Source organism: Rhinichthys klamathensis, unplaced genomic scaffold (genome assembly GCF_029890125.1).
Source record: "Rhinichthys klamathensis goyatoka isolate OS25496 unplaced genomic scaffold, OSU_Roscu_1.1 h1tg000123l_1, whole genome shotgun sequence".
Classification (NCBI taxonomy): domain Eukaryota; kingdom Metazoa; phylum Chordata; class Actinopteri; order Cypriniformes; family Leuciscidae; genus Rhinichthys; species Rhinichthys klamathensis.
This window is the reverse complement of record NW_026606660.1, coordinates 1,328,981-1,473,159: the sequence shown is the minus strand read 5'-3', so window position 1 is coordinate 1,473,159 and position 144,179 is coordinate 1,328,981. Positions and strand designations below refer to the sequence as shown.

The following is a 144,179-nucleotide window of genomic DNA, read 5'->3' as shown; positions in this document are numbered from 1 at the left end:
TATTTAGATAACTGGCATTGTACAATATTTGAAAATATCCAAATACGTTTTCAACCTTAAAAAGGCCTAAAGTGTATAGGCCTACGTAGAGTTGTCTGCTCCTCTTCTGGGGGGTCTTCATTAAGAAGTCTATTAAACTGAGCATTCATTCTGTCTCTTATTTCATTAATTCTTCTTCTGAATCTGCTTTCTCCATCCACCATACTGACACTTAATACTCAAATTAAAACTCAAATTCAATCTCGTCATCGTCATTCGTGCATTTATTAGCCAAAACTGCGCGGGAACTAGGCTACAGTAGGCCTAGGCCCGCCTACTTAAAGGAACAGTTTGACTCATTATTAGACTCATTGTTTTAGTAGTAATTATTATTTTTATATATGATAAACATATTCAAAGGCTATTTTGGTGTTTCAAAGAAAAAATGCATAAGTATTTTTTTGTTAAAACCTTACAAATCAACTTTACAGCTAAATGCTGTCAAGACTTTCAATATAAAATATGTGTTTGTTTTTCAGTGTGACTTGAGAATGGAGATGTGCAGCAATATCTCATGCATCACATAGAGGAGCCACTGTGTCAGGTGACCACCACTTTTTACCAGCCTTTCTTTTTTTTTTTTTGCCTCATAAAGGTGAAAAACAGTGCCATGCCAGTGCGCACACACACACACACACACACACACACACACACACACACACACACACACACACACACACACACACACACACACACACACACACACACACACACACAAACACACACACAGAGTGCTGCCAACCCAACTGATATAGACCTGCAGCTCATTTGTAAACAAATGTTGTTGGCTGATTAAGTCATGTAGACTAGTTAGTAACTAGCCAATAATTGTACATTTTGAAAAAGCAATTTGAAAAATGCGTTTTAAAAGCTATTATTATTTTTTATTTTTATTTTGCATAAATCAGGGTTTATACTAGTAGGCCTATACAAGGACTGAAATTTTTTTAATTTGGGTTTACAAAAATATTCTTTGTTGCATGTGCCATATTACACAACATTGCATCCGAGAAAAAAAAATTCTACTTTTATTAAATATAGTAATATAAATAATAAAAGACTAGACAAAAATGCTTAGTTCCTATTATGCAAGGTCTAGTAGTGCATTGTTGCCTAATGCAACAAATAAAAAGGAAAAGTTGGCTATACACTGCCCACATGTTTCCTCTGTCTGTGCAGACTCTTGTAGGCCTTTAGATGTGGAATCCTGCAACTCACATTGCAGTCAGAAAGCACAGGTATAATTTAAGTAAAGTTATTTATGCACTTGCAGGTAGGCTAGTTCCTCCAAAGGACAGTCATCTGAGAGGGTTTATTCACTGTCCAGTGCAATGGAAACAAATGGGTATTACAAAGTCTTATACTTTCTTTCTTTTTGAAAGTTAGAAAATGTCCACTTACTGCACATATTTTTATCCCTATTTTTTCGTTGTTTTGAATTAAAAAGTGGGATGCATTTTGAAGAGTAGACCTTTACATTGAAATGTATGCTGTTGTTTCTTGGATTTGTCTGAACCACAGGATATGAAAGTTAACTGCGGTTCATTTTGCTCATTTTTACATGAACAGTCCTTTTGCATTTTATTTAACCCTTTCCTCTCTGGTGTACTGATTGCAAAAACAAGTTTAAAACATGATTATTGAGTGTTTTAGCTTTCAAATTATGCATAGTTTATGATAGTCAGTTGAATATTTGTTATAAAACAAAGCTTAAAAAAAGTAATAAAAGTATAGCCACGCCTCGGCCTGGACGGCCCAATTGATGTATTTTGTGAATTTATGTTGTGTTTTTGTCACGAATCACACACAGAAGAGAGAGATCCAATAGCAGTTATTTATTAAAGGGTAATCCGTACTCACAACAGTCCAGGCAAATGGTCAAAATCCGATAAGTCAATCCAAGAACATAAAACATGAACAAGAACAGGCAGCATTCAGGAACAGAAGTGTGCGGACATTAAACAAGGACTCCGTAACAAACACTAACACAGACAGGGAATATATACACACAGAACTAACAAGGTGATGGGAAACAGCTGAGTGCAATAATCAGATAAGTGACAGAACAGAATGCTGGGAATTGTAGTCTAATGTGAATGACACCGTGAGAACGAGGACCTCTAGTGATAACCCAGGGAAACACAACCAGACACTGTGACCGAACCGAGCTACCAGACGCTCCATGACAGTACACAAGACAACACAAGAGTCCAAGAGGAAGGTGGAATGTGGGAAATCCAAGGGAGGGATGGGAGGGCCAGGACCATGAAGGGGAACAAGAACAGGGGGTGATGGCTCAGCCGGCGACCAGGGCGAGACAGACAGTCTATCAGGCGGCCAGGGCGGAGACAACCCCTCGGGCAGCCAGGGCGGAGCAGGCTGTGCATACGACCAGGGTGAAGACGACAGTCCATCGGGCGGCAACGGTGGTGAAGACCCCTCGGACGGCCACGGCGGTGAAGACCCCTCGGGCGGCCACGGCGGTGAAGAACCCTCGGGCGGCCAGGGTGGTGAAGACCCCTCGGGCGGCCAGGGCGGTGACGACCAGGGCGAAGATGACCACTCGGGCGACCACGGCACAGGAACAGAACCCGGCTCAGGAACAGCAACAGACCCCTCGGGCGGCCAGGGCGGTGAAGACCCCTCGGGCGGCCAGGGCGGTGACGACCAGGGTGAAGACGACCACTGGGGCGACCACGGCACAGGAACAGAACCCGACTCAGGAACAGCAACAGACCCCTTGGGCGGCCAGGTCGGTGAAGACCCCTCGGGCGGCCACGGCTCAGGAACAGACACCGGCTCAGGAACAGAGACCGGCTCAGGAACAGACACCAGAACAGTAACAGCCACAAGGACAGACACAAACACAGAAACAAACATTGGCTCAGGAACAGCAGACACTGGCTCCGGCTCGGGAACAAACACTGGAACTGGCTCCGGCTCGGGAACAGACACTGGAACTGGCTCCGGCTCGGGAACAGACACTGGAACTGGCTCCGGCTCGGGAACAGACACTGGAACTGGCTCCGGCTCGGGAACAGACACTGGAACTGGCTCCGGCTCGGGAACAGACACTGGAACTGGCTCCGGCTCGGGAACAGACACTGGCACTGGCTCCGGCTCGGGAACAGACACTGGCACTGGCTCGGGAACAGACACTGGCACTGGCTCCGGAACAGACACTGGCACTGGCTCTGGAACAGACACTGGCACTGGCTCCGGAACAGACACTGGCACTGGCTCCGGAACAGACACTGGCTCCGGCTCAGGAACAGACTCCGGCCCTGGCCTACGGAGTGGAGATGGCAGGGTGAGCAGCCAAAATTTACTTACGTTTTATACCCACAGAAACATATAATACTGACGTGTTTACAGCACTAAAACGTAAAACATTTACGTATTGATAGCACAAAAACGTAGTTTATTTGATAAATAAATAGCCTCAACTATCCACTTACTAACCGTCTGTTTAGAAGCAGGAAGACCCTTCTTAGGTGATCCAAAGCAAATAAATAACTGGTCGGACTTCCTCATTGAAGATGTCCGATGAACATAAGTATCCAGTGCTCGCACTGGACACAAGAGGTTCAGCCTTTCCTGGTCCGCAGATGTAAAAGGAGGACAGAAACCTGCAGCACAATAGGCCTCGGAATAATGGTAGGCACCTTTGGAACATATCCATGTTTCGGGTAAGAATGCCTTGGCCATCCCCGGTGCACTCAAGGCAGGTGGGGACCGAAAGGGCCTGAAGGTCTGACTCTGATAGGGACGAAATAGCTAGCAGAAAATAGTCTTAAAAGAAAGGAACTTCTCTGAGACCAAATCTAAGGGCTCAAAGGGAGCCCCAGATAGGCCTTCTAGAACTATTGCAAGGTCCCAAGCCAGCACCCTAGTGCAAGTTGCAGGCCTCAGCCTCAAAGTGCCACGAAGGAAACGAGTGATCAGGGGGTCTCGACCCAAAAATGTACTACCCACCAGGGCGTGGAAAGCCGCAATGGCCGCCACGTATACCTTAAGCGTGGAAGGACATAGACCTGATACAAAGCGTTCTTGCAGAAACTCGAATACTGTGTTTACTGAACAGTTAACCGGATCCCACTGACGCTGGTAACACCAAGAAGTGAAAAACTCTCGAAATAGTGAATATAGTTTCCTCGTAGTGGGAGCTCTGGAGCTTAGAATGGTCTCAACCACCTCGGTTGAGAGACCACTCTCTATGAGTTGGGCCCCCTCAGAGGCCAAACCCACAGTTTCCAAATCCCCTGCCGGGGGTGCAATATTGCATCCCCTGCCTGAGACGGAAGGTCTCTCCTGATCGGGACCTCCAAGGGAGGTCCGTCGAGGAGAAAAATTAGGTCCGCAAACCAAATTCAGCTCGGCCAGGGTGGTGCTGCTAAATAGGCTTATTCCATCCTGGCGGAATCACTCCAGAACTCCTGGGAGCAGAGCAACAGGGGGAAATGCGTACAGACGTAGCCTCAGCCACGTCTGCACCATAGCAACCAGCCCCGAAGGGACTGGTTGAGTGAGGGATAACCAGAGTGGACAGTGCGTCGTATGCTGAGACGAGAACAAATCCACTTCTGCCTGGCCATAAAACTCCCATATTTGCTCCATCGCCTCGGGGTGGAGTCCCCTGGCCTCAGCCCCTGCCTCGACAGGGTGTCTGCTCCAATATTCTGGCCCCCCTGGAATATACACTGCCCTCAGACAGCGTAATTTCCTGAGGGACCAAAATAATAGGCCACCAACGTGTTGTCTGTGGGTCAAGAACCAGAGTTTCCTCCATATAACCAAGGCGCGGGGATACTGCCGCGTGATCTTGATCGTACGGAGTGGGTTTCCCCTCAGGGAGAACCCTCTGGTCCTGAGCCACCACTGTAAAGGTCTCACATACAGCAGGTCAAAGGGTATCACATTGAACGCTGCTGCCCTGAGGCCTAACAGTCACTGTTTCAGAACAACACATGATGGCCCCTCAGGTCTGGGAGGAGATGTCTCAACGCATTGAAGACGACCATCATCTCTAGGCAATTCATGTGCCAAGCGAGATGATGACTCCTCCCAAGCCCTGAGCTGAGCGGCCTTCCAATACCGCTCCCCAGCCGGTGAGGGAAGCATCTGTCGAGATAGCAACTCGATGGCAAAGAGCTCCCAACACCGAACCCTGGGTTAAGAACCAGTGTTTCCTCCATATAACCAAGGCACGAAGGCACCGCCGCGTGATCTTGATCATACGAAGTGGGTTTCCCCTCGGGGAGAACCCTCTGGTCCTGTGCCACCACTGCAAAGGTCTCATGTACAGCAGGCCAAAAGGTATCCCGTTGGACGCTACTGCCACAAGACCCAACAGTCTCTCGAACTGTTTTACAGTGCGTGACTGGCCTAGCCTCAGCTCTTTTGTGGCTGTTAGGATAGCAGCTACACGAACGGGCCAGAGTGGCCCGCATCGTCACTGAATCCCATACCACACCAAGGAAAGTGGTTCTCTGTACTGGAGAAAGCACACTCTTCTTGGCATTGAGCCTCAACCCCAACATCTGCATATGAGCGAGAACGACACCACGGTGCCGAACCGCTAACTGTTCTGATTCCGCTAGAATCAGCCAGTCATCTATGCAATTCAGAATGCGTATACACTGCAGCCTGGCGGGGCCAGAGCTGCGTCTACACACTTCGTGAATCTGCGGGGTGATAGAGCTAGACCGAAAGGAAGTGCCTGATACTGGTGTTCTTTGCCCCAAAGAAAACCTCAGGAACCTCCTGTGCTGAGGGAGGATGGAGATATGGAAGTATACGCCTTTTAGATCTATCGTGACAAACCAGTCCTCGGATCTGATTTGAGACACGATCTGTTTGAGTGTCAGCATCTTGGACTTGAGTTCCAGCATCAAACACTCCAACAGACGAAGATCTAGTATGTGACGCAGCTCTCCATCCTTTTTTGGAACAATGAGATAACGACTGTAAAGACCTGACGCAATGTCGGGTGAGTACACCTGCTCTATAGCTTTCTTTGCTAACAGGGCCTTTACCCCTTGCTCCATTACCAGAGAGATTACCATTACCCATAGAGATATATTTGGCAGTAGCTTCCGCGCTGCCAGAAAATCTACCAAGGGAACCAGCCCCTCGAGGCTGGCCTCTGGTGTAATAAAGACAGCCAGTTCGGGGACCTGAAACATACTGGCAGGAACCACCCGAACTGACTGTTTTCGAACCCCCCTCAGAGGGCGCGAGTCCGACGCAATGTCGAGTTGACGCTGCGCCAGAAGCTCGCTGGAGAACGCTGCGCCCCGAAGCACCAAGGGTGGCGGGGTTGGCAGAACGGTCCCCTGAGGGCACAGAGATGGAAAGGGCACCGTATAATGAGGTGTACACCATTCCACCCCGGTTGGGGCTGCCCTCACCGGTCTGACGCCGTGGCGCCAGACCTTTTCTTTTGAGCCGCAGCCTTCTCAGCATGAAGAACGGTCCTCGGATCCGGCTTCTGCTTTGAAGGCTTTGGCTGCTGTGTTGTGTATGAGAAACTAGCCGGCTGGAGCTGCTCACGCCCAGCAGTCCCAGTGGGTTGGACATAGCGAGGGAGAGATTATCTTGTATCTTTCTCCATGATTCCCATCAAATTGAGCCAGAGGTGTCTCTCAGTGACCACATTTTTTTTGGCTGCCATCCCTGAGAGATAAATCTGAGGCCCGACGGAGTTCTCAAACCCCATCGGGCCAAACTCCCTCACTTCTGTCCAAATACCACAGCAGGTCAGCCTGATATGCTTGCAGCACTGCTATAGTGTGCAAGCAGGCTCATGCTAGACCCACTGCCATATATGCTTTTCCCACTAGATTAAAAAATAGTTTTCTTTAATGGTTTAGTGAGAGAAGCCGACGCCTTCAGGGACGATACTGAACCGGGAGACATAGCTCGCAAGTGTCTGTTCTACCCGGGGTATTGCCCCATAGCCATACTCTCTTAACCCCCAAATATCTGAATATACATGAATGTGGGGCTAAAAAATGAGTAAGGCTTTTTCCATGATCTAGACAGCTCGCTGTGCAGATCGGGAAAAATGGAAGGCCCCGTGATGGAGGTGAAAAAATAGAGGGAAGGAAACTCGTTCAATTTATTTTAAGGACGAGTGCCCCCTTATTTCTGCTGGCCATTAAATATTTAATTTATCTACAGCCTTAGTAAACACCTCCACCAGCTTATTATTATATTTTTTAATATATATATACATTCTTTATATATATACACTTTATTTTATATATAATATATAAACTATCATATATATATATATATAGGCTATATATAATTCTCATACGCTGGGGAAGAGATGGCAAATCCACTTCCCCCATGATTGTGTCACTTTCAATGTCCAGCACATCTACCTCCTCGGAGGTAGAGCACTGAAGCATTGATTTCTCTCCCCGGGCGGAAGAGACCGCAGCGCGGGCTTCCGAGACCGGAGAGAGAGCTCTGGATCCCTCGTGGAAAGGGAGGAGATAAGATCCGCGGACCCGTCTCCAACCCCGTAAAGAGATCCTATTCGCGATCCACAGGAATGCATTCTCCGCGCTGCCTCGGCAGACGCGTGTCCTGCACCCTGAGGATCGCGAGCCTGGCCACTTTCCTCGAAAAGTGACAGGCGGGAGTGGAGCATGCGAAGCGAAAGCTTCTCACAATGTTGCAATCAGCCCCCTCGGAGGCTGATACCGCATGCTCCACTCCCAAACAAACTACACAAAGCTTGTGTGTGTCCCCACCCGTTAAATAACACGGGCAGGGAGAAGCACAGAGTTTGTAAAGTTGTTTCGCCATAACTCTTCCCAATAATATCGAACAGACAACAATAAATAGACAGAGACAGAGTAACACAGATCGCTTGCTGAGACACAGAAGCTAATGCCGCGTTTCACCGGATGTGCTCTTATGCCTTCCTGGTCATGACGTCACCCGCCCGTGACGCTCATTCTTTCCATTGGACTAGTTGACATTGATGCTCAGACGCATTCACGCTGGGGGCGTTCCCAAAGCGTCGATGACGCATCGCGAGTTCCCTCGAAAGGGAACTCCCGGTGCTCCCGATTAGCCAATCCGGGCCTGGGGGAAAACATATAAGGAGATTAAAACAAAACCACTGGATAGATTTTTTATCATTATATGATGGTTGTGTACAGACACTGCCAACACACATTTCAGTACAATCAACTTGTAAAAGTGCATGTACCATTATATGACCCCTTTAACATTCTAACTGAGTTTTACATTTTTATCCACTGAAAGATTAGTTTTTGTTATCAAGTCAAGTCAAGTCACCTTTATTTATATAGCGCTTTTCACAATACAGATTGTATCAAAGCAGCTGTACAGTGATAACATGAAAATAATAAAACAAAGTTTGTATCTAGAAGAAAATTGCGTCATCGTCCACCTTAAGTAAGGCAGATCAATAATATTGTTGAATATTAAATGTCCCCAACTAAGCAAGCCAAAAGCCAAGGCAACAGTGGCAAGGAACCAAAACTCCATCAGGTGACAGAATGGAGAAAAAAACCTTGGGAGAACCCAGACTCAGTCCGAGGGCCAGTTCTCATCTGGCCAACGAACGAACAGTGTATGATTTGGGCAGCGTTACAAGTCAGATTGGATCGAAACATTTAGAGTATTTATCCATTTCCATCTGGTTGGAAGTCGAAGTAATCACGCCGGTATGGAGACGAGTTGTTGAGGATCAGAGCCGATGGCTGTCGTGTCGATGAGGCCTTCACAGGGCTGATGAGGCTGGCACTTCAGGATGAGTTGGGATGGGTCCAGGCGCAGGTCCACCATAGAGGGTCCCTCGGGATAAACAGAGAGACTAATATTAGCGTAGAAAGAATCATCTTTCTTATGATGTACCAAGTACATCAGGATTTATGGGACGTGTTCCCGGTTCCGGCTGATCTAAACTATGCAGCCTAACATTGAATTATAGAAGTCTATAAGTTTTTTATTTGTGTATTTATGTGTATGCTAGGCCAAAGAGATGTGTTTTTAGTCTAGATTTGAACTGACAGAGTGTGTCTGCTTCTCGGACAATGTTAGGAAGATTGTTCCAGAGTTTTGGTGCTAAATAGGAAAAGGATCTACCGCCAGCAGTCGATTTTGATATTCTAGGTATTATCAACTGGCCGGAATTTCGAGATTGCAATAGACGTGAAGGACTATAATGCGTTAAGAGCTCGCTCAAGTACTGGGGAGCTAATCATTTAGTGCTTTGTAATCAGCAATATTTAAAAATGTATACGATGTTTAATAGGCAGTTATCCACTTGGTCTAATTGTTTATTATTTTATAATTTCTGGTTTGCTGTAGAATTGATACAATAGTAAAAATGGTAGACATTGTTGCCAGTAATCAGTGCAATTATTCTCTAGGTATAAGGCCCAATACGATTTGAGTTTCACAAAATATGAATCCACAAAACTACATTTTGAAGTTCTGAGTTAAGATGAACAGAAGCGAACTAATTACCCATCCTAAATTGCCTATATATATATATATATATGTGTGTGTGTGTGTGTGTAGTGGCAATAATTAATATACGGTAGTCTAATTGCAGTTATTTAGGCCACACCACCTACAAGCTACTTTGTTTGGGGTACTCCAAAGACACTGTCATAAAAAAATTGAAGCATGGGAGTGCAGACTTAAGATTTGTATCATTTTAAAGATGACGATTGGCAGATTATTTAAAAAGTGAAACAAAAAAAGCTATATAGGTTTAAGTTTATGAGAATTATTTATGAGTAATATTGTATATAAATCATATATTTTATGAAATCTGTTGAACTCAAAAAGAGCTAGAAAATGCCATAAATCTAAGTAAGTTAATACGAATATTAAGTTGCATAATAAGAATAATAAGTTCCAAATTTGAGGTTGATATCTCCAAAAACGAGCTTTCAGTAAGATTTTGTTTGGACGCAGTACCAGATTTTCCTCATTAGATGCAGCAAAACTCCACTGGGACACAGTACAGTAGAGTTTTTCGCTCTCAAATATTACACGCACGCACAAAAGTAGTTGTAAACTTTACATAAGGGATGTTTTGTCGTAGCCTACAACACAATTTTGTTGTTTTATTTTGTGACTCTTCAAACATTTGCTGCAATATTTTTGTCTTGTTTGCATTAGTTGACAGAGGACTCCTAACAAGCAACAGAAACAACATTTCTCTGTCTTGCAGTCTTCATTTGTTATGCGGAGGCAAACTATAACACGCGCTTTGATTCTTTCCGTACATTTTTATGTGTTTTAGAGATTGAATTGAAATCAAATATTAACCCTCTGGGGTCTAAGGTGTTTTTGGGGTCCTTGAGATGTTTTGACATGCCCTGACATTTGTGCTTTTTTCAGTTGCTTATAAACTGTGATTAAGGGGTTAGGTTTCGCGGAGTTTGCAGTGGGAGAGCGGGGGAGGAGCCGAGCGGTAAGTAAGTAGGTCAAGTGCAAAATGACGAACACCTGTGTCTGATTGCAGTAATTGGCGTGGGGAGACCGCATATAAACCGGCTGATGCAAGAGAGTGGGAGAGAGAAGGACTGGGGACTCGTACGAACACTCACGACCTGCTGGCTGACAAATGGACGGAGTTTACACATCGGAAAGAGTTTGATAAAAGTGGACTGAGAGCTGAGCCCAGCAGGAAAGAGTGTCTTTATATTGTGCTGTAGTTTTACCTACGGTGAACGCGCATGTGGCGCAGCTTTTCTTTGTTTTTGTGTTTGTTTAATAAACTGTACGAGTCCCCGTTACGCCGACCCTTGTCTTCTTTCATCCCTCACAAAGAACCCTCGTTACACTGGTGCCGAAACCCGGGATGGAAGAAGAAGCCGCCGCCAGACAGTCTCCGTCTCCATTTGCAGATGTCATCCACGCGCTCGCGGGTCTACACCAGGAACAACATCGTGCCCTGCTGTCCGTGAAGGAAGAACAGGACCGCCGCTTTGAGGCGCTCCTCAGAGGCCAGCAGGAGGACCGCGAGCTGTTCCGGAGCTGGATGGACCGGGAGGGACAGGCCGGACCATCAACCCCAGCTTCAGCCTCGGCCCAGACCATTCCGCTGCATAAAATGGGTCCGCAGGACAACCCAGAAGCGTTCCTCGACCTCTTTGAGAGGACGGCCGAGGCCTGGGACTGGCCGCCCGGGGACTGGCCAGTGCGGTTGATCCCACTACTGTCCGGAGAGGCGCAGATCGCCGCACAGCAGCTGCCAGTCCCGAACCTCCTGGTCTATCAGGACCTCAAGCGCGCCATCCTACAGCAGGTCGGCCGGACCCCTGAGCAAAGTAGACAGCGGTTCCGGTCCCTGGAGCTCGGGGAGTCCGGTCGGCCCTTCGTCTTCGCGCAACAGCTCCGGGACGCGTGCCGCAAATGGCTGATGGCCGAGGAACGCGACGTCGAGGCAATCATCGACCAGGTGGTACTGGAGCAGTTCGTGCCGCGGCTTCCCCGGAGGACCGCGCAGTGGGTCCAGTGCCACCACCCGACGTCGCTGAACCAGGCCATCCAGTTGGCGGAGGACCAGATGGTGGCGTGCCCAGGGGTCGGCGAACCCCTTCCAGCAGCTTCTCTCTCTCTCTCTCTTCCCCCTTCTCTTTCTCCTTCTCCTCCTATCCCTCTACCCAGGTCCAGGACGTTCCCGCCCAGACCGGCGCCCCGCTGGAGGACAGGACCTGCAGTGGAGTCTGTCCATGCTCCCCGTCCGTCGTTTAAGGGAGCATCTGCGGGTCCCGGCAATGCTCCACCCCGGTCGCACGCACTCTCCCCACGCCAATCCCTTGACCCGCTTCCTGCCATTGGGGCGGCGGGAAGGTCTGGGCCGGCCTGTTGGCGTTGCGGCGACCCTGGGCACTTTATCGACCAGTGCCCAGTGATGGAGGTGGGGACACTGGTCAGGGTCCCTGACACACCGCAGGCCGCCCCCGATCAAGCTGGGTTGTATCAAATACCAGTGAGTATAAAGGGGGTACTTTTCAGGCTTTGGTGGATTCAGGCTGTAACCAAACCTCTATCCATCAAAATCTGATTCAACCTGGGGCATTGGATAATAGCCGCATGGTTAAGGTAAGGTGTGTGCACGGGGAAGTGGTGGAATATCCCTTAATGCCAGTCACGATCCAATTTAGGGGCCAAAAGCATAGTGTGGAGGTAGCCGTAAGTCAGCACCTCCGACACCCGCTAATTTTGGGAACCAATTGGCCGGGCTTTAAAGTGTTATTGGGACATTTATGTGCGGGTGTTTCTGGGAATAAAAGGAAGCGGGGGAAGGGAGCGGTTGCTCAGGTGGGAGAGGCTGTGCCGGGACCATCGGAGCCTGCGCCAGAGGATCGGAACGCTGTTGAAAGACAGGATCTTTCGGAGCGTGATGACTTTCCTCTGGAGCAGTCCCGAGATGAAACGCTTAAAAATGCATTTGATCAGGTCCGCACAATCGACGGGCAGCCTCTCCACCCAGACCGACCGCTTTCATATCCTTATTTCGCAATTATAAAGGATAAGTTGTATCGGGTGACCCAGGATGCCCAGACAAAGCAAGATACAACACAGTTGTTAGTTCCGAAAAGCCGTCGGGAAATGCTTTTCCAGGCGGCTCATTGTAATCCGATGGCTGGGCATTTAGGGCAGACAGCAACGCTAAATCGTCTAATGACCCGATTTTTTTGGCCGGGCATCCACGAGAATGTGCGCAAGTGGTGCGCGTCTTGTCGTGAATGTCAGTTGGTAAACCCACCGGCCAACCCAAAAGCACCGTTGTGCCCCCTTCCTTTAGTGGAGGTCCCCTTCGAGAGAATTGGCATGGACCTCATCGGGCCATTAGAACGATCAGCACGAGGGCATCGCTTTGCATTAGTCCTAGTGGATTATGCAACACGATACCCAGAAGCAGTGCCGCTTCGCAACATTTCAGCCAAGAGCGTAGCGAGCGCACTGTTTCAGTTAATCTCCCGGGTGGGAATCCCAAAGGAGATTCTCACCGACCAAGGCACGGCGTTTATGTCACGTACTATTCGCGAGCTTTACGAATTATTGGGCATTAAATCAGTTCGCACCAGCGTCTATCACCCACAAACAGACGGACTGGTGGAACGCTTTAATCGCGCGTTGAAGTCAATGATTCGGAAGTTCGTACACGAAGACGCCAAAAATTGGGATAAGTGGCTAAAACCCCTCTTGTTCGCTGTACGCGAGGTCCCCCAAGCCTCCACGGGGTTTTCCCCCTTCGAGCTTCTTTATGGGCGTCAGCCCCGCGGGGTGCTGGACGTGCTTAGAGAAACTTGGGAGGACGGACCTTCGAATAGCAAAAATGAAATTCAATATGTCATGGACCTGAGAACAAAACTCCACACTTTGGGGCGGCTTTCTTTGGAGAATTTGTTACAGGCCCAGAACAAACAAAGTCGGCTGTACAACAGGGGGGCTAGACTACGCGAATTTGCACCGGGAGATAAAGTACTTGTATTACTCCCCACGTCCAGTTCGAAATTACTCGCGAAGTGGCAAGGACCCTTTGAGGTCACACGGCGAGTTGGCGATCTCAACTATGAAGTCGTTCGTACGGATAGGCGAGGGGCACATCAGGTTTACCACCTCAATCTCCTTAAAAAATGGAGCGAGGCGGAGTCAGTGATGTTGGCAACGGTAGTGAGTGGGGAGGAGGATCTTGGTCCAGAGGCGAATTCAAAGTCTCAATCTCTCGCGCTGGCCGCGGGTGGAGACCACCTTTCGCCGTTCCAAATCACTGATGTACGTAATTTACAAACGGAGTTTGCTGATGTGTTCTCACCCCTGCCCGGCCGAACCCACCTCATTCAGCACCACATTGAGACCGAGCCGGGTGTAGTAGTGCGCAGCCGGCCTTATCGCTTACCTGAACATAAAAAGAAAGTAGTTCAGGAGGAATTGAAGGCTATGCTGGACTTGGGGGTAATAGAAGAATCCAACAGTGACTGGGCAAGCCCGATAGTTTTGGTTCCAAAACCTGACGGCTCAGTCCGGTTCTGTGTGGATTATCGCAAGGTGAATGCTGTGTCGAAATTCGACGCGTATCCAATGCCTCGGGTTGACGAATTGCTTGATCGGCTCGGCACCGCTCGATTTTATTCGACACTGGATTTAACGAAGGGATATTGGCAGATCCCCTTAACTCCAATGTCTAAAGAAAAATCTGCCTTCACAACGCCATTTGGATTACACCAATTTGTCACTCTTCCTTTCGGCTTGTTCGGGGCTCCGGCAACCTTTCAGCGCCTGATGGACAGAATTCTCCGGCCGCATGCTGCATATGCCGCTGCTTACTTGGATGATATTATCATTTATAGTAATGATTGGCAGCGTCATATGCAGCATTTGCGAGCTGTCCTCGGGGCGCTGCGAGGGGCCGGGCTCACGGCCAACCCGAAGAAATGTGCGGTTGGGCGTGTGGAGGTTAGGTATCTGGGCTTCCACTTGGGTCATGGACAGGTGCGTCCCCAAATTGATAAGACTGCAGCAGTTGCGACCTGTCCGAGACCTAAGACCAAAAAGGAGGTTAGACAGTTCCTGGGGCTAGCGGGATATTACAGAAGGTTTGTGCCTAATTATTCGGACCTCGCTAGCCCGCTGACTGATCTAACTAAAAAGGATGCACCAGATACCGTCCAGTGGACGGAGCGGTGTCAGCAGGCCTTTACCCAGATAAAGGCTGCTCTGTGTGGCGGACCGCTCTTACAGGCTCCTAACTTTTCTCTCCCTTTTATTCTGCAGACGGACGCGTCGGACAGGGGGATGGGTGCTGTCCTATCCCAGGAGATGGAGGGTGAAGAGCGGCCGGTGCTGTACATTAGTCGCAAGCTCTCTAAGAGAGAGACTAAGTACAGCACCATTGAGAAAGAATGTCTTGCCATCAGATGGGCCGTTCTCACCCTCCGCTATTATCTCTTGGGACGGGAATTCACCCTCTGTTCGGACGATGCTCCCCTCCAATGGCTCCACCGCATGAAAGATACCAACGCGCGGATCACCCGTTGGTATCTGGCATTACAACCTTTTAAATTTCAGGTGGTCCACAGGCCGGGGGGCGCAGATGGCTGTGGCTGACTTCCTCTCCAGAAGGAGGAGGGGGGGGGGGGGCGAGGCTGCAGGCCGGATGGCTCCCTGGCCTGAGTCGGGCGGTGGGGGTATGTGATGAGGGGGGCGTGGTTTCGCGGAGTTTGCAGTGGGAGAGCGGGGGAGGAGCCGAGCGGTAAGTAAGTAGGTCAAGTGCAAAATGACGAACACCTGTGTCTGATTGCGGTAATTGGCGTGGGGAGACCGCATATAAACCGGCTGATGCAAGAGAGTGGGAGAGAGAAGGACTGGGGACTCGTACGAACACTCACGACCTGCTGGCTGACAAATGGACTGAGTTTACACATCGGAAAGAGTTTGATAAAAGTGGACTGAGAGCTGAGCCCAGCAGGAAAGAGTGTCTTTATATTGTGCTGTAGTTTTACCTACGGTGAACGCGCATGTGGCGCAGCTTTTCTTTGTTTTTGTGTTTGTTTAATAAACTGTACGAGTCCCCGTTACGCCGACCCTTGTCTTCTTTCATCCCTCACAAAGAACCCTCGTTACATAAACATATTACAGTTTTTCTCAAATGCTAAAACACAAAAGCCATTCCTCTAAATCAAATGACCTGGGGTCTCATTTATAAAACTGTGCATAGGATCCTTACTAAAAGTGTACGTGCGTCCGAAAGCCAAAAATGGCGTACGCAAACAAATATTCTGACTTATAAAACCGTGCGTACGCCAGAACCTGCGCAGAATTCACTTTATAAATCCCAGTCAGCGGAAGATTGTGCGCACATGCGTCTCCTCCCCGAAACAACCATATATGGAGCTTACAACACCTAGTTTTACTATGCATATCCTCATCTGCATATCATTTGCATATGATTATTCATCCACGTGATAAAATGTTTAACGGTACAAGACATTTGGAAAATATGAAATACGGATGTGCCGTTACATTAATAAAAAATAATTTAGTAGCCTATATCCTTGCCTTGTTTTTGAATAAATAAATCAAATAGTGTAAAATACATTTCAGAGAAAGTTTTTCTCAATCTTTTCCACTGGCCAAAGAGTATTTTTAATTGATTAATATTTTTAATGGAAACAGATAGACCTTGTAGTGCATTATTTGCACAAAACTATTTTCTCAGACAATCTGCTATTATCATGATAAGGAATTATCTCTGTTAAAACATTAAAACACAGACATCATGCCAAAGGAAAAGTGGTTGAAAGCATTGCATCCACAACAAATATTTCTATTTATTGAATATAAAAAAGTTTTGTAACTTCTCAGTAATGATTTCATGTAATTTAAGTGTCTAACTCCATTAATCAGAATGGCATATTTAATCTAAATGTTTATATCAGAAGTAAAACATATTTTTAATTATTTAAACTGTTATTGTGAACATATTTCACAGAACACTGTATTTATGATTATAATGAAGATTTACGGTTTTAGATAGGCTGCGTCAGTTTCACTAAAGAACAAAGGGATGGATATTTAACAAAGGGATGGACATTTAAAAAGGGATGGATGTTTGCTTCATGTGATAGGCTTGGTGAGTGAAATTATATTTGTATTATCTTTCTGTATACTGTATACTGTATGGGACATCGCCTGGTAAAATAAAGAAAAAAAAAATGTAAAAAAAAAAATGTATAATTTTCTTTAGATTATCGATCTAAAAGTGACCAAAAAGACATTTAGCTCCAGCTCACCATCGGTGTCGCCAAACTGCTCCGTCTCCAAAACGTGCGTACGCACGGCTCAAAGTTTGCTTAAAGGTGCGCACATTCTCCCGTCAAGTTATTTTTTTATAGATCACAACCTTTGCGTGGAAACTGGCGTACGTACTTTTCCAGCCCCGTTTTGTGCGTACGCACGCTTTATAAATGAGACCCCAGTTTTCTAAACACATTTACTAAATCTAGCCATAATTTTCCAATATCATAAACACATTTCACATTTCACATGTACGCTTCCACAGAACAAACCAAATCAGAGAGTGGTTCACCACCAACAGTAACCACTTTTTAAACGTCTGTCTGCCACCCTACTCCCCTTTCCTGAACCCTATAGAGTAGTTATTTTCATCGTGGAGATGGAAGATTTATGACAGACAACCATACACTAGAGAGAACCTCCTAAGGGCAATGGAGCTGGCCTGTGTTGACATCCCAGTGGAGGCCTTCTGAGGATGGATTCGCCATTCCAGGGCGTTTTTCCCGCGGTGCCTGGCAAGAGACAATATAGCCTGCGATGTGGATGAGGTGATGTGGCCTGATGCAGCTCAGAGATCTAAGAAGATCCATTACTGTGAAGTTTCTAAAAATATGCATTGGCAGTTATGAAACAAAGAACCTTCGCACAAATTGAGCATTGTGTTTTCAATTGTTTTGCTGTAGTGTGTAATGATATGTATAGTGTTTACATTTTTGAAAGCTTCGAGCTGCTCTTTTGGTGTGAAAGTTTGAGTTTTGAAGTGAGAAGGTGTGGTTGTGTTTATATAGCTTTAGAAAAGGGTGTTGTGTTTAGACATTGGGGAACATGGAGGGAACGTTTGTGAAATGTGTTTTAGCATTTGAGAAAAACTGTAATGGCACAGGTGAAATTACACTCTATTTAGCACAAACAGGGCTACCATAATATGTGAGCAACATGTATGTACATGTTGCTCACATATTTCTGTTTCTGAAATAAGGCCAGAAAACACATACTAAATATGTGTCCACAAGACTTTTGACTAATGGATGTTGTTGCCTAGAGTTTTTGCTCAAAATGATCTAAAAATCATCCTGCCTAATCATTCACATAGAACAATAGATTGTTTTAAATTGTGAAAAACATTTTTTTGTTTGGAAAGGCAATATGCGTGGAAATGAACGGCCCAACCCCCTCATGAATAATTAGGTGGTTCTCACCTGAGAAGACAAAGACCCGCATAATAATGAGCCTTTCATTCAGGTGTGTCACACAAGAAAGAATGCAAGGACAATATATATACATATATACATACACACACACACACACACACACACACACATATATATATATATATATATATATATATATATATATATATATATATAATCAAAATATAAATGAAAGTCAAAAGCACATTTTTAGTCATACCTGGAAACAAATCCTGTTCAAATAGGTTATACACAGCAAAATGCCCAGTGTTAAATTTACACTCTCGGTGTACATATAGGTCCAACTACAGGGTGTTAAAAATGAACACTGAAGCAGTTTGAAGTTAATGAGATAATTAAGTGATTAATTAAGTGATGATTGCCCATTAGTGGTGACACCTAATGTTAATAAGAAGAATCATTGAAGGAAAGAGAAACAACAAGAACGAAAAAAAGAGAAACACAAGAACTACTGACTTCGAGCCATTACACATTATTGCACTCATTATTACCAGTGTGACTTTATTTCTGTCATACATCAACAAAAGTTATTGAGATTCAACAAAAGTTTAGACCGCAATGGTTTATGGAATTTTTCATGTCAAGCCACCATTATGGTGGTCAGTGTTTGCTGTAGTTGGGCTCTTGACCCTTTTCATTTTTTATTGTTAGTTTTTCTCTGGCTGCTCCAACATTGTGTTTATAAAGCACATTTGTTATTGCACGAGAAAACCTGCTAACAATATGTTGTGATGATGACATTATCATCACGTAGTGACCTGACTCACTGATGTCATTCAGAGTCTAAATCGTTGACTATATGATTGATGTTGCGTTTTAGTATTGGTGATTGTAGCCCTGAGATTCTACAGTTTGAGATCCAACAGCAATATGAACAATTTTGAAAATTCTTTGTGCACTGGAGCTTTTTTGTTTAGACACACAAACATCAAGAATCAGCATATGAATCACAACAATGGTGACAATAAACAAACTAGTGACACACAGATCAACTCTGAACTTCACAAAACAAGCTATTAAAGTCATAACAAAACAATACCAAAATAAAAACTAACAGGAAAAACAATGAAAATTACAGGACAATTCAGCTGCATAATTTATTCATACTGCAATGCATGATGGGAGCCATAGATGCATTTTGATTGGTGGCTCCCATCATGCACTGCAACATGAATCTTTTGTGTGATTGTCACCATTGTTGAGATTCATATGTAGATTCTTGATATCTGTGTGGGATTTTAAAACCTTCAGATTATTAAAGCACTGCTGGAATTAGCTGCTGTAATGAATATGAATAGAACCTTTGTATAATCAGTTTATAATGCTGGTTGAGTGAATCAGGACACTACAGGATTGTAATTTCATCATTTAAACATAACCATCATGACCTGGGCTGTGTTTCCCAAAAGCATTTTAAGCTTAACTTGATCGTAGAACGATTGCAACAAAAGGTCTGTACGATCAAATCAGGCTTATGATGCTTTCGGGAAACACAGCTCATGTCATGGTTTCTCTTGCAGTAACACATGTGCTTTATAAACACAGAGTTGGAGCAGCCAGAGAAAAACTAATGTTAAAAAGCAAAGGGTCAAGAACACAACTAAAGCAAACACTGATCGCCATAATGGTGACATGAAACGAAACATTCCATAAAACATTACCATCTAAACTTCTGTTCAATATAAATAAGAATGTGTGTAGATGTATGACAGAAATACACTGGTAATAATAAGTACAATAATGTGTAATGGCTCGAAGTCAGTAGTTCTTGTGTTTCTCTTTCCTTCAAGGATTCTTCTTATTAACATTAGGTGTCACCACTAATGGCCAATCATCACTTAATTAATCACTTAATTATCTCATTAACTTCAACACTGCTTCAGTGTTAATTTTTAACACCCTGTAGTTGGACCTATATGTACACTGAGAGTGTACATATGTACACTGGGGATTTTGCTGTGTATGGGCCATTCTACAGAATTGGTTCAAAGTTAGAGTTGGAAACATCTTGAAAAGAAAATAGTCTTTTTCCATAAATCTAATGGATTGAGGAGATTCCCCCTTCCATGTGAAGCGCTTTGAGTGCTTAGAAAAGCGCTATATAAATGTAATGAATTATTATTATTATTATTATTTTGAATCTCTTATAAAGTATTATTTTTTAAAGTAGGCCAATACATTTTATCATACATATTTCAAAGTTAAGGATTCATTATTTTGATATAGCCTAGCTTGCATTGGAACAAACACTATAACAGTCGATTAGTTTATTTTTGACAAAACGTACTATATATTTAACATATGAGCAAAAAAAAGGAAGCTTTAGCGTTAAGTTCTGCCAGGAAGACTCAATTGCTACGTCACTTATTACCTTCTCATCTATCCAATCGTGTCTAATACTTGCGGTATAAAAGACCGGTACTTACACATGTTTGAGTTCGCAGATGCTGACGCTTTCATTCCGCAGATGCTGACGCTTTCATTCATGCTCTCGTTCAGTCGCCAGCCAACATGTTTCAGGACACGCATATTGTTTACTATTATTGAGTTACGACGATGGATATGTCCCGTCGTATCTCCTGCTACCGGTCGAGGTTCCTGCGTTCAGTGCCGCATCTCCCCGTATGCACAGTGGTCTTCGGAGAGTTTTTGATCAGCCAAGGCCTCTCATGAGAAGTTCTGCTCCTCTAGGCCTAAAACACCCTTGGGTAACCAATCAGTTTCCATTTCACGTCATCAAAAGCCTCAACAGCGTCAGCTCAGCCAGGATAATCCGGCAGGAAGAGAACTATGTCATCCTCAACAACTTGTCCAGCAAAACAACCTCGCTGTCTGCACGGGTGCATTATCCCGCAGATCACCGATCCACCGACATGAATCAAGAACTCTGCAAGTCACGAGAGGCGATCTTCTCTCGCTGGTTCAAGTTCAAGCTCCACTTCCAAGGCTTTCAAGTCGGTTTTTCAGTTTTGGTAGGCGCTTCCACCAGCCACTGTTAATATGTCCCCTCTATCATGATTAAACTTCATCCAGGTAAGTATTTCTCCGTTGCTTCCTACACCAGCGGCAGAGTTCAAATTGGAGTCCACGGTGACGTGGCGTACGTGTTCATAATTACTACTGATTTGCAGACTGCAACGGGGCTCGCCTTAAAGGGGAAAAGTTCATAGCAAGTGTAAGCAAGTTTCGCGTCACCGATATTCCACAGTACAGTGATCTTCAGCATATGCTGCGCATCTGAGAAAAGGATTCTACGCTAAAAAAACAACAGATCAAGTATCATTTAGGTAATGATAGTAGCTTCTTGACAGGACGCCGTCACCTTACTTCAGGTAAGTACCGTATTAAGAAGTCAGATTTAGCCGGTTTAAGAATAAAAAAAAAAAAAAATAAAAAAAAAAAAACCACACTAGACAAAGGGTGCATGTCCAATCTCAGATTCGGATGTCTAGATCAGTAAAGGCTAGATGAATCTTCTAAGCTTACTCAAGGTTCGTTTCGTCCGCTCTTCACAAAATCATCCTATAGCGGTCGTTAGCGTCCTTGGGGATTTGATGTGGTCGCTATATATTATATCGTTGTGCTAACAAAGCATGGTTGTCATCAAGGCAGATCTTATTGTTAGGCGATCATGCCATTCCTGAGACGTTAATTTGGCTATCAATCGTCTTCAATTTCATAATTAAGGTTGTGCTTATTCCTGCCAATGCAAAGCCATAGCTACACGCTTTCACTCTTTGTTACAGGCTTTCAGACGGCTTTTGCCGTTCAGCAACCCGGATCCATCACCCTTCCCTCCTCTAACAGAGTTTATGTTAAATTATTAATGTTTTGCTTTTCTTTTCAGATTCCTGTTTTCACATCCTGATCACGGCCGATTGTTCCTTCCTCGTCTACAATTACGAAAATCGTAATTTAATATTTCTTCCATTCATAGTTTGCTCGCAGGCATTCAAATTCACGCAAGTATTTTAATACTAATTATCCAAGTCTGTTCACCGTACCTTCTCTTTGTTTGCTACTTAAGGCATAGCCAAGACCTGTAGTAAACCTCTGATAAACGCCTGCCAATCAAATTGTATCACAAAGATAAAAAATGTGTATAATTGTGCCCTTTTCGCAGCATATGTGGTGGGTCTCCGTTGTGTATGCGGGGTTTGGCTCGGAATGCCCACAGATAATTTTGAATAGCATGTTGGAATGGTCATTCGAAGGTGATTAAGCATATCGTTTTGTCTATTCCTTTGGATGTGGCAGGGCTGCTACTCCCGGCACAGGGGTCGGAGTTTCAACAGCTCGTTTTGCAGCTTCGATTACCTCTCACCAACAATTTTAAACTTTTCGCTTTGCTCAACCGGGATCATTCAAGATGGAGAGACTCAAGAAGTGTCAACATATAGACAACATTCCTGATGGTCGTTGATGAATTATGTAGCTCATCGTAGCTATATCAAGTCACCAATTAGCTTAATCTGTCTCGATATTCTTTAAATCATGTCCCGCGGGCAGCATTCATGTAAATTTAGGTTCTCCTCTCAGCGCTGTTGTAGTCTTTAAAAAGCAATTCCTAAATGAATTTCTCCCATTGCTTGAACTTTGAGTGTTGTAACCTTGAAGGTGTTAGTTATGCTTATACGGCAACATTTCACACTAAGTAAGTTAGAAAAGCAAAATCCATCCAACCCCCTTTTTATTACCTCCTGTCCGCAATGGTCTCTTTTCTATTGTTATTCATATTGTAGCTGTCTGTTACAGCGTTCATGGCTCATGCATCCAGGGGATTCACTCCAGGAGCTAAATACTCCAAATTCCACATGGTCTTTTTCTGATTTGCGTTTCTCACCTTAATTCTTTACTCTCTTTCTTAAGAACTCTAAGAATGACTCTCAAGGCTCTGTATCACATTATCAATTTATAAATTAGTAATAAATTCTGTCCCTTTTCATCTATGATTAATTTCTTTAAATTCCCCTCCATTTATCCTAACTAATGGAGCACTTCTCTCTAAGCCTAGTTTAGGACTCATCAGTTTCTGTCCTCAAAAGCTGCCGTCTATCTCCCTCCCAGTATACTGGTTATTCCTTCAGGATCGGGGCAGCCACTACAGCAGCTGATCGTGGCATTTCTACTTCAGCTATTAAGATCGTGGGCAGATGGTCTTTCTCTGCATTAGAGTCGATAGAAGACCTGATTCAAAAATCATCCTCGAAGCTCAGCAAGCTCTTCACTAAAACGGTTCAGGTAAATAACCTTTGCAACTACTGGTGGTGGTGGTGCCATGATAATCCATTCTCACCATTGGTCTTAAATTCTGCTTGCATTTACAAATGGTCAATGAATCATCGTCTATATGTGGCCTAGTGGCCATGTCTTAATGTGGCCTTGTCTCTATGTGGCAGTAGTAGCCGTTATGGTCTTGTCCCATGTGGTCTTTATGGTCTTAAAGAAAAAAAAAGATTTTTTTTTTTTAAATAATCATGCAAGTGCATGATATACATGTTCAATGTGGTCTACTGTGACCGTGTAGCCTAATGTGGCCTTGTCCCGTGGTCTTGTGGCCAGTTATGGCATGGTTCTGTGTGGCCTATTGGCTGTGTCTCGTTGGACTTGTATCCGTGTGGCATTAGCAGCCTTGTGGCCCAGCGGGCCTTGTCTCTGTGCGGGTCTCAAGGCCTTGAGGCATAATGTTGCCTTGTCCTATGTTTGGCCTACATGGTCTTGTGGCCCCTATGGCCTCGGTTCTGTGTGGCCTAGTGGCTGTTGTCCCTGTGTGACCTCGTCTCAGTGTGGGCTTACGATATCGCGGCCCTTGCGGCCTCATTCTATGTTCAGTGTGGTCTACTGTGACCGTGTAGCCTAATGTGGCCTTGTCCCGTGGTCTTGTGGCCAGTTATGGCATTGGTTCTATGTGGCCTAAGGCCTTGTCTATGAGTGGTTCTGTCTCTGTATGGCTTTAGCAGCCTTGTGGCCCAGCAGGCCTTGTCTCTGTGTGGGTCTAGAGGCCTTGTGGCACAAAGTTGCCTTGTCCTGTATGTAAAAAATGGCCAGTGGTCTGTGGCCCTTAGTGGCACGGTTCAATGTGGCCTAGTGGCCGTTGTCTGTATGGCTTGTTCTGTGTGGTCTATAGTGGCCTTGTGGCACAAGTTGCCTTGTCCTGTATGTAAAAAATGGCCAGTGGTCTGTGGCCCTTAGTGGCGCGGTTCAATGTGGCCAAGTGGCCGTTGTCTGTGTGGCCAAGGGGCCTTGAGGCATTGTCGCCTTGCTAAAAAATGGCCATGTGGTCTTGTTGTCCTTGTGGCCTGGTTTTGTGTGGCCTTGCGGCCTTGTCCAGTCTACCTCGTTCTATGTGCGGCATTAGAAGCCGTTGTGGCTGATTGCGGCCTTGTCTCTGTGGTCTAGCAAGGCCGTGTGGCCGGGCGACCTTGTCTCTGTGGTCTATCATGGCCGTGTGGTCCAATGAGGCCAGTTTGCGGTCTAAGGAGGCCTGCTCTGTGTATGGCCCTAGGTGGCCTGCTCTGTGTGGTCCAATGAGGCCTGGCCCAATGTGGCATTGTCTGTGTGGTCCAATGAGGCCTGGCCCAATGTGGCTCTGTTTTGTGGTCCATCGCGGCCTTGTCTCTGTGTGGCCCAGGTGGCCTGGCCCAAGGTGGCTCTGTTCTGTGTGGTCCATCGCGGCCTTGTCTCTGCGTGGCCCAAGGTGGCCTGGCCCAACGTGGCTCTGTTCTGTGTGGTCCATCGCGGCCGTGTCTCTGTGTGGCCATGGTGGCCTGGCTCTGCGTGGTCCATCGAGGCCTTGTCTCTGTGCGGTCTGTTACGGCCTTGTCCCATGTGGCCGGTTCTGTATGGCAAAGGTGGCCTTGTCTCTGTGGTCCTATAACGGCTTGTGTTCCAATGACCTGTCCCTATGTCCTAAGTTAGCCTCATTCTCAGTTTAAGTCACTATTCCACAACACTTGCTTCCCTCCAACTCATTCACAGGGAAACTGACTTCGATCAGACGTAAGTGCATCTCAAAACAAGTCGCTCTGGATGAAAGCGTCAGCATGGATAAATGCTAATGTACATACAGCAGCAGAACATAAATGCATAAATGCATTATTCACGTCTTCTCGTAGTACCTTTGAGGCTCACTATGAAGTCGCCTCTTACTAATTAGTTATTGGCTACGAGGCTTTCCACATTTCATGTTCATTACCATTATTATCTCCCTTTTCTTTCTATTTTAGGCTCTACAGGATACAAGACTGGTGGGTATACTTTTCTTTACCGTTCTTTGGGGGTGGGCTCCGTCCTGGTGGAATTATCTTCCACCTATTTTGGGGGGTCGGCTGCGCCCCTGCCTTCGTCTTCAGGCAGGAAATGCAGAGTCCGGACCCTCGGATTGCGAGCTATGGACGGGGCCTACGCCAAAGAACTTTATTGCTTGCTGGGCTATCAATAAATGTATTTATTGTTACAGTATTTATTCTCCCGAGTCTTTCTGGTAGAACTGTCTAACAAAAGCTTATTTGATGTCTATTTTAGAGTAAACACTTTATAATCTATCCAAAACTAGTCAACGAAATGTTGTCATTACAGACACTATTCTATATCGCGATTAGAACAAATCTCAGTAGGCTATAGCAATATAGTTTGGATGTGTTCATGTAAAAATAACGTTTACTAATGTAGGAGCGAGAGTGAATGAACGCACAGATGCGATGCACAGCTGTAGTAAACAACATCGCGCGCACGTCTGTGCCATTCATTCATTCACACACAGACACTCAATTCATATTTAAACAGTCTTTGTGCAGTTTACAGACACTATTCAATAACACGATTAGAACAAAGCACTTAAGAATAAACTTACTTCATCAGCTGGATCCGTGCTCCTCGAAATGAAACTATACCAGCACTTCTGAGGTAACTTTTTGGATGTTTTATCCAGCTGATGTGGGCGTTTTCATGGCTTGCTTGCCTCAACATTTGCGTTTGAATAGCGCGCGCTCTCAGTGGGCGTGGCACATTAACACGTCATATGCTATAATTAGCTGAAAGGAAAAAGACTGACATCTCTCTCTTTTCATACAGATTACATAAACTGAGAATATTTGTTTTTTATATAAATTACTTCATTTAAAAGAAGAGAATTTCAGCTTCATGACGAAAAATCTTTCGTGACTGTGTGACAAGTATTGTCAAGTATTTTTCGGACGCGTTTCAGAATGGACTTCACTGACAGAGAGAAGTCAAAATTCGCATCATGTTTATTTTTCTTTATTTGACAAAAAACCCGTAGTATGGAGCTCCAAGTCGGCGTGGTTTCTGAGTTACACCTGGTCAAAGTCCCATTTTTGACCCAGCATAACTCGTAACCAAGCCGACTTGGGGTTCCAGACTCTGGGGTGATGGGGGTCTCTTGGATTATGAGATCCAGTTGGGGAAGTCCCACCTGCAACTTATTTGACAGAGCCCCGTAGGCTCCCCGTGGACATTGCATTAAAAGGTCATATTTCATAAATAAAGTGGTTATTTGTGGTCAAACCTACTGTACACCACTCAGGGGACGTAGCACAACACACTGATGTACATTACATATATTAATTATGCAAAATTAGCATAAAGTCATACTGTCCATGAACAGCCTACAGGGGATCCGTCAGATAAGTTACAGGTGGGATGTTTTCGTTTAAGTCCCACCTGCAACTTATTTGACGAAGCCCCTGTAGGCTCCCCGTGGACATTGCATTAAAAGGTCATTTTCATAAATAAAGTGGTTATTTGTGGTCAAACCTACTGTACACCACTCAGGGGACGTAGCACAACACACTGATGTACATTACATATATTAATTATGCAAAATTAGCATAAAATCATACTGTCCACGAACAGCTTACATGGCACCGTCAAATAAGTTGCAGGTGGGATGTTTTGGTCGAAGTCCCATCTGTAACTTATTTGATGGGGCCCCTGTAGGCTGTCCATGGACAACGTAATAATGGATCATTTTTCATAATTACAGTGGTTTTATGAGGTACAATTTCACATGCTGGCCGTCTGGGGCCCCACGGACCACCAACTGAAAAAAATTGGAGTGCTTTCCCCTGCTTTCCAGATGTCCTACCTGCAACCTATTCGGAATAGGCTGTTTGTGTCCAATTAGGCCAATTAAGGACGAAAATTGGTCGAGGGGACATGGAACTTCACACACCAACCCAGGGGCCCGTGACGAGATGCCCAAGTCAGTTTCGGGTCGATCGGACCATTATGTCTGTTGTCCACGAAACACATACGAAAATGAATGGTATAAGTTGCAATGGTACACAGGCTCCGCCCGGCAGGGGTTCCAATAAGTGTGGAGGGCACTTTAAGTGCTGAAGTCCCACCTGCAATTTATTTGACAGAGCACCTATATGCTGTCTGTGGACATTACATTAAAAGGTCATATTTCATATTTCAGGGGACACAAAACAACACAATGATGTACATTACAGCAATTTATAGTGTATTATTTGCATAAAATTCAACTGTCCATGAACAGCTCACAGGGGCACCGTCGAATAAGCTGCAGGTAGGATGCTGTTTTTGACAGATATTTTCAGCCGGTGAATCCCTGTAAAGAATTGGGGATTTCAGCATATGTGCTGAAGTCCCACCTGCAACTTTTTTGACAGAGCCCCTATAGGCTGTCTTTGGACATTACATTAAAAGGTCATATTTCATAGCTATACAGTGCTTTTATGTCGTTAAACCTACTGTACACAACACAGGGGACACAATACAACACACTGATGTACATTACAGATATTAATTATGCATAATGAGCATAAAATCCACGAACAGCTCACAGGGGCCCTGTCGAACAAGTTGCAGTTTTTGACTTAGACATTTTCAGCCGGTAATCCCTGTAAAGAATTGGGGATTTCAGCATACGGGACACCATATGCACTTCGTGGACGACTTCCGCACATATATGCTGTTAGGGGACAAAGCACTAAGCACTTTGTGGACAAAAGGATGAATTATAGGCTGGAAGGGGACAAATAGGCTTTCCGTGGACAGCCAATGGCGTGGAGAGGGTAGGAGTGAAATGGGGGATGGATAGGCTGTCCGTGGACAGGGGGCGTGTCCGGGATCGATTCCCGCCCCCTGGCTTAATTTAGGCTGTAAGGGGACACATAGGCTCTCCGTGGACAACCCTGCCCACCCCGCGGCTTCGGCCAATGGCGTGGAGCGGGTAGGCAGGAGATAGGCTGTAAGGGGGACGGATAGGCTGTCTGTGGACATGGGCGTGTCCGGGATAGATCTCCGCCCCCTGGCTTCATATAGGCTGTCAGGGGACACCATAGGCACTTTGTGGACAATAATAGGCTGCCAGGGGGCACCCTAGGCACTTGGTGGACAATAGGAAGACTATGGTAGGGATAGGCTGTCAGGGGACACCATATGCGCTTAATGGACAAAGGGATGAGGAATAGGCTGTCAGGGGACATCATAGGCACTTTGTTGACAAACCGATGAAGAATAGGCAGTCAGGACCGATGAAGAATAGGCAGTCAGGGGACACCATAAGGGCTTAGTGGACAAACCGATGAAGAATAGGCTGTAAGGGGACACCATAGGCACTTCGTGAACACTCTAGGCAGTCAGGGGACAATCTAGTCTCTCCTGGGACATATGAGGAAGACTACGGCATGGATAAGCCGTCAGGGGACACCTAACGCACTTCGTGGACGAAAGGATGAAGAATAGACTGTTAGAGGGATGGTATATGCAGTTATTGGACATAGGGGCCCCCCTGGACTTCATTGGCCATCTGTGGACACCCCCGGTGGAGCGAGGTTGCCCCCTAAAAGTGTCCATCAAGGGCCCTGTGGGCAATACAATGCATTTCTATGCCTTACCCCCCAAAAACGCAAAGTGTCCATTTCAACATTAACTTAAGCGGCAAATGGGCGTCCATTTGGAGCAGAGATCCCTCCGAGTGCTTAAGCATCCTGAAGCGTGCTGAAGTGTCAACTATCCTCTCCCTATGGAGGATCCCTTTCCCACTCTACAGATAAAACGTTGTTGAAAATCCGATTCGCGTACCCCGAAGTGATAAAATAAAACAATTCTTTATCAAATGTATAGGCAAGACACGTAGTTTGTTTAGGCATTGTTTGTGGGGAAATTACAAACCTGCGCACATATATTCAAATATAACTACAGAATCAATTTTTAATGCGCATGTGAACGCATGTGAACACCATCAGGTCACAGGTTCGCGTTTAAAGTCTGTTTAGAGAGAACGCCGTCGTCTTAGTGGCCCCTAATGTAATAACGAATGATAATTTTGCTGGAAGTGAATCAATCAAAACTAACTTTAGCTGGAAATATCATTATTCAAAAATCGCTATAAAGCCAAAACAATCTCTGTTACCGTAAATTGTATGTTTATCTCTGTAAAGCTGCTTTGAAACAATCTCCTTTGTTAAAAGCGCTATATAAATGAAGATGACTTGACTTGACTTGACATCCAATGGCAAGTTAAATGAATAGGAAAATTTCCACAAACAGCCTAGGTTCCCTTACTGCCCCAACTATTTCTGAATAGGATATGTACTTCATAAATATTTGGAATAGTATGGAAATACAAGGTTCAGATCACTAAAAACATATATGGAAATCGAAGAGTCATCGGTGGAGTCTGTATGTCATCTAGTGGAAAAGTTTGGTACTGCGCACAAAAAAAAAGAATTTCCTAAAGCTCATTTATTGAGTCATCAACCTAAAATCTGGCCCAGAACTTGTTCAGATAACTAACCCTAAACCAAACTCTAACCCTATAGTAAGTCCATGTAGTTAACTAATATTACTCAGTGGCAGTGCAGTGCAGTGTGTGTGTGTGTGTGTGTGTGTGTGTGTGTGTGTGTGTGTGTGTGTGTGTGTGTGTGTGTGTGTGTGTGTGTGTGTGTGTGTGTGTGTTTCTTGGTAAAAACAAATGCATAGAAAAATTTTTTGCCGAAAGTGCACTGATATGGTCATTTTGAGGCACATTAAAATGGTTGATAAATTAATAACCATTTATAAGACAACTGGACACTCGTTGCATCATGTGGTGTTTAGTAACGGTCTATTTAATTGAAATGGTCCGTTCAAAATAATGTAGTCGCTGGTCCTTCCCTGGCCTCCTCTGTCAGGGCGCGATGCCGTCCACGTCCGGGCCGGTCACTCAGCTTTGCTGCCCCACCGAGGGGACATCTGTGGTTCGTCTGTCCCGCTGGGTCACACGAACTATCAGGCTCGGCTACGCGATTCAGTTCGCGCGTTCTCCTCCCCGCTACAGGGAAGTCCACTTCACTATGGTCGGTGGCAATGCCCCTTTCATGAGAGCGGAGGTTGCTACCCTACTGGCGAAGGGTGCGATCGAGACTGTCCCTCCAGCCGAAATGAGGTCCGGCTTCTACAGCCCCTACTTCATTGTCCCAAAGAAATCCGGTGGGTTACGCCCAATCATGGACCTGCATGTTCTGAACCGCTCCCTTCAGAGGCTGCCATACAAGATGCTCACAGCCAAACGCATTTTCGAATGTGTGCGGCCCCAGGATTGGTTTGGAGCGATCGACCTGAAGGACGTCTACTTCCATGTCTCCATTCTCCCTCGACACAGACCGTTCCTACGGTTTTCTTTCGAGGGGCAGGCATACCAGTACGCGGTTCTCCCTTTCGGGCTAGCCCTGTCTCCTCGCGTCTTTATGAAGGTCGTCGAGGCAGCCCTTGTTCCCCTTCGGGAACACGGGGTTTGCATCCTGAACTATCTCGACGACTGGCTGATACTTACTCACTCTTGAGACCAGGTTTGTGAACACAGGGACCTAGTGCTCCGGCACTGAGCCCATCTGGGCCTTCGGGTCAACTGGGAGAAGCACTTTGCACTTTGCCCCGTGCAGAGGATCTCTTTTCCCGGTATGGACATCGACTCGGTCGCCATGTCCGCACAGCTTGCGAGCGAGCGCGCGCAGTCACTGCTGACTTGCCTGAGACAATTTGAGGGCAAGAGTGCGGTTCCACTCAAACTGTTTCAGAGGCTCCTGGGGCATATGGCATCTGCAGCCGCTCGGATTGCTTCATATCAGACCGCTTCAGCTATGGCTTCGCGACCGAGTCCCGAGGTGGGCATGGCAACACGGCACCCTCCGAGGACCAGTTACTCTGACCTGCCATCAGACCTTCTCCCTGTGGTCGAATCTCAGTTTTCTACGGGCTGGAGTGCCCCTGGAACGAGCTTCCCAGCATGTTGTTGTCTCAACAGATGCTTCCACCATGGGTTGGGGCGCCATGTGCAATGGACATGCTGTCGCGGGCTCCTGGACAGGACCCCAGCGCCTATGGCATGTCAATTGCCTCGAGTTGCTGGCAGTACGTCTTGCTCTGCACCGCTTCCGGTTGCCGCTATTGCCGCACACCATGATACAGTGGAAGGTAAGTTCGTAGGGAAGCACCAACATTCTAATCTGAAAAATGAAGCCTACCCGGAAGTGCGAAAAGCTGCAATTCATCGAAAATCCGCTAGAGGGAGGTCTCAAAAGGGAGCAAATATCCATAGACCCCATGTTAAAATGTCCGTTTTCACAGCATAAATTTATATGTTTACATGTTGGTATTTTTGGATAGGTCCCGAGTGCCTGACAACTGTGAGGGGGGTGAATTTTTTTCTAACTCGTTAGTTTAGATCGTATTTAGATATAAAATGTATGCCAAATAAGGGCGTGGTTAACTTTGATTGACAGCTTGATTGACAGCTGATAACGGGCTGCACCGAGTAGACAACACAACACATCATACCACCTCTGTATCCTTTTTGAACATTTGTATTGAAATATCGTACATAAAATGGGTTGCTCTGCTATAAACTGGACTAACCGACACTGTAGGAGGAGGACTTCGCTCCATTTTTTCCGGTAAGTGACTTTCCACTACTATTTCACGTAGTTAGCATTATTTAGCATCAATGTTTGTGGCCAGTGGCACTGTAACAGTTAACCTGCAACCCATTTGCCATTGCATGTTTAAAACAATAATATCTTAGTAAAAACCTAAAGTAATATTGCCAAACTATATATCATTTGAAAGCTTAAAATCTCTAGTTTTCATATTTGGTGGCTGTTATCTAAAATAAATTACAGAGGAGCAGTAATTTATCAATTTGCAACAAGAATATTTCATATTCATTAGGAGTATTTAGGCCTTTATTTTGAAATAACAATAAACACGAAAAATCATGAAAGATTGGTAGAAACCTCAGTTTGTTTTCATGCCATGAGTTCAAAAGATAACACCAATTCCATTTTATGAGAAAAAAAGGTCTGAAAATGTTTTAAATATAAAGAAAAATGTATGGATTCTCGATTTCTGATTGGCTGCGAGCTATAACGCTATAACGTAGTCTTTTTATGCATTTATTAGAGGTTGAATTCAAATCAAATACTGCCAAACCACCCATACTACTTCTGAATAGGATGTCTACTTCATAAATTGTATGAAAATTATGGAAATACATGGTTCAGATCACTCAAAAGATATATTAAAATGGAGGCGCCCTTATATGGGCAGTAATGGAGTCTAGTGAAAAAGTTGGGTACTGCGCCCAAATAAAATCTTACTGAAAGCGCATTTTTTTAGATATCAACCTAAAATTTGGAATACAACTTGTTCAGATTCTTGTCTTTAATTTTCTTGCAGTTTTAGAGTAAAATATATTTTGTAATATATATATATTTTATATAAAATATTAATAATTATATTTTTACATTACACCATTTCATAAACTCAAACTTATATAACTGTCTTTCTGTTTCATTTTTTATCATTTCTAGACTTCTACAATAATCTGGAAAATGTCTTCTTTAAAACAAGACCAGCCATAGGTCTATATTCCAAAGCATTCCTGAATTACAACCATTTAAGTTTGGATAGTGATTTTTATGTCTATGCCAAAAAAAGGGGGGTGCCAGTTAGCATCGCCTCAGATAAGTTAGCGTCCGAGGTACTAGGGTTGCCAACCGTTCCGTATAATACAGTAACTTTTATAGTCATGCTGCTGACAAGGCACGTATAACACCTTCATTGATTCATTATTTGGGTAGATGATAAGGAGTGTGCATTTTTTAGTTCATTAAACTAAAGGACAATTTCGTTATTTTACACTTAAAGCCCTGTTTTAAGATTGTTTCTGGTGAAATGGAACGGTTAAGATTAAAATTTGGACACATGATACGTATAATACGAAATCGTCCCGTATTTGACACATAAAAGTCTTGCTCCGTATTGAACTGATACGGAACGCACTTGTTGGCAAAATGATCATTGTAGATTTATCAATAACTGACACAATGCAGACTAGATTTAGCCGAACGTGTTCCTTGTTTTTTATTGCAAAAAATCAGTCCACCTTCAACAACAAATTCCTCTCTCATGGAAAAGAATGGGCGAAGATCATGTGGGAGCTCTTTGAAGGAGTTTGGCCAGCCATGCATTATCATGTTAACAAGTCTTTGGCATGTGGGATCAGATTTTACAACAGTTCAGAGTTCCTCTGTCCGCTGTGATGAGAGAACTTGGAGTGTCATCACCTCTAACAGGTCATCCGAAAGGGGAGGGTCAGTGGAGGGGAGATGAGCACGTGATAGGGCATCAGCGACAAAGAGTTCCTTGCCCCGTTTGTAGATCACGTTGAGACTGTAACGTTGGAGCTTGAGCATCATACTTTGAAGACGTGCTGAGGTGGTGTGTAGCGGCTTTTCAGACTGATCTCATGAAATGGCGTATGTATGACACGCCAATTCGTATTTCCATTTTTGGCGTGCTATCAACACACATAATCGCTTTTCAGCGTGTTTATCAACGCCTTTGACTTAACGTTATATTACTGTATTATGTATTTATAGATATATGACCTACACCAACCCCGTCCCTAAACCTACCCGTCACTGGGGTTAATACCATTTATGAGTCTTCTCCTACCATCCTAGGAAAAGAAATATCGCTCCACAGATGTAGATATAGATTTTGCTTCGTTTCGCTCGGACATTTAACGGCGTACACATACACGCGGAATCACTCGGATATTTAATGGCGTAGACATACACGCAAAAGATTTCGGCGTGGACATACACGCGGATAGCTCAAAATGCGTATAGATAACACGCCACTTGACTTGAAAGTGGCGTGTATGTTTACGCAAAGTCATGTTGTCATGTTGGGCTTTTTTAAGATTGTGATGAGAGGCTGGTGATCTGTTTCCACGGTGACGGGTCGGCCATTAATGAAGTCATGAAACTTCTTAGTTGCAAAAACTAATGCTAACATTTCCTTCTCGATTTGGGCATACCGAGATTCAGTTGGTGTTAGGGCGCGTGAAGCAAATGCAACAGGATCGCCCTGCTGAAGACACACAGCGCCCACTCCATGTTGGGATGCGTCAGGTGAAAGGATGACAGGTTTGGTGACATCAAAGTATTGCAGAACTGGGGGACTGGATACAGCGTCCTTCAGCTTTTGGAAAGCGGCATCCTGCAGCTCATGCCACGACCATTCCACATCCTGCTTCAACAGTTCACGTAGAGGGCCTGTAACGTCACTATAGTGTGGAATGAATTTCGATAAGTAGTTGGTCATACCAAGAAACCGTTGTAAGGCCTGTTTGTCCTCAGGTTTTGGCATTTGGCGGATAGCTGTGGTCTTGTCGGGGTCGGGTTTGACGCCATGAGCAGTCAGGAGATGGCCTATATAAGAAACTGAGGTGACACGAAATTTGCACTTATCAGGGTTTAATTTCATGTTACAGCTGCGAATTTTGTGGAGGACCTGTTTCAGTCGCTCATCATGTTCCTGTAGTGTGCAGCCCCAGACTAGTATGTCATCTACCACAATTTGACATGCTTGTGCATCAAAAAGCTGCTCCATGGATCGCTGGAACACTTCACTGCCAGCGGAAATTCCGTAAGGCATGCGCAGGAATCTGTACCTGCCAAAAGGCGTCATGAATGTGGTCAGCTTCGAAGATGCCTCGTCTAAGGGGATTTGCCAAAATCCACATTTTGCGTCGAGGATACTGAAAACCTTGGCACCCGGCATGTCAGCGATGACCTGCTCAATGGTTTTCAGTGGATGGTGGGGCCTTAGGAGTGCCTTGTTGAGATGCACTGGATCTATGCAGATTCTTACAGAGCCATCTTTCTTTTTGGCAGCGACCATGGCAGACACCCATTCAGTGGCGTCGGTTTCAGGGGTGATTACACCCAATGTAGTCATTCTCTCAAGCTCTGCCATGACTTTCCCCTTCATTGCTATGGGCACTTTCTTAGGTACACAGACAGAGGGCGCTATTGACATGTCTAATCGCATGTGATAAACAACATGCAGTTTCTGAATTGTGCAGTAGTTCGTTTAGGATGGTAGTCACGAGTTTGTGACTGTGGTGCCATTTTGTATGATGGAGTTGATCTACAGCATTTTGCAAAATGGTTCCATTTTCCACAGTTGTTGCACTGTTTATTAAAAGCAGAGCATTTGAGTTTATCAGGGACGTGATATCTGTTGCAATTGATGCAGCGATCGTGTATTGCACAAACTTCAGTCTCATGTTTCAGTTCTTTTGTGCTCTTTTCAGATTGCTCATATAACAGGCATATATTAACTGCAGAGTCCAACGTCAGATTTTTTTCGCGGAGCAGCTGTTTCCGCACGCCATCACTTTCAATCCCGCAAACTATGCGGTCACGGATTAGCTCATCATTTAAAGTTCCAAAGTCGCATTTTTTTGCGAGTAACTTTAAGGTAGAAACATACGACTGAATGGACTCACCAGGTTTTTGATTAGTTGTGTTGAAAATGTGTCTGTCCATTATAATGTTCTTTGTGGGCAAGCAGAGTTCTGCAAACTTTTTCAGTAACACGTCAGGATCTTCTCTGTTCTCTCCCTCTGCAAACGTGAAAGCCTCGGATTTCTCCACCGCTTCAGGGCCCGCTAAATTCAGCAGAGTGTACGCCTGCACCTTTTTCGATTTGTCTGATAGACCAGCATTGCAGTATATGCGCCATTCTTTTTCGAATTTGCTCCAGTTGTCAGCAATGTGCTCGTCGAAGATTAGCGGATCAATACGGCGGAGACCTTGTGCCATGTTCGACCACTTCTGACACCATGTAGATTTATCAATAACTGACACAATGCAGACTAGATTTAGCCGAACATGTTCCTTGTTTTTTATTGCTCTCGTTCTAGCATTACACTCGTGTAACCCCTGCACTCTGGTTCACTGACCACGCCCACCTTCCCATGTAACACCACCCTTAAAGGGCTATAGCATTTATCAACTATGATATAACATTTACCAACACTACAATCATGATAGCCTTTATATATCTATGTGGTTGTTCAGTCTTGTATATTGATTAGGCTAACTTTGCTATTCTATAAATATATAGGCCTAATACGTTGTATTATAATATGCTATAATATATGATAGAATACAATATTCACCAAAAGTCATCATTTCAGGGGTTATTTTTAAGAACCCCTTTTGTGCACAGACATGGTTAATTTTCTACTAAACTAGGCCATAACATTTGCATTATATTTATCAGTGTTTCTGTTTTCAGATCAGCCTAAGGTGTGGAACAGTTTGAAATTCTAACATATGGAGCAAAAGCCATGTTGACTTTTCAACATGACTTTTCATCAGATCAGTGCCATTCAGACACTCAGCAATGTTATTTAAAAAATAACTGGGACTGGGCAAACTCCATAAAGATCAGTGCCATTCCACAATACTGACTATTTACTTGCTTACAACATTTTGTGTTATTTACCTGTAATGCTCAAGACATATAAATAAAAATGGAAATTTACTTCTGCATCTTGGTCTTCACTTCAACCTACTGATTGTTTTCGTTCCTACTGCAATTTAATTGTAAATGTTTGACAGCATAGACAAAACAGGTTTGATACAAGTTAATTAGCTGTGTAATAAGTTAATGTCGGTCACAGCTGATCAAAAAGTTCCATAAACATTTGTAAGTGTTTTAATTTTCAAGTTCAGTGCCATCAACAGTAAGTTGACGTAACAGACATTGGCTTGGCATAAGTAAAGGGAAGGGTGTAACAGTCCATCAGTCCTAGAAAAAAAAGTGACATTTACAGTTTCAATGGGTTCAATATCATCATCATTTGTTAGAAAAGTGTTTGAGGTTAGAGCCCAGGGACCTCCTTGCCACCTCCTCTCCACGGCGAACATAGCTGTCCCCCATGATCCACACAGTGGGAACTGCAAAAATAGAAAGGTAAACATTTCAATACAGTGTAGCCTACAATGTAATGCAATACAACACGATAGTGCCAACTAACAATACTTGTAAATCACCAGTAGTCACGATTGTGATTTTAACAGTAAAAATACTTAGTGCAAACCATTACTCTAAAATGCTATTTAGTTTTACTCATTGCATAATCCATAACAAAACATACCTTGTATGTATATAATATACGTCCCTCTTACGGGAATGGCGTCCATAACGAAAACTGCAGAAAAACAAAATGAATATTAACATTAAACAATTGGAAATGGTGACCAAGTATATCAAGATACTGCCGGCTCTTTAATTAAAGTTAGACTGCCACTGACCACTCGAGCAAAATAGCGACAGTGCTATTTGAAATGGGTCTTTAATTTTTACAGTCTATGGTCTTTAGTGACAAAGTATACCAACAGGCTATATAAAATAAAATGTCACAACCCTGTCTCTTTTTGTGAGACCAAAGATCGCCCGTTAGATATACACAAGACGAATTATATCTCATGTTCGACCACTAGACTAGACATCAGAGCCAGCGGAAAACGTCAGAAGCACTAGCCGAGGTAAGCCTATTCCAGGCGGGGTACATGAGCGCTCAGCGTCCGGTGATCACCTCCGAAACTGTCAGATCAAATTTTTAAATAGGCGTGATCTTAATAAATAAACCACAGATTTGAGCTTTAAACAACTACATTGTCGACTGAAAAACTTTTAAAACTACATTTCGTGACATAATAACAGTAGTATTTTTAAATTTCGCGGCTTTTCAGTTAGCTGCTAACATTAGTTTTATTTTACCTAGAAGTTGCAAACACAACTTGTAGAACTAACTTGTCACATTAGTTTACCCGGATAGTACCTTGCAGGATACATAACTATACACGAATCCGACGAGCGTTCTGTGTAGGGTGCCATCTTGTGGCGACGCCATTACTGAGCTGTTACCGGTATGTAAACAAACCTCCGTGATAACGCACCCTCGATGACAGCTACAGCCAGGCAGAATGACTTGTTGGGTTGATGATGTTAGACAGTGGCCTCCAGTCACAGATGAAGGTACAAACGATCTTACAGATTATTTATGAAAATAGCTTGGCAAGCTAGCTAGGCTAACGTTAGCTAATGAGGAAACTATAAAAAGATCTGTCCATTTGGCAACAATAAATAAATGAATGACATCAAATAAACGAATTCATGTTTTTCAGTTGTGTCCATTATTTATCTAATTTTCACATTGCAAGAGGCAAGGGTAAGGTACAGCTAGAAAGTATACATAATATCGACCAATTAGTGTTTTTAAACCATGGAAAGAGGTCGATGTAACAGCAGGAGAACAATTATGTCACGCCATTGAAACAATTTAAAACGGAACATGTTTTCCCACTCGACATTATAAAAGTTGTAACGTTAGTGACAGTCGTAAATCGCGGGCTGTTTATTCCAGTGGACGCAAGTTGCAACTAAAACAATAGGAGGCAATGGCGCAATGCTACCCAGCAACAGCTCAGTTATGGCCCCCGCTTACTTCCGGTAGTTTCGCCGGATTCGTCTATAAGGTGTCTGAAAATGCCTTTAAGAGACATACATGAGCTTCACGTTACAACTTACCAGCAAATTCAGATGGGTTGTAGGCTACACTTCAGCAGCTGAGGCTGCTTGGCTGAAGAGGCGGGTCCACTGGCCGGCTCAGTCTCACACAAAGCCCGCCCTTTTACCCATATATGGATTGGCCAGACAATGGGCGGGGCTAGGATTTCCCAAGATTTTCCAAGATGGCGCCGCCCCTACCCCCCATAAACGGCTTCAAAACCGTTCTTCAGAGAGTCTATGGGTGACGTCACAGACGCTTTGTCCATATTTTTTACAGTCTATGGGAAGCACGACCTGATCGTCATGTTCCTGAGAGGAGCGAGGAGACTGAATCCTCCTTGCCCTCCTCTCGTTCCCTCTTGGGACCTCTCAGTGGTTTTAACTGCCCTGCAGAGTGCCCCTTTTGAGCCTCTGCAATCAGTGAAGATTAAATTCCTGTCTATGAAGACAGCTCTGCTGGTAGCACTGGCCTCCATCAAGAGGGTAGGGGACCTGCACGCACTCTCCGTTGACGAAGCGTGCCTGGAATTCGGGCCGGCTTTCTCTCACGTGATCCTGAGACACCAGCCTGGATATGTGCCCAAGGTTACCACCACTCCCTTCCGGGACCAGGTGGTGAACCTGCAAGCGCTGCCCCTGGAGGAGGCAGACCCAGCCTTAGCACTGCTCTGTCCAGCACGCGCCCTCCACGCCTATGTAGACAGAACGCAGTGTTTCAGGACCTCAGACCAGCTCTTTGTCTGTTATGGTGGGAAGCTGAAGGGAAAGGCTCTCTCCAAGCAAAGGCTGTCTCACTGGATAGTGGACGCCATTGCTTTGGCATACCAGCAGCAAGGTTGACCGTGCCCCCTTGGTGTGACTGCCCACTCCACCCGGAGTGTGGCGTCCTCTTGGGCTCTAGCGCATGGCGCCTCGCTAACAGACATCTGCAGAGCTGCAGGCTGGGCGACACCCAACACATTCGCCAGATTCTACAATCTCCGAGTGGAGCCTGCATCCTCTCATGTACTGGCTTCAATCAGCTAGTACCGGACCCACTCAGGTGTCTTCGCTTGCTCGCCATTCCACTCCGCGGTCTGGATACTTGCGATATTTTCCTCAGGTGAGCTTCCTCCCAAGCCCTGAGTTCCTCCAGCACTGCTGACGTCGACGGCAGTGTCTATTACCAGTGCATTGGCTAGGTGCCTCCGTGTGCATGGTCCCCCCTCTGGGCGACCCCCACATGTGTATTTCCACTGTAAGCCTCTCTGAGTATGTGTCTTTCCCTCGGCAAGCCACCTTGCCATCCCTGGGGTTGAAATATTCCACCTGCGGCTGGACACCCCAGTGTTCTCCATATGCATCCCTCTGGGTCATATGTGTATTCTCTACTCAGGAAACGAGGGTTACATACGTAACCGAGACGTTCCGTTCAATAACTGTAAAATTCACCAATTGTGCATATGGACTGTATGTAGTGTATTTGTGCACAAGTGACCGACTCCTGTACACTCCACTGCACACTGAACAAGCAAGACACAAGAGTAGTTTTTTACATTTTTCACATCTGTGTAGTATGACACATTTCTGGCTAATCATTTGATGTATGCATGTAGTTATTATACAATAACACATTTATTTGAAGAGTTAAAGTAGTCTTAGATGAAGTGTTTGCTTTTGCAAAAAGTGTGGCATTTTGCATGCTGTGTGGTGTGGTGTCTTCCGGGAAATGGAGCTATAGTTTCAGAAAAAAATATATAGAAAAAAACACAAAAAAAACAACAACCTGTAAGCGTGTAGTTCCGCATTTTTTACACACATGCACCATGAATAATCAGAAATCATGAACAGCCAGGAAGCTCATTCACTTGACAAGCTTTTCCCATTACGCTCCATATATATATATATATAGTTACTCCTGGTTTGTTTCAGTGTCTGTAACCCAGAATCTTTGTGCACAGTTGTAAAATACTGAAAGGCTACTAGCCATGTAAATGAAAAGCAAGACAAGTCAACATTTTACAGCTACCTTTATCTATATAAAAATACAAAACTTAAAAAAAAAAAAAATTCCATAGGAAAGCAATATAAATGCAATCCCATCTCTTTCATATCCGCTTCAAATACATCAGTGCCATACAATTCAGATCAATAATACATATTTCAGGTCAATAATCGTAATGTTAAGTTACCAATCAAGTAAAAAAAAGAGAGAAATGATCACTGAGGAGGAAATCTTTGCTTGTCTTTATGGAGGGCGAGATCGAAAAGCAGCCATTTCATTAAATGTTCTCCCGACAAGCTCTTAACACTCCTCCATGGAAAGTAGCATGTGTAAGAGGGGGAATCAGTTCAGGAATAGACCTTCCTCCAACAAAGAATATCAGACACAATTAAACCTCCCTTGTATCCTCTACCCAAGTATCTGGCCTCAAATTACAAGTATTGGGCCATTCTACAGAATTGGTGCAAAGTCAGAGTTGGAAACATCTTGACATTTTTTTGTTTTTTCCCCACAAATTTTGCATGTATGCAATTTGTATAATATCCAAGGTACTCTTTTCTAGTAATTGTGCAGTTAATTCTCATATTGTTTTTTCAGAAAATGTTGGAATATTTTCCTTCTCCCCAAATTTGTCACTACCGAAACAATATTAAATATTTTTTTAAGAAGGCTTATAATGACCTATTAAGATTTTGTTTACATCTACCTTATAAATATAATTTTTTTTCTACTTTTAAAAAATATTTTTACAGGTTAAATCAATAAAGATTATAATTTTAATAATATTTTAAGTGTAATTTATGAGATTTGTTGTATTTTGAACCCAATTTTTCTTTGTAGAAGGCATAATGTTTATCGTACTGATTTCAAAGTTAAGGATTCATTAGTTTGAATATGCATTGAACCAAACACTATCATAACATCTTATTTGACAAAACAATATACTTTATTTTTGACAAAACATCCCATGTTACGGTAGTGACTGCAGATTTTTGGTAGTGACAGTAATGTTTTGGTAGTGACCACAATACTTAGTTTGCCATGGCTGAATCAGACTGTCCACATTTTATGTTAATATAAATAAATAACTATGATGCACATATGCAGTCAGTACATATAGCAGACACACATCTGACAGTAAATATCTTATAAGAACACCTAGAGCTATTCTATACTTTGGGTCTTGAGGTGGAAGTGAGAAGAGGTATGCTCATAGATTTTTCTTCCTAAAAAAACCAACAACTTACAATGTTGACTGTTTCAGAACCACTTTGTTTTATTTTCACATTTTCAACATTTTGTTTGTGAGTCATTCAGATAAATCTCCAGAACCACTGAACTGTGTGTGTGTGTGTGTGTGTGTGTGTTTACATAAAACATTAATTTCAGAATAATTTTCCTCATTCAGATAAATCTCCAGAACCACTGAACTGTGTGTGTGTGTGTGTGTGTGTGTGTGTGTGTGTGTGTGTGTGTGTGTGTGTGTGTGTCCCACATGGAAAGAACCTATATAAACATATATGTTTTAATATAGGTTTTGATATAGGATTTCAATATATGTGACATATATAAAATTGGCCGTTTTCCTATATTATATGTACATATATGCACATACATGCACATACATGTGTGCATATGTGTACATATATACGTCCGTATATGTACTTATATAGGTACATATATGTGTCCATATATGTACATATATGTGTGCATATATGCCAATATATAGGTGCATATATGTACATATATTGGTGCATATATGTACCTATATAGGTGCATATATACGTGCATATATGAACCTATATATGTGCATATATACATGCATATATGTACCTATATAGGTGCATATATGTACCTATATATGTACCTATATATGTGCACATATGCATCTATATAGGTACATATATGCACGTATATATCCAGCTATATGTTTACCTATATATTAGTATAATTATTAAAATCCATAGCTACTAGGCAACATAAATAATAGCCCAAAATGTAGAAATTTAAATTATTTATTTACTCAAGAACAATCAAATAGTACAAGAACAAAAATAAGACAAAAAACTGTACAGAAAAAAACCCCCAATTTATCTTGTTGATCTTCTCAGCTCCGTGAGCTTCGAATTGATAGATGTGCCTATCTGCCCTCGGCTGGCTGCCGGCCACTTCTTCAATGTAGCATCTAGAGAAGACAAAAATAATAAGACAGTATAATAATAATAACAATATAATGCTTCATCAGGAACCCAAAGTGCTTACAGTACAGCTGCGATTGGACACACATTTTGGATAAAGGGCTGATCATAATAAAAAATGCGTCATGTAAACACGTCAATTGGAAGATTCTGATTGGATTCTGCTAAATCTAAAAGAAATTCTGATTGGAAACATCGTCCCCCTTTTTTTTTTAGCAGCATCGTTCTTTCATATGCACATGTCCGTCATCGGGACTGCATTGTTAACAGTCACACGGTCAATCATGTGCATTCAAAGCAGTGAAAATTCATGGATAGAAAATTTTCAGAAATGTGGCTTTAGAAGAGGAAAGGTAGCATCAAGAAGTGAGCAAGCAATGAATTAGTATTATAGGTTCCAAGCAGATACAGTAACAATAATGGGTGCCCTACATTATACAGTCTCCATTGATGCCTAATAAACATTAATACAAGTAGGCTATGGTTAAAGTGGTGAACTTATAAAAAGTCTTAAAAGTTTTGTTTTCCCTTCTCAACGCATTATGCATTTACTCACCAATAATGGCTGCCTTTTTAATTTGGTCAAGGGCGACCAGCTGCTCCCCATCCCCTCTGGTTGGCTTCCCACCTTAAAGTAATATTTCAAAATTATTATGAAAGGGGGGTAAAATTAAGGTGGTGAAAACAAGAGATTTTTTATATACACATCACATTTTCTTGAGGTGCAAGGAAATACAAAAATGGCAAGTAAAAAAGCGATGGTATGCCCGCACACAAACATAATTTATTCCACAGAATATGACTGACTTGTTTTTTTCAAGGACAGAAGAGATTAGGAACATGTTGTTTAGTACCATTCAGGTTGCTTTTCAGCAAAGTCTCCAAATCAAAGGTGCCCAGCAGCAGATTCGGCACCATGGCAGTGGCGGCAAGGCGGGCTGCTTTCCACGCTTCTGCCTGGCAAAACACCCCAGAGCCCTTTATAACTTCAATCTGAAAAATAATTTCACATCACAATATTAATTTATTGGCAACTTTTAGAAACTTTTTCATGTTTCATATTGATTCTTATGCTTAGCTTCCCAAAAGTTAATAGGTTATGATGTATAAATGCAGATTAATGATAAAGATATGAACCAAATTAATCATTGCCCTAAACGTTATTAAAGGAGAGAAGGAGGAGGTTGGATGGAGAGTAGGGAAGGAGAAAAGACAGTGGGTGGAGAGGAGCGAAGGGGGGCAGGAGGAAAGGATGATTGTCTCTTATAACACTAATTGGCTCCTACAAAGCACACAGTTTATACCCATCCTTACTACATAATGTTATTCACCTGTGTTTTCGCTGTGGTCTCAGCTGTTGCTGCAGTCTTGTTAGAGAAGAAAAACATTGTTAAACTCAATTGTAAAACTTCAACAATTGTATGCATATGGGGCAAGTAAATTACATATTACCACTAACTATCCCAACATAAAAATCCCTATAGCTCAGTTGGAGCCTTAAGTAAAATAAGTACAGAAAAATCTGAGGTATATAAGGGTTACACACACCTGTGGTGTCTCTCGAAAGCACTGTCACCATGGGACTCTCTTTAAAGGGCTCGGTCTCCTCTCTGGAGTCTTAGAGAAGAAAGAAACTTAGTAAAACTCTACAACAATTTTTATTCATCCAAGCAAGCCACTATAGATTCTTATTTACAGGGGGGGCTTGGAAAACATTAAACATGTCAATAAATTCATAGCCAAAAATAAAAAAAATCAATAAAAAAAAATCAGCCAAACATCATAAAAATCCATATAGCTCTGTTTGAGTAACAAGTAAACTAAATAAATAAATACAAATGCAAGAGGGTTACTCACCGGTTGCACTTCTCCAAAAGTCGAGGAGACATCTAGATCAGGGGTCTCAAACTCGCGGCCCGCGGGCCGCAGATATTTTGTGGCCCCCTACTTGACATTAAAGTGTAATGTTAGTGCGGCCCGTCGTTGCGTGTGCCGCGTTTTAAATGGGCTACCATACGGTGGGTTTGTTGTCAATAGTTGCCATAGACAACCGCTAAATACTGCGCGCCTGGAAAAAATGAGCGCATCGCTTCAATTATGAGCGCGCTTGCCGCGCACGCGCACCTACATTTGAAATAACGAACTTGAGCTCGCAAAATATGTGAGCGCGATATGTGAACTGCCCCTTGTCGAGCTACCACCAACCAGGCCGCGAGCTACCACGTGTTGGAGAGAGACCCTGCTTTAAAACAATGTGAGAATAATCATTTTGAGCTTGTAATATGTGTCTAACAGGTTGATAAGAAGGTTTGCTTTGATTTGTGCAGTCAGTAATTTGCCTGAGACACTATACATGTGTAGAAAGAATTCAATAAGACGGGCAGACATGACTGCAAATATTTGTATTTCAAAAGCAATAATTGTTTTTCTAAGTATATAATAAAAGGAAATGTGCCTTCCAAAAAAAACATTCAATATCATTAATGTGTTGTATAAAGAAAATAAAAAGGACATAAGCAAATATAAATATTACAAATATGTGTTATAGACAAAGAAAGTTTGTAAAATGAACTTCAACTGTCAGAAGGACAGCTCATGAAGAACCAATCATGTACAGAAAGGAATGTTCAAATTCAGAGGAACAGTTCAGAAGAAACGTTACTAATAAAGATTGAGAAGATTGGATCAGTTGTGCTCCTTTTTTGGAATACTTGAATACTATTTTTTGTGGAATACTTGATGCGGCCCATCCTGACCCAGACTCTACCTCCAGTGGCCCCCAGTTAAGTTGAGTTTGAGACCCCTGATCTAGATCCTCCACAGGACTCCTTCCAGTCTTGTTCATAGAACAAAAATATAGTCATTCTCTTCAATAAATTAAAGTGCAAATACATCAAATAATTAACACTATCAATCAGCCCAACATCACAAGTCTCTACAGCTCTGCTTGAGAAACAATTTTAAAAAGCAATGCAAATCAGTGGAACTTACCTTTTGAGCAATAATGGCGAGGTCACTTTTCATTTGAGGGATTTCTAGAAAGAAGTTATATAGCCTAAAGAAAAAAACAATTACAATCACTAAAGCAGAATAGCACCCAGCAACTCAGTGCCCTAACGTTAACGTTACTCTTCGAAAGACATTTCCTGCAGCTGTGAACGCAAGCTACAACCCTCCAAAGCCCATTGATAAGGCTCTGCAGAGGAAACCTGGTTGTGAACGCAATTAAAAAAAATGTCTTTCTCCAATTTCTCTCAAATTCAAATTCCCCAGGGTTTTTTTCTGGAGCCGATTGCCTTCTTGAGCCGTTGAAGGCAGAGAAGCATAATTTATTCTCATGAACTGTAACGTTATGTTCTCTAGGCAATTACTTTTGTTAACCCTCTACGAATTACTCCAGAAAGAGACAAATAAATATAATTCTAATTTGAATCTTATCAACGGCTACGTTATATGAGCACCCACACTAACTTACCTCACCAGTTAACAACATAGCATTTATTTGGCCAAACACGTGTTAAACTTTCAGCCCATACAATTTCTAAGTTTATACTTCTCTGCCACCGCAATATCCATCTCCAGAAAAAAAACCCTGCTAATAAATATTAAAATTAGGAATACTTACGATTGATGATAAGTAGGACATAGCGGATCTCCAACGCTGATATCGCCATTTTCACTCCCAGCCGATATCTTTCGGCGCGAATCGTCAAACGTGAGGCTGATGACGTCATCAACTACGCAGCGCTGTAGCCATGGTAGCAGCAGAGTGGATAATTTTTTTTTTTTTTTTTTTTTTTTTTTTTTTTTGCAAAATTACAGAGTTTGATATCAAGTTCTTGACACATTTCTTTTACAGATTTTCACATTTGATAAGTATAAGTTGAAACAACAATAATTTGGAAAAAAAGAAAAGAAAAGAAAAAGAAAAAGAAAAAAGATAAAGGGCATCTCAAACATATATTAAATTCATTTAGCAGAGATACAGATCTTTGGGCTTTTCGATTTTTTAAAAACTTTACAGACTCAAAATGCTTGTCTTCAAATTCATTAACCATAGTGAAATGCTCAGATAGATGGGATGATGATGATGATGATGATGATGAAGATGATTACTTCAATGTATGTTCTGTTCTTTTTTTTTTTTTTTGCATATTTATATAGAAACTGCATTAAGACAATACAGAAAACATTGCATTTTGCATTGCATTTGGTGGAACGGTGAATGTGTGGATGTGTATGAGCTGTAATGTAAATCTGGAAGTGACTTGAAATTGGAAAAAGGGCTTGATTGACAAAATAAAAAAACTAAACCATTTTGTTATTTCCTTCTTTTCCACTATCTTCATACAAGGAAGAATTGACCTTGTAATAGCTTTCCATCTCCTCTCACTTAATTGCCATAGTTAAATTCCATAACATGCCAATTACATGTGATACCAATTTCCCATGTTCGCACATATACAGTTCTTGCATAATTTCTTTTTTTAGTTAGTTCTAGTTATTGCCTTGATAATAGAAAATATGAGCTAGGCATCATGTATGACAGTTGCCAAAGTGAGGTATAATGACCAGATCCTGCCATGAGCTATAGGAGTCATGTATGCACATATAGGGCTTATATGTGGATATAAAGAAGCAATACAGGGGGCTGTTCCATAAACCAAGATTAGAGTATAAGCCAGGCTTATTTCGGTTAGTCAGGCTTATTTTTGGTAGATTCGGTTTCATAAATCAAACTTAAAAAAGTTCAAACTCAGTTACCCTGGCAACTTATGCTGGGAAACTAGCCTGGTCCAGGGCAGGCTAACTGTCAGGCTAAGCCTCAGTTGTTACACAGATCCTCAACACTGACCGACAAGAACACAATGATATTACCACTGACAGTCTCTAATACCATTATTGGACTTTATAAATACACAGTATACAGAAAATCAACTTAAATAAGGCTACAATATAGACAATATAGACACATATATAAGGCGTTTTAAAGTTTAGGACATGTCATTTTTGTAATAAAGACATTTTAATTAAGGAGTGCCTCGGTTATCAGAGAATTCTTTCTCTACGCTGTCTAGATATAAAATGTATATATATATATATATAAAATGTACTTTATTATGTCTTTCAATTCAAACACATTTAACAAAATTATACAAATGGACAGTTCCTTTAAAGACATCATATTTTCCCCCAATAAATATTCCTTATTTTTCCTTCTACTTTTTTTTTCTTTTGTGATAATACCAACATATATATATATATATATATATATATATATATATATATATATATATATATATATATATATAAAACAATAAATAAATATTAATAAAAATATAACATTCACATATATCAAACTCTTATAATGAATGACACATAATTCCCAATAGTTATTCAAGTAATATTATTTAAATATCAAATATTCAATATTAAATAAGTAAAGAAATAACAAATAACTAGAAATAAAAGGGAAGGTTACATAAAAATGTAGTTCATGTAGGCCAATATATATTCCTTTATTTTATGGAATATTCTTTAATTTTAGAGTTGCACATATCTTTTCAAAATGTATACATTTGTTCTTAATTTAATGTTATCCTCTCCATAATGTACTTTAGAAACTAAATCTAAACCACTAAACTTAAAACTGGGGATTCTTGCTTTCTCAAAAAAATTATTGCATAAAAAGCTGTAATTCTCAGCATTCTAAATAAGTAGGCTATATATATCATCTTTATAAAGTAGCATAGGTCCTATACCCAAAACTATATTTTGTATCTTTATATATTTAGTTTCTTTAAAAAAATCTTCCCTGAATTAGGCTACTTCTGTTCAATTTCTTTTTTTTTATTAGAAGTATAAAATATATGAGTGTAATGAGCTAGAAGTTCACTGCAACTTATCCAACATCCTAAAGAGAAATTATTATAATTAGAAGATATTTCTAGTGTTATAAAGTATCGCATATTAATTTTCCAAGCAAAATGTATATTTTAGTCAGAATTATTGCGCTCCTATTTGGCGCGCATGCGCGCAGCAGCGCTCGTTCAATATGAAGATTAGCAGCAAAATGGATACATTTGCACTACTTTCTAACATTTACAGATGGAGAATATAACTGTAAAATGTCATTTTTGCACTGAGGAAAAAAAAAACATGTCACAAACGCATAAAACAGCACAAAATATACGCTGTTTGGTGGTGGATCGATTTGATCCACGATCGACCTCTAGGGCTGCTTCAGAAACGCGTGCACACGCAATTATCTAGACTAGATAAACCTGGATCAAATTAGTGAGATTGCGTGAACTTCAATTACCTTTTATGGAACCACTTTAGCCCCAACTTATTTGTTAGGCTCATTCAAGTCCGGTTTTGGAGTTTAATCCCCGCTTTTCTAAGCTTCATTTATGGAACAGCCCCCTGGAGACCTATATGGCCTGTATATGCACATATATGCACCTCAGTTTTGCCTATATGTGCAATATATACGCATATATATTATCATATATGTGCATATATGCTGTATATATGAAGCATATATGTTCATATAAACTGCATATAGGTTTCATATATGCGCATATATCCTCATATAGGTTCTTTTCATGTGGGGTGTGTGTGTGATATTTTCTATAGTCACTGATTTTTGCTCGTTTTCCCCCTTGTCCCCCAGTGTGTATGTGCACTGGTGTCTGAACACCCTCACTGGAAGTGCTAGGTGGTGTGGAAGCCCTGCAAAATGTATCCACCTCTTTTTGTCTTTTCACCACCATCCTGTGTCTTTTCTGTCTTTTCCTCCATGCCTTTCTGACATGTCTTTGCTCCCTGTCAGATAATTCACTGATACTCTTCAACTTTCCTTCTTCCCCTCGTTTCTTATTTCTTTCTATTTCTTTCCTTAAGTATTCCTCGTACTTCACTGGGTCTTCCCTCAACCTTTATTTGTATTCTCTCTGTCTCTCGGTTGTAGTTTTTCTATTTTTTTTAGGCGAGTTGGTGTTTTATGTCATTCTCCCTGTCAAGTTAATCATAGAAATTAACATTACTGACAACAACCTTACACGTAAGCTAGTATCATGGACTGCAACCTTAAGTAATTGTAACCTCATCACATTACAGAATTTTAACAGAATCTTGCATACTAAAACACTACTAAAACATACTACAGTAGTAATTATTTGCATAACTCTACTAAAATGTAGTTTATTCCTCCAAATAAATGATTATGTGTTCCCTTTTGTCACTACCAAAACAATAATGTCACAACCGAAACTTCAAGACATGTTTCGGTTGTGACTGTTTTGGTAGTGACAATTTTTGATACTTTTGAGCCTAGCTCAAAGATGCTAATCAGCACATGGTTAGCAATCACTGGTCAGAACAGTTGAACACATATAACAACTAAGTTTTATGGAATAACATCCAAAAAAGTTTTCTCAATAGCAGAAAAAATGAGTTTGGTAGAATTCCTTAAAGTTACACACAGATTTTTAGACTTTAGAACACATTTACCTCAAAATGATGGGATCAATCTACTCACCATATAGCACATGAGACAGAGGGACACAGGAATATTTCCTGATCAAAAATGTAGGGGTGTGGTTAAAATCAGTCTCAGCCAATGGACTACAACATTCACTGTTTTGGTTGTGAGATGAAAATGCAGGACACGTTTTTTTAGATAAAGTTTCATGATTAAAAAATAAAAAATAAAATAAATATATATATATATATTTTTTTAAAATATTCATAAAAAAAAAAAACGTTTTTTTTTTTTTTTTTTTAAGAATGGAAAAATGTGCAAAAAAAATTTCAATATAATTTTCACAAGTTGAAATTTAGGGGTTAGGGTTTGGGACAACCACCTCCTAATTGAAAGTAGCCCATAAATGATGATTATATATATATAAAGCTTACTAAATCTTGCACGCTTTGATAGGGATCAAGGATGCTTTGTGCCCCCACTTGCCCTCCCACGACGAAATGTCACCAGTCCTGAGCCTTCATGAAGTGAGACTTTGCCTAGGTAACATCAATCCGAGGAAAGCATCTGGTCCGGATGGAGTACTGGGACGGGTGCTAAAGGACTGTGCATCCGAACTAGCAGAAGTTTTTACCAGCATCTTCAACTTGTCACTGTCCAGGTCATAGGTTCCATTATGTTTTAAAGCAGCAACGATTATTCCTGTCCCTAAACAAGCCAATGTCACATGCCTGAATGACTATAGGCCTGTTGCACTTACATCCATCCCTGCAAAGTGCTTGGAGCGGCTGGTCATGAAACACCTAAAAAAGGCCATACCACCAGCTTTAGACCGGTACCAGTTTGCATATAAGGCAAATAGATCAACGGAGGATGCCATTGCTATGGTGCTTCACCTGCTGTTGGAACATCTAGAGCATAAAAACACCTATGCACGGCTGCTCTTCATTGACTTTAGTTCAGCCTTCAACACAATACGGCCAAATACACTTCTGCTGAAATTGTGTAATCTTGGATTGAACAAGTCACTATGTTACTGGATACTGGATTTTCTAACCAACCGCTCCCAATGTGTGAAAATAGGCGAGCACGTTTCTGACACCATATACATCAACACTGGTGCACCTCAAGGATGCGTGCTCAGTCCCCTGCTTTACACACTCTACACACATGACTGTTCCGCTTTTTTTTCCACTAATCATGTCATTAAATTTGCTGACGACACAACTGTGCTCGGCCTCATTACAGCCAGCAATGAGAAGGCATACAGGGCGGAGATCGATCTGTTAACAGAGTGGTGTAAGAACCATAACCTGTTACTAAACATCAGAAAGACAAAGGAAATCATAGTTGACTTTCGTAAATCAAACAATCTAGTTCACTCATCACTCAACATCAATGGAGAGGCAGTCGAGAGGGTGAAACACTTTAAATTTCTGGGTGTTACTATGTCGGAGGATCTGTCCTGGGGCAGGAGCATCAGTACAGCGGTAGGGAAGGCCCAGCACCGGCTCTTTTACCTGAGGAAGCTGAGAAGAGTGAAACTTCCCCAGAGGCTTATGATAAATTTTTACAACTGTGCAATCCAAAGTGTGCTGACTTATGGGCTGTTGGTGTGGTTTTCTAGCTGCACCACAGCTGAACGACAGCTACTTCAGAAGGTGGTGAAGACTGCAGCGAAAATCATCGGGACTACCCTCCCGGAGATTTCATCTGTGTACACCACCCGCTGTCTGCGTAAAGCACACAACATCATAAGGGACCGGTTCCATCCAGCACACGGCTTGTTCCGCCTGCTGCCGTCGGGCAGGAGGTACAGGTCTCTTCCAGCTAGAACCACTAGAATGGCCAACTGCCTCTACCCTCAGGCAGTTCGACTGCTGAATGAGCACCATTCCGGACTACCTCCTTCCGTTACTTAATTTACACATCTATCATTATTTAACATTACCCAATAACTGCAATAACTGTGAACTGGACTCTGCATTGTTGCAGCACACATAATTATACTTTTTCATTGATTGGTAGCAATCCAGCTTATACGCCCCTTCTCTGTTTATGTGTCACTATGGCCCTATGTGTGGAGTTAGTATGGACTTTATCATTCCAACAATTGAAACTGGACTGTGTAGCTCTATAGGTGATTCGACTTGATATTCCCTTGTCTTGGTAGCTGTCTGTTGCGGTGCCCTGTAAACAAACTGTTTTTATTGGTGATCTTCTGCACTTCATGAAAACCACTGTCGATTGTTGCTCTGATGTAATTTTGTTGAACTTCCAATGACAATAAATACTAATAATAATATTATTGCGGCTTTCAATAAATAATTGAAGGATCTTAGTAAACATCTAAGATTTTAATAATTAAATGCTTTTCAAATGTGTTTTTTGGATGAGGGACAGCAGTTTGCACCAATTCTGTAGAATGGCCCTAACTATATATATATATATATATATATATATATATATATATATATATATATATATATATATATATATATATAAATAAGTAGAAAAAAACTAAATTAAGAAACAGCCACAGGACTGTCAGACAAAATTGTGCGTCTTTCAGGTCTGCAACTTTTACAAACAAGAGGTAAAAGAGCTGCATTTAGAATAGTTAATTAAACTTATGTTGTAACTTAAAAGCACAAATTTGGAAATGGACCTCAAAACAGTGTTGTGGTGTAAAATGCATGTCTGAATGAAAACTTTTTTATTTTTTTTATTGGATTTCAAAACAAACAATCAATGTACAGTCAGAATTGCGGTATATACAAATCAGAGAAAGAGAAAAAAATAAAACAAGACAGCCAGGGGGAGGCTAAACATTACATAAAAAATATCAAAATTCACAAATAGAAATAGTTTTAATTGCTTTCTTATTGTGGGAATGAAAGATAGTCTTGATATATAATTGCATTTCTTTTTCAAGAACCAAAAACAAAGGTTGGGTTTATTGTACTTACATTTATGTATATAGAATTTAGCAAAGATTAAAATTAAATTTAGAATATAGTACTCTTTCCTTTTATTTGAGGGAATATTATTAAGTCTGAATGAGAACTGGCTCAAGCTGTGGTGGTCAGAGAGCGTCACAGCATTTGAGTAGGGCTTGGCTTGGCTGGCACGTCCAGGGTGCTCTCGCGCCCGCAGTGCGATGGCATGTTACCAGAGCTTTGCTCCTCAGCAGGAAGTGGAATCCCCTGGTCACGGATCTGCTGCATGCACTGCCTACAATGAAAGATCAGTCAGTCAAAAACAGCCTTTTACATTAACGTTTTTTTTAGTACAATAATCTGTAACACTACAAGGTGCATTAGTTTACATTAGTTAATATATGAACTAACAATGAGCAATACATTTGTTACAGTATTTATTAATCTTTGTTAATGTTAGTTAATAAAAATCCAGCTGTTCATTTTTTATGTTAGGTCATGGTGCAATAACGTCCCGGGTTACGTATGTAACCCTAGTTCCCCGAAGGGAACGGATGCTGCGTGAAATCGCAGTGGGAACGCCCCCCAGCGTAACGCGTCTGAAGCATGAATGAAATCAGTCAATGGATAGATGGAGAGATGGAGCGTCACAGCAAGTGACGTCATCGACCAGGAAGCTATAAATATCCCCTGAATACACAAGCCGCCAGCTTCTAATGTTACTGAAGCAAGCGATCCAGGGGATGCAGAAAGTATGGCAGGACACGCAGCGTCCATTCCCTTCGGGGAACTAGGGTTACATACGTTCCCCTTTAAGAACTACCGCTGCGTGAAATCGCAGTGGGAACGCAATACCCACGTCCCCATACGAACAAAACCCCGTAGTGTGTGCACAAACTGACGATAGAACCTGAGCTCCGGGAGTGGAGCCAAAGGCAAGACTATAAAACCTGACGAAAGTATGCGGTGAGGACCAGCCTGCCGCATCACAAACGTCCTGAAGAGCAACTCCAAAAAGAAGAGCCTTAGAGGCAGCCATACTCCTAGTGGAGTGGGCCTGTACAACCAAAGGGGAAGGCTGACCGGCCGACTCGTAAGCAAGTGTGATAGCCTCGACCACCCACTTGCTCATTCTCTGCTTAGAAGCGGGCCCCCCCCTGTTGGGAGACCCAAAGCAAACAAACAGCTGTTCAGACTTCCTCCACAGGGCAGCTCTGTGGACATAAGCGTCTAGGGCATGGGTCGGCAACCCGCGGCTCTAGAGCCACATGCGGCTCTTAAGCGCCGCCCTAGTGGCTCCCTGGAGCTTTTTCAAAAATTTGAAAATGGAAAAAATATTTTTTGTTTTAATATAATTTCTGTAGGATAAAAAACATGACAAACTTTCTGAAAGTTTTTCAACGTTGTAAAAATTTTATAATAAATATTTAATTTCAACATTTCTGTCAACGAAGAATTTACGTCATAGACTGTGACACACGTGTCTGTCAGATCGGCGTGATGCCAGACCGGTGGCTGACAAACAAACCGGCGGGTGTGTCATGGGCCATGGATCCCAAGGGGAAAAAGAGAAAGATAGCTGAGCACTACCAACGCAATAGAGTGCGGCGCGGGACTAGATTTGATGGCCGAGTGCGAGCGCGGGCGCGTGCGGTAATGCACTCACTCTACTAAAACAAAATAGAAACGATTTACAGGCCAGAATTTCTATTCATAACATGTTTGCAGCGTTGAGCGATATAGCCAATCACAGACATATGTGTTGATTTCTTGAACGCAATGGCCAATCAGAAGCATTTAAGATAGACTCCCCTCACCGCTCAAAACTGACTTTTTGTTCAGTGCTGAATTCTGTATGCTGGCAAATCCTCTAATTATAACGAACAACGTGTGGATATTATGAAAGATTCATTGTGCAGTCAGCCTTATTGATAATAACAGAGATGTGTGAGATCGCGATGAACTGTCAGCTTTTTAGGAATTATTAAGAGAGCGCACTTTGCGCGCATTCAGTCATCCCAAACCATGCACGCATAGTAAACTGCTTGCTTTTATGTTAAATTAACAGTGGTTTGTGTTTTAATGCTTTAATAACAAATAATTTATCAGGAGGATGTATGGTGGCGACACGTAGGCTAACTTGAAAGTATTTGGAGGTACAGAAAAAAGTCTATTTGCGGGCGGGAGCGGGACAAAACATAAATGTTGCGGGTGCGGGAGAAAGAAAGTTGAGAACGTTAGTTATAACGACCCACGCATAAAAATGGTCGGGTTAAAATCGGGCTCGGGCTCATAATTACGTTTAATGTGTCGGGCCGGGCCGGGCTTGATTTTTTGGGCCCGATCTAAGCTCTAATTTGTAGCCTACTTATCATTTTGATACTAGAGGGCTAATATAACACTTACAGCATGTGTTGCCTTCATTATAAGGCTTATATAAAGCTTTTAATTTTTTGCGGCTCCAGACAGATTATTTTTTTTTTTGGTCCAATATGGCTCTTTCAACATTTTGGGTTGCCGACCCCTGGTCTAGGGTCCTAACTGGGCACAGCAGAATAAGCTTCTCTTGGTCTGACGTCAGAAATGGAGGAGGACAAAAGGCCTGCAGTATGACTGGTCTAACCGTAGTTGTTGGAACTTTGGGAACATAGCCTGGCCTAGGGTAGAGGAACACCTTAGCCATACCAGGCGAGAATTACAGGCACGAGGGAGCCACTGACAATGCCTGAATATCTCCTATCCTTTTGAGAGATGAGATAGCAAGCAAGAAACTAGTTTTTAAAGTGAGGAACTTTTCAGAAACTTCTTAAAGGGGTTCAAAGGGAGCCAGGGAAACGCCTTCTAGAACAACGGCCAAATCGTGGTACCCTCGTGCGTACTTCCGGCCTCAGCCTCAAGGTGCCACGGAGGAAACGAGATACAAGTGGGTGTCTTCCGAGAGAGCCTCCACTCGAAGGGGCGTGGTAAGTGGCTAGGGCTGCCACGTACACCTTCAGTGTGGAGTGGGATAACCCTGTAGAGAGACGGTCCTGCAGGAACTCCAGCACTGTACCGACCGGGCAGTTCACAGGGTCCTGCTTGCGCTCACTACAAAAGTTTAAACGAAAAGTGAAAAGTTTCCACCTCGCGGCATAAAGCCTCCTTGTGGTGGGAGCTCTGGACTGGAGGATGGTCTAAACGACCTCAGTCGAGAGACCAAGATCTACGAGCTGGGCCCCCTCAGAGGCCAAGCCCACAGTCTCCACAGTTCTGGGCGAGGGTGGAAGATGGACACGCTCGCTTGAGATAGTAGGTCCCTCCTGACCGGTATTTCCAGGGGAGAGCCGTCGAGGAGGGACACAAGGTCCGAGAACCATACTCGGGCCGGCCAGAACGGGGCTATCAGGAGTAGCTTGACTCCGTCCCGGCGGACCCTCTCCAGAACTCCTGGGAGCAGAGCAATCGGGGGAAAAGCGTACAGGCGAGACCTCGGCCACGCCTGTACCATGGCGTCCAACCCCAGCGGGGCAGGATGGCTGAGAGAGAACCACAGTGGACAGTGTGATGTCTCTCGGGAAGCAAAGAGCTCTACCTCGGCACGACCAAAGTGCTCCCAGAGGAGCTCCACCACCTCGGGGTGAAGTCTCCATTCCCCGGGCCTCGGCCCCTGCCTCGACAGGATGTCCGCCCCCTGATTTAGATACCCCGGGAGATAAATCGCTCTCAGAGACAGAAGTTTCCCCTGGGACCATAGAAGGATCTGACTCTATACAGTAATGCAAAAGAACCAAAAATGAATGACACTAAATAATTTCTTAACAATTTATTTTTACCCAGTCTGAGCACAACACAAAGAGAATCATTAGAAGAATCTATATCAGAAACTGAATATAAACAAGCTCTTGATTCTCTATCAAACAATAAAGCTCCAGGTTTAGATGGATACCCACCAGAATATTACAAACATTTTTGGTCAACTATATCACCATTATTTTTGCAAATGACGGCAGAAATCAAAAACACTTCTTCTATTCCACCTCACATGAACACAGCACTAATTTCAGTCCTGCTTAAACCAAACAAAGACCCAACGTTATGCACTAGTTATCGCCCATTATCTCTTCTAAATACGGACTTAAAAATTATAAGTAAAGCCTTGGCTACACGTCTTGAAACCGTAATTTCATCTCTTATCCATCCAGACCAAACAGGCTTCATCAAAGGACGCCAGTCATCAAACAATACCAGACGATTATTCAACATTATGAACCTATGTAATCAAAACAAAAAAAAGACTATAATCATATCACTAGACACAGAAAAAGCGTTTGATAAAGTTAGTTGGCACTTTCTGTATATGACACTCAAAAAATTAGGGTTCGGAGACTGTTTTATTCACTGGATTAAAACACTATATAATACTCCACTAGCATCTGTTATAACGAATGGCATAATATCATCACCATTCCAACTTCAGCGAGGTACTCGCCAAGGATGCCCCTTATCACCATTACTATTCGCCTTGTTTATAGAACCGCTTGCTGCTGCAATAAGACAGAATGATAAAATTTTGGGAGTTCTATCAAACAACACTGATCATAAAATTTCATTATACGCAGACGACATACTTCTATTTGTACAAAATCCTAAAACTTCTCTTACAGAAATAATGAAACTCATCAATGAATATTCTATTATATCAGACTACTCCATAAACTGGACTAAATCAACAATTTTGCCACTGAACATGAAACCACAGGACCGAAGCATACAAAACATACCGTTCAAAATTAATAATATTACATACTTAGGAATAAACATATCACAGAACCTCTCTGACTTGTTTAGCCTCAATTTTAATCCACTGCTGAAAACAATAGAAGATGATTTAACTCGATGGATGAATCTACCGCTTTCCATTATAGGTCGTATTGCAACAGTTAAAATGTGTATTTTACCAAAACTCCTATATCTATTCACCATGACTCCGGTACAACCAACTAAGAAATGGTTTACATCATTAAATCAAATAATCAGCAAATTTTATTGGAAAAAAAAGAATCCTAAAATTAGTTTATAAACACTTCAAAAAAATAAATCTCTAGCAGCACCAAATTTCCACTACTATTACTTAGCGTCCCATCTACAATACTTTTGCAACTGGATCAAATGTGAAAACCCCCAAAACCCATGGTCCTTCGAGCCGGAGCCTGAGTGAGGGTTACCATGGCAGGCATTGGTATGGATGAAAAAGATGAAAGAGAGTTGGAGTTGGAGAGGGCTCTCCCAGTCACAACCCGTAGCACCTTATCCAGGCGGGAGAGGCACCAACCTGACCGCTATGGCTTCCCGGCTCCGGTTGGAAAAGCCTCTAGTAAGCCCAAGAGCCTCCCTCATCACAGCCAAGCAACTAAACCATCTACCACGACAGCAGTCGAGGATGGAGACGTGGAGGAGGAAGAGGAGACCGAAGCCGATGAGGTAGTAGTGGAGGAAGAAGAAATCCCCCACGATTATGTCCAGCCCAAATCGCCAGAGGAGCATTCAGTTCCACAACTAGCCACACAACCAGCTCCACCCTCACAGGGAGAGGGGAGACCTAAAAGATCTAGAGGCAAGAGGGATAAGCAGGAGTCATTACCCAGGTCGAAGAAAGCCACCTCTTATACTTACACTTATGGCAGTGAAAGTTCCCGAAGCTCGTGTAAGAGGAACCAGGTGGAGCTCACCCCTCTACAGGCAGCCATGATTGAGGAGAGGAGGAAACGTGGAGAATTGCAAGAGATCCAAATTCAAATCCAGGAGGAACAAGCCCTAGATGGCCGGACTCTAGAACTGGACAGGCAAGCACAAGCAGCTTTGACGGAGAGAGAGAGGATGTCCCGATCTCTGACTCTACAGCGACGGCTGCGGAGAGTTCAACGAGAATTGGAAGAGGCTCGGCTAATAACCTCATTCACCGGAGAAGTGACCATAGAACATCCAACTACTCTGTCACCACCTCAAGAGTTGGCTCCTTTTTCAATGAGCTCCAGAGTTTTGGATTCAGGTGAACCTGTCGACCTGGTTTCGGAGCAGCAAGCTCCCTGTGTTAGTCCTCAAATATCTGTCTCCAATTCTGTTCCAGTGAATCACCCAACCACTTCGTTCCAATCTTTACCTCAGCACGTGAATCCGGTGAGTCAGGCTGAGACTCTCCCGGCTGTTCAAGGGATCCACCCCGCAGTTCCGACGTCTAGTCCAGAGCAGACAACTCCTTCACCTCCTTCGTTCCTCCATTTAGTGCGGACCGTACCTCGTCCTGCCCAGATTCAAAGACCCTCAGATCCAGTTCCTAAAATGCCTGCACCTCCTTCCTTGCTTAAGCCCAATGAAAGGACCTCAGAGGGAGCTAGTATCATGGAGCTGTTAGTAGCCACTGCTTTTGGCATTCCCAAGCCAAAACTGCCTTATTTTGAGAGTGGAAGAGAAAGTGACTTTGTTTTGCTTAAAATGGCATTGGAGAATCTGTTAGATATTCATGCTCACCTCTCTGAACAATATAAGTTCCAGGTTCTAATGGACCACTTGAGACTGCCTACTGCATACAAGCTAGCAAAGTCTTACATGCACGCCTCAACTCCCTATACATCTGCTCTTGCTGCCCTTAAGACAAAGTATGGCCAGCCACGGCAGTTGGTCCAAAGTGAACTAGCCGACATCCTTCATTCACCACCTGTCAGATTCGGAGATAGCCATACATTCCAAGATTTTGCTCTTTCTGTACAATCATTGATCGGCATGCTGCGGTCGGTGGACGGTGCAGGTGGAAGTGAGTTGCGGTGTGGCTCTCATGTTGACAGGCTACTAACCAAGCTTCCTCTTCATTACCGGGACAGTTTCGTTGAGCACTGTTTGAATCGTGGCATCCTGAAAGATGGCGCAGAACAAACATATACCTTAGAAGACTTCTCTGCCTGGCTCCAGGTGAAAGCCAGGGCCAAGAGTATTGCCCAACAGGTTTCAGTCCCTGCTTCAATGGAGAAACGAGAGCCAGTACAGAAGAGTCAAGGGAGAAGGGTGACGCCTACCACTATGTACCTAAGCAACACAGCCACTGTGGAAAGCCAGCCAAGTGTTCGAGGAGGCCGTGGGATGACCATCCTTGGTAAACCCAAGTTCCAACCTTTCTGTCCATACTGTAACAACAACGACCACTTCCTGGGAACCTGTCCAAGAGTGAAAGAGTTTAGCCCATTGGAACTGAGAACTTGGATAGAGAAGAATGATCGTTGCTACAGATGTGCCCGCTGCCATAAGCCGGATAAATGCACTCTAAAAAAGCCCTTGCCTTCTCTCTGCCTCATTCATCGTTCCATATCAGTTGATGTCTTCTGACCGAGACTCTGTTTGCTCACCAAACCTCACTCTACCTGAACCATTTCCATAACCCTACAGTTCCTACAATGGTATACAATAACTAGAGTTAGAACAAACAGAATGCAAAGAAATAACTATATCTGATGTCCCATCCCTCACAAAAAAAATCAAACAAAACAATCTCTTTAAGAACGTAACAATTAAAACAACTCTCACCGCTTGGTGGCAAATTAATACATTGACAAAACATGAGCTGACACCACACACCAACTCACCTATATGGCATAATCCTGACTTTACTATCAACAAAATTCCGCTAAACAACATTAAATGGAAAAAGAAAGGTATCACACATCTACATCACCTGTTTACTGGCAACACCTTCGCTACATTTACAGAATTACAGAAAAGAACAGTATTACTATTACTTGCAAATTAGGAATTCTATTAAAAGTACAATTGGAGACAAGGATATTGCACAACCTCCCCCAATTCTAAAACATATCACCACAATTAGTAATTCATTAAAAACACTTAGTAAATTATACACTCTAATATCATCTATAGACACTAAAACAATAGTAGTACCAGTTAAACAATGGGAAAAAGATCTCAATATCAACATAAATGAGGAATTGTGGAAAACAATTTGCAGAAACACTTTTATCTTAAGTACAAACATAAACATCCAGTTAATTCAGTATAATATTATACACAGAACTCACATAACACAGCGTAAGATGTTTAAAATGGGATTAGTAACTTCAGAAAGATGTACTAACTGCAGTTTAAATACACCGGACACTTACCTTCATGCACTCTGGCTATGCCCGCCGGTCCATCAGTTCTGGATAGATATCGTTAATAAACTATCGAATTCTTTAAAATTACAATTAATGCACTCCCATTATTATGTCTTTTAGGTGACACATCTCAAATGAACCTCTCCTTTGAACACTCAAAACCTCTGCTCTTATCTCTAGCTATCGCCAAAAAAACAATATTACTCAACTGGAAAAATAAACACCAAATATCAATTACACAATGGTTACATCTACTAAGGGTTCATATTATTAAAGAGAAACAAACGTTAGCAATTAAAAACCAACTATATAAATTTAATAATATTTTCAGTCCACTGCTCTCATCCTTAAATATTGAATAAAACTAGCTAGGGAGTTAATGCCTCAATTAAAATCTTCAGTCTTTGGTATATAGAATGAATTAATAATAAGGATATTCAATATGCATAAATACAAACTATCCCTATAATAAATAAGTAATTATTCTACATCATTCATGTGTGTATATATGTGTATGTATATATTATGATAAGTTATACTCGTAATTTTTCATGTAAAAACCGCATATTAATACTATTTTTTTTTTATTTTTTTTTTGAGATGGTGGTAGTAGGGATAGTTGTATTGATATTATAAAATCTTCATGGTAAATATAAATGACCTGGGTCAGGCGATGTTCTAGGTGCTGTCGGTGGGTGCGACTGGCACATCTTCTCAACACGGTCATTAGTAACACGCCCATGCCCCCAATCCCTTCCGTCAAGTAAAAAAAATATGGTGGACGGATATTTGGGCTAGATGTGGTGTCTCTGGTTAGGGAGCTAACCAGTGTACACCAGGGTCTAAGCCACAGATTACCAAAGAAAAGGAGGAAAAAGGGGGAAAGAGAAAAAAAAAAGAACAGAAAAAAAACAAAAACAAAGGGGCAACCAAACTTGACTTATGTCCTGTCAGGTCACAACCAGACTAGGTGAGCTTGGTCTGGAGGTGCCTGTTATGGTGCCCCATCTTACTCTGTGGAGGAAGACTCAGCGAAACAGAGGCGTAACTGTTGGGGCTGGGTGTCGTTGACGGTGAGGGGTCTATGTCGGGGAGGTCTGTTGGTTGTGCTCACCGGCAATGGTAGAATGGCTCCCAGGCCCAGAGAATAGTGTATATTCACAATCATTTTATTTACTGATCTAAAAGTATTATTATAATTACTATTATTATTATTAAAAATACAGTGCTACCACTACTACCACTCCTACTTTTATTTTCATGAATGCTGTTTGTTGCCAAGTACTACCGCCACTATCGCCACTATTTTTATCTTTGTTATAATTATTATTATTAGTATGAACACTGCCTCTACATCTACTACAATTCTATTACAATTACTATGAATATCTCACTATTGCTTCTATCTGAATCTCTAAAATATCCCATTGCTTAAAATTACCAATGTACCTGCATACATCACTAGATCGATATATTTATATTTAGCTGTTTTTTTTGTTTGTTTTTTTGTTTTTGTTTTGTTTACATTGTGTGTGCTCCATGTACGTCTTTCCTTCTTTTGTATGTGTATATAATTCAATGATCTGTTATCTTGTATAAACTACAATGTTTTTGTTAACTTGCAATAATAAAATAAAAATATAGCTGCAAGCAGCCATTACCGGGGCCAAGCGCAAGAAGCGGCAACAGATGCCCTCATGGGTGGGAGTGGCAGACCAATTGCAGCAAGGAGCAATTAAAGACATTTTAAGAGAATGTTGGGCAAATGGCTAAAAAATCATATATACAGTAACTTTTAAGATGATTTAATGGATTATCACTTTCGACCAATAGGTGGCGCAGTTACGAAATCGATGTGATGTGGTCAGAGTGAGGTGACAATGACACATACAAAGTTTGGTGTCAAAATATCAAGGCATTGCAGAGATAAAGACTTAATAGTCATTTTGGCAGCATGTCTCAACTTTGCTGCTGCCGTATACGAAAACGGTTTCGTCTATCGTCACGAAATCCATAACTTTTAGTCGGTACAGTCGGGAGATGATACGATTCGATTTTGGTGAAAATCGGACGAATGGTCTAGGAGAAGTTCGAAAAAGAAGGTTTTGAAAGTAAATAAAGATGGCGGACAGGAAGTTCGTCCAAATACGTCAAACTTGGTATCTATGTTCTCGGCATGACCCAAGGAATCTATTAAGACCAGTGTCATTACAATAAGCACATTTTAAAAAAAGTTATTAACATTTTTGGAAATGTAATTTTAACTTTTGACCAACAGGTGGCGCTGTCTTGAAATCTTTTGAGTACCTTCAAGGCAAGGTGCTGGTAACAAATTCTGAGTTTCGTAATGTTACAGCAATGTGTTCATTAAGTATAGCATTTCACATCACAAAACTGCATTTAAATCAATGGGATTTTCATGTTTTGTTCTATTATAGCGCCACCAAGAGGCAAAATCCCACAATTTTTTTCATGTGTCCTCAGAGTGAGCCCCTACATCTGTGTGTCAATTTTGGTGAAGATATCTCGATTAACTTCAGAGTTATAGACATTTATGTGAAAAAACACTTAAAAAATGACTGACACGTGACTTTGATTGAATTTTACGACCCCTTATTATCAATATTTTGGCATTTGGGCATTGGAGTATAGCTATCGACCTATGTTTTCAATTTTCTGACGGTGGTTTCGTCTCGATCGGACTAACGGTTTCGAAGATATCGGCAAATGTTTTTTAAGCGCTAAATCACAACTCTACACAAACCGTAGGTCGAAACCTAGCATGTTTGGTATCTCTGGACTCGGCAACGATTCAGGACCTCAACGAGATGACTCCCGTGAAAATAAGTCAACCACAGCCAGAGTTATAAGCATTTGAAAAATAAATTTTACCACTAGGTGGCGCTGTTTCGAAACTTCTTAGGCTCCTTCAGGGCATCGTACTGATGACCCATACCGAGTTTCGTAACAATTCGTTCATGCGTTCAAAAAATACAGCATTTTTGCACATAATTCAAAATGGCCGACAGCCAAAATGGCCGATCTGGGAAAATTGGATATCAGTCGACTCGGCATGACGCCCTGAATCTACAGAGACCACTTTTATGATTTTTGGACAAACCGTTCAGAAGTTATGAGCGGAAATAGCCTTTTTTCATATCTCCGGACCAGTAGGTGGCGCTGCGCCGAAACGCAGCATGTAGCCTCAGGTCATGCTTGTGATGACATGTACCAAGTTTGGTCTGAATACGATTAAGCGTTGCGGAGATACAGCCTTACGTCTGTTTTTGCAAGCGCTATGTAAAATTTGTTTGCGCGTTTATCGAAAGCGGTTTGACGAATCGACTTGAATTCCATAACTTTTTGTCGGCACTGCCTGGAGATGATCTGGTGCAATTTTGGTGAGAATCGGACAAACCGTCTAGGACGAGTTTTCAAAAGTAGGTTTTTTGGACAATTCAAAATGGCGGCCATATTTTTATGACGGAAAATGACGTCATAGGGTGCGATCGAATCGTCATGAGCTCAGGAATCAGAGGAAAAAAGAATTTTGTTGATAGACCTTACGGTTCAAAAGTTATTAGCATAATGATTATGAAACTTTGGACAGGTGGTGGCGCTAGAGGCAATGAGTTAGAGACACCAAAATTGGTGCTATTACTGTTGGGACTGTCCTCTATCAGAATGTCAAACCGGAACAACTTTCCCGGAAACGGTTCTATGGGCTGCCATAGACGCCCAGTCGGAAGAAGAAGAAGGAAGAATAATAATAATAATAGGAACCGGAACAGATACAATAGGTGCCTCCGCACCTTCGGTGCTTGGCCCCTAATAAAAAAAAAGGATCTGACTGGCTAGTTTGTATAGAGGCCGCGACCGCAGACCCCCCTGATGGTTTATATAAGAGACCACCGATGTGTTGTCTGTCCGAACAAGGACATGGTGGCCCCTTAGGTCTGGGTGGAAGTGTTTCAGAGCCCGAAACACCGCCAACATTTCTAGACAGTTTATGTGCCATAGGAGATGATGGTCCTGCCACAGACCCTGAGCTGGGTGACCACTCATGATCGCCCCCCAACCCGTGAGAGAAGCATCTGTCGTTAGCATAACGCGACGACAAGGAGCTCCCAACACAGGACCTTGGGACAGGAACCAAGGTTCGTTCCACACGACAGCGTCGCGAACTCAAGATCGTGCGGAGCGGATTTCCCCTCGGGGAGAATCCCTTGGTTATGAGCCACCACTGCAACGGTCTCATGTGCAGCAGGCAAAAAGGAATAACGTTGGACGCTGCCGCCATGAGACCTAACAGTCTCTGGAACTGTTTTACAGTAAATAGCTGGCCTAGCTTGATCTGTTTGGCTGCGGCGAGAATCGAAGCAACACGAGCAGGTGAAAACCGCGCCTGCATCGTCATCGAATCCCACACCACACCGAGAAAAGTGGTTCTCTGTGCTGGAAAAAGCACACTCTTCTTGGTGTTCAGTTTCAACCCCAATCTCTTGATGTGAGCGAGAACGACATCTCGATGCCGAACCGCTTGTTGTTCCGACTGAGCTAGGATTAACCAGTCGTCTATATAGTTCAGAATGCGGATGCCCTGAAGTCTCAGCGGGGCTATCGCCGCATCCATACAGTTGGTGAATGTTCGGGATGACAGTGCTAGGCCGAACGGAAGGACCCGATATTGGTATGCTTGGCCCCCAAACGCAAACCTCAGGAATTTCCGATGTTGAGGAAGAATAGATACATGGAAGTAGGTGTCCTTTAGGTCTATCGTGACAAACCAGTCCCCGGACTTGATTTGTGACACGATCTGTTTGAGAGTAAGCATCTTGAATTTGAGTCTCCCTACAGTGCGATTTAAAATACGCAGATCTAGAATCGGACGCAACCCCCCGTCTTTCTTCGGAACAATGAAGTACCGGCTGTAATAGCCCGACTCCCTGCACGAGACGCGACGCTCTGTTTCTGCTGCGCTCTTTTAGATGATGTACTCGGCGGCTGGGACTGCCCTCGCTCAGCAGCCCCAGCGACACGTACTTTGAGGGGAATACATTTATGAAAAGCAGCCGCCTGTTTCTTCTCTTCCTGGAACCTCGAGGTGACAGAGTGAAGAGCGTCACCGAAGAGGCCCGCAGGCGAAACGGGAGCATTTCAGATTCAGATTCAGATTCCTTTTATTGTCATTGTAAATGAATACAACGAAATTCCATTTGCACTAAGTGAGGACGGATCTCAAGCAATAGATAAAAACAAGCGAATAAAAACAATATATAAAAAACAATAAAACTATATCAGTAACATTTGTACATTTCAAGCACACTTCCAAACAAACACAAAAGTGTGTTTGTTTGCTTCGAGGCTGTAAGCTCCGCCTGAGCCTCTTATTTCTTTATGTTTTGAGCCATCATTTACTATCTAGTTGTTTATACTACTAAATACAGCTTACCCAACATCTCAGATTAACCATACATCTCTAGCTTCCGTTATTGTTAACACAGCACGCTAGTAACTCGCTAACGTTAGCCTGCTAACGCGCCACCCGTGCGCTCATTTATATATTTATTTTCTCTCGCGCGCCCGCGCCTTTGAGTTCATAAAGTCCAGGTAAGTAAGAAATCAGTCAACAAACACGGTGAGTAATGTCTTCTTGTCCTGTTATTGTCACCTGTGTCACATGTCATATGTTTAGTATAGCCTTCTCCGATGGCAATATAGGATTTATATGTGATAAATGCAAGGAGACAGTCAGGCTGACGGAGAAGATTTCAGAACTAGAGACACGCATCCAAACTTTAATTGAGGATGGTAAGAATGCTAGATCTTTAGATAGTGTTTTGGATGCGCCTAGCATAGTGAACTCTTTACATGATTCAGTTCCGGCTGAAGTAGAGCCCGTGCAGCAGGGCAGATGGGTTACTGTGAGAGATCACCGCTCTAGTCGCGGATCAAAGAACCACTCTTCCGTTCCGATTCCCATAACAAATCGATTTGCCCCACTCAGTGAAACACCCACTGAGAATTCTGTTGATTGTGCCCTGGTAATTGGTGATTCGATCACACGGAACGTGAAAATAGAGACACCAGCCACCATAGTCACATGTTTGCCGGGAGCCAGAGCGCCTGACATCAAAGCAAATTTAAAAGTGCTGGCTAATGCTAATCGTAAATTCTCTAAGATCATTATTCATGTCGGCACTAATGATGTTCGACTCCGCCAGTCGGAGATCACCAAAATTAATATTAAAGAGGTGTGTGAACTCGCAAGTACGATGTCAGGCACTGTAATTTGCTCTGGCCCCCTTCCTGTACGCAGGAGTGATGAGATAGTTAGCCGATTGGCCTCACTGAATGGTTGGCTGTCGAAGTGGTGTCCGCAGAATAATATAAAATTCATAGACAATTGGAAAAGTTTTTGGGGCAAGCCTGATCTGTTGAAAAGAGATGGTATCCATCCCTCCTGGGCTGGTGCTGCTCTTCTCTCTAGTAATTTGGCTCATAGTCTTAGAGCTAAAACATGACAATCTGGGGCTCAGGTCAGGAAGCAGACAGACTGGCTAAACCGACCGTCTGCTAGCGGCCTCACGTCACCAAGGTCAGATAAATCCCATCACATAGAGCCTCTTTCACCTAGATATCATCATATAGAGACTGTGTCTGTTCCCCGAATTTGGAAATCCAAAAAACGTCAGGTAAAAAATTTAATTGATGTTCAACAAATAAAAAACAGATATAATACAGATGAGCAAATGATAAAGCTTGGGTTGCTGAATATTCGATCCCTTACTTCAAAATCTCTCATAGTTAATGATATGATTTCAGATTATAATCTTGATATGCTGTGTTTGACAGAAACCTGGCTAAAACCAAACGATTACATTATTTTAAATGAGTCAACCCCACAAGATTACAGTTATAAAAATGAACCTCGTCTGAAAGGCAAAGGGGGAGGTGTTGCTGTAATTTATAGTAATATTTTCAAAACCACTAAGAAATGTAGCTTTAAATATACTTCTTTTGAAGTATTGGTGCTTAATGTAAAAATATATAGTGTAAACGATAAATCACATTTGAGAATTCTGCTGGCTACTGTGTACAGGCCACCAGGGCACCATAAAGATTTTATCAAAGAATTTGCGGACTTTCTATCAGATTTAGTATTGGCTGCAGATAAAGTACTAATTGTTGGTGATTTTAATATACATGTAGATAATGAAAAAGATGCTTTGGGATTGGCATTTAAAGACATTGTAAACTCAATTGGAGTTAGACAACACGTGTCAGGACCTACTCATCGTCGTAATCATACTCTAGATCTAATATTATCACATGGAATAGATGTTGATGCTGTTGAAATTCTGCAGCAGAGCGATGACATCTCAGATCATTATCTAGTCTCATGTAAATTACATTTAGCCAAGGCTGCAAAGCCGACTCCGTGTTATAAATACGTTAGACCTATAACTTCTGCCACTAAAGATTGCTTTATCAATAATCTTCCTAATTAGTTTCATCATCTCAGCATCCCAGATAGCTTAGAAGAACTCGATATTGCAACAAATTTATTTATTAGGATAAACCCCTTGAGATGCATCATCTCGTTTTCGAGGGGGTCCTAAGGTACATCACAGCCGTCACAAAGAACAATTAAAAAATAAAAAGTACAATTATACACATTGAGCAAACAAATACAGAACCACAAACACAAACACAAATCTACAAAAAAAAAAAAAAAAAAAAAAAAAAAAAATATATATATACATAAAAAATAAAAAATAAATAAATAATTAGAATAACAAAATATAAACCGGAATATACAGAACTTTACAACCACTAGATAAGATTGGCAGAAATACATTTGAAATTGAATGTATATAGTATATATATATGTATTTGGATCACAGAATAATAATACAATTAATAAAAAAAAAAAAAAAAAAAAAAAAAAAAATTATATATATATATATATATATAATAATTCAACTCATTGTGTCAGCATCATACATTACAAGAGCAGTCAATCACAAAGTAAGAAGACAGAGTATGCTTAAACATCCCAAATGAAGTGATGGATCTAATATCGGAAGGTAAGTTATTCCAATCTAAAGTGGCTTTAAACATAAAAGCTCTTTTGCCAACTGTCTTCTTGGCTCGGGGGACAGAGAAATAAAGCTGAACAGAGTGCCTCAAACGATAATTTGAAGTAATAAGAACAAAATACTGTTTTAAATAAGAAGGATAATTGAAATGGATACATTTGAATATTAATTGAAGCCAGTGGATTTGTCGTCTTATATTTAAAGATGGCCAATTAAGGGCTTGATACATTGTGCAATGATGTGTGAAAAAAGGGCATCCAAGGACAAATCTGCACAGTCTGTTATATGCTATTTTAAGACGGGAAAGGTCTGATTTTACTGAGTTTTGATAAACAACATCACAATAGTCAAAAATCGGAAGTATAAGTTGAGAAGCGAGTTTCTTGCGCACACTTAAAGTAAAGCAGTTACGAGATCGATATAAAACATTAATTCCATAATTGACTTTACGTAAAATATGACCAATATGAATTTTGAAAGAAAGCTCAGAATCTAGCCATACCCCAAGATATTTAAATTTTTCAACTTGAGGCAGAGGAGTACTGTCAGAACAAGTTATTATACAAGAATTGGATTCAGATTTGAGTTTTTGTCTGGTACCAAAAATCATGAGATATGTTTTAGTTTTGTTGAGCAATAATTTGTTATAAAAAAGCCAATCTTGTAGAATTTTGAAATCATACTGAAGACACGCTTGGATTTGAGGAAAATCATGTTTAGATGTATATAAGACAGTGTCATCGGCATAAAGTTGAGCACAACAGTTTTTAAAAATTGATGGTAAGTTATTGACGTAAATAGAAAAAAGGAGTGGTCCCAAAGTTGAACCCTGGGGCACACCTCTATGCTGAGTTAGCAGATTAGATTTATTTCCATGTGTAACAACACATTGTTTTCTATTGTGGAGGTATGAACTAAACCACAATACTGCATTTTTAGACAGGCCAATAGCATAGAGCTTATCTAAAAGAAGATAGTGATCAACAAGGTCAAAGGCTTTTGTCAAGTCAATAAATATTGCACCTGTAAGTTCACCATTATCTGCAGCAGAGAAGACATCATTGGTGAATTTAAGAAGGGCTGTAGATGTAGAGTGGTTAGATCTAAAGCCAGATTGAAATGGTGATAATATGTTGTTTACACTAAGAAAATGTGAGAGTTGATTATAAATTAGTTTTTCAAACACTTTAGCAATAGAACATATAATAGATATGGGTCTATAATTGTTAAGATCTAGTACATCTCCTCCTTTATGTATTGGAGTGATGCGTGCACTTTTCCAGATAGCTGGTAACTCACACGAAGACAAAGAGAGATTGAATAAATCAGTTAGTGGATACATAAGTATATGGGATGCTAGTTTGATCAACTTATTATCTAAACCATCCAGTCCAACACCACTGTTCCCTTTTAATTCATTTATGACATTTTGCACTTCATCTGATTGAATTTTCCTAAAATAAAAAGAACTGTAATTGGGCAAAGGATTATTTAAAAAACCAGTACCCAGATCAGATTCGGGAATTAAGGTAGAACAAACAGAAGAGAAATGATGATTAAATGCTTCAGCAATAGATAAAGAGTCATGTAGAATTGTATTTGAGACTCGTATTTGGTTAATACAATGTTTATCTGATGTGTTGGTAACAGAAACGTTTAACTCTCTCTTTTCCAGCACTTTAGACGCAGTTGCTCCGTTGCGCTTAAAGAAGATTAAAGAAAATAGTCCAACGCCGTGGTACAGCGAGCACACTCAGGCCCTAAAGAGAGCAGCCAGAAAAATGGAGCGCAACTGGAAGAAAACTAAACTAGAGGTATTTCGGATTTCGTGGAAAGAGAGCTCAATTGCTTACAGAGAGGCTTTAAAAGCTGCTAGATCTGCTTATTTTTCAAACCTATTAGAAGAAAATAAACATAATCCTAGGTATTTATTTGAAACAGTGGCTAAACTAACGAAAAAGAAAGCTTCAAGCTCAGAAGTGTCAAAGCAACACCGCAGTGATGACTTTATGAACTTCTTCACTTATAAGATTGATAATATCAGGGACAAAATTATAACTATGCAACCGTCTACCACAGTATCGCATCAGGAAGTGCATTGTAGTCTCCCTGAGGAAAAATTTGATTTATTTGTTGCTATAGGAGAGGAAGAATTCTGCAAACTCGTTAATTCATCTAAATCGACAACTTGTATGTTAGATCCTATACCGACTAAGCTACTGAAAGAGATGTTTCCAGAGGTCATATATCCTCTTCTTAATATCATTAATTCATCTTTGTCTCTAGGATACGTACCAAAAACCTTTAAACTGGCTATGATAAAACCGCTTGTTAAAAAACCACAACTTGATCCTACAGAATTAGTCAATTACAGGCCGATCTCAAATCTGCCTTTTCTGTCAAAGATATTAGAAAAAACAGTATCTTCACAACTATGTTCCTTTCTAGAAAGAAATGATATCTGCGAGGATTTTCAGTCCGGATTTAGACCGTACCATAGCACTGAGACCGCTCTCATTAGAGTCAGAAATGATTTGCTCTTATCATCCGATCGTGGTTGTATCTCTCTATTATTGTTACTCGATCTTAGTGCTGCATTTGACACCATTGACCACAACATTCTTTTAAATAGACTAGAAAACTATGTTGGCATTAGTGGAATTGCATTAGCATGGTTTAAATCATACTTAACTGACCGTTATCAGTTTGTAGCAGTAAATGAAGAGATGTCTTATCGATCACAAGTTCAGTATGGCGTACCACAAGGCTCAATACTAGGACCGCTGCTGTTTACTCTATACATGCTACCATTAGGAGATATCATTAGGAAACATGGAGTTAGCTTTCACTGTTATGCCGATAATACTCAGCTGTATATTTCTTCAAAACCCAACGAAACTTACCAATTCACAAAATTAACGGAATGCATAGCTGATATAAAAAATTGGATGACTAGTAATTTCCTACTACTAAATTCTGAAAAGACAGAGATTCTAATTATTGGACAAAAAACTTCCACAGGTAATAACCCAGAATACTGTCTAACACTTAACCCCCTGGGGTCGGCTATCGCGCCGGCGCGATTGTCTCGCTTTTTTTCTTATCAGTGTAAAAGAGACTCAAAATACTCGGTTAATTTTGATCTTACATATAAGTGTTGTACATCATTAGATCCTGTTAAGTTTCTATTTTTTTTGTGGATACTCACAATAAAAACAAAGTGTTGTGCTTTTCACCAAATAAAGAAAAACAAACATGATGCGAGTTCTGCGTTCTCTCTGTCAGTGAAGTCCATTCTGAAACGCGTCCTAAGATTAACTGTAACTCCGCGATTACTTGTCACACAGGCACGAGAGGTTTTTCTTTATGAAGCTTAAATTCTCTTCTTTTAAATGAAGTAATTTATATAAAAAACAAATATTCTCAGTTTATGCAATCTGTATGAAAAGAGAGTGCTGTCAGTATTTTTTTCCCCAGCTCATTACACTTCATTACGCGTTAATCTGACACGCCCACGGAGGACGCGCGCTATTCAAACGCAAATGTCGAGGCAAGCCATGACAATGCCCACATCAGCCGTTCCACCGCGGCGGTAAAATGTGTGGTGTATTTGCTGCCTTTTACCGCTAAGAGGCGCTACAATCATAGACTCTGAAAAGTGTTTGTTTATTCCGGTTTATTCTCTCTAATGCGTAATCTGCTGCCGCACCGCGCTGATTCAGAGCGATTGAAAGCTGGTAGCAGAAGAATTCAACAAGTGAGATGTAGTTAAAATAATTCATAATCACAATACTGAAATTAGGCTACTGAAATGTAATTGAATAAATAATGAAAACATTTCAACATAAAACATTGCAATAAAAACATTTAGGCTACATGAATGAGGCTTTACAACTTTATCAGTGTACAGACGGTAGCTCAGTGATCAACGCAACGACACGAGCTTCGAGGAGCTTCATTCGACCCGAGATCGAATCTCAATGTAGCATACATGTTGTTAACCGATGTTGTCCTACGTTTATATTTTCCCACCTTGATGCTTAAATAGGTAACTGTTTATATCTGTTTACTTATTTAAAGTCAAGAGTTTTGTTTGATTATCATTACAACATAAATTTGCAACATTCCTGTAGAACCGCAGCCGCTGCACAAACGACAAAAACTGATGAAGGAAGATTGTCAGCCGATTGCATCAGAAAATGAAAAAGAAGAAGCTCGTCTTTAGTCTGCTAAATTATTGTGTAATGTAAAAGAACACAAAAATTACTTATGTTTGAAACCAAGTTCGAACATTTCAAGGTTTAAATAAAGTGTCGGGACAGTTTTTTTTAAATTTAAAACAGGGTTGCATCGGTTTAGAGTTTATTTCTTTTGCGATGCAAAATAAGAAACACTAGGCTAATCTTATTCTTGCGACATTTTAAATTCGTATTGCCAAAGAAATTACAGCTAAATTAAACAATTAAAACAGTACAAAACGAAAATTGTCCAAAGAAACATATTTAAATTAAAAACATGCGTTTCTCTTTGCCTCTCTCGCGCTGGATCTCTTTTTAACAAGTTTATTTAGTCTCCCTCGCTCTGATAATAGCCTACTACTGTATACGTCGCTGCGTGTCAGCCATACAAATCACGAAAAAATTATTTAGCCTTTAATTGTTGCTTCAAAGACACAGCATGCCTTGTTGAATTCACCGTACAATAACTTCAATTGAAATTTTGTGTGAAAAAAAACTTTAAATAGGCTACAATAAATAAACTACAATATTTATAATATACTAAAACTACTATTATAAATTTATATAAAATATGGGGCCTACATTTGGACACAGATTTATCCTTACAATAATTTTGCCTGCTCATCAGGCTGGCTATCCGACACTCTCCATATGAAAGAGGAACATTAACACCTTTGTCCAGCAACTGTCCCTCCAACCCCCCACAGGCTATCGGAGTCTGAGGCTGACTTAACACAAAGAGAAGTCGCAATTCACACTTAAATCGCTATTCTAGACAGTGTTGATAATGAAGGAATTAAATGGAATTACATGTAGCCTAGTGATATTTCTGTCATAAAAGTTTATTACTAAATATTTCATTATTTCAATAATTGATGAAATAAAACTGGTTTGGGGCAGCTTTTTCCAAGCAAAACTAAATATAATCTGAAAAAACGCTTGTTAATTTGTTGTCATGAACAAAATGTTCAACTCAATATTAAATTCTACAGGGATCTTTGGATCCTTACAACCAGGCATGCAATTTGTGAATTAAGTTTTTATTTGATTTTGTATTATTCAAATAAATATCGAAACACGGTGCTTCGTGGTAATGCTGCTAAATTAAATAACATTTATAGAACAATTATGAACTTAAATGAAACAATATCGCAACATTTCGACAAATACATTATTTGATCTGTTTTTACATTTTAATTCAGGGCGATTTAGCCTACATTTAATTAGAGCGAGATTTTCACCCTTGTCATTTTCTCATTGGGAAGCGCTTACATTGCATGTTTGAGTAGATCCTCTGTTCCTCTAGTTTTCATATGGATTAGCCTATAATCAGATAACATTTATTAGCCTAAATATTTAGACATTTAAAGGCTTTAGACATAGCCGATTTCTTATCGTGACTGAGCTGAAGTGGCTTTCGGTTCATTTTTGTGACGCGCAGTTCCCGGAGACAGAGACGACAGATAGCCTATACTGTTTTTGTCGTTAGCCTAATATGAATACAAGTTTACAGTTTTGAACGATGTAAGCTACTCTACTCTTATCTGTATGACCAAAAAATTACGGAGTCGCCTACTAAGTTATTTTAGCTGTAGGCTAATAATGAGAAAAATAAATTAATCTAAATGAACGCGCCGCCGTGTTTGTCGAACACTAACTCACCATGCCAGAATAAAACCCGACTTTAGAAAAATGCATAGGGCCACTCGGCGTGGTGTGCCAAAACACTTAATTATAAACTTCAATATTTCATTCAAAATAATCTCAACACGCTTTGTGAAATTTGAAAAGCCGTGCATGCATTAAGGCCGTTGGAACTAATGAACAACTGAAACGCTGGTTTTGATTTTATTGTTTGTCGTTTAAACGTGCCTGTTGCATATCTCTATTTTATATATTTGATATTGGTGAAGTAGCCTATAGCATTGATTAGCTGTGGAGGGAGGGGTGTGGGGATTAAAATAATTCAGCAGAAGCAGGGATGTTTAGACCAGAAGGAAATCACAATCCCCCCTGGCAAATCACACTTTACTTAAAACAATGTTTTTAAAAACTCTAGGTTAGGGAACAGACCTCTCTGCCATGCGTGCGCACGGTTTGGAGCACAATATCTGTCTCGCATGCACGCTCGCTCTAGATAGATTACGGGATATTTTAACTAATTTGCGGTATAATAACTAGTCGATCACGAGTGGCTCAACAGCATACCTGTCAACATTTGGTTTTCAAAATCCGGGAGATTTCTCCAGGGGGGGGGGGGTAAATGTACAACTTGTAACGACTGGAAATAAGGTGTGGCCCCTTTAAGAGCTGTGCGCTCCCTGTGGAACTGTCGGCAGTATTGTATTGAATGTGCCTTGGGCCTCGAACACACCTTTTGCGAACACCCCATGTATGCGGGTAATTTATGTTTGATGATAATTGTTTTCTTATTTTGTTTATTAAGTAACGATGTGGACGGTAGAATGTGTGACAGACAGTTAGGCTACACGAGTTCGATTTGGGAATAAAGTGCGAGTTGTGAGATGCCAATCGCCTCCGTGTGTCTGTCTGGCCTCTGCATGCAATAACTTCAGTTGTGAGCTATCCCTAATCTTCCTGAAGCAACGCGTTACAAACTGTACTTAAGTTTCATTGCGGGAACACCACCTTCATCACCTGCCATCATGTCTATCGGCTCGCTTTCGGGTTAAACTTTCCGCGACTGCGCAAATGGGTTATAGGTTGCCAGGTTGAGGCGACAAACGGGTTGAAATTGTAAATGGTCTGTGGATTGTGTGAATATAATGCATTAAATACAATCTGGCAACTGGTCAACATTAGACAAACATATTGGTCCGATTATTCATAAAGGAGTTTGGCCTGGGCCATGCAAATTACGGGAGTTTCCCGGAAAAAATAACAAACCGGGAGGGGTCCGGGAGATAGGGCTAAAACACGGGAGAAACCCGGGAAAAACGGGAGTGTTGACAGGTATGCTCAACAGGTATCTATAGATAAACTATATCCTTCAGGAATTTGACCGACCGGGTTGACACTTCAGCGTGAGAAATCGGGGGTGTGGCATGAGAGCCTGGAATAAAAAAAATAATATATATATAGCCTATATATATAGGCTATATATAATTTATTTTTTTACAGAACTGCTTTTGAAATTACGATTGGTAGCCTATTATTATACAGATGCAAAGTCGTTCTGTTGGATACTATTTTGTTTTTTTTGTATTTTTACTTAGTGTGAAATGGAAATGGATGATAATTGTATTTTATAAATATAAGCAAAAAAAAAAAAAAACTGTATGGAGTAACAGAGTTTTAGAGCTAGACAAATCTCTTTGCAATAATAAATATAAAATTTACAGCAGACCATGTTTGTGCGGGATTTGAACCCGTGTCATCTTGATGATGAACCGTAAGTTCTACCGCTCAGCTATGAATTTTCTCACTGAGAAATACCCAAACGTCTGTTTCTGACATGAGCGAGAAAACGTTTTGTCTTTAGCCTGTGAGAGTGTAGGCCTACTTTAGCCTTTTAAAGTTTTAAAAGATTATATCTTATCTGTATGACCAACAATTTGTTGTAGGCTTATTTGGAAATTACCATAACTTGTAGTATTTCATCCTTAGGCTACTGTTAATAGACATTAGCCCCACTTACGTTTTGCTAAATGTCCCTTTGCGCCACCTGGCGGTCATTTCGCGAACGACTTTGCAATGCGACTGGTTTATTTTTACCGCGGTGGATGGCTAAAAATGGTATGTGGATGGCTAAAAGGTGTGACTATAAATGTGCTTTTGGCTTTCATTTAAATTTTGATTGTTTGTATATATATATATATATATATATATATATATATATATATATATATATATATATGTGTGTGTGTGTGTGTGTGTGTGTGTGTGTGTGTGTATAAACATTTATTTATTTATATACACTACCGTTCAAAAGTTTGGGGTCGGTACGATTTTAAATACTTTTAAAAGAATTCTCTTCATGGCTGCGCTTATTTGTTTAAAAATACAACAAAAATCAGTTATAGTATTAAATATTATCTCCAGTGTAAATCAGCTGTTTTCTGTGTGAATATATAGTAAAGTGTAATTTATTCCTGTGATCAAAGCTGAATTTTCAGCATCACCAGTGTCAGTGTCTTCAGTGTCAAATGATCCTTCACAAATCAGTATAATATGTGGATTTGATGCTCAAGAAACATTTATTATTATTATCAATGGTGAAACAGTTGTTGGTCTGTCAGTTGTACAGTTTTTTTGTTTGTTTTAGGATTCTTTGATGAATAGGAAGTTCAAAAGACTTTTGTAACATTATAAATGTCTTTACTGTCACTTTCGATCAAATTAATTATTCCTTGATAAATAAAAGTATTGTTTTCTTTCCTCCAAAAAATAAAAATAAAATTCTCACTGACCCCAAACTTTTGAACGGTAGTGTATATATATTGTCCTTGCATTCTTTCTTGTGTGACACCCCTGAATGAAAGGCTCATTAGTATGCAGACTGCTCAGGTGAGAACTGCCTAATTATTCATGAGGGGACTGGGCCGTTCCGCCCATCCGCATATTGCCTTTGCAAACAAAAAAATGTTTTTCACAATTTAAAACAATCTATTGTTTTATGTGAATGATAAGGCAGAATGATTTTCAGATCAATTTGAAGTAAAAACTCTAGGCGATAACATCCACTAGTCAAAAGTCTTGTGGACAAATATTTAGTATGTTATTTGTGGCCTTATATTATAAACTTTATTTTTTAGTTTTTTCAATAACCACGCATAAACAATATTCTCTCAAAAATACAAACATGTACATACATGTTGCTCACATATTATGGTAGCCCTGTGTGTGCTATATAGAGTGTAATTTCACCTGTGCCATTAATATGTTTATAAGCAACTGAAAAAAGCACAAATGTCAGAGCATGCCAAAACATCTCAAGGACCCCGAAAACACCTCAGACCCCAGAGGGTTAATGGCTGCTCTGTCAAGTCTTCGTCGTCGGTTAGGAACCTGGGTGTGCTATTTGATACCAACCTTTCTTTTGAAAGCCACGTTTCTAGTATCTGTAAAACTGCATTTTTCCATCTTAAAAATATATCTAAATTACGCCATATGCTCTCATTGGGAAATGCGGAACAATTAGTCCATGCGTTCATGACCTCAAGGCTAGATTATTGTAATGCTCTACTGGGTGGTTGCCCTGCACGCTTAATAAACAAACTACAGCTAGTACAAAACGCCGCAGCTCGAGTTCTTACCAGAACCAGGAAATATGACCATATTAGCCCGGTTCTGTCAACACTGCATTGGCTCCCTATTAAACATCGTATAAATTTTAAAATATTGTTGATTACCTACAAAGCACTAAATGGTTTAGCTCCGCAGTACTTGAGCGAGCTCTTAACGCATTATAGTCCTTCACGTCTATTGCGATCTCAAAATTCCGGCCAGTTGATAATACCTAGAATATCTAAATCGACTGCTGGCGGTAGATCCTTTTCCTATTTAGCACCAAAACTTTGGAACAGTCTTCCTACCATTGTCCGGGAAGCAGACACACTCTGTCAGTTCAAAGCTAGACTAAAAACACATCTCTTTGACCTAGCATACACATAATACATTATAGACTTCTATAAATTCAATGTTAGGCTGCATAGATTAGGTCAGCCGGAACTGGGAACACTTCCCTTAAATCTTGATGTACTCGCTACATCATAAGAAGAATGGCATCTACGCTAATATTAGTGTCTTTGTTTATCCCGAGGTTTTCCCGCAGCCTGCCGGATCCAGGCCGTGTCCAGATCTGACGAAGGAGATTCGCCTGGACCCGATGACAATGCAGTGCTGAAGTATCCACTATCCTCTCCCTATGGAGGATCCCTTTCCCACTCTACAGATAAAGCGCTGTGAATTCCGGCTCGCGTACCCCGAAGTGATAAAATAAAACAAAATTCTGTATCAAAATTTATAGGCAAGAAAAGTAGTTTGTTTAGGCTGGGTTGTATGAATTACAAACCTGCGCACATATTTTAAAAAGCACATAACTATAGAATTCTGAATGTGCATGTGAGCGCCGTCAGCGTTAATCACAGGTTCGCGTTTAAAGTCTGATCATTTCGACGGAGGTGAATCAATCAAAGTTAACTTTAGCTGGAAGTAACATTATTCAAGAACCGCTATAACGCCAAAACAATCTGTTACCCCTAAATTATATGTTTATCTCTGTAAAGCTGCTTTGAAACAATTCATTGTTAAAAGCGCTATATAAATGAAGATGACTTGACTTGACTTGACTTCCAACACTCAGCTATCAGCTTGTATAAGATTTGTAAACATAAATAGATACAATTTATTGCGCAATCCCAGTTTGCTTGTTGATTTCATGATAGAGTTCAGTGTAGTGTAGTATTCAGTGTAGTAATGGCCTTTGGGTAAAAACTATGCAACAATCTAGTTGTGCGTGTTTTAAGTGTTCTATATCGTCTGCCTGAGGGCAGAGGGTCAAAGAGATGATGGGCGGGGTGGGAAGGGTCCTTCAGTATATTTGTTGTTTTTTGGAGACAGCGGGAGGTGAAAATTTCTTCCAAAGCTGGTAGTTGTGTGTTAGTTATTTTCTGGGAAGATTTAATTACCCTCTGCAGGGCCTTTTTGTCAGCTGCAGAGCTGCTGCTGTACCACACCAAGATTTTATAGGTCAGGACACTCTCTATGGAGCAACGATAGAAGGATATTAGAAGACGTTGTGATATATTGACCTTCCTGAGAACTCTCAAGAAGTATAGTCGCTGCTGTGCCTTCCTAATCAAGAAGTTGGTATTATATTTCCATGTGAGGTCCTCCGAGATGTGTGTGCCCAGAAACTTAAATGTTGATACCCTCTCCACAACACCCCCATTTATTACCAGAGGCCGGTACCCCTCCTTCTTCCTTCTGAAATCAACAATAAGCTCCTTTGTCTTTTTTAGGTTTAGAGCCAAGTTATTAACTACACACCAGTCTGTTAACTTCTGGACCTCCTCCCTGTAAGCCATCTCATCTCCCCTGCTGATCAGACCCACCACTGTTGTGTCATCGGCAAATTTGATGATAACATTGGTGTTGTGGGTGGGTGTGCAGTCATGGGTGTATTTAAAAGGAGAGTCTTATCTTTTTCTTTCATTGAGGTCTGACTCAACCATAAGTGTCTCTCTGTGGCCACCATGGCTGCCATAGACCGGCCAATAGATTTAGCGGTCTCCCTGGTGGCCCGGAGAGTGAGATCAGCAGTCTGCCTGAGCTCATTAATCATATCAACAGAAATTTCCCCCCCCTCACAAGCATCTTTAAGCAGGTCGGCCTGATAAGCCTGCATAATGGCCATAGTGTGTAAACATGCAGCCGCCTGCCCTGCCACCGAGTAAGCCTTCCCCACTAGCACAGAAGTATTTTTTAGTGGTCTGGAGGGAAGGGCCGGTGCTTTAAGTGAAGATGACGAAGCAGGAGAGAGATAGCTAGCGAGCGTCTCCTCCGCCTTCGGCATCGTCACATACCCTGAAGTTTTTGCTCCAAAAATGTTTCCATAAGCATTAGATTGGTTAGTATATATTCTGCTTGAAACTGGTCTAGCCCAGGTCTTTAACACCTCAGTGTGAAGATCTGGGAAGAATGGTAAGCACCGGCGAGAAGGCTGAGGTCGAGAAGACAGAAATCTATCATCTAGTTTGCTTTTATTTCTAGACTCCTGCCTATCAACTGGCCACTCGATGCTGAGCTTTTCAACAGCACGAGATAACACATCCATCAGCCCCTCTTCAGCAGTATGCTGGAGTGACGAGTCTCCAGTTTCTTCTGATGCAAAACTTTCGACATCCAGCTCCTCAGAACTGGATAATCTAAGTTCAAGATCATGTGCCTCAACCCGGGCAGAAGTAACCGCCGCAGCGCGTGCTTCCAGAGCCGGGTGAGAGGCACTGGATCCCGCCGGAGATAACTGAGATAGGGCGGAGCCCGTCTCAACGTCGCCGGTGAGATCCATCTGCGAACCCCAAGTCAAGCGCCGCCGCTCTGCCTCAACGGAAGCGGGACCCGAGCCTTGGGGAGCCCGCAGCAAACCACTCTCCTCGAAGAGCGATCGCCGCGAGCGCAGAGTTCTCAAGGGAAAACGCTCGCAATGCTCACAATCAGCCCACTCGAGAGCTGACTGGGCATGCTGCATTCCCAAACAAGCAACACACAGTTGGTGTGAATCCCCACCCGTGATGTATCGCGTACAGGGGGGAACACACTTCCTGTATTGCTGCTCGCTCGTCACTTTGACACTCATATTGTTTTTTTTATGTATATAAATAGATATATAGTGAAAAACTCCTGTCTAGAAACTAGAAACAGACAGACACAATCAATAGAATCAGACACACACAGAGCGCTTGCTGAAGTAACAAAAGCTGGCGGCTTGTGTATTCAGGGGATATTCATAGCTTCCTGGTCGATGACTTCACTCGCTGTGACGCTCCATCTCTCCATTGACTGATTTCATTCATGCTTCAGACGCGTTACGCTGGGGGGCGTTCCCACTGCGATTTCACGCAGCGATAGTTCCTGAAGGGGAACTAATGTTAACAAATACAACCTTTGATTTTATTAATGCATTAGTAAATGTTTTAATTAATATATTATATCAACTAAGATTAATAAATGCTGTAGAAGTATTGTTCATTCTTAGGTCATGTTAACTAAGGTAGTTAAAGCTGCAGTCCGGCGTTTTTCCTCATTATCGCATCTCTGTTTGAAATCCGCAATTGCAGTCATTCGCGGAATTATCAACTTTACGTGAGTTGTACTTCAACACCCTCGACACCGCACAGCGCGGATGAACACAATGTTTGAGGAGACTGTGTGAGGCTGTCAGTCACCACGCCGGTGTGGATACTGGCATTCAGAATCACAGATTATTCTTTTTGGAAGTATGACCAACATAAGAATTTTCACCGAAAAATGTCATCTGCACAAGTAAGAAACATCCACTTTTGTTCTGGTTCTGACATAGCAGTAAATCGCGCTGATTAAATCTAAAAATCGCTTATAAGTTATCATATCACGCAAAACCGTGCAAATTATACTTTGTTCTCAAATTGTTAATGTTATCAACGTCAGCATTGCGTGACTACATGTAATGTCCTTCCGATATGTATCCTTGTTTTCGCATGGGTCCGGTTGCAGTCTCTTTTTTTCTGTAGCCACTCCGAAGTCCGAACGAAGTCTTTTGCATTTTACAGCGGGTGAATCTGTTGTCACTGGTGATTGTCGTTTGAACCTTTCTGGATCCGCCATCAAATTGATAAGTTTAATTATATCAAGTGCAGTGAGAAAAGGCTATAAATATCCACCTCCAACATCCATACACGCAATTTAGCTTATACTAGCCGAGACTCCTCCTTTATGTGTACAGATGTGTGTGTACAGATGTGTGTGTACAGATGTGACGTAATGACGCAAAGACATGCTCGAATCTCCCATGGAAATCCACCAGTACCACTGGAATTAAAAACATTATTACAAGCTTACTGCTTTGAATCGAGCTAAGGCAAGCAGATAGTTTTGAACACTGGCTGGTTATGTATTTTCTCAAATATGTATTTTGGATAATTTTTAACCCAAAAAAAAGCTACGGACTGCAGCTTTAACTAATGAACCTTATTAGGGCCCAAGCCTTGAAAAGGCGAAGGCCCTATTGTTTTCCTAAGGATTAGTTATTAGGGCCCAAGCCTTGAAAAGGCGAAGGCCCTATTGTTTTCCTTAGGATTATTTTTTTTTATTTTTTTCTCTTTTATTTTTCTTACGACTATTCGGGCACTTTTGGGACCCTTAACGTGCCCGAAAACTCTTGAAACTTTGCACGCGGGTCAGAACCCGCGGCCATCAGGGTCGGGCTGAAGATGGTGCCCGGGCGTGGCAGGTGGGCTCGACAGCGCCCCCTGGAATGGGCTCCGAAAACATGGTCCATAAATCAAACACGCTTGCATGTAAGAATATGAAACTCAGTACAAATATAGATCTCATCGGTTCATATATACTTCATGCTCTTACTTTTTACCCCAGCCCAACAGGAAGTCGGCTATTTAGGGTTGTTTGTAAAACGCATACAATGGAATTTAAAGGTGCTCTAAGCGATGTCACGCGTTTTTTAGGCCAAAACATTTTTTGTCACATACAGCAAACATCTTCTCACTATCCGCTGGCTGCCTGTCCCCTGAACACACTGTAAAGAAACGCGATCTCTGTAGACAGCCCTGGCTCCACACACAGCAACAAAAACAAACTGCAGCGACCCGCTCCCCAAAACATAACAAACTGTTCTAGCCAATCACCGACAAGAAGGGTTTGGGGGTGTGGTTTGGGTGGTTAGTGTGCGGATGAGGAGGAGGGAGGGTCTAGCTAGCCTCCGTTTTGTTTGACAATAGTTCGAACGTCAACAAGAAGTGACGTCACCCAGGATCGCTTAGAGAACCTTTAAAGTACTCCTCCTAGAGAATTCAAAGAAATGCCACGAAACTCGGTGTGCATGAAGTCAAGACATTGAGGATGAAAAATTGCCAGGGGATTTTTGATATCTCGAACGGTTTGGCCGTGGCGAGGAAACGAATTTATGGCGAATAATGGAAACAGGAAGTGTGTTATAACTTCAGCATACAGTAACTGATCTTGATGAAACTTTAGCAGTGTGTTCGCTGTAAGAGGCCGATCACATGGATGTGACTATTGTGAGTCAAAGTTATAGCGCCACCAACTGGCAGCAGGAAGTGTGTCACTTTCAAAATGCTTTTAAATCACCCTCTTATTTTTACCCGATTTGCTTCAAACTTTATGTGTATAATGTAGACACACGCCAGATGTAGACCTGTCAAGGAAAAGGATTATTGATATCTTAGATACTGTTGCCATGGCAACGCATCAAACTTTAATATTCTTTTTGGATGCTTTTGAGACTCTTAGCATGCCTGAAATTGCTTAAAATTGCATGAAACTCGACAGACAGATCACATTTATTAGCCAGTAGACATGTGCAAAGTTTCAGAAACGGGCGTGGTGCAGGGACTCAGTAGCGCCACCTTTTGACAAAAGTGGGGGGGTTAGTTTTATAGTTTTACCTACAATCATAAAACTCGGTACGCATATTGTTCAGATCAAGCCGGATAACTTTCTAATTAACTGTCATTAGCTCAGACCAAGAGGAAGTCAGATATTTTGGTTTGAATATGGTCATTTTCTCTCTCTCTCTCTCTGAGCCAATATGGCAAGCCGTTTTAACATTTAATCATTTTAACCTACTAGTCTCTATTTTCATGCTTCTAGTACTTATTTTTTAGATACTAGTATCTATTCCATTAAGTACTAGTACTTATTCATTAGCGACTAGTGCTTATTCTTTAGTACTAGTGCCTATTATTTAGATACTAGTGCTTATTCTTTAGATATTCTTTTGAATACGTATTAGTAGCTATTGAATAAGTACTGGTATCTATTTAATAGGTACTAGTATCTAATGACTTAGTACTAGTATTTTTTCATCTATTAATAGGTACTAGTATCTAAAAGGTCATTTTCTCTCTCTCTCTCTCTGAGCCAATATGGCAAGCCGCTTTAACATTTAATCATTTTAACCTACTAGTCTCTATTTTCATGCTACTAGTACTTATTTTTTAGATACTAGTATCTATTCCATTAAGTACTAGTACTTATTCATTAGCGACTAGTGCTTATTCTGTTTAGAATATTCAAAGTGCTTATTCAATTTTTATGCTTATTTATATTTTCTGCTTATTCAATATTGCATCTAAAATGGAAGTGACTTGACGTGTGTGTGTGTGTGTGTGTGTGTGTGAGAGAGAGAGAGAGAGAGAGAGATTGTGTCTGTTACAGTGACAAGAGTTTAACCCTTTAAGGCCTTGTCTTTTTGGATATATATCTTTTTTTTATAAAAAAAATGTGCATACAACCCATATCTTTTAAATGTATTGTTTGCTTTAAATTAAATTAAGATTGTATGTTTGGTAATTGAACCTTAATAAATTTAAAATTAATGTGCTATATTTCAGATCAATATATTTGTTTTCCTTCATTTTAATCAACACTAACTTTATTCTCATCTGAATTATAAAATACAGCTGCGAGCAGCGATTACGGGCCCAAGCTGGTGGCACCGCAACCCCGGTGCCTTTAGTTACCTAAAGGCACCGGAGTGGCGGTGCCGCCGGCTTTGGCCCTTCATCGCTGCTCGCAGCTATATTTATATATATATATATATATATATATATATATATATAAACAACCCGGTGGCACCGCCACCCCGGTGCCTTTAGGGTTACTGTGCATGACGGGCAATATCGTAACTCCGCTTTGACCTTTGAGAAGATGTGTGCTGTAGAGCTGTGATGTGTGATGTGAGAAGATGTGTGCCTTTGAGAAGATGTGTGCTGTGTGCTGTGATGTGTGCTGTAGAGCAGCGATGAAGGGCCAAAGCCGGCGGCACCGCCACTCCGGTGCCTTTAAAGGCACCGGAGTGGCGGTGCCGCCGGCTTTGGCCCTTCATCGCTGCTCGCAGCTATATTTATATATATATATATATATATATATATATAAACAAGCCGGTGGCACCGCCACCCCGGTGCCTTTAGGGTTACTGTGCATGACGGGCAATATCGTAACTCCGCTTTGACCTTTGAGAAGATGTGTGCTGTAGAGCTTGCATTGGTGTGGGCTCTGCAAAAGTGTGCATTGAGGGCACATATCAACCACAAAGTATGCGTGAGCAACCTTCTGAAACCTAAAATGAAAAATGAGACACTCTACGGTCTCATGGACTTAATGGACACATGAAATAAGTACACAAGTTTGAAAGTTATATGAAGTGTGCCAAGACAGAATATTTGCCTGATCTGATTAGAAAAATAGTTGGTGTGTGTGTGTGTGTGTGTGTGTGTGTGTGTGTGTGTGTGTGTGTGTGTGTGTGTGTGTGTGTGTGTGTGTGTGTGTGTGTGTGTGTGTGTGTGAAGCGTGATTGAACAATGTAGACATAAAAACATACTCCGTCCTTTTGTTCATACAGGACATTATTCAAACTGCAAAGTGTTTACTTATATTTGTGTACAATCGCAATAAAACACAACATTGTGCTTTTGTCAAACTGTAAACTACAACTGTCACCCAACCAAAATCTCTTACACACACACACACACACACACACACACGCACACACACACACACACACACACACACACACACACACACATAGTTTAAAAGCATAAAAAAATCTTTTGGACATTCATCATATTGCATTGGTTTTCATTTATTGTCCTCGAACAGAGCCCTAATCTGTTTATTTTTTCAGTTACACATTCTACATTGATTAAAAAAGAAAAATCAAATGTGTTTTTATTTTATACATAAATAAATAATCTATCATTCAGATGAGAATAAAGTTAGTGTTAGTTCAAATTTTAAGGAAAACAAATATATGATCTGAAATATAGCACATTCATTTAAAATTCATTCAGGTTCAATTACCAAACATACAAATCTCAATGTAATTTAAAGCAAACAATACATTTAAAATATATGGGTTGTATGCTATTTTTATTATATAAAAAGATATATATCCAAAAAGACAAGGCCTAAACTTTAACAAGGGTTAAAAAATCACTGTAACAGACACAATCACACACACACACACACGTCAAATCACTTACATTTTAGATGCAATATTGACTTTTTTTTCTGTTTCAGCAGCGAAAATAGTTAAACAAAGATCACAGCAGAACCATCGAGGATCTCACAGCAACGCGTTCTCATTACTTAATGATTCAGCATTTTGAACGAATCGGTTGACTCAAAGATTCAACGACCAATCCATAATCTGTCTCATTCATGAATGACTCAGCCGTTCGAACGAATCGTTTGAACGAATGACTCAATGACTCGCTCATTAAGACGGTCGCCTGGCGGCACCTAATGACGGTTTAGTGATATTAAAAGTATCATTCTTTCCAACGATTGTTAATTAACTCATATTTGAAACATAAGCTATATATATATATATATATAATATATTTATATATATATATATATATATCTATATATATATATATATATATACATGTATATATATATGTACACACATTATATATACACAAAAATAAAATAAAAACACATTTGAAGCGTGTTTGCTTACTAAATTGTGAGCTGAACGAAAGTTGCAGCAAATATCAGCAACAGGAGTCAAATTTCATTAATCACGAGAGTGAAGAGCTGACTGAAAAGATGATGACGGAATAGGCTATTTTATGTAAAAGCCCCTATTTAAGCGAATCTATCATTGTACTCTTTTGTTGTTGTGTTTTCCGTGAAAAATAATAGACTATTGAACTCACAATTCAAGCAATCGGCCCCGTTATTGCACTAATTTTAAAGTGACACTAAAAAGTATGCAGCTGCACAGGCATTCATAATGGTGCGCGTCCATGGCGACGAGTGAGCAGAACAGAGCGAACGTTTTTTAGTTCATTTCTACTTCCATAGGAATTCCCTCAAGCGCTCTGCAAGCGCAACCCTTATCAATGTCCGTGTGGACGTCCTTATTTAAAAGCTCTCGGTCCTCAGTCACATGCTTGCCAAATATATGTATAAATATCATTTTGGACACAAGAGGGCAGTATGGCCCTATGTATAATTTTGTGTTTAAACTAACTATCACTCGAAGAGCCCCTCCCCCCCTCCCCACACAGACACACACACACACACACACACAGTTCGCCCGCGCCTCTCTCTCACACGCACACACACACACACACACACACACACACTCCAGCATTGCAATCTTGAGATCGCAGCGTGTTCATTATGCTGCGTTCACACCAAACTTTTATACTCTTTTGTTGTTGTGGTTTCCATGAAGAATAATAGGCTATTGAACTCACAATTCAAGCAATCGGCCCCAGAAAAGGCGCTAATTTTAAAATGAAACTAACGGCTGCACGGGCATTCATAACGGTGCGCGTCCACGGCGATGAGCGAGCAGAACTTTAGTTAATTCCTACTTCCATAGGAATTCCCTCGAGCGCTCTGCACGTGGCCATTATCAATGTCCCGTATTTAAAAGCTCTCGGTCCTCAGTCACATACCAAATATATGTATAATGTATATATAAATATAATTTTGGACACAAGAGGGCAGTATGGCCCTATGTATAATTTTGTGTTTAAACTAAACTGTCACACGAAGAGCCCCTCCCCCCCTCCCCACACAGACACAGACACACACACACGAATGGCAGGGTGCATTCTCTCTGTCAGAGGGAGAGGGAGAGAAAATTCTCAGAAACATCCACATTCAAACTAAAATATCTGACTTCCTCTTGGTCTGAGCTAATGACAGTTAATTAGAAAGTTGTCCGGCTTGATCTGAACAATATGCGTACCGAGTTTTATGATTGTAGGTAAAACTATAAAACTAACACCCCCACTTTTGTCAAAAGGTGGCGCTACTGAGTCCCTGCACCATGCCCGTTTCTGAAACTTTGCACATGTCTACTGGCTAATAAATCTGATCTGTCTGTCGAGTTTCATGCAATTTCAAGCAATTTCAGGCATGCTAAGTCTCAAAAGCATAAAAAAAGAATATTAAAATTTGATGCGTTGCCATGGCAACAGTATCTAAGATATCAAGAATCCATTCACAGGTCTACATCTGGCGTGTGTTTACATTATAGTAGTGAAGTTTGAAGCAAATCGGGTAAAAATAAGAGGGTGATTTCAAAGCATTTTGAAAGTGACACACTTCCTGCTGCCAGTTGGTGGCGCTATAACTTTGACTCACAATAGTCACATCCATGTGATCGGCCTCTTACAGCGAACACACTGCTGAAGTTTCATCAAGATCAGTCAATGTATGAAGAAGTTATAACACACTTCCTGTTTCCATTATTCGCCATAAATTCGTTTCCTCGCCACGGCCACACCGTTCGAGATATCAAAAATCCGTTCGCAATTTGGGATCCTCAATGTCTTGACTACATGCACACCGAGTTTGGAGACGAACGGCGGAATTCCCTAGGAGAAGTGTTTCAAATTCCTGAGCATGCGTTTCCAAACAACCCTAAATAGCCGACTTCCTGTTGGGCTGGCGTAAAAAGTAAGAGCATGAAGGATATATGAACCGATGAGATCTATATGTGTACCAAGTTTCAAATTATTACACGAAAGCGTGTTTGATTTATAGACCCAGTTTTCGGACCGCGTTCCAGGGGGCGCTGTCGAGCCCCCCTGCCACGCCCGGGTACCAGCTTCAGCCCGGCCCTGATGGCCGCGGGTTCTGACACGTGTGCAAAGTTTCAAGAGTTTTCGAGCACGTTAAGGGCCCCAAAAGTGCCCGAAAGGTTGATAGAAAAAGAATAATAATAATAATAATAATAATAAATAATCCTTAGGAAAACAATAGGGCCTTCGCCTTTTCAAGGCTTGGGCCCTAAAAAATAATCCTTAGGAAAACAATAGGGCCTTCGCCTTTTCAAGGCTTGGGCCCTAATAACTTATTACTGTATAAAATAAAAAATCCCGAATAATCCAGACCAACCAGAGCGCACTATTTCTACAACATCATCAGTGCTGAAGCGGAACTACCAGAGCCGTTCGGTAGATAGCGAGCAGATATTTTGTGTCACGTCGTGCACAATAACCCTAAAGGCACCAGGGTGGCGGTGCCACCGGCTTTTTATATATATATAAATATAGCTGCGAGCAGCGATGAAGGGCCAAAGCCGGCGGCACCGCCACCCCGGTGCCTTTAGGTAACTAAAGGAACTGGGGTTGCGGTGCCACCGGCTTGGGCCCGTAATCGCTGCTCGCAGCTATATTTATTATTATTATTATTCCGACTTATTATTATTATTTTACTACCTTTTTGACAATTTTGGGGCCCTTAACGTGCTCGAAAACTCTTGAAACTTTGCACACGGGTCAGAACCCGCGGCCATCAGGGCCGGGCTGAAGCTGGTACCCGGGCGTGGCAGGGGGGCTCGACAGCGCCCCCTGGAACGAGATTCGAAAACATGTCCATATATCAAACACGCTTGCATGTAATAATCTGAAACTGGCTACACCTATAGACATCATCGGGCCGAACAACTTTCCTGCTCTAAGTTTTACGGCAGCCCAACAGGAAGTCAGTTATTTGGGTTGTTTGGAAACGCATGCTCGGGAATTTGAAACACTTCTCCTAGGGGATTTATCCGTTCGTCAGCAAACTCGGTGTGCATGAAGTCAAGACATTGAGGATCCCAAATTGCGAACGGATTTTTGATATCTCGAACGGTTTGGCCGTGGCGAGGAAACGAAATTATGGCGAATAATGGAAACAGGAAGTGTGTTATAACTTCTTCATACATTAACTGATCTTGATGAAACTTCAGTAGTGTGTTCGTCGTAAGAGGCCGATCACATGGATGTGACTCTTGTGAGTTAAAGTTATAGCGCCACCAACTGGCAGAAGGAAGTGTGTCACTTTCAAATTGCTTTGAAATCACCCTCTTATTTTAACCCGATTTGCTTCAAACTTCACTACTATAATGTAAACACACGGCAGATGTAGACCTGTGAATGGATTCTTGATATCTTAGATACTGTTGTCGTGGCAACGCATCAAACTTTAACATTCTTTTTTTATGCTTTTGAGACTCTTAGCATACTTGAAATTGCATGAAACTCGACAGACACATCACATTTATTAGCCAGTAGATATGTGCAAAGTTTCAGAAACGGGCGTGGTGAGGGGCTCAGTAGCGCCACCTTTTGTCAAAAGTGGGGGGATTTATTTTATCTACAGTAATAAAAATCGGTATGTGTATTGTTCTCCTCGAGCCAGACAACTTTCTAATTTACACTCAATAGCTCCAACCAACAGGAAGTCAGATATTTTGGTTTGAAAATTGTCATTTTATGTCTCTCTCTCTCTCTGAGCCTACGTCTCTGTGTGTGTGTGTGTGTGTCTGTGAGTGTGGGGAGGGGGAGGGGGAGGGGGAGGGGGGCTAGATTAACCATTTGACTGCTGTGTGGTTTGGCCTGCATTAAAAAAGAAAATAAATGTCTTACGCCTTGTATTTTTTAAATAAGTTGTATTAATAAGTAAAGGCATATAACCAGTTGAATTGTAGTGCATTGAAAATAGTTTTATATAATTATTAGTTTATTAATTAAATTAACTTGGTCCATAAACTTGGTCAGAAAATTTGGTCCATAAATCAACACACACTTGCATGTAATATTATGAAACTCGGTACACATATAGATCTCATCGGGCCAAACAAGTTTTAGCCAGCCCAACAGGAAGTGGGCTATTTTGGTCTTAATGTGGATGTTTTGCAAAACCAGGCTCTACATTTTTACCCACTCCTCTTAAGTGGTTTATTTTATTACCACCAAACGTTTTCAACATGATGAAAATACATTAAAGAAGCATAATTGTGAATATCTATTGAATATCTCTAATTGTTTTGCTATGGCGAGGGATTAAAGTCATGTAAAAAAAATAAACACTAAAAGCCTCATATCTTCTAAAAATTTAATTACACACCATTTATTTCTAGATAAAATTATACAAATATCAGAACTAAACCCATTTTATTCTTGTTTTCAATTTAAGAATGATGTACAAGTTTAAAAACAGCCAGGATGCACTATTCAGTTAAAAAATAAATATATCAAATAATACATAGGGCTATACTGCCCTCTTGTGTTCAAAATCAGGTAGGCCTATTGTATTTTAGGTAGCTGCTATGTGACTCCGAGAATATTTTCTCACCGGTTATTTGACGTGTAACACCGGGGGCTTTTAAATCGCTAAGTTAAAAGTGAAAGTAAAGTAAGGACATTTATAGTGGTGGCGCTCACAGTGCGCTCGAATGAATTTCTATGGAAGTAGAAATGAAAAAACATTCGCTCTGTTTTGCTCGCTCGTCGCCATGGACGCCATTGCCAGTGCAGCCGCATACTTTTTAGTGTCACTTTAAAATTAGCACCATATCGGGGGCCGATTGTTTCCGGTTTTCAGGGAAAACACAACAACAAAAGAGTAAATGACAGATTCGCTTCAATAGGCGCTTTTACACAAAATATTCCGTCATAATTTTTCCAGTCAGCTCTTCACTCTCGTGATTAATGAATTTTGACTCCTGTTGCTGATCTTTGCTGCGACTTTCGTTCTGCTCACAATTTAGTAAGCAAACATGTTCAAGTTTTAATTGTAGTGACTAAATGATTTTATTATACACACACACCAAATTGACGGTGGGGGGCCATGGTATATTTAAATCTGCATATTGTAATATCTGCTGGGCACCCCTAGTCTAGTCTTATTAAATGTATGCTTCATTTTTCATTTTTAATTTGTAAATTTGATCAATAAATTCAATTATTTAGAATAATAAGACACTATATGGCTGTTACTCTAGGTAGGGGTGATCAAATTAAATCGTTTACACTGAAAAATAACAATGCATTAAATAATGTTATGAGATTGTTTTAAATATGAGTTGGAAAGAATAATACTTTTAAACATAACACTAAACCGTCATTAGGTGTCGCCAGGCGACCGTCTTAATGAGCGAGTCATTGATTCATTCGTTCAAATGATTCGTTCGAACGACTGAGTCATTCATGAATGAGACAGATGTTTATGGATTGGTCATTGAATCTTTGAGTATTATTCTTTAGTACTAGTGGCTATTCTTTAGATACTAGTGCTTATTCTTTAGATATTCTTTTGAATGCGTATTAGTAGCTAATGAATAAGTACTGGTATCTATTTAATAGGTACTAGTATCTAATGACTTAGTACTAGTATTTATTGAATAAATACTAGTATCTATTAATAGGTACTAGTATCTAAAAGGTCATTTTCTCTCTCTCTCTCTCTCTGAGCCAATGTGGCAAGCCGTTTTAACATTTAATCATTTTAACCTACTAGTCTCTATTTTCATGCTACTAGTACTTATTTTTTAGATACTAGTATCTATTCCATTAAGTACTAGTACTTATTCATTAGCGACTAGTGCTTATTCTGTTTAGAATATTCAAAGTGCTTATTAGTTTAACCCTTTAAGGCCTTGTCTTTTTGGATATATATCTTTTTTTTATAAAAAAAAAATGTGCATACAACCCATATATTTTAAATGTACTGTTTGCTTTAAATTAAATTAAGATTGTATGTTTGGTTTTTGAACCTAAATAAATTTAAAACTAATGTGCTATATTTCAGATCAATATATTTGTTTTCCTTCATTTTAATCAACACTAACTTTATTCTCATCTGAATTATAAATAACTTATTTCTGTATAAAATAAAAAATCCCGAATAATCCAGACCAACCAGAGCACACTATTTCTACAACATCATCAGTGCTGTAGCGGAACTACCAGAGCCGTTCGGCAGATAGCGAGCAGATATTTTGTGTCACGTTGTGCACAATAACCCTAAAGGCACCAGGGTGGCGGTGCCACCGGCTTTTATATATATATATATATATATATATATATATATATATATAAATATAGCTGCGAGCAGCGATGAAGGGCCAAAGCTGGCGGCACCGCCACCCCGGGTTGCGGTGCCACCGGCTTGGGCCCGTAATCGCTGCTCGCAGCTATATTTGTAAAGTGTTACCCAATAATCATACTTTTGTTTGGATAGGGGTATTATTTTTAGATATTTAAAAATATTAATTGAGTCATTTTAAACTAAATATTTAAGACATTCAGTGTTATTTTAGATACTACTGAGCATTTTAATAAGGTGTTTGGTCCACATCAAACGAAATAATTTAAAGAACAGTTAACATCATGAAAATGGCTTTCCCAACTTACCAGGCTGTTCGGGACATGATGTAATAAATATCGGGTTTCTGGAAGCCATTGAAGGTGGAGGATATGGTTACAGTGTAGGCACCCATGTTCTCGAACAGCAGCCAGTCGCCCACCTGCATGTCCGGCAGGCTGCACTGCTCCACAATGCGGTCGAGCCCATCACAGGTGGGTCCCCAAATACTGCATGGGTACATGCGCTCATCAGGCTTGGGTTTCTACAAAAGAGTACGGGTTACGGGTTAGTTTTCCATTATCGAACTAAAAAAAAAAAAAGGATAATCTGATGGGCTAAACATTTCCACACCTTGTGCAGAGTGGGCAAGACATGCGCAAGGTTGGTCAGAATGCAGTTGAAGGAACCATAAACGCCATCATTCACGTAGTACATCAAGGTTCGGTCATTGGTCCCATCCTCTTCTTCTGAAGTGGGGGAAAAAATTAAACCAAGTCAGTCATCACATTTATTCATATGGCGCTCCAATGAGGATTCAATTCAGGTCAATAATAGTGTCAATACTGCAAATTTCAACAATTACACAAAAAGTTCAATTCAGCTAAAAGCAGCTCTAAAGAAGACGAGTGTCATTATTCAGCTCAAGTCAGTTCAATGTTGATTAAATTCAGTTCAATAACAGTGACGATGCTGCAAATTAGAGTCATAACCCATCTCAGTTCAGTTCAAATTTTCTTATCCGATTGTGTCAGTGCAGTGAAATCGATAATATTGCTGAATATAAAGAGCATATTAGAAACAAACATGGTTTTGGATGTTAGCTTTTACCGTCAGAGGCCGATTGCTCCTTCATGATGACCTTTTTGGCAATGATGTTGACCGCCAGTGTGTATGCAGACGCCACGTAAAAGCGGCCAGGTTCAGAAATGATCCTTACGCCGGAGTCAGCAGGGAAGTATTTATCCAGTGCAGGGTTAATCACAGCAGCGATCTGCAAAAAAAAAAAAAAAAGTTTATCTAAACGTCTTTGATCACCTTTGATTTAAAAAAAAAAATTTTTTACCTCTTCAAATTTCAGTTTGGTGTCATCTGAGCCTGGAAAGCCTCCACCAATATCAATCAGGGTCATGTTATATCCCAGCTCCGCCTGGTGGACAATGCATTTTTCAGATTAATTATACACTATCGCAGAAATGAGGGCGTTTTTTGAATTTCTACAGTAAAAGGCCACTCACCCCCATGTCAAACACACAGCGTGCATCTGAGATGGCCTGCCTGTATGTCTCCGGATCAGTGCATGCGCTGCCCACATGGAAACTGACTCCGATCACATCCAGCCCAAGCTCCTTCGCCCTCTCCAGCAACAACCGGCTGCTCTTTAACGTGGCACCAAACTTCATACTTAATCTGCACACGGCCGTGGAGTCGTCAGTGATGATACGGAGAACCAGTCTGCAGACACAGAGAATGGGTTTAATGGTCATGAAAACCTTGTCACAGTCTTCCATTTCTTTTATTAGTCTGTAGTGGTCAACCAATATTTGTTTTTTTTACATTATCGACATTATAAGTGTCATGAGTGGGACTTTCATTTTGATTGAGAACACCTGAGCACAGACTTAGTCTTTACTTAGTCTTTAACAGTTAATTTCTTAAGTTTGACAGATTTGTTATATTAAAATTTTGGTTTCACATTATTTGGATGGTCCCTTTTACACATTCGGTTGACTATAAGAAAAGTTGCACCTACATCTATACTAACTCTCACTAGAGTGTTAGTAGAGTATTAGTAGACTGGTAGGGTTAGGGATATAATAAGTTGACATGTAGTTGCAAAGTTACTTACAGTCTGTAGAATGTCTGTTGGAGGAGCATCACAATAAACAGTTGGCAGATACTCTAATGAGAGTTAGTTGACATGTAGTTGCAAAGTTACTTATAGTCAACAGGATGTTCAAAAGGGACCATCAAAATAAAGTGTTACCAAAATTGTTTTCCAAGTTGAAAAATAGTTAAGTAAATTGTATGTAAAATACAATTGCAGTAATTGTTATGCTTGTTTACTATCAATACATTTAATATATATATATTTATATATATAATATCGGTCGACCACTATTAATTTGTGTACTGAAAGTGAGAAATGGGCTGTGTCCGAAATCTTCACTCAAACCACTACTCCCTAACCCAGTGGTCTCAAACTCGCGGCCCGAGGGCCATTTGAGGCCCGCGGGGTGATATTTTGTGGCCCCCTACTTGACATTAAAGTTTAATGTTAGTGCGGCCCGTCGTTGCGTGTGCCGCGTTTTTATTTTTTTTATCCCTTATGGGCTACCATAGATAGTCTCGTGACAGCTTACGGTGGGTTTGTTGTCAATAGTTGTCATAGACAACCGCGAAGTACAAACATACTGCGCCTGGAAAAAATGAGCGCGTCGCTTCAATTATGAGCGGGCTTGCCGCGTGCCTACATTTGAAATAACGAACTTGAGCGCGCAAAATATGTGAGCGCGATATGTGAACGGCCCCTTGGCGAGCTACCACCAATCAGGCCTCAAGCTACTGGTAGCTCACGAGCGACGTGTTGGAGACCCCTGCTCTAAAACAATGTGAGAATAGTCATTTTGAGCTTGTAATATGTGTCCAACAGGTTGATAAGAAGGTTTGCTTTGATTTGTGCAAAGTCAGTAATTTGCCTGAGACACTATACATGTGTAGAAAGAATTCAATAAGACGGGCAGACATGACTGCAAATATTTGTATTTCAAAAGCAATAATTATTTTTCTAAGTATAATAAAAGGAAATGTGCCTTCCAAAAAAACATTCAATATCATATTGAAAATAAAAAGGACATGAGGAAATATAAGTACCACAAATATGTGTTATAAGGAAAAGATAAAGAAAGTTTGTAAAATGAACTTCAACTGTCAGAAGGACAGCTCATGAAGAACCAATCATGTACAGAAAGGAATGCTCAAATTCAGAGGAACAGATCAGAAGAAACGTTAATAATAAATATTGAGAAGATTGGATCAGTTGTGCTCCTTTTTTTGGAATACTTGAATACTATTTTTTTGTGGAATACTTGATGCGGCCCAGCCTGACCCCGACTCTACCTCCAGCGGCCCCCAGTTAAGTTGAGTTTGAGACCCCTGCCCTAACCCCTATGTAGGGGGTAGGGAGTAGAGCACTATATAGTGAGCACACCAGCATAATAGAAACACCACTTTCAGACAGTACTCGATCGTCTCTCGGCGCCATTGATTATGTCATTACTGTCGCACTATTTAAACGCGCCATCATCTGTCAGCTGGTGCCGAGCCAGCTCTGGGCTAAATAGATTTTTTTTTTTTATAAATACATTACATTATATTGAGCTTATTTCTACAAAATTGTAAAATTAAAAGTCATTTCTGGCCGTTTCTGTTATAATGCGTTACTCCACACATGATTATAACTTATAAACATAAATAAAATTAATACACATATTTCATATATTTTCATTTTCGCGCCACACCGTTTTCTCTTGCCTGTCGACATTAGGGGAAAAAAACAGATCTACGTTATCAAATATCTTGCTCATAATACTCTTAATAAAACAGCTTTTAGACTCTGTGGAGATGCCACTCAATATTTATCTTTTTTGTTTGTTTGTTCTCGTGATTCAGAAGATTTTGCGGATTAGCAAAAGAAACAGGATTTCTAGACACAGAAAACGACGTGCTGTTCTTGCTACGCTAGCGAGACGTCGTCAAATTGTAAGTTAAAGATGAAGATGATGCTGATAGGTCTTTTACGATCAGCGCAATGCATGATGGTATGTAGGGCTTGGGTTAGTGACCATCGGTTGTACACTACTTTTCAAAATGCATTCTGGGATACATTGAGTGGACTATATAGGGTATAATAATCATCACTATACATTCGGACAGCACTACAAAATGGCCAGCTCACTATATAGTCCACTATATAGTGAGTAGTGGGAGTTCTCTTACGAGAGGTTCACTCGTATTGCGTAAGTTTAGCTTACGCTACGGGAAAGATTCATCTTCTCGAGATATTGAAGCCAAAAAATTATCCTTAATTTTGTATATGTTGTCAACGCAATGCAGCAGCTAGCAAACCTAGAGCAGGCATTCTAGCGCGCTCATAGGCTGCCCTGCGGGAACTGCACAGCCTACCAGTGAGCCCGACGTGACGTCACGTCCAATCAAGGGCGTTCGCGCCCTCGCCGCGTCCTAGCCCGCCAGAATGGCCGTGGCTTAGCGTATATAAGCGGGGCTCGGAGGCTGATTCTCTGATTTTCATCTCTTCAGCGAAGCTGCTCGCATCGCTGGACCTTGAGAAGCCGCCGCCGTTGAAACAGCGACAAAGCAAGCTAGGACAGTGACTGAGGAAGCCGGCCGCCTTCGCCACCTTCAGCCTTCCGAAGCGAGCTACGCTATCCGGCGTTGTATCCTTTTTCTCATTGCAAATCCGAGCATCTAAAAGAGCACGAGCGTCTTTTTAAAGATGCCTCGGTCCACTTGCGGCTCGTGCAGAGCCCCTCTCAGTGTCGGAGACCGCCACGTTATATGCGCTCTCTGCCTGGGACAGGAACATGCTGCTCTTGCCCTCTCTTCGGGAGGATGTGAGCACTGTGAGGATCTTCCGATGTTGACCCTGCGGGCTCGACTCGAAGCCTTCCAGGACGAACCTATCTCTCCGCCCTTTGCTGCACCTTTGCTGCACCGCGCAGGAGTCCCTCCCTCGAGCCTCGCCGACGCCCTCCCCGCCTCTTCTCACCGACGCGCAGCCGCCGGCTAAGGCCCGCCCTGCCGTCGAGTCTGAGGACGACGCGGATGGACCCGCTGCAGGAGATAGCTGTTCCATCCTAGCTTCGGATAGCGAGGACTGGTCGAGCTCTCAACGCTCCGCCTCCTCTTCTATTCAGGAGTCTGGGAGAACACGCGCTGGAGCGGAAGCCGAACTGTTGCGCCTCCTGTCACAGGCCGTCCACCGCCTCGGGCTCGAGTGGTCACCACCTCAGGAGCCCGCCCCCAACAGGCTTGATGGCTGCTTTCTTCAGAGAATCAGAGAATCTCAGCAGCCATCAGCAGCCATCAGAGAATCAGAGAAGCGCCGTCAAGCGCCCGCTTCCAGGCCCGTGCCCTTCCTCCCTGAGCTGCACTCAGAACTGGCTAAATCATGGAATGCCCCTTTCTCCGTGAGGCTTCATTCCTCTGTCTCCGCGTCGCTCTCCCAAGTGGACGGCGCCGCCGAGAAGGGATATAGCTCCATTCCAAAGGTCGAGGAAGCTGTCGCAGCGCACCTTTGCCCGCCCTCCGCGAGATGGCACTCAAAGTCTGCCCTACCATCTAAAGCCTGCAGGCCCACATCTGCCCTTGTCGGTCGCGCATACGCCGCCGCCGGACAAGCAGCTTCCGACCTGCACTCGATGGCTGTTCTACAAATTCTCAAAGCCGATCTCCTCCGTGAGTGGGACGAGAAAGGCCGGGACCCAGCTGCCGTTACGGATCTGAGGAGCGCGACGGATCACTCCCTTCGCGCTACCAAGTCTGCGGCCCAGGCCCTGGGGAGATGCATGGCCTCGTTAACTGTAACTGAGAGGCACCTTTGGCTGACGCTGGCTGACATGAGAGAGTCTGAGCGATCCGTTTTCCTCGACGCCCCTCTTTCACCCTCCGGTCTCTTCGGCCCAGCAGTGAACGGGATCGTCAAACATTTTTCTGAGGTGCAGAAAACGTCGCAAGCCATGAACCTGTTCCTGCCGCGTCGCGCTAGCTCCGCTGCAGGTCGCTCATGTGACCAGCCGCCTGCACGAGCCGCCACGCAGGGCCCAGCTCAGCCCAGACAAACCTGAGCACGCGAAGCACTCCTAGCGCCATCAGGAGGAAAAAGACGGTTGTGTCTCGCTGCGGCCGGACCACCGTCAAAACTTCTAGCCCTGTCAGTCCCCTCATCTCAGGCTACTGCAGTGGATCATTTAGCAGTCAACGAGTCGGTTACACAACCCGCTCGCCTGCACACAAACGCCGTTTTTACGGCGACCCAGAGAAATCTCATAAAGAGCAAGTTATCTGGTTATCCGGCTCATGCCGAAGGTGTTTTATGTGTAGTAAAAGTGCCCACAACCCAGTGTTCACCCCTACATGTAAACACAACACTTCCCGTGTCTCACATAGAGCCCAATCTCATGAAGCAGGCAAATGCTGCTCGAGTGTTGCCCATAGCAGATGTGCCCATGTGCACACATCTTCTATCTGCCCGCTCTGTCATACGGCCAAGCCACGCGCTTCACATAAAGCCGCGCGCGCACCACAGTGCGCAGTCCCACATGAGCCACAATATAAACGTAAGTCTCGTACCCGCTCACAAGCGCTCACGTTTACTAACTCGCGCTTCGCCAGTGCTGTTAAACACACGCCACAAAGCGCAAGCTCATGCCGGTCAATCTATGGTTGTAAGTCGCACGTCCGCCCACGAGCGCCCGCGCTTACAAGCCTGCACGCCTCTCAAGGCGCCGCTCGCGCATCACAATGTGATCACAAAGCTCCCCCCATTCACAGTAATCGGGAAGCTGCATATGAAACAGCCTGTCACTGTTTTCAGCGAGCCGCCCCATATGGGAATCTCCTTCGGTTCAGTCTCTCGAGCCCGCACAGCGCGGCGACCAGAGCCCGGAGTCCATTCTACAATTAGCTGCACATATAAAAGCATAGGGAAAACATCCCAGGGGTATCGAAGTGGGTGCTAAGCACTATAAAGCAGGGTTATGCGTTACAGTTCGCCCGCCGTCCCCCTCAGTTTCGAGCGCGGACCGCGACGACAGTGAAAGCAGAAGTAGCACACCTACTTCACTCAGAAATAACAAAACGGCTGTGCAAAGGGGCCATAGAACTGGTACCGCCTTCTCTGAGCGAGTCAGGCTTTTACAGCCGTTATTTTCTCGTGCCCAAGAAGGACGGGGGACTCAGACCCATACTGGATTTGAGGCATGTGAACAAAGCTCTTATGAAAAGACCGTTCAAAATGCTTACAACCAGACAACTGACTCTAAAGTCATCCTCAAGCCTAGACATGGTTACGTTCCCAAAGTGGTTGGCACCCCATTCAGAGCACAGGTCATTTCTCTATCGGCTCTGCCAGCATCAGATAGTGAAAGTAATGTTAATCTCCTCTGCCCAGTCAGAGCTCTGAGATTGTACATTACGCGCTCCGCCCCATTCAGGCGCTCTGAGCAGCTGTTTGTTTCTTTCGGTGGGCGCACTAAAGGTCTCGCCTCCTCGAAACAGAGCCTGTCCAGGTGGATAGTAGACGCAATCGCAGCCGCTTACACGGCAAAAGGTCTGCAGTGCCCCTTGGGCATCACGGCTCATTCCACTAGAGGCGTGGCCTCGTCGTGTGCATGGTCAAGCGGAATTTCCATTCAAGACATATGTGTGGCGGCGGGCTGGTCCTCCCCATCCACCTTTGTCAGGTTTTATAACCTAGAAGTTCCCGCCCTGCAGGCGAAACTGCTGTCTGTTTAAGTGAGAGGCTAGCCCTTTCCAGATACTATCGTGCGCAGACTACCCTCACATGAATTCAGCTCTTCTGGTTGAGCTGCGCTGTTTCAGGTTGTGTGCTATATATGCCTATACACCGGCCACACACAGCCGCTCTGTATTGCCTGTCAGTGCTTGTTTACACGCGCTTATACGCTCATAGTACTCGCGCTTATGCTCACGCTTATGTACATGCGTGTTGTTCCCACTTTCTGGGTTCACAGAAGTGCTGTGACTCATGAGGTGGATGCGGGCGCGCACGGCGTAGACAATGGGTTCCCGTAGTGTAAGCTAAACTTATGCAATACGAGAGAACCTCTCGTAAGAGAACGATACTGGTTACTAACGTAACCTCGGTTCTCTTAGAAGAGGGAACGAGTATTACGTAACCTGCCGTGCTAAACGCGACAAGCGCTATATAAGCCCCGCTTATATACGCTAAGCCACGCCCATTCTGGTGGGCTAGGACGCGGCGAGGGCGCTTGGACGTGACGTCACGTCGGGCTCACTGGTAGGCTGTGCAGTTCCCGCAGGGCAGCCTATGAGCGCGCTAGAATGCCCGCTCTAGGTCTCCTAGCTGCTGCACTGCGTTGACAACATATACAAAATTAAGGATAATTTTTTGGCTTCAATATGTCGAGAAGATGAATCTTTCCCGAAGCGTAAGCTAAACTTACGCAATACTCGTTCCCTCTTCTAGAGAGAACCGAGGTTACGTTAGTAACCAGTATCGATTTCGGACACAGCCATGGTTTTCTAGCGACGTTACTCACTTGGCACTATCATGGCATCGTGCAACCTTCATGAGCTCCACGTCGCTGTCAAACGTCATCATCTGCACGCCGTGAGCGGAGGCGTATTTGATCTGAGACACCTGCTTGCAGGGGTTAGCATAGATGATCCTGCTGGAGTCCACACCCACAGACTGCACGAGCTGGATCTCCGTCTAGCAGAGGAGCAGAGGATTGAAAGTCAGGTTAATACAGGATTAAAGCTGCTAAACATACTTAGTTTTTGCTGCTGAGGTTATTGAGACACATGGAGAAGTCACATTTGCGATTTAAGGGACTTGAATGAAGGATCTTCCATACCTTGCTCGCACAGTCGAATCCCGCTCCCAGAGACGCCAGTGTCGAGACAACAGCCTTGCTGTCGTTGCACTTCACTGCGTAGAACGGAGTGATTCGGGGTAAAACACGCAACCAACGGAGGTGCTTCTTCAGGACGTCACCCAGGTCAGCCACGTAGAAGGCATCTTTGTCATCCTAAAGGAAGAGAAGAGATGTGATCAGAACTCTTGACTGTATATGCAGCCCCATTTAGGAACAAATGGAAGTATATCAAGATGAATTATAGTGCGCGAATCTCATGAAAACGTGACCGTGTCACATTTCATCACAAAAACCTTGTGCATAAACAAAAGGAGCCATATTCTTTTATATTAACATTTATTATTTTTTACAGCAATTAAAGCAAGACACCACAGGTGAATAGGGTTAAAAAAACGACATCATACTTCCCAGCTGACTGATTATATTAAGACTTGCAAACATTCTCTTTAGTTTTCTGAAATATTATGTTAAAATACACAAATGAGCATGATCTAATTAAAAACACACTTTTATACATACATTTTCAGAACAGAAATCGGAACGTTAGATAAAGCCAGATTCAAAATTCTTGTTTTATTTTGTTGACATATTAAAGTTCTCATCACTCCATAAATCAGACAACACTGCCAACAACCAGAAAAAAAAAAAAACATGTTTTTAGAAATAAAATGTTGTATAAAATCAGGCAAAAGATATTTGGGGGGGGGGGTTACCTCTGTAAAAACCTTCATAATAATATATATGGAAAGTATAAGTGAAAAGACAACATTCATGTAAAAAAAAAGCCAAATAGCCCCAAATCTCAAAATTGCCGAAAAAAACATTCCTTGCCTTAGGCGGACAAGTAGGGATGCAGGTATAAAAGAAAGGGTTAACTCACCGATAAGGATGGCTCGTTGATCTTCTGTTCCACGATATCCCGTGCACAGAATCCCTCCTCCAGGAAGGTGAAGTTTGAGTCTGATCCAGTCAGTGTGGTCATCGTGTTTGTTCAAGAATTGATTGCAAAAAAAACTGTAAAAGAAAATGACAGGGGTGTTATAAAAGTGACCTCTAAGATAACAGACTTTACTCTGACTGATAGTCTTTCCTTGAATTCAACAGCCACAGTGTCCTCAAACAAGCACCTTATCTTTGCTCCAATGACTCTGTACAGGACGACTATCACAGCTACTGTGCGGTTACAGTGTCCACTAATCTCTAGTATTTTAATATAAATGAGATACCATTAGAGTTCTCTTACGAGAGGTTCTCTCATACTGCGTAATATCTTACGCTAGGGGAAAACCTCTTTTCCACAAGATATTGAATCCAAAAATTATCTTTAATTTTGAATGAATGTAAAACGCGTTGCGGCAGCATGCAGACATAGGCAAGACGGCTCGCGTGCCTATAGGCTGTCCTGCGGCAACTGCAGCAGCCTAACGAGAGAGGCCCTTGGTGACGTCAGATCCAATGGGGGCGCTTTGCGCCCACGACGTCACGTCCCGCCGAAACGGGCGTGGCCTGGGCCTATAAATACAGCTCGATGGGCTGATATAATCTGATTTTTCATCTCTTCAGCGAAGCTCACGCATCGCTGGATCCTGAATGAAGAAGCCGCGCCGTCTGAGAACAAGCCTTCTGCGGGATGAGCCTTTGTACCTGAAGCCGCTGGCCTTCATCTCGCCGCCTTCAGTCGCCGTACCGGCTTTCCGGCGCATATATCCTTTTAACTCTGCTGAAGTGTGTGTTCGCCACCGCGACTCACACTCTCTCTCTTTTTCCTAAAAGAGCTAGCGTCTTTTCAAAGATGCCCCTTTCCTGTGGCTTGTGCCGAGCCCCACTCAGCGACGGGGACTGCCATGTGATATGTGTTTCCTGCCTGGGTGAGAATCATGCAGCTCTCGCGCTCGCTGACGGCGGCTGCCATCATAGTGAGCTACTGCCTATGGCGACTCTGAGGACTCGCCTGGCATTCTTCTCTGAGACTGCACCCACACCCGCTGTAGTGCCGCGCCGTAAAAAGCGCCGCACTCAGCGGGTCCCCGAGCCTTCTCCAGCCCGCGAAAGCTCCCCGGTTCGCCCGCCAGCTTCGCCAGCCTCACTCGGATCGCTCACAGACGGACAATGGCCGCCGTCCGCCGCCGCTTCCGGCATTGATTTCGACGAGACAGCTGCATCTGCGGAGGAGGCCAGCTACTCTATCCTGGCGTCGGACAGTGAGGATCGGGCGAGCTCTGTGGATCTCCCCTCCTCTGCCCGTGAGTCATCAGGGAAACGGGCCAGCATCGAGTCAGAGCTGATGCGTCTGCTCTCACAGGCCATGGCAACCCTCGGCCTCGAGCGGGAGGAGCGTAGCCCGCGTAGCCCGCGCACAACAGGCTGGATGGATGTTTCCTGAAAAGGGACCGCGCCCCGCCGTCTTCTAGGCCCGCGCCTTTTCTTCCGGAGCTTCACAAAGAAGTCGCAAAGTCCTGGAACGCCCCCTTCTCAGCCAGAGTGCGCACCTCTGTCTCAGCAGCATTCTCCGTGGTGGATGGTGCTAAAGATACCTCTCTCTTCTCCCAGTGGAAGAGGCTGTAGCGGCCCATCTTTGCCCGGCCTCGGCTGGATGGCGAGCTAAGGCGGCGCTACCCTCTAAAGCTTGCAATGTTACTTCCTCCATGCACGGTCGCGCTTATGCCGCTGCTGGACAGGCTGTTTCGGCGTTGCACTCGATGGCCGTGCTGCAAATCTTCTAGGCCGACCTTCTCCGTAAACTGGATGAGGAAGGGCCGGAAGCAATCAGCGTGCCGGATTTAAGAAGCGCTACGGACCTGGCTCTTCGCGCCATGAAATCCGCTGCACAGGCCATGGGGCGGAACATGGCTTCTCTCACCATTGCTGAGAGACATCTTTGGCTGACGCTATCGGAGTGCTCTGTGTTTCTCGACGCGCCCATCTCCCCAGCCGGCCTCTTCGTATCATCCGTCAAGAATTTCGTGGATAGATTCGCCGAGGTTCAGAAGACGTCACAGGCTATGAAGCCCTTCTTGCCGAAGCGCTCTAGCTCCGCAGCAGGTCGCCCTAAACAGCCGTCTGCTCGAAGCTCCCAGCCGCAGCCGCAGCCGCAGCCCGCAGCCCGCCGCCGCTGCTTCACAGCGACGTCAAGCCCGGGACCAGAGACCACGCTCTCGCTCTGCCGGCCGCCGCCCCCCTCCGCGTGGGCCCCGGCCGAAGATTGAGATGAAGCGCGAGGCCTCAAAGTCTTCCTAGCCCTCCTAGGAAAACGAAGGTGTTCAAGTCTCGCCGCGGCCAGACTTTCAACGAAACTTTTCGCTCGTTCAGTTCCAGACAATGCGACTGTTCCAGTATATTCTGCAGTAAACAAGCTAAGTACCACGGCCCGCTTGCCTGCACACAAACGCCGTTTTTACGGCGACCCAGATAAATCACACATAAAGAGTGTAAATTCTGGTATTCCGGCCACGGCCGATGGTCTTATGAGTGTAATAAAAATGCCCACAACCCAGTGTTCATTTCTACACACAAGCACAGCCCGCCACAGTACAGAGCTCGCACAAATAAAATCAACTCATGTCGATTGTGCATTACACGTAGTGTATGTGCCCACAACCCAGTGCCCACAAACACTACACACTGCATGTCCCACAGTTTCTGTAAAAACGAAACCAACACACATACAGTCAGCTCAGGCCGACGGTGTTTTCAGTGCAGTAAATGTGCCCGCTGTCCCACGCCCACATTCACTCACAGACATGTTAAGCCCCACGGGGTTTGCCCCGCTCACTCTTTCTCAGCAAAATGCTATAAGGTAGTTGAGCGCGGCCAGGCTGCCCGCCGTGATCGGCGCGCCCCCCTCCTCAAATGCTGCAAACACAGCGTTTACGTTACAGCACACCGAAGCTCTCCGGCCGCCACTATGTTGCGACCAGAGCCCAGATCTCATTCTGCCCCTAGCCATTCATGCGAATGCATGGGCAAAGCTTCCCGGTGTATCAGAATGGGTGCTGAACATTATAAAAAGAGGCTATTCTCTGCAGTTCGCTCGACGTCCCTACCTCTACACAGCGCGGGTCGAAACTATGGTAAAAACCGAAGTAGCTCATCTACTTTGAGGCGAAATAGCGAAACTATTGAGCAAAGGGGCCATAGAGCCTTTATCTTAAGCTCAGAGCGAAGGGGGTCTATACAGCAGATATTTTCTGGAACCGAAAAAAGAGAGGGGTCTCAGACCCATTCTAGATCTAAGACAGCTGAACAAAGTGCTTGTGAAACGCCAGTTCAGAATGCTCACAACCAGGAAATTCCTCGCGCAGCTTTGCCAAGAGGATTGGTTTATGTCAATAGATCTGAAGGACGTGTATTTCCAAATACAAATAGGGTCACGTCACAGGCGATTCTTAAGAATCGCTTTCAAGGGCCAGGCATGTCAATACACAGTCCTACCGTTCGGCCTGTCCCTAGCACCCCGTACATTTACAATGTGCATGGACGGCTCTCGCACCCCTGAAACTTCGGGGCATACGAGTTTTGAACTACTTGGACGATTGGCTGATTCTAGCTCAATCACACTCAAAGCTCATAGAACACAGAACCATATTACTCGAACATCTCGAGAATCTAGGTCTCAAAGTCAATTGGGCGAAAAGTTCGCTGTCTCCCAGTCAGAGATCTTTTCTGGGCACAGAACTGGACTCGCTGTCTATGACAGCGTGACTATCGCCAGAGCGCAGACTGAACATTCAGCGCATTACGAAATCCTTCCGCTGCGGCACTATAGTCCCAATCAAAAGTTTTCAGAAAGTGCTGGGTCTCATGCCCTCAGCATCATCAGTACTCCAGTTGAGTCTGCTTTGCATGCGCCCGCTGCAGTTATGGCTAAAAGCGCGAGTACTCAAGGTCGATCAGAAATGCGTCACAGCTCTAAAACCTTGGAGAGCAATCGACTGGTATCAGTCAGGTGTAAACCTGGGGACTTCCTCGAGTATGAAAGTGGTGTCCACGGACGCCTCCACCTTGGGATGGGGAGCCCTGCTCGAGGGCAGACTGTTCTTTGGCCAGTGGTCAGAACGAGAGAAGCTTCAACACATAAACTGTCTGGAAATGATGGCAGTCTACAACGCGCTGAGGAGTTTTTGTCCCCAGATAAAAAATCACCACGTCCTGGTCCGCTCGGACAACATGTCAGTGGTGGCCTATATAAATCGCCAGGGTGGCGTCAGGTCACAAAACCTTTACAGGCTGACGGAACGCCTCCTGGTCTGGGCTCAGCACAATCTGCGCTCATTGAGAGCAGCACATGTGCCTGGTTACCTGAATTTGGGACCAGACAGACTGTCCAGAAACAATGTTCCATGAGAATGGTCTCTGCACCCGCAGACGGTTCTAGTGCTGTGGGAGACATTCGGCAGAGCGCAGGTAGACCTGTTTGCGTCCCAAGAGAACGCTCACTGTCCGAAGTTTTTCTCCAAGAGCAGGGATGCGCTGGCCCACATCTGGCCCCGCTGCCCACTCTATGCTTTTCCCCCCATCTTGCTCCTGCCTCAGGTATTGGAACGAATCATGGAAAACGGATGCTCAGTGCTACTTGTGGCTCCGCTCTGGAAAAACCAGGCTTGGTTCCCAGTTCTGATGCAGCTGACAAGCACTGCCCCATGGCCAATACCGATGAGGAAAGACCTCCTCTCACAGGCCAAGGGCTCGATTTGGCATCCTCGCCCGGAGCTGTGGTCCCTACATGCATGGGCCATCAACGGGTACCCACTAACCTCCCGAGGGGAGTGTTAAACACGATCACGCAGGCTAGAGCCCCGTCTACTAGACGACTCCATGGCCTGTCATGTCCGTGCTACCTCAGGTAAAGGTAAGGTGCGCACTCACTGCTTTCCTGGTGCTCGTGTTCTAAATGTTGCTGCACAGGTTCCCGAGATCCTGAATGGTGACGAGCGTGTCGGAGCTGTTGTGCTGCACGCGGGAGTGAACGTCATCAGGCTGCGACAGACGGAGGTTCTGAAGAAGGACTACAGGAGCCTGATCGAGACGGTACGCAGCACATCGCCTGAAGCAACGATCATCATGTCTGGACCGCTTCCCACGTACCGACAAGGACAGGAAAGGTTCAGTAGATTATTTGCACTAAATGAATGGTTAATGTCATGGTGTAATGAACAGAAACTGCTCTTTTTAAATAATTGGAATCTGTTCTCAGAGCGACCTAGGCTCTACCGTGCTGATGGCCTGCACCCCAGCTGAATCGGAGCAGCTGTTTTGTCGGACAACATCTCAAAGACGTTACACACCATATGACTAGTAAGTCAAAGTCCAAATCACAGTCTTTGCTGTCCCAACTTAATTGATATCATAAGTAGTGTAGAACATTATATAGAAACTGTGTCTTTTCCTCGTTTAGTGAGGCCAAACAATAAATCTACTGTAGGATCTAGGAAAAATCTAATTGTAATTAAACCAGAAAATCTCAATATCAGTGAACAAAAACAATTTCTAAAGCTAGGTCTTCTAAACATTAGATCGCTCACACCTAAGGCGGTTATTGTAAATGAAATGGTCACAGATAATAGTTTCGATGTACTTTGTCTTACTGAAACCTGGCTTAAACCAAATTATTATTTCGGTCTAAATGAGTCTACTCCACCAGGATACTGTTATAAGCATGAGCCCCGTCTGATCGGTCGTGGCGGCGGTGTTGCAACAATCTATAGAGAAATTATAAATGTTACTCAGAAAACAGGTCACAGGTTTAATTCGTTTGAAGTACTTGTGCTAAATGTTACGCTTTTAGATGTAAGAAAGAAATCCCTATTATCTCTAGCCTTGGCTACTGTATATAGACCTCCAGGGCCCTATGCTGATTTCCTAAAAGAGTTTGCAGACTTTCTCTCAGATCTTTTGGTCAATGTCGATAAAGCAATAATTGTTGGAGATTTTAATATACACGTAGATAACACAAATGATGTGTTAGGGGCTGCGTTTACAGATTTATTAAACTCCTTTGGGGTCAAGCAAAATATGGAACCAATCCAACCGATGTAGATATTATACCGCAGAGTGATGATGTCACCTGATCTATCTCAGCTGCTCAGTGAACCCAAACAAACAGATGAACTAGAGGAAATGACCAGCAGTTTGAGCACCATTTTCTCTAGTACATTAGAAAATGTTGCACCAATTAGATTAAAAAAGGTTAGAGAGAAAACTAAAGCACCATGGTACAACAGTGCTACGCATGTTATCAAGAGAGAATCTCGTAACTTAGAGCGTAAATGGAAACAAACTAATTTAGAGGTCTTTAGAATCGCGTGGAAAGACAGTATGTCACGTTATAAAAAGGCTCTAAAAGCAGCCAGGGCTGAGCATCTCCGCAAACTAATAGAAAATAACCAAAATTATCCAAGGTTTTTATTTAACACCGTGGCTAGACTAACAAATAAACAGACATCAACAGAGCAAAATATTCTGTTACAGTATAGTAGTAATGATTTTATGAATTTCTTCACTGAGAAAATAGAAAGCATCCGAAACACAATTGTAAATGTACAATCTTTTATGGTGTCTTATGATTCAGCCTCAATTATCACCCCTCAAGGACAACTACACCGCTTTACAACTATAGGACAGGAAGAGCTAAATAAACTTATCATTGCATCTAAACCAACAACATGTTTATTAGATCCAATACCCACTAAACTCCTGAAAGAAGTGTTACCTGTAGTGGAAGAGCCTCTTCTCAATATTATTAACTCGTCTTTATTTTTAGGTCATGTTCCAAGAATATTCAAGCTGGCAGTAATAAAACCTCTCATTAAGAAACCGCAATTAGATCCAAATAACCTAGCAAATTACAGACCCATTTCAAATCTTCCATTTATGTCTAAAATACTAGAAAAAGTTGTGTCCGCTCAATTGTGCTCTTTCTTGCAAGAAAATTATATCTATGAAAAATTTCAGTCAGGATTCAGACCGCATCATAGCACACAAACTGCGCTAGTTAAAATTACAAATGATTTACTTTTAGCTTCTGACCAAGGCTGTATCTCAATACTAGTTCTACTCGATCTTAGTGCTGCGTTCGACACTATAGATCATAAAAATACTCTTGGATCGACTACAAAACTACACTGGTGTTCAGGGACAGGCATTAAGCTGGTTTAGATCGTACTTATCAGACCGTTACCATTTTGTCTGTTTAAATGGGGAAAAATCAAAGATAACGTCAGTAGACTATGAAGTGCCGCAAGGATCGGTGTTAGGCCCTCTGCTATTCTCAATATATATGCTGCCACTTGGTAATATTCAGAGCCGGACAGTTACGGAGTACATTTACTTGAGTACAGTACTTGAGTACAATTTTGAGGGATCTGTACTTTACTCGAGTATCATTTTTGGGGAGTACTCATGACTTTACTCAAGTACATTTGAGAGGCAAATATTGTACTCTTTACTCCACTACATTTCTATCCATAACCGTGAGTACCCGAGTAAAAAAAAAAAAAAGGAAAAAAAAAAGAATAATCTCGGAAACCCTCAATTTGTTGTTTCCCTCTCAAACGTGATTGGATTGTGCAGGCACCACTGATTGGGACAGCCTATCAGCAATCACCTTCAGCTTTCCGCCAAAGTCAACTCCATGGTCAGATTTTATATTACACATTAATGTAAGCTAAGCATTTGCTGTGATGTTCTTGAGTATGCGGTGTGTTTAACACAGTCAGGTTCAAATGTGGCAGTGGCGTAGCCACGAGGGATTTCTGATTGCTTAAAAAAAAAAAAAAAACTTACGGAGGCAAAATATATTTTTACTGATTATGTGAATTACACTGCGCAAACCAAAGTAGGCTACTACCCAGCGAATGAAGAAGGGTTGGCGCTCAGTCTCCACAGTACATAAAATATTCATTTTGTTTTATTTTATTTTTCGTGTTCGCATTAGGAAAAAACAATGTTATGGATGTGTTCTCTGTTACGGACGCAAGCGCTCTGAAAGCGGCATAAAAGATGCTTTAAAACTTTCACAGAGACATCAAACAGAAAACACAAAACCTTTCTTTAACCTGAATTTCGTTTTGCATTAATTGTATCTTAATTTTAATCAATGTTTCATCAACCAATTGCCTGGGTTTAATAAATAAGAAGTAAATATAGCAGACGATAGATAAGAAACGGAGGCGCCGGCGCGTGAACTGGAGCTCGTCTCATAATGAACCGAAACTCAGAGTAAGATTATACTCGCCTCACAGACATGTCTTTTAAACAGAACAATTCAAAACGAAAGAAAACAGACGACAGACTGCTCTCTGCTTATGTCATCCGTATGAAATGTGCATTTCTCTCTGGCGCGTTCACTACTGAAGATCGCGAGTCGGCATCGTCAACTTCATCTGGCCGACACTGACAAAGAAAACTCTTGTTTATTAACAAGTGTTTATTAATAAACAATTAAAATATCTCCTTGCTATATTTTACATATTAATAATTATTCCTTTTGCCGGTTCTTTGTGACAGCTTTTAGGTGCTTTATTGGCAGCGCCACCCTTACATGTGATGTGTGTGTGTGTGTGTGTGTGTGTGTGTGTGTGTGTTGTCCCCATATTTAAAGATGGGACCCCCCAAAAATTAAATTACATTAAATAAAGCAACATGGTAAAAAGATGAAAATGACTTGCTTTTACTTTCAATTCCTTTTAAATTCTCCAAGGTATTAACATTATCATTTTTCATAACTCCATGTAGGACGTTTCTGTGCATAAATGTAAGCACTGTGGCAGTAGACTAGTAATGCAATATTTAGAAAATCTACTCTTGTACTCTTGATACTCAAGTACTTTTAAAAACAAGTACTTTAGTACTTTTACTTAAGTAGACATCTGAATGTAGTACTTTTACTTGTACTTGAGTAAAATTTAGCAAGGGGTATCTGTACTTTTACTCAAGTAACAAAGCTCTGTACTCTGTCCGCCTCTGGTAATATTGAAAACATGGAATTAATTTCCACTGTTATGCTGATGACACTCAATTATATATTTCATCACGACCAGATGAAAACACTAACTCATCTAAATTGACAGAGTGTCTTAAAGATATAAAATGCTGGAGGACGTGTAATTTCCTGCTATTAAATTCAGATAAAACGGAGGTATTACTTATTGGTCCAAAAAACTACCCACAAAACCTCTTACAATACAACTTTAATTTAGAAGGATGTCCTGTTACTTTATCCACTACAGTAAAAGACCAGGGCCCGTATGTATAAAGCCACTCAGAGTAAAATTTTAGTCTCAAGTCTGTCAAAATTCTAAGAATTACATAATTTTACTCTTATTCCTAAACTTAAGAATAAGTGTGATTCATAAAAGTTCCTAAGTGCTAAGACTTGGTCTCAGCTCCTAAATTATTTAAGAGAGCTGGAGAGGTCTCCTAACCTAGTTAGGAGTAACAAAATGGCAGCAGAGAGGTTAGGCCATGCACTTTTCAACGAAAATATGATGAATTGTAGTTAAATGAGTTGATCAAACAATAAAAAAAAAAGTTTAATCATCAAGGTATTCTTTTTGTAACTTACCTTTAAAAAGTTTCATAGCAATGAAATTAAAGTAATAATTATATTTTTGGCGAATGGAGAAATGCAGCAGTGCACCTGTGATGATATATTTATTTGAATGGCTGGTGAGCCAAAGACAATTTTCCACCTTGGTGGACAATACAGATATTACAATTAAAAAGCTCACAGGAGAGAAAAAAATCATATATTGTCTGCAACATAATCATTTATTAATATTTGATTTTCCTCTCTAGTTTTTTCACCTGTTCATAATTTATTTGTATGACAGCTTAGCTAAAAATTATGTCAATTTGGAATGTTTCATTGTGTTATCACAAATAAACAATTGACTCCAGGCACAACTACAAAATACGCTTACAAAATATTGAACACATTTTTAATACTATTTGAATAAAGGGTGAATCTGACAATTTTCCTTCAATACTAAGTTGTGATAATTTTGCACAATGCAAAGCCATTTAAAAAAATACATTTAAATATTAAAGTTTCAGTGTCTTAATTAATTAAGTCCCACTTCAGTCAGCACTTAAGAATCAGTCTTATACTTTACTGAAAGTTGCTTTTAGCTGCTTTATAAAAGTCTCCTACTCTTAGAAAAGTCCTACTCTTTACTAAGTATTTTTTTACACTTAAGTCAAAGCTTAAGACTATTCTTAAGATCATTTCTTAGAAGTTTTATACATACGGGCCCTGGGCCCGTATTCATAAAGAATCTTAATGCAAAGAGTCGCTCCTAGTGACAAAATTCTAAGAAAATTCTTAGAAATGTGGGCGTTTACTCTTAAAATTAAAGAAAAAATCCTAGTAAAGAAAAAATTAATTCAGAAAGTATCTTAACCCTTAAAAGAGGTCTTAAGGTCAAAATTGTTAGGAGTACGGATGAGGACTTTTAAGAGGCTTAAGAGTTTCTTTAGCAGAGGATAAAATGGCAGAAAGATGAAGAGGGAGAAGAAATGTGTTGCAGACAATGGATGACAGTGAGTTAATAAGACGCTATAGATTGACACCCGGCCCAAATTTTCCTTTAAGGATGGCCTTGTGTTCATCCACTAACTGGGCTAACAGTAAACACTGTTCCTCTGTCCAGTCGGGCTTTCTCGTCCTTCTTGGTTTTGATTCCATGTTTGTTACATTAAAACCAACATTCAAACCACCACTTAAATAGACACGCCAGCAATCAGTGTAATTGGAAAGAGTGGAACAATTTTTATCATTCTAAGCCGATCAAATACCTTATAGAAAATTAAAAGCATGGTAAATAAAAAAACGATTTATATACACATATATAATGTGTGTGTGTGTGTGTGTGTGTGTGTGTGTGTGTGTGTGTGTGTGTGTGTGTGTGTGTGTGTGTGTGTGTGTGTGTGTGTGTGTGTGTGTGTGTGTGTGTGTGTGTGTGTGTGTTTGTGTGTGTGTGTGTGTGTGTGTGTGTGTGTGTGTGAGTGAGTGAGAACGGTCAAATAGATAAAATTACGCATGTAATTTCAAAGTGAAGGCCTATAATGGACCCTATACTTAAAATCACTCTTTTTTTTTTTCCTTTTTGGACAACCAACCAATCACAGTCTTCAAAAGATTGTGTCATACATAGCAACGGGGTCAACCCCGCCTCCTCACTAAGATGAAAGTTTTTGTCTTTTCCTTACTCAGAGTTGCTCTCAGATCGGTCACGGATCGCTCTTAAGCTAAGAATCCTACGTAAAAGGTTTTAAGCTAAATTAAGAGTTTTCTGAGAGGATTCTTAGAATCTTTATGAATACGGGCCCTGGGTGTTATACTAGACCGAAACTTGTCTTTCGAAAATCATATTTCATATGTTACAAGAACAGCCCTTTTCCACCTTAGAAACATTGCTAAGCTACGTAACGTGCTATCTGTTTCTGATGCAGAAAAGTTAGTTCATGCATTCATGACCTCGAGACTAGATTACTGTAATGCTTTATTAGCTGGTTGTCCTGCATCCTCAATAAACAAGCTACAGTTAGTGCAAAATGCTGCTGCTAGAGTTCTTACTAGGTCAAGAAAATATGATCATATAACACCAATTTTATCATCTCTACACTGGTTACCTATTAAGTTCCGTATCAATTACAAAGTATTACTACTGACCTATAAAGCCCTAAATGGTTTAGCTCCTGTGTATTTAATGGACCTTCTATCCCCCTACAATCCATCGCGTTCTTTAAGATCACTAAATTCGAGGCTTCTGGTCATTCCTAGGATATCTAAGTCCACTAAAGGAGGGAGGGCGTTCTCACATTTAGCTCTTAAACTCTGGAATAGCCTTCCTGATATTGTTCGAGGCTCAGACTCGCTGTCCCAGTTTAAAACTAGATTAAAGACGCATCTCTTTAGCCAAGCATTCACATAATGCTTACCTTTTATACCACTGTTGAATCAGATCGAATGCATTAATATTATGAACAGCAGCTATGCTAATTATTTCCCATCTGCTTTTCTGCTGTTATCTCCGGATGCTAGTCCCGAGGTAAATAGCGTTCGTCAGCTCCAGTTTGTATCCAGCTTCTCACCGAGACTTCAGATGCCCCAACACCTGCGATGAGATGACTAAACGCCTGTGAAGAGACGACTCGACGCCTGTGAAGAGACGACTCAACGCCGGCGATATGTTATGCCCTAAATTAACACATGATTAACTAACTGTATTTTTCTATGTACATTTCTGAAATGCACTTTCTGTAAAGCTGCTTTTAAACAATATGTATTGTGAAAAGCGCTATACAAATAAATTTGAATTGAATTGAATTGATTGGTCTGTGTTGGTCTGTGTTTTCTGGCTGGTGCAAGCTCGAGGCTTTTCACCCCTAGACTGTGGAGTCACGGAAGTTCTCTCATTCCTTCAAGAGCTACTGGATAAGGGCAGAACCCCATCCACGCTCAAGGTTTATGTGGCGGCCATTGCAGCGTTTACTAAACCAGCGACTGGCCAGTCACTGGGGAAGAGCGATCTGGTAATCCGCTTCCTTAAGGGACCTAAGAGGCTGAATCCTCCCAGACCACCTTCAGTTCCCATGTGGGACCTTTCTAAGGTTTTGGAAGCCATGAAAGGTACCCCGTTCGAGCCAATCCATTTATCAGACATGAAACATTTGTCGTTCGAGACAGTGTTTCTTATGGCTCTTGCTTCGGTGAAGCGCAGAGGGGACTTACAAGCGCTCTCAGTAAGCGCAACGTGTATGGAATTCTGGCCAAATGACTCGAAAGTCATACTCAAACCAAGACATGGATACGTGCCTAAATCCCTCAACACACCGTTCAGGGCCCAGGTTATTTCCCTGTCTGCCCTGCCGGTTTACAACAAGGGAAAAGACACGAGCCTCCTTTGCCCAGTCAGGGCATTAAGAGCTTATGTGTCTCGCTCGTCTGTTTTCAGACAGACTGAGCAGCTCTTTGTTTTGGTTCAGTGGGCGTGCTAAGGGTTTAGCCGCATAGAAACAGAGCCTATCCAGATGGATAGTTGATGCCATAGCGCTGGCGTACACTTCTAAAGGCTTACAGTGTCCTTTGGGTGTCAGAGCGCACTCCACAAGAGGCATGGCCTCGTCGTGGGCTTGGTCTAGCGGGATTACCTTGCAGGATATTTGTATGGTTGCAGGCTGGGCCTCCCCGTCTACATTTATAAGGTTTTATAACCTAGAGGTTCCCGCCTGGCAGGCTAAACTACTTTCGGTCTAAAGATCAGAACTGTCTGCTCCGTTGCTTCGGCTCAGTATACTGAAACCACTTGAGCACCGATCGCTGATAAAAAAAACTTAAAAAAAAAACTCCATGGGCAATAAGTAAGACCCATACCGTTACCCAGTTCGGGCCGAACATTTTCACCCTGACTGTGTGGAACACTGTTGATGTGATTAGCTCCCTTAGGATGCTACTTATTGGGAATGACGTTTCTAGCCTCTCTTCTCAGACTCTCTGTGAGTCCATGGTGATTAGGCACTACATGAGTCCCGGGCACTTGCCCTTGGGACTTTGGTGCTGGATCCCAGCACGCACAGCGTTTTACATTATGTTCCCCTAGCGTAAGATATTACTCAGTATGAGAGAACCTCTCGTAAGAGAACGTACTCGGTTACTAACGTAACCTCGGTTCTCTCTAGAAGAGGGAACGAGTACTGCGTATCTTTGCCTGCAACACGCTCTGGTTCGCTTTGGCGATGAAAAATCAGATTAAATCAGCCCATCGAGCTGTATTTATAGGCCCAGGCCACGCCCGTTTCGGCGGGACATGACATAGTGGGCGCGAAGCGCCTCCATTGGATCTGACGGACTTTTGACTTGAGCTCGGCGACTTCTAAGGGCACATGCGCAATTGATAATTCTGTTTTGCGACACTGATTTTGATTTACGACACTGCACGATCTGTTCCATGCATGCGCATATTTGTACCGCGAAACTTTCATTCACTCACAGCGAAAGAAAATGGAGTTTAGCGGAAGAAATGAGAAGTTTGCCCTTTACGCTGCCGTTAGGCAGTATTTGGTTTACAGGTTGGTGGATGCGGCGTTGAAGAAGAAGGTCTCACGAATGGCTGCAAATTTCGTTATAAGAGGTAAGTGAGTGTGGGTATTTGAAATAATATTAGCATTGTTTTAGTTAACACGTGTGAGCATCTCAGTAACGTTCCATCTAGTCAGACATAGTAACCGCCAACATTTTTCACCACACGTGTTTGCATCCCTGAACAAAGACACATGTGCACATAAGTGCTGTATTGTAATACCAAACAAAGCAGCAAAATCATTAAGTAACAAACATTGTTTGTCTATCACAGAAAGTAAATTATTCTACATTGGCCCCAGTGCACATTTTTTATGAGGCTGGTTGTGCTGTCTGATGAGCAGAGGCGGGCTGTCCTGGAGGAGTGCCACAACAACCCTGGCACAGGGAACCATGGGGGCGTGAGGGCGACCATGGAGAGGGTTGTTGTGGGGTACTACTGGGATAACATAAAGGCAGATGTGGCAGATTGGGTACTTTTTTGGAACTTTCATGGAATTTAACACTATGGCTCTCAGGCAGTGAATTGTTGCAGTGGCTTTGTTTGAATTCAGATAATTATTTGGTCTAAATAACAAATGTATCCATCAGGTCAAAAGCTGTCACAGATGCCAAAAGAACGACCCCATAAAGACTGTGTCTCCTGCCCTTCACCCTATTAAGGTAGAGCTTACCTTGGTGTACCACTTGAAGCAACAAGTTAGGTGATGTGGTAATATTACATATCTCTACAGGTGAAAGAGCCATGGGAGGTGGTTGGTATGGACCTCATTGGTCCACTGAAAAAAAACATGAAAGACCATCAATACGTCCTCACGGTGACAGACCTCTTTACAAAGTGAGTTATCGTTGAGCCTTTGAAAAGTGGCTCCAGCACTGGGGTGGCTGAGGCACTTGTGTCAAAGCTCGACACATTTGGTATGGTCCAGAAAATCATCACTGACAGGGGCCGTGCATTTGTTGACGAGGTATGTGTCCTTATTACCCTCTCCCTTCACACAGGACATATGACATCATCACAATTCACGCTGTTTTAAGCGGTCATTGGTCATTTCTGAGACCAATAAATATTGAAAATAACCATGTGTGTTTGAATTATGTACAGCTTAATGCACACATATTTGCGGCGCTGAACATCAAGCATGCCATCACAAGTGCATACCATCCCCAGTCAAACGGCCAAGTAAGTGTGCCATCATGACATCCCGCAAAACAGTAAAGTCAACTTTACCAATGTATACTAAAGTGCATGTAGTAATTCCTTTCTATGTTGAAGGATGAGAGAACAAATCAAAATGTAAAGAGGACTCTCAGAAAATATGTTAATCAGCACCATGATGATTGGGACATCTACTTGCAGGCCATAGTTTATGGAATAAACACTGCAAAACAGGTTATTATTCAAAATTACTAGATAACGTATATTGCATACATGTTTTAAGAGTTTTATTTTGTGATTTGATGCAAAACATTTTGTTTCAAATTAAAGATTCCACCAAGTACAGCCCGTACTTTTTAATGTACAATAGGCACCCCCGTCTACCACAGGTATTAAATTGTCTATGAGACAGACGCTGCCTTTGAATTGGTGGACCCAGAGGAGGAGCTGGAGCTAAAACTAGCTGGAGTCAAAGCCCTCAATGAAACGGTTTGTTCAGAGTTCTGTGGATGGCATGTTCAATTTGAATAAGACTGTTCGCATAGTAATATATTCTTATCTTTAAGGTACGGAAAAACATTGAAAAAGCACAGGGGAAACAAAAAAAGGCTTTTGAGGCAAAGGAAAGGAAAGGGGTTCGCCAGTGCTCAGTTAAGGCAGGGGACGAGGTCCTAATTGGGGAGCCCAAAAAGAAAGTGAAGAAGGGAAATTGTTTATGGGATCTCCACCAAGGGCCATTCACCCTCACATCCCTGACAGAGAAGGGTGTGGCAAGTGTGGCTATGTTAGGGAAAATACAGAAAGTTAATGTTGTGCAGCTAAGGCCCTACTTTCGGCCTCAACTTTTTCTTTTTTCATCCAGTTAAGCCTGAACAGCACTCTGAAAATCTTCAATCTGATGACACTGTCTTACAGCCTTAACAAATACATATCAAACTGAGTGAAATGGACTGATATCCTGTTCAGGCAAAGCCTTGTTCTCTGGCTTTAGGATTGAGTAAAAGCCTTGTTCTCTGGCTTCAGGTTTGAGTAAAAGCCTTGTTCTCTGGCTTTAGGATTGAGTAAAAGCCTTGTTCTCTGGCTTTAGGATTGAGTAAAAGCCTTGTTCTCTGGCTTTAGGTTTGAGTAAAAGCCTTGTTCTCTGGCTTTAGGATTGAGTAAAAGCCTTGTTCTCTGGCTTTAGGATTGAGTAAAAGCCTTGTTCTCTGGCTTTAGGTTTAAGTAAAAGCCTTGTTCTCTGGCTTCAGGTTTGAGTAAAAGCCTTGTTCTCTGGCTTTAGGATTGAGTAAAAGCCTTGTTCTCTGGCTTTAGGATTGAGTAAAAGCCTTGTTCTCTGGCTTTTGGATTGAGGAAAAAACCTTGTTCTATGGATTCAGCTTTGCATAATTTTTTTCCAGACAACTTGCAGGAGCACTGGCTAATGGACCGTGGGTGGAGAAGATGGGCAAAGATTTTGATGTAACTTTGCTTACTATGTAATTTTGCCATTTCATTTTGCTCAGCAGACACTATGTATGGTTGTCAACATCACATCTGAGTAAATGTATATTACTTTTCAGCCATTTCCAGTTCAGTCAGATGGACAGAGCTGTGGGATATTCATGCTTATGGCAAACTTATACAATTTCTAATAAATTTTTCCTGTTTGTCCTAAATCTCCGTAATCATTATTTTTCTCTTTAACAGTATGACCTCTGCATCTGTACTGGTGCCATGTTTCACTTTTTGGATGTAAGTTGTAATTCATGGAATGTATATGTATCCAAGAATGACAAACAATGCAAGACTCCAATATTACATGTGTATTACAGACTGACATACCATCTATTCGGAAGTGGTGGTGTCTCCAGATTTTGGAGAAATTCTCGATCGCAAGGTAGGACACATTTCAAGCAGTAAAACATTGGTCTGCTTTACAATTATGCTACATTAAAAGTACCATACTTTTGAATAGGCATGGGCAGAACTTCGGGCAGCACTTTGCCTTCTGGACAGAGGAGGCAGAACAGCTGATGGCAGGGACCCTACCACCAATTTATAGGATTTCTAGACCCCAAATAGTCAAGGTATGGCCAAACTAACCAGACAACCATTTCCACGTATGCATTCTATACAGGTAGGTCTCAAATTTTTTTAATATTTTGGAAAAGTGTGTGAATTACTGAATTAAATGTAAAACTTGAAACTGATACATTATATACAGGGTCCGAAATTAACACCCGCCAAGAGCCAAATGCGGGTAGATTTTCCGTTTGGCGAATAAATCTCAAAAGGCTATCCGCCCCACTGGCGGGTGAATGTTCATACCAAAATAGTAATGTAATAAAATGTTTATTACAATTGCATTTTGTAATGTTATAAAATATCTGGCATGATGGCTACGGACATGACGGAGTTGTTGTGTTTGCGGGATGGGAATTGAAAACCGGTTCCACTCGAGAACCGGTTCTAAGTTTTATGAACCATCGATATTGTATGCCCTCGACGTTAACGAGTCCTCTTATCGATGCTCCTGCTCCAAAGTGAATTTTTGTCCCGCCATAGTCTTATTTGATCGGTGAGTAATGTAGACGAACTGCTGTGCGTGTGACAGGGCGCAACTGAAGAACGAGCAGAGATCGCGCGCGCTCTTTCTCTCCGGAGCCAGGCGAAAGTATAAACAAGGCTTCAGCGTCTCCTAAGCGCTGTCTTGCTCTCTCTCCCTGTGGCCAAGCCCCCATTAATGCACGGGCTTACTGGGGCTGAAGCCCCAGGGCCTATGAAGACAAGGGGCCTATCATAAGCCAATAAGAAAATCACATTGTTTTGTAGTTTGTCGAATTTTCTGTCAATCATGTTTTTGGCTGCTGATTGATCCGATTCACAAGTGACCCACGTGGGAAGCATGATATGACAGGCAGACAGCCTATCAGAATGTAGAGAAACAGTTTGTCAATGTAGTGATAATCAGATAGGTAGTCGAGCCAGCTCTGGTATGTGGAGTAAATTAACTAGATTCTAATTGACTAAAGTTCCCCTCCATTCTTCCATTCGTGAAACAAAGGGGATAGTGTTTTGAATTGATTAAATCATTGACTCTGACCCGCACATGCAGCGTTCTTCGCTAATGAATGAACAACGAAATGCTTTGCTTACGAGTTGAGCCAGCTCTGGACATGTGACTCGAGATGAGATCTCATGAGTCTGGCCGAAGATCAACCAGAGAACAGCCCCTTAGGGTCTCCCCTGATTTGATCACCTCACAAACAGAGCATTGTGTAATGAGTAAGTCAATTCACAATGCTGCCTGAATGCTGACGGACAATTACCCATTCCACACACACACCACGGATGGACAGATGTACGCCACACATACCCGCACACAGACGTCTTTGTGCATAACTTAGGATAGAAATGTCCTATAAGGTAAAATTGTATATAACACAGAATTGTATCCAACCTTCCTGTATGCATGCATATCTAATTAGTTTTGTCTTATTCTATATATGCAATCTGAGACTGTTCTGTAACTTCGAATCTTAAGTTTATTTCTAAAAGAAAGATGAATAGACTCTGCAATCTTATACTGTCTATAAGTATAACCACTTAAGAAATGCATAAACATGAATTTAATATTTCCTAGGTCATGGTAGCCGGTATTATGGCTTTATAGTCGTGTGAAGGAACATTAAATGCTCATAAAATGCATATCTTATGTAACTCTGTATTCCGATAATCTTCATGTGACGTGTTTGATATGTCTGCCATTCTCTCAATCTCACGGAGCCGAATTCCGATAGCATAATGCAGTAAGGTGCATTATGCTGTTGCACCTTTCATACTCCTGAAGCCGAACGGATCAAATACAATCTCCTCATGACTCAGTCTACTGGGCATCCCCCACAGGACAAAGAAAAGTTTGTCCGCTTCAGATTCGCGGACGGTCATGTGTGGTTCGCGCAAACAGAGGCGTAATCCCTCTTCTCCATAAGAGACACAGAAGTTTCTTTCGGGGCACGAGAGCTTTTTCCTGTGAGAGGTTTCCGTTTCGATGGCTCCTTAGGGAGCTTGTACGCCGTGTTTCTCCGTTTTCTTTAATCTTTCTTTATTATCGTATTCGGACTTTCTTACGTTTAGTTTCAGTGAAATGAACGTAAACGGCAACTTCAACTTTAAAGAGACTCTTTGAACCAACCCGCAACTGCACCTCAAGACATTCAAACTAACGCGCTTTGCCTGCTCTGAAAGACCACGTGAACGCGTGACACGAGGACAGAGACACACACACACGCTTTCGTTCTCAGCCCACGAGAAAGATCATGCAAGTATCGTAATTCCTATCGATTTAAATGCTTTAAGATCTGTTGATTCTTGTTGTCTCAAAGGTTCTGTGTCTGTGATGAATTTTGCCACAAGAAGATCTCTCCAGATCTCCTTACTCTCAATCTCTCTTCCCAGCTCTCTCTCTCTCTCTCTCTCTCTCTCTCTCTCTCTCTCTCTCTCTCTCTCTCTCTCTCTCTCTCTCTCTCTCTCTCTCTCTCTCTCTCTCTCTCTCTCTCTCTCTCTCTCCCTCCCTCATTGTTATCTTCCTCTCTCATCCAATTTATTTCGTGTTTGTAATGTTTTTCGTTTTGTTTGTTTCCGGTGTATACTGTACATATATATATATATATATATATATATATATATATATATATATATATATATATATATATATATTCTGTGTGAATTGTAGTTCAATGTATTATTAGTCCCATTATTAAAGCCATTATATTCTTGATTGCTTTCTGTCTAAGAGCTTATATTACAAGTCAATGAAATGATGATCTGTATAAGCTACAAGGCTTTACAAGTTGTTACTATTTCAGTAACCCAAATTTTATAAACACAAGAAAATCAATGTTCATGGCCGGAACATTGATATTTCTTGGAGTTTATAAAAAGGGATAACTTCGTTGAGAAGTTGTTAAGTTAATCTTACGGCTGTTTGCTGGACAAACCGATTGTTTGATAACTAAATTAATTCCCTTAAAGTTATCTCATATAATCGATCTGTAACGAGACCATTGATATATGAATGAGGAATTATAATTCGTTATGATTTACCATTCACATATACGATCGATCTATTCTCAATTTCGATAAGTTAACTGTAATATGCAATATATTAATCATATTGCATGATTAATTATTAAAATTCCCTATAAATAATTTGAGCTAATTAAGGCAAATCTCAATGTTGCTACATCAATGTCTGGGGGAATCCCCGCCTCGCATTTCCAAAAACATTATTTTTCAGGAAATTTAAAAAACTGCATTTTTTTGTAAACATTGTAGCGTTAAAGTTGATATTATGCCTTATATTGCTATTATATACTGTTGTGTACCAACATTAACACCACATTTCCCCAAAATCATGTTTAATCAGAGATTTATGACTTGAGCGCAGGGAGATACGAGACTTGCTGTCATTGATAAGAATGGAACGGACGCAGACGTCATTAAAGTCTGCGGTCGCATTGAGCCTTTTGACGAGAGACAAGGCTTTAAGAGCTAATCAAAGCTAATGATTGTGTTTACATATATCTTCCTAAACTCTATTTTAAAGGTTTAAAAGCTATAAGTGATGCAATACAAAAAACCGAGCTGACTAGGCTGTCTATAGGCGGAAATTAGCCTAATCTGCACACAAATTTACCTTTGTGACCACGGGCTTCCTTCTGCACCCAAGCATTACAGCTATCGATTTTTAACAAAACAGGCCTACTCAAATGTATCTAACCTAACTATTTTCACTCGTTATTGCCTAAAAAACAGACAGTTATCCAAAGTTAGGCTTACGCTTGAGAGCGTTTTGGCAGCACAGCGTTTTTTCCGTTGAGAGACGTTTCGTTGCTATGATACAGAATATCCGCAGCACAGTTTACTTGTAACTGATTTCGCAGATAATTTGTTTCATACTAAAAAATAATTTTTCATCCATTTTGTTCGGGTAGCTCTGCTGGTTGATGTCGTTGTACAGAAAGAATGTTGTGACAGTTGGTCGGTGTGGTATAAGTCCCGCCCCTCCTCCACTGTGATTGGACGGCTGGGTAAAAAGTGACAGTGATGAGCGCTGCGTTTTACCCAAAGTTGAACATTCTTCAACTCTCGGCGACCTGTAAAAACGCCGAGTTCTCAGCGTTTCAGCATGAAAAAAACGTTCAGCGCCTCGTTACGCTCATGGTGTTCTAAAACCGTGGCGCTCCCATTGAAAACAATTGAAAACATACGCCAGCCGCGTGGAAAAACGCTTTGGTGGACACACGGCCTTAGGGTATTTATTTACATGCACAGTGCCAAGAGAGGGAACTTCGAGTCAGTAAAATAATAATAAAAACAATAATTTAATGGTGGTATCCAAAACATTCAATTCAATTCAAGTATTATATTAGATATACATTTTAAAACTTCAATGCATGTATAATAAGCCTAGTAATAAGTAGACATTTAAAATACATCAATAACTGATATCATAGTTTAACAATAAAATAGAATATATAATATTAATATAAAATAATATTTATAATATAATAAAATCATAGTTAATGCTTGCTTTACTAAGCCCATTACTGAGTGTATTTGTGTTTGTGGGTGAGCCCTTGTCTGTGTGCATGTATCTGTGAGGATCTGTGTGTTTTGTTACATTGCCAAGTAAATATAGCCTGGTTAAAACCAGACCATTCTCAGTTGTAACTGAGTTATGGTCTGGCAAAGCGTCATAGACAAATCATTTCCAGAGGGGCGTCACCAACGGACGTCGCGGATAGACCTAAAACCAATCAGAGCGATGAAGGAGATGACGTATGCAGAGCGGCGGAGAATCTCTGAGTGTTGTTCTTTGCTCGGTTTTTAACAAAAAGGAAACGTTCAAATCGCTTAAAACAGACGCAATAGCTGATTGGAACGAGTGATGTTCGACGGCGGCATCCATCTTTGTAATGTAGGCTACAAAATCTGCTTCAAAATCCCAGGGCTGTCGTCATCGTGTAAAGCCTGGCCCAACGTTTCTGATTGGTGCCTCGATTTCGACGGATTGGAAATGGGTTTGAATGAGCTCTTTGCCAGACTAACTTTCAGAGCAAATCTAAATTTGCCGGAAGTTGTCTGGGTTTTCCCAGGCTAAAGTAAATAGTGAATTGTAAAAAAAAAAATTAATTGTCGTAAAAGCTGTGAAAGTCCTTTGGGATGACTTCCTTCAGGTTTAGAGGTGTTTTAATTTCAGCTATTTGATCTTCAGGCGGTCTGAATAGAGTGGGGTGACTGTGTGTGGCTGTCTAAAGTGGAGTTTCGGAGTGACTTGGATGTGAATGCCAGTCATCAGAGTGGTTGATTTTGAAGTCCATCATTCCATTGTTGTTGTACCTAATAGCACAAAATATAACACGACAACATAATCACAGTAAGATTTCATAAAACAATATGCAACATCATAATGTCATGCCTAGAGCAGAGCCATATAGAGTGAGAGTTGCGACAACTCCATTGACTCCAATGGAACGTTTTTTTTTACAGCAATGGCGGTTCGCGGAGCCTCTCAATAGTTCCCGGAAGTAGCAGCAGCGCGGTAGAGTTACAGCAGAACAGACCGTTTGTGATGCACTTTTAAAAGGTAAGACGTTTAAAGAATAAGATTGTATATTATCAGTACATCTGAATCAAATTAACTTGTAACTTTAACTGTATTAAAGCATGCTAGTTGATTATTGCTCTCTAAATTAGTAGTTTTAGGGGACTTTATCAGGTAAAATAAAGGTCATTGGATAAAGTTAGTACCGCATAACAAACCACGAACAGCATATTAATGTTTAAACCCGTTCTATTAATGCATGTTTATCCTTTGTTGTATAATAAGAGGGAAATACTTCTAAACAGAGGTTAAATATAACATTGGGGAGTGTGATAGTTGTAATTGATAAAATGAGAATATCGGTTTCATTCCATATTAAATGTGCAATAACGGGGAAAAATCCTTATTTTAGATTTCATATTTGAGTAAGGAAAAACGTATGATTGGCGTTTTTTATTCATTGTGTTTCTGTTGACTATTACCTTTCTATATTATGATTTAGCTCAGCTGATTTGTATTGATGGGAAAGGGAGATGGAAGTTCATAAGTAAGATTAAAACGGCAGCAAGCCGTGTTCTAGATCAAATCACACTAGGCTAAATGGGGTATTATAAATACCATAAATACAGTATTATATACTAACTCCTATATATAATTTATCCCGTTTTTGTTTCCTTTATCTCTTTCAACACAAGAAGCACAAAGAGGATTCGGTGGATCCTGAAGACTCCTGCACTGACGCTGTACCCTCATCAGTCTTAGCTCCTTGGATTTTGCAAGACTTTACTTGCTCCCTATTTTTAATAAACATTAAACTTCCCAGTGTTGGTCTTTGTGGAAAAAGTGCAGATACACCTAAGTATGATTAGCACAAAAAATGTTTAGTTCTATTTAGATTGCTCCTGACTTGAGCATATTTTCTGTGTCTGACAACATAGAGGAAAGGCCAGACAACATGCTTGACGTGCAGTTTATTAGACATTTATAAATCCCATTGTGCTAATTCAGTGCAAAAGTGTATATATGCCATTGACAAATAAACAAATTACATCAGTTTTGAAAAGATTTAAAAAAACATGTATTTGTTTATTTGTCAATGACCTCTATATATATATATATTTATATATATATATATAGGTCATTGACAAATAAACAAAGAAATGTTTTTTAAATCTTTTCAAAACTGATGTAATGTATATTTTTGTGTCATGAACAATGTATTTGAACAAGTTTCAGTTGTGAAAATTTCTAAGTGTTTAAATTCACCTGAAAGTGTACCAACCTACCCATAACTTTAAAGCAATTACCAATATTTGATAGAGATCTACAAGGAGCATTATGGCTCCTCTGGACAATGCATTATCATGCACACTGCAATTACCATAATAAGAGAGCCATGTTTGCAGTTGTGCCCCCCTGACATACAAATTGTTAGACAAAAGGTTTTCAATTATCAGCTATAAATCTACTGAAATGTATAAAAATTTATTTATATGAAAGGTTAAAATGATGCCATAGAATTTCATTTTTATTTTTTTTATGATTAAAACACCATTTAAATTAGTATTTTAGTCTGTTCATTTGTGCGGACAGTTACACAACCTGACATTTTGGGGGGTTTAAGATAACAAAATATGTATTATCTAAATGTACTAAAAATGAATTTAAACTAAATAGGTTTTATAGATTAAAGTGATGTATGTCATGAATTTATCAAATTATGTTAAGGAAAAAATGTACTTGGACACTTAGAAAATAATGTATGTGTGTTTATATAATCATGTTTTGTTTTAAAATGAAATATATTATGTATTCATTTATATAGTAATAAGTGCATAAGCATTGTAAACATTACGATGAATGCAATTTTACATTTTACTTGTTTGCAATGGCTTTTTAAGACAATCACCTGTTTCCTGCAAGTCTCCTGTCCTTGTGAAACCATAGTGAAAATTACATGATAACCCTTAAATAACATACAAGTTTAAGAACACAAAAATACTTCAAAACAACTGCAAAACGGTCTTAAACCAAGGTAAAGTTAGCCAGAAAATATGTTAACAAAGGCAGGCAACACTGGCTGACCACAATAAACATTAAATATCAGCAGATTTTTATCTCTTAAAAACAATATTGCTGTAACTACATACACATACTACATCCAAATGTCAATGTATTATATACATATTGTAAACCAACGCATTTATTGACTACAAACTACCAAAAATCACAGTTCAGCTCTCTACCTCCATCGATTTGAATTGGCGCCGAAGCACTTCCTGGAACTATCTGAGGTCTCCGCGAATCACGTGACAACCAAGCATTTAGAACTTCCGTTGTCGCAACTGTCTCTCTATATGGCTCTGGCCTAGAGTATATTGGTAAGACATAAGATTTACATTGGTAACTTAAGTTAATTACCTGATGGCTAAGTTATACGGCATGTTTACGTATGATAACGAGGCACGAAGCCAGCTAATGTTAGCTTGTTTAAAGTGTTGAACGTGACGTAAAGGCAGCTAACTTACTTGTTGAACATGACGGCATGCCTTGACATTGTAAGCTACAATCCTGACATAGTACATAAAATTATTATGTTTTTCCTCAGACGAACACCAGAACTAGCGTGGGTCGAGAGATTTTTTCTTTAAGCCCCACGAAAATCATGTTAGCTATCTCACCAAACATGACAGGCAATTTTTGTGGTTTAAATTTAATTTCCTCGTCAGAAACAAAACAATGGAAGATTTCAATCAACAAGATAACGTTAGCTAACTTAACTTACCATCCAGTGCTAGACCTAGCTGAAAGAAAAATCTAGCATCCTCAGAAACGATACATTACACCTTAGCACTACCATTACTTCAAGATCGAGATAAAACTTACTCGGTTACCTAACGTAACCTCTGTTCTCTCTAGAAGAGGGAACGAGTATTGCGCAAGTAACTCACGCTACGGGTAAAGTTATCTTTTCTCGAGATCTGAAGCCAAAAATTATCCTTAATTTTTCACACTTTGTCAACGCAGTGCAGCAGGCAGCATACCAAAGCAGGCTAAGGGAGCGTGCTTATTGGCTGCCTCGCAGCAACTGCAGCAGCCTATCCATGAGCCTAGCGTGACGTCACGCCCAATGAGGACACATCGCGCCCTCCGCGCGTCACAGCCCGCCAAAAGGGGTGTGTCTACGTGTATAAAGGGAAGGCTCAGAGGCTGATTCTCTGGTTTTCTTCTATGAAGCGAGTGAGCTCGTGGCGCGAGCACGGCAGGTTACGCAATACTCGTTCCCTCTTCTAGAGAGAACAGAGGTTACATTAGGTAACCGAGTAAGTTCTCTTACGAGAGGTTCTCTCGTATTGCGTAAGTAACTTACGCTACGGGAACTCTTTGTCAACGCCGTGCGTGCCAAGCATACGCTGCATACATCCCAGGAGCCCGGGGAGCATACAAGCGAGAACAGGTGGCCAGCAACGCGGGCCAACACATGTAATAATCACTCTTGAACATATAACATAATACAGAGCGGCGCTGCCGGTCTATATTTGTTTGTAATTAAGGTGGCCAGCAACGCGGGCCAGCACAGTACATAAGCACTAGAATTAGGCAAAACACACAGAGCGAATGACGGTCTATGTGTAGGCATCCAATCCTTTAAGTGCAGCTCAACCAGGAGAGCTAATAAACATATGACGGTAGCCTGCGCATGCATAATGGGGAGATCATACACATCACTTATACTGATAACAGTTTAGCCTGCAACGCGGGAACTTCTAGGTTATAAAACCTCACGAATGTGGAGGGGGAGGCCCAGCCTGCCGCCGTACAGATATCGTGAATAGAAATCCCACTGGACCATGCCCACGACGAGGCCATAACTCTAGTGGAGTGAGCCCTGATGCCCACTGGGCACTGCAGGTGTTTAGACGCGTATGCTGCGGCAATGGCGTCCACTATCCATCTAGACAGACTATGTTTCGAGGTAGGAGGGGGACCTGCCCTTGTCCAGTAGCTCTTGTAGGAAGGAAAGCACCCGTGCGACACCACATGTGTGTGGGTCAGCGCCTTTAGTGGAGCACCACTGAGCGAACACTGACCATTTAGAAGCATAGAGCCTTCTCGTGGAGGGCGCTCTAGCCTGTGTGATCGTGTTCACGACCCCTTCTGGCAAAGCAACGAGTAATCGTTGATCACCCACGCATGCAGAGCCCATCGCTCTGGGTGGGGGTGCCAAACCGATCCGCTGGCCTGAGAGAGGAGATCTCTCCTCACCGAGATCGGCCATGGGGCTCCATGTGACAACCTCACCAGCTCTGGGAACCAGGTCTGGTTTTCCCATCGTGGAGCTATGAGGAGCACAGAGAGGCGCGCTTCCCTGATCCTCTTGATTACCTGTGGTAACATAGAGATCGGAGGGAAAGCGTACAGCGGGCGGCTGGGCCAGGTCTGGGCCAGCGCGTCCTCGCTTTTGGAGAAAAAGCTCGGGCGGTGCGCATTGTCTTTCGACGCGAAAAGGTCTACTTCCGCTTTGCCGAATAGGTGCCACAGCCGCTGGACTGTCTGGGGGGGCAGGGACCATTCTCCCAGAGGAATGTTGTCCCTGGACAGTCTGTCTGGGCCGACATTGATGAGGCCTGGCACATGCGCGGCTCTCAGCGAGCGCAGTGAATGCGCGGCCCACACCAGAAGGCGTTCTGTCAGGATGCAGAGTTTCCTGGACCTGACTCCGCCCTGTCGGTTCACGTAGGACACCACCGCTGTATTGTCCGACCGGACTAGAACGTGGTGGTCCTGTATGAACGGGAGGAAGCGCTTCAGCGCGTTCTCGACCGCTAACATCTCCAAACAGTTTATGTGGAGGCATTTCTCCTGGTCTGACCAGAGGCCGAAGACCGGTCTGCCCTCGAGAACGGCGCCCCAGCCTAGGTTGGAGGCGTCCATCGAGATGACTTTTCAGTGTGACACAGACCCCTCTGTCACACCCTGCTGGTACCAGTCGGCTACCGACCAGGGGCTCAGGGCTGAGACACAGCTGTGAGTCACTCTGATACGTATGCCGCTGGACGTCCAGGCTCGGTGAGGCACACGAGTGTTCAACCAGCGCTGCAGCGGGCGCATGCACAGCAGACCTAGCTGAAGGACTGCTGCAGCCGATGCCATAAAGCCCAGCATCCTCTGAAACTTTTTCAGGGGTGCGATGCTGCCTTCCTGGAAAGACGCGACCAAGCGCTGAATACGGCGCGCGCGCTCTGTTGACAGCCGCGCCGTCAGAGCCACAGAGTCCAGTTCTATACCCAGAAAAGAAGTAGACTGACTGGGCAGTAATGAGCTCTTGGTCCAGTTGACCGTGAGACCCAAGCTTTCCAGGTGCCTGAGAAGCACTGTCCTGTGAGAAATCAGCTCTTTCTCTGATTGTGCTAAAATCAACCAATCGTCCAAATAGTTCAATATTCGCATTCCCTGACTCCGCAGGGGGGCGAGCGCCGTGTCCATGCACTTCGTGAATGTACGGGGTGCTAGGGACAGGCCGAACGGCAGGACGGTGTACTGGTATACCTGACCGTCGAAGGCGAATCTCAGGAATGGCCTGTGACGGGGTATGATTTGAATCTGAAAGTAAGCATCTTTCAGATCGAGGGTGATAAACCAGTCTCCTGGGCGAACATGCGCGAGGATTTTCCTGGTAGTGAGCATTTTGAACGGTCTCCTCATCAGGGCTTTGTTCAAATATCTCAGATCCAATATTGGTCTGAGGGCTCCGTCCTTCTTTGGAACGAGGAAGTAACGGCTGTAAAAGCCCGACTCGCTCAGAGACGGGTGCACCCTTTTTATGGCCCCTTTGCACAGAAGTTTCGCTATTTCTGCACGAAGTAGATGTGCTACTTCCCCATTCACTCTCGTCTCGAGACGCGATATAAAGCGCGGGGGGCGGCGAGCAAACTGCAGTGTATAGCCCTTCTTTACTGTGCTCAGCACCCATTCTGACGCACCCTGAATAGCATCCCATGCTTTTGCATGTAAAGCTAGGGGCAGAATGGGCTCCGGGTTCTGATCGCCGCACTCTGCGGGCTTGAGAACCCGAATCGGAGGCGCGCGCGCCGTGTGCGCGCTCTCTGTGCTTGTATACGGCAGCTCGCACACAGCGATGGCTGGCCGTTTTATACACGATGTCCCGGTGGCTTTGTACGGGGAACATATTGTGTGGTATATGGGGAATGACCGTGAAACAGAGCGGGCAGTGGGTAGGCGTGTGCACAGAGTTGTGGGCACGTGATCTACATCTAACACTCGAGCGGCATTTGCCAGCTTCATGAGAGTGGGCTCTGTGAGAGACATGGGATTTATAGTGCTTGTGTGTAGGGGTGAACACTGGGATGTGGGCACATTTTCTACACTTGAAACACATGCGCCGTGAGCCGTAAAACCAGGCTTTATGCTCTTTTTGAGATTTCTCTGGTTCGCCGTGACAACGGCGTTTGTGTACAGGCGAGCGGGCTGAGTTGCCGGCTCGTTGACTGCAATAAACACATTTTGAGTCGCCGTGATAACGGCGTTTAGATGCAGGCGAGCGGGTTGTATTACCGGTTTGTTGGCTGCATAATACTCGCCTGCAGTAACCATGGCAACGGGGACTGGCAAGGCGGGAAACTTTGACGGCCGTCCGGCCGCGGCGGGACTGGTCCGTCTTCTCCTTCCTAGGCTTGCTGGGAGGACTTCGCGGGCTCGGGTTTCAGCGCTATCCTCGGCCGGGGTCCCCGCGGGGGAGGCGGTCCGTGGCGGCTGTTCGAGCGCGATCTAGGGCAGCCGCCCTGTCGTCGCTGCGAAGGCGGAGGTTGAGCTGGGCGCTGGGTGGAGCTACGCGCAGGCTGGTCACGTGGACGGCGTGCAGCTGAGCTCGAACGACGAGGCAGAAAGAGATTCATGGCCTGAGTCGTTTTCTGCACCTCTGAGAAGTGGTCAACGATACCGTTAACCGCTGGGCCGAAGAGGCCGGTGGGGGAGAGCGGGGCGTTGAGAAAAACCGTGCGCTCTGACTCTCTCATATCCGCGAGCGTCAACCACAGGTGCCTTTCTGTGATGGTCAGCGAGGACATACATCTTCCCAGGGCCTGAACAGCGGATTTAGTGGCGCGAAGGGAGAGATCCGTCGCGCTCCTTAAATCCGTGAGGGAAGCCGGATCCGGGCCTCTCTCGTCCAGTTCACTGAGGAGATCAGCTTGGAGGATCTGGAGGACTGCCATCGAATGCAGAACCGAAGCGGCCTGTCCGGCGGCGGAGAAAGCGCGGCCGACGAGGGCTGAAGTGGTTCTGCAGGCCTTAGAAGGGAGCGCAGCCTTTGAGCGCCAACCAGCGGGCGGGCAAAGGTGTGTAGCTACCGCTTCTTCCACTGGGGGGATAGCGGTGTATCCCTTCTCGGCGGCGCCATCAACCTGAGAGAGCGCCGAGGGGATGTGAGAGCGTACTCTGGCCGAAAACGGAGCGTTCCACGACTTGGAGAGTTCCGCGTGGAGCTCTGGCAGGAAGGGTGCAGTCCTGGATGCAGGCGCTTGACGGCGGTGAGAGAGAAAGCAGCCGTCGAGTCGGTTAGGCGCGGGCTCCTTGGGCGTCGACCATTCGAGGCCCAGCTGGTCGACGGCTTTGGTGAGGAGGCGCATAAGCTCCGCATCCACGCCAGCGCGAGTCCGGCCAGATTCCTGGATCGACGGGGCGGAAGAGAGGTGCGAACCGGACCAATCCTCGCAGTCGGATGCTAGGATGGAACAGCTGTCAGCGGCGTCCCCCACTAAAGAATCCGCTTCATCCCCTGAGGCGGCGGCGGCGCGGGCGGGAGCCAGCGGCTGCACGTCAGGAAGGTGGGGCGGGGACGGAGACAGAGAAGCCCAAGGGAGAGGTTCCGGCGGCCTTTTGGGCTCAACGCCCGTTTCCGGTGGTCTCTAGGAACGGCGCTTCTTTCTGCGCGGTCCCGGCTTCCTAAGCTTGCTGGTCGCTTGATTCCAACGGCGGCGGCTCTCATGATCCAGCGATGCATAGAGCACGCTGAACAGAAGAAAATCAGAGAATCAGCCTCTGAGCCTTCCCTTTATACACGTAGACACACCCCTTTTGGTGGGCTGTGACGCGCGGAGGGCGCGAAGTGTCCTCATTGGGCGTGACGTCACGCCAGGCTCATGGATAGGCTGCTGCAGTTGCTGCGAGGCAGCCAATAAGCACGCTCCCTTAGCCTGCTTTGGTCTGCTGCCTGCTGCACTGCGTTGACAAAGTGTGAAAAATTAAGGATAATTTTTGGCTTCAGATCGCGAGAAAAGATAACTTTACCCGTAGCGTAAGTTACTTACACAATACGAGAGAACCTCTCGTAAGAGAACTGTTATGTATAATATATAAACTGTTATTATATAATTTATATAACTGAATCATGAATAAGGACATTTACCTCAGAGGACGTGTTGCTCGACGAGGATTGCGACTTTCAATCTTGAGGAGACAAAATGCCAAGTGAAGAAGGGGTGGAGTTACAAGGATTCTCAGACAGCTGAAGTGTCCAATGGAGTTAAGAGGTTTGCTCTCGAGCTATTTTCAACACTTTCGATTGGTTAATAATTTGTAAAAATAACAGACCCACGTGGGGACTGGGTTTCACAATATAAAAAATATGAAATTGACCAAATTTGGACATAGGAGGTTGTAGCATGCGTCGTCTACTCTAGTAGTCTATTCAAATTTATGCTAGTCACAGAAGCTATCGGATAGCTAAATCAAAATGTCCGGAAAGAAAAAGTTTGAGAGTGGTGCTCATAAGCAAAAAATATTGCGACAGAAAGAAAAGAGTGAGAAGGAATTGTTAAAGAAGATTCCAAAGCTGACAGGATTTTTTAAACCTGCAAATGAAGGCGAGTCGAGCTCATTAAACGGAGCACCGATGAACAGTGGAGAGGACAAGCAAACAGGCGGGGGACCGTTACCTGGAGCCGCTGGAGAGAACGAGGACTGGCTGCATGGAGCAGAGCCAACCGGGGACAGACAGACCGGGGGACCGTTACCTCACGTACCTAGAAAAGAGGAGGACCAGGTGCGGGAAGAGCCAGCTGAAGGGGAGCATACAAGTGAAGGAAACAAGCAGGCAGCAGGAGCACAGTCAAACCAGACAGTAGGGCGAGACCCCTATAGCACTGACCCAGGACTGTGGGGCAGTAACGATATGGACAAACAGGTGCGTCGTGTTTACTGGGCAAAAATGGGACCGGAATTGTGCCAGTATAGAGAGGCCGACCTCTCTGCCTCAGAACGACCATACAAGCATCAGAGAAGATTCTTCTCCAGAACACATTTCAAGCGCAAGCTTGGTAAGGGGGAGTATCTATTCAGAGAGAGTGGCTATGTTATTCACCATCGCAAGGTAGTGTGTTTTGCTTTGCATGCAAAATATTTGGCGAGAACAAAGACAAGTCACCATTTGGCAGCCTGGGTTACTCTAATTGGAAGCATGCAAGTGAACGTATAGCAGAACATGAAAACTGTGACATGCACAGGAAATCCATGATTGCTTACATCAACCAGACAGCTGACCGTGGGACAGTAGACTCAGACCTCAAAAAACAGTTTAATGATGAGTGTAAATATTTGAAACAGGTTCTACAGAGGGTTGTAACTTGTTGCTGTAGTGAAATATTTGGCAGAGCGGGGGCTTTCTTTTAGAGGTGATAGCCACAGGTTTGGAGACAGCAACAATGGCAACTATTTGGGTAGCATGGAGCTGATCAGTCAGTTTGATCCTTTTTTTAAAGCCCATATGTGACCCGTCACGGAAACCAGGGACACAAGTCGGCAGCACAACTTGCGAGCAAAATGAGAAAGAAGCGTTTTTTTCCAAAATTGGTGATTTCCGCTTTTTTGCAGAATCTGTTAGTTGAGATCATGAAGAAGCCTCTACATGTTTGAGATAACAGTATTGGTATATTTAAAAGCGTACATTTTGAGGTTGAAATCGGCTTGTTTTTCGGAGATTCTAGCATGCAGTAGGGGCGTGTCATTGTCTGTGTGTATTTCCATACTGAATAGCCGCCGGCGCTTTTGCCCCCGCCCCCCAACAGCGTGGCTACTTAATATGCAGCGCTCTGGCCGGCTCTATCTGATATCAAAATTCAATGAAGATGGACGCCGCAAAGATTGTCGCAGACGAGCTGAAGCGTGGCAGTTACACCGAAAATGTTTTCGCCGCACTTTGTGGGCTCGGGAAACTGAACCGGAGGTATGGGCGCGTCGCGCGCGCCCTCGGTGCTTGAATACGGCGGCTCGGCTCGCTGACAGCGGTGGCTAACTGTTTCATATGTGATGTCCCGATTGCTTTGAATGGGGAACGTTTTGTGAACAGGGAACAGACTTAATGGACTGGCAACAATCTCCATAGAACATGAACTGGCACAGAGAATCGAAATAGAGGATGCAGTTAAGACCTTTGCTGCGATGAAGGCCTGCCGTGCGCGTTTCTGAAACGTAAGTTAAGCTTCATTTGCTCTCTAGTCGTTATTTAAGATGCTGAACCTGCTGATGATATAATGTGCTTGCGGACATTTCATTTGTGTGTGTATACGCACATAAGAAAGTGGTGTAAAGAGATTTGCAACAGTAATCTGAGGAGGAAATATGATTATTTGGAAAATTCCTGTCATGACTGCTTAAAGAAAAATGCCAGCAGGCATTTACCTCCTGCATAAACTTTAATATTGTTGACATTTTGGGCACACGCGCGTTGCGCACTATTTGCGTTATATGTAGGCCTATGGCTTATTGGTCTTTGTGTGTTGTTGCTGGTTTTGCGTTATATGTATATGGCATATTGGTCTTTGTGTGTTGTTGCTGGTAAACGTTGCAAATAGAGGGGCAGCACAATTGTTTTTCGCCTAGAGCGGCAGAAGTGCATTCGCCGGTCCTGGGGGTGAGTTTGCATTAAGCATTAAAGTTTGTCGTTTTGTTTTAATTCTAAGAACACGTACATGTTATCTCATGTTTAGTCTGTTTAGACCTTCCCATACCTACCTATTGTTATTAGCTAGCTCAGGAAAGAAAAAAAAGCTGTAAAGCACAGGGGGAGCTTTACAGGGGGTATGGCTTATCTAAATGAGATGTAAATGAGCCCTATTGTCACTCCCAGCAGGAGAGAGAGGTGAGAATGCACAATCTTTTGAGGCCGTTTTCTCCCATTTTACCTTTTTTGAGTTCCTACCTTCAAATGGCCACAACTTCTCCAAATATTATCAGATTTCCACGTGTTACACATCGTTGGAAAGCTTGGAGACTACACTTTCAGAATCTATGAATAACTCAAAATGCCGAAGAACCGACTTGTGTCCCTAGTTTCCGTGATCGGTCACATATTGATAAATATGGAAACGCAGGCAGAGGAAACCCATCCTACCTCTCCCTGCCTGTGTGTGAGGAGTTCATACAGCTAATGGGACAGAAGGTGCTGGATGAAGTCATCAGCAGGGTGAAACTTGCAAAGTATTTCTACCAGAAAGACTCGGGAGAATAAATACTGTAACAATAAATACATTTATTGATAGCCCAGCAAGCAATAAAGTTCTTTGACATAGGCCCCGTCCATAGCTCGCAATCCAAGGGTCCGGACTCTGCATTTATAGGAAGGGACCATCCTGGTGGTGGTGGGGAGGATGGAGGGGAAGGGACCATCCTGGTGGTGGTGGGGAGGATGGAGGGGAAGGAACCATCTTGGAGGTGGTGGGGAGGATGGAGGTAAATGAAAGCGTCAGCATCTGCGAACTCAAACATGTGTAAGTACCCGGCTTATATACCGCAAGTATTAGACACGATTGGATAGATGAGAAGGTAATAAGTGACGTAGCAATTGAGTCTTCCTGGCAGAACTTAACGCTAAAGCTTCCATTTCTCTGTCAGTGTGGACTCTACTCCAGATATCACACATGTGGACCAGCTGACTTTCATCCTGCGGTACGTATCGCCAGAAGGCTGTATAGAGGAGCATTTTGTTAAATTCCTCCCCATTACAAGCCACACAGGTGAAGCGCTGTTCAATTCAGTTATTAGTGTTTTAGCAGAGATGGGGATTGACATTAATAACTGTAGAGGACTGTGTTATGACAATGCCAGTAACATGTCGGGTACCTACAAAGGCTTGCAGGCCCGCATCAAACAGATCAACCCACTGGCAGAGTGGGTGCCCTGTGCAGCGAATACATTAAATCTGGTGGGGGTTACCAGTGCGAACTGCTGCGAGGAAACGGAACAGTTTTTAAGTTGTGTGCAGTCTTTGTTTAATTTTTCATTAAAGACCACTTCACGCTGGCAGACGATCAAGGCGGGGTTGCAACCACATGATAACAGCAAAATAGAAACTGTAAAAAAACTTTCTGATACTAGATGGTCAGCGCGCGCTGTTGCAACCAAAGCCCTGTGTCAGAATTACGCTGGTATCCAGCAGTCATTACTGAACGTTGTGGATGATGAGCACCAGAATTTGAGCTCTAGAAAGGAAGCCAGGGTACTGCACAAAAAAATGAACAAAACTGGAAATTGCATTAATGTGCAACATGTGGAATGCCATTCTTCAACGTTTCCAGGGCGTGAGCACGGCACTGCAAGCAGTGGAGTTGGACTTGTGCAATGCTGTGGATCTGGTGCTGTCATTGCGTGAATATGTAGCAGGCCTACAGGATCAGTTTGACAGCTTTGAGATGGCAGCAAAGAGCATATCCCCCACCGTATCAGATGAGTACAAAGCAGACACTCAACGAAAGAGAAAAAGAAAGAGACAGGCTGACGAGTCATCTGAACCTGAGTGCGAGCTGTCAGCCCGCAGACGCTTCTGTACATATGTGTATATCTGTGTAATTGACCAGCTAGTGTCAGAGCTGGACCGAAGATACCAGTCATATAATGACGTGTGTGATTTTTTTTTAAACAGATTGAACTCTATTTCCCCCCAAGACCTCCGCTCAGAAGCGGAGAGCCTGCAAAAGAAATACAACTGTGATTTGGAAGCGGACTTTGTGGAGGAAGTGGTGCAGTTCAGGGAGTTTGTACAGAATGACAAGTTGGGCAGCACGTCGGCAGTGGAGTTACAGAAAGTATTAAGAAGTAGAAAACTCCATACAGTGTTTCCCAACACAGATATAGCTCTACGGCTATTCCTGACCATGCCAGTGACCAACGTGAGCGGAGAGCGTTCCTTCTCTAAACTGGCATTGGTGAAAAATAGACTGCGATCAAGCATGCAGCAAGACAGAGTCAGCAACCTCATACTGATTTTAATTGAACACGACATTCTTCATGAGTTGGATTTTACCGACATAATCACCGCTTTTTCTACAAAGAAGACAAGACGAAAGCACTTCTAAAAAGGTAAGACAATGCTCAATTTACTGCTTTCCGATAATGACACGTCCAATTCGCGAACTAATGACTCCTTTGAACCGATTCATTTTAATAATTGGTTAAAACAACTGACATTTCCAGTCCTTCAGTTACTGATCGGGGTAACACTTTAGAATACGGTTCCTTCGTTAATGAATAACTACACAAGAACCAATGAATAACACAATATTTACAATCTAGTAACTATTATTAACTAACAAGAAACTCTGATTAACGAACTAGTAAGTAGCCTAATAGTGCACAGATGAAAGTGGTAGTACTTCACTATTAACTAATCAATAACTACTATTTTTTTAATGCTTCCCAGAGAACTACTGAAAATTTTCATAATTCATGCAAAACTAATCAATAACCAATGCAGGTCAAATGACTAGCACTACATTAACATTTTAACTGCTACTGTAAACGATACAATGTCGTTTACATTATCAATTTGTAATAGCATAGCAGACTTATGATTTGGGAAAGCTGTTAATAATTGGCCTATTCTGTCTATTTATCAACTGAATAATTTTTTTATTATTATTTTTTATTTCTTATTTTTCTCCCACCTCCACCCCCCCTCTTCGGAGGACAACTTTATTTATTTTATTTTATTAAACTATAATATCTGAATGAGTTTGAAAACAGAATGAGTTTGAGTCTTGAAGTGATATTTTAGTGAGTTGCACCAAACGTTCGGAATCAAGACGGGAAAGAGACCTGTACCTTGACTGCTCTGGCTTAGAAATGACCTAGAATCAGGATTGCCTAGACATAGACTGGTAACAGGCTTGTGCTAACTGTAGACCACGTGGATAGACCACAGACTGATAACGGGATTGTGCTGACTGCAGACTGCTGGGCCGGAACACAGACTGGTAACTGAATTATGCTGACTGCAGACTGCTGGACTGGTCCGCAGGCTGGTTACGAGCTTGTGTTAGTTGCAGATTGATAGGCCGGAACACAGACTGGTAACGAGTTTGTGTTGACTGCAGTCTAAAAACATTTTTTGGGAGGTAGTTTAAATAATAAAATAACTGTATATGGTATTTGGGTGGCTGAAGACTCAATATGTTCCAGTACTCACCACGACTCTAGTGATTCAATGCCAGTCCAGCTGTGGACTAGTCTGGCATCCAACAACCAGCCCAAGTCAGTTCACGGTCTGTGGACTAGTCTGGCATTTAACAACCAGCCCATGCTAGCTCACAATTGGTAGACCAGTCTAGTATCCAACAACCAGCTCAAGTCAGCTCATAATCTGTGGTCCAGTCTAGCATATCCAACACTCAGACTAGTCCACAGATCGTAAGCTGACTTGGGCTGGTTGTTAGATGCCAGACTAGTCCACAGCTTGTGAACTGACTTGGGCTGGTTGTTGAATGCCAGACTGGTCCACAGATCGTAAGCTGACTTGGGCTGGTTGTTAGATGCCAGACTGGTCCACAGATTGTGAGCTCGCTTGGGTTGGTTATTGAATGCCAGACTGGTCCACAGATCGTAAGCTGACTTGGGCTGGTTGTTAGATGCCAGACTGGTCCACAGATTGTGAGCTCGCTTGGGTTGGTTGTTGGATGCCGGATTGGTCCACAGATTGTAAGCTGACTTGGGCTAGTTGTTGGATGCCAAACTAGTCCACAGATTATGAGCTGGCTTAGGCTGGTTGTTGGATGCCAGACTGATCCACATATTGTGAGCTGGCTTGAGCTGGTTGTTGAATGCCAGACTGGTCCACAGGTTGCGAGCTGGCTTGGGCTGGTTGTTGGGTGCCAGACTGGTCCGCAAGCTGTGAGCTGACTTTGGCTGGCTGTTGGATGCCAGGCTGGTCCACAGATTGTGAACTGATTTGGGCTGGTTGTTGGATGCCAGACTGGTCCACAGACTGTGAGCTGACTTGGGCTGGTTATTGGATACCAGACTGGTCTACAGGTTATGAGCTGACTTGGGCCGGTTGTTGGATGCCAGACTAGTCCACAGACTAAACTGAATAATTTTAAAGAAATGGATTTTTAAATGCAGTTGTCAGGACCTTACTTGTCTTGTGGCCAATTTTCCGGCATTCCTCTGGACTGGCATTGAATCACTAGAGTCGTGGTGAGTACTGGAACATAGGGGTGTCCCCGACTAAGGATTTTCATAGTCGAATCAGATTCGTCAGGTCCTGCCTATAGTCGAATCATGTGTGTGGTGTTGGGGAGGGGGCGGGGCTTTAACATTTTAAAGCCGCGATGTACAGAACATCACACAAAGATAGAAGAAAATGTATAAAAACATTTTGGATCAATAAAACTAAGAAATAACATAAATAACTGCAGAAAGGCCACACTGCAGATAGGATTTGCATTTCACATGCAAATCAAATTAAATTGGCTGAATTGCCTGTACGAGCATGCTCTATAGGCCTACAGCGCAACATCGATGCACTGAAAAATAATCAACAATTAAGAACATAATATAGGCTACTTTTATAATAAATAAAAATACAAAACGAAATAAATCAGAATCAAATCACAAGAAGCAGAACAAATGTGTGCAAAATGCCTAAAGTGCAGGGGAACAAATATTCAAAACACAAGTCACAAATAGTTAAATTAGATCACCCTGAGTGATCAATTAATAAAATAAAAATAAAGAAATTATTAAAATAACGAAAGTATGGCCAGGATTGTCAACTTTGTATTTTTAACTGCAGAAACAACAATAAACGCTAAACTAGAGCGGCAGTCTTTTTAGCTATAACGTGTTCACAGTATCCAAAAAATCAAATTAGAACCGGCTGAAATGTTTTGAAATCACTTATCCATACCTGATCGAAAAAACTAAATCCAGTCTTTCACTCGGCCTGTGTCCTTTTGAGTCTTTTCAAATTGTGTGCGCGGATAAAATACATTCTAAAACGCTTAACGTGAAAAACGCTTAACGGCTTTGTCCTAAAACTGTTATATTAAAATATCAAATTCTGTACACACCTTATATTAATAAAGCATACTATATAGCTTACAGAAAAGCAGATGAGCCCAGAATATGAACGCAACGCGTTTTATTATAACTTAGGCTACGTTAAGCATTTTCCTCCCATAGAAAACCGTTAAAGAAAAAGCTTTACGTGACTTTCAATAGGAGAAACGCGTTGCGTTCATATTCTGGGTTCATCTGCTTATCTGCACATAGAATGGTTTCTTAAGGTGTGTAGCCTACTGTGTACATACATTAAGCACGTAAAAGTGCCATTTAAGCGTTTTAAAAGCTTTTTTTCACGTTAAGCGTTTTAGAACGTCCCGAGGAAAACCAACCTGTTAACGTTGGCCGGCAGAAGTGCTTTCCTGATGCTAAATCCAGCCTTGGAGTATATCCTTTCTGATGGTGTGCATCTTTAGATTGTCTTATC

General features: G+C 42.5%; 1 protein-coding gene and 4 long non-coding RNA genes across 5 annotated transcripts; 2 read left to right on the top strand and 3 right to left on the bottom strand.

Moving 5' to 3' along the window:
- Positions 1-44,088: 44,088 nt before the first annotated feature.
- LOC130088817 (uncharacterized) lies at positions 44,089-45,044 on the bottom strand. The gene is made up of 3 exons (XR_008807500.1): positions 45,006-45,044; positions 44,480-44,515; positions 44,089-44,141 (listed from the first exon to the last, which is right to left on the bottom strand). It is a non-coding gene; the product is annotated as an uncharacterized LOC130088817 (long non-coding RNA).
- Positions 45,045-45,954: 910 nt separating this feature from the next.
- On the bottom strand, positions 45,955-46,862 carry LOC130088836 (uncharacterized). Its single transcript, XR_008807506.1, has 3 exons — positions 46,774-46,862; positions 46,140-46,183; positions 45,955-45,984 (listed from the first exon to the last, which is right to left on the bottom strand). It is a non-coding gene; the product is annotated as an uncharacterized LOC130088836 (long non-coding RNA).
- A 6,831-nt stretch (positions 46,863-53,693) lies between these two features.
- On the bottom strand, positions 53,694-104,599 carry LOC130088876 (ornithine decarboxylase-like). The gene is made up of 9 exons (XM_056255853.1): positions 104,454-104,599; positions 103,553-103,726; positions 103,235-103,407; positions 96,149-96,365; positions 95,977-96,060; positions 95,742-95,904; positions 95,265-95,380; positions 94,961-95,175; positions 53,694-53,868 (listed from the first exon to the last, which is right to left on the bottom strand). Exons 1-9 carry the CDS (start codon positions 104,553-104,555, stop codon positions 53,730-53,732), a joined length of 1,383 nt encoding a protein of 460 aa, XP_056111828.1. The 5' UTR covers positions 104,556-104,599; the 3' UTR covers positions 53,694-53,729.
- Positions 104,600-118,590: 13,991 nt separating this feature from the next.
- Positions 118,591-119,369, top strand: LOC130088878 (uncharacterized). The gene is made up of 3 exons (XR_008807509.1): positions 118,591-118,704; positions 118,927-119,125; positions 119,244-119,369. It is a non-coding gene; the product is annotated as an uncharacterized LOC130088878 (long non-coding RNA).
- A 2,011-nt stretch (positions 119,370-121,380) lies between these two features.
- LOC130088877 (uncharacterized) lies at positions 121,381-121,843 on the top strand. The gene is made up of 3 exons (XR_008807508.1): positions 121,381-121,542; positions 121,623-121,687; positions 121,766-121,843. It is a non-coding gene; the product is annotated as an uncharacterized LOC130088877 (long non-coding RNA).
- Positions 121,844-144,179: the final 22,336 nt, after the last annotated feature.

Coding starts and splice junctions, on each gene's coding strand:
- LOC130088876 (XM_056255853.1), bottom strand. CDS start 104,555: ATGACCACACTGACTGGATCAGACTCAAACTTCACCTTCCTGGAGGAG. Junction 103,408..103,552: donor GATTCGACTGTGCGAGCAAG/GTATGGAAGATC, acceptor CTCCTCTGCTAG/ACGGAGATCCAGCTCGTGCA. Junction 96,366..103,234: donor CGATGCCATGATAGTGCCAA/GTGAGTAACGTC, acceptor CTGTGTCTGCAG/ACTGGTTCTCCGTATCATCA.